Source organism: Solanum lycopersicum, chromosome 3 (genome assembly GCF_036512215.1).
Source record: "Solanum lycopersicum chromosome 3, SLM_r2.1".
Lineage (NCBI taxonomy): Eukaryota > Viridiplantae > Streptophyta > Magnoliopsida > Solanales > Solanaceae > Solanum > Solanum lycopersicum.
Genome location: NC_090802.1, coordinates 32,494,511 through 32,638,689, shown reverse-complemented (window position 1 = coordinate 32,638,689; position 144,179 = coordinate 32,494,511). Strand labels below are relative to the sequence as shown.

The 144,179-nt window shown below is 35.8% G+C and overlaps 3 protein-coding genes and 2 long non-coding RNA genes across 6 annotated transcripts; 3 read left to right on the top strand and 2 right to left on the bottom strand.

The window, feature by feature from the left end:
• The first annotated feature begins 17,874 nt into the window (after window positions 1–17,874).
• LOC101244462 (uncharacterized) lies at window positions 17,875–22,128 on the top strand. The gene is given in 7 exon segments (NR_144473.1): window positions 17,875–18,118; window positions 18,450–18,562; window positions 19,238–19,320; window positions 20,262–20,692; window positions 20,772–20,878; window positions 21,024–21,327; window positions 21,936–22,128. It is a non-coding gene; the product is annotated as an uncharacterized lncRNA (long non-coding RNA).
• Window positions 22,129–32,553: 10,425 nt separating this feature from the next.
• Window positions 32,554–32,988, top strand: LOC138347538 (uncharacterized). Its single transcript, XM_069295832.1, has one exon. It carries the CDS (start codon window positions 32,554–32,556, stop codon window positions 32,986–32,988), a length of 435 nt encoding a protein of 144 aa, XP_069151933.1.
• A 20,628-nt stretch (window positions 32,989–53,616) lies between these two features.
• Window positions 53,617–81,171, bottom strand: LOC112941172 (uncharacterized). The gene is made up of 4 exons (XR_003246220.2): window positions 80,711–81,171; window positions 79,871–79,960; window positions 79,003–79,138; window positions 53,617–53,832 (listed from the first exon to the last, which is right to left on the bottom strand). It is a non-coding gene; the product is annotated as an uncharacterized lncRNA (long non-coding RNA).
• Window positions 81,172–82,478: 1,307 nt separating this feature from the next.
• On the top strand, window positions 82,479–93,087 carry LOC101244163 (DNAJ/Hsp40 domain-containing protein). The gene is made up of 7 exons (NM_001309806.1): window positions 82,479–82,702; window positions 82,806–82,835; window positions 87,718–87,807; window positions 91,205–91,331; window positions 91,557–91,839; window positions 91,952–92,006; window positions 92,589–93,087. The coding sequence occupies exons 1-7, from the start codon at window positions 82,592–82,594 to the stop codon at window positions 92,664–92,666; spliced, it is 774 nt and encodes a 257-aa protein (NP_001296735.1). The 5' UTR covers window positions 82,479–82,591; the 3' UTR covers window positions 92,667–93,087.
• Window positions 93,088–95,403: 2,316 nt separating this feature from the next.
• LOC101243681 (DNA polymerase delta small subunit) lies at window positions 95,404–120,822 on the bottom strand. Of its 2 annotated transcripts, none has more exons than NM_001322292.1 (15): window positions 120,438–120,595; window positions 120,231–120,360; window positions 119,750–119,856; window positions 119,510–119,633; window positions 119,211–119,318; window positions 112,245–112,360; window positions 112,062–112,145; window positions 107,460–107,528; window positions 107,306–107,377; window positions 107,101–107,192; window positions 106,897–107,024; window positions 106,530–106,631; window positions 106,398–106,465; window positions 98,090–98,156; window positions 95,404–95,622 (listed from the first exon to the last, which is right to left on the bottom strand). In NM_001322292.1, exons 1-14 carry the CDS (start codon window positions 120,504–120,506, stop codon window positions 98,097–98,099), a joined length of 1,329 nt encoding a protein of 442 aa, NP_001309221.1. In that variant the 5' UTR covers window positions 120,507–120,595; the 3' UTR covers window positions 95,404–95,622; window positions 98,090–98,096. The 2 variants fall into 2 exon arrangements, with proteins under 2 accessions (NP_001309221.1, XP_010317910.1); XM_010319608.4 differs by lacking the exon at window positions 95,404–95,622 and adding an exon at window positions 97,566–97,920 and having other exon boundaries at window positions 120,438–120,822.
• Between the last annotated feature and the right edge of the window lie 23,357 nt (window positions 120,823–144,179).

The window sequence follows — 144,179 nt, the reverse complement described above, 5'->3', positions numbered from 1 at the left end:
AGTCCGTGTCTAAAAAGTATCCACAAATTAAAAAAGATTAGCTTATTGGGTGTTAAATGTGCAGGGATCAAATCACAAGAAATTTGCAGAAAATTGGTTTGGTGCAGTGATTGGCGAACAAATCGACGGACTGTCAGTAAGGTCCGTAGCTCCCAGGTTTGTTTTTTTTATAATTTTTCTAAGTTAGGGTAATCATCGGATCCTCAAACCCACTACCCGACCCGACACGACCGACTATATATTAATTTTTAAACTCTTTAGTTACTCCCACCATTTCAAATCCCTTTCCCAACCGTTTCTCTCCCTATTTACCTTCAAACTTCCCCAATCACTCGCCCATTTACTCCTAGATTTTAGTCTAAGTGTCTGCCCACGGGGGTGGTCGAGGGTCTATTGTCGGAATGAAGGACCGTCCTGCAGGTATGTCGTCTCTAACAGAACCTTTAATCCTACAGCTTTCAAAAATTTTGCTTAAGTGTTCACCGCGGACTGTTATTCCATCACAGACCGTCTGTTGTGCTCGTCGGTCAGTTTTGCAGTTCTGGACTGGACTATGTTTTGTGTTTCCAAGTTTGGTCTTTCTTCTCTTGGGTGTTTCAGATGTTCACACTGAAGCTAATAACTATCTTTTATAGGTACCAATGGCCCCTAACCCAAACTTATTCTACTCCAGAAGACGTTCCAAGTCCTTTACATTATCAAGTCGGATGGTGATAGGCTCGGATGATGATTAGGACCCAGAATACGTGCCAAATGAACCTATACACCTACACATGTTGCTAGGACAACCCGGGGAACGCCGACGAAGATGGCGTCCGGCATAGTCACTGCCTTCTCATCTGATGCAGAGCGTATACTGACCGGCACACCATGTGCGTCTGCTGAAGATTCTGAGGGAGAGTCTGGTTCTGAGGAGACTTCCGGGTCTGAGGGAGCATCTGGTTCTAAGGAGGCTTCCGGGTCTAAGGATATATTAGCTTCACATGGTGCCACTGCTCCTCTTGCACCAGTCCACTCTGCCTCGTCTGATGAGGCTGATAGTGTGGATTCTACTTCAACACCCCCGACTGATGTCCCCGCACCCGTTGTTGATCATCCCAACCAGTGGTGCCTCGAGGGACAATACCAGGTATATCAGGATGCGAAGCTGCTCAACGATAAGGGGGTCCTGTCTAATATGTTGAACTTAAAGAAGTGAAAATAAGGGCAAGCCAATGGTGACAAAGTACCAATGAGGCGAGAAGTTGTTCTAAGAGTGAGTGTTGAAAAATAATCATTATACTCAAACTGAAATCACTGTGTGAAAAAAGAGGATATTGTTTTTAAAGAAAGGACACTAGTTGCAATACTAGAAAGTTGTCACCTTGGTGAGAGATAAAAGAGGAAAGATATCGGTGCATGGTGAGTCTGCATCATCGTCTGATCCACATAAGCGAGCCTAATAGTGATATCATGCATGAAATTAATGAAAATAATCGGTATTGATAGCCAGATGATTGCGAAAGCTAAAATAAGGATACTTTTGTACAAAGGTTTTTGTGGTGAGTCATACTGAGTCACTTGAGGACAAAAAACGAATTTAAGTTGAGGTTGTAGATGTACCGTAGTTTTACATTACTTTCAATGCTTTTTCTTTAAGTTTAGTGTGTGTGTAAGGCCTCTTTGAAGTAGTTTTAATGTATTTTTCTCTGTGTTTGCACGAAAACTGTCCAGAACAAAAACGCTAAAAACTGTGCTTAAATTTGCAGAAGTGATAACCTACGGAGCCATCGATGGTCCATTTGACTCATCGACGGTCTGTAGGTTGCAACCGTCATTTCAAGATATATGCTGCTAAGGAATGATCGGGGAATCCTTACTAGGTGTGGGGCTACGGAAGTGATGACTGTCTGTTGTCTCATCGATGGACCGTCCTGGCAAACCGTTGCTGCTAACAGAATGCAGCCTCAGTACCTTATTTTGAAAAGATTCTAAGTATGGAGCAACGACGGCCATCGAAAAACTGTAGGTCCATTGGCGGACCGTCATTTGGGTCTATCGATGGTAACAGAATCATGGAAAAGATAGCAGCTGAAAAAGAGTTGAAGAATGGAGTGACGGAGGCTTCGACGGTCCCTCGGTGAGAACGTCGACTCGAGAAGCGTTTTAGATAGAAGTTTTCCTTATTAGGTTTCCCTTTATTTTTAGGACTCTTTTATTTTAATAGGACTAAAACCCACATTTTGGGGTTAGACTCTTTGTTAATTTTCAAATTTGTATTGTTTGTTGTTGAACTTTGGGTTTTGGAAAATACTTCACTTATTCGGAATCGATTCTTACAATATCTTGATTAATTCAAGTGATTTTCTGGATTTTCTTCAAACTTGTTAAAGTAAGTACATGAATTCTTGTCTAATCAATATAAATTGTGTAATTCTTAACATGGTAACTAAATCCACAACTAGGGTTATAGGAACCATGGGTAATTAACAAAGTAGAACTAGCTAAAATAACAATTATAGAATAATGTCTTGCATGTATTGATATCTTTCTTTTAGAAGTCTTTTTAACGGTGGCCAGTGTTAGAACTCGCCTTGTTGCTTTTTGTCGGACCAAGGAGGTAGATAATAAGAAAAGAATTATCAACGTAGATTTAGTATACACTATCTAATAGGCTAGTATCGATTGATGCGAAGTAATAACTAAGCCATACATCGATTATGAAGCTTAATATAAGTTAAAAGGTAAGGTTTAGCAGAGTACACACACGTAGCCGGACCAAGGTGCAGAATAAAATTCACTAGTTGTCGGACCAAGGAATTAGGGATACATAACCTACCACTTTGCTTGCAAGATACTAGGAAAGAGTTGTTGTAGCTAGGGTTACTGCGTTATGAACCTATGGGGAACACTCACACCCTAGTTTATATCATTACTTGACCATCAAATATTTGAACTAGCTACTTGTTTACTTAGACTTAATTAATTACATTTGTTAAACAAATCCCCCCTATAATTGTTTGTTTACGGATAGGACTTGACTAAATAGAAGTAATCATAGCTTAAAGTTAAGTCTAAACCACATTACTCATGGGATCAAACCCAACCGAATATTTGGGTTTTTTACTTGATACGACCAATTATACTTCTTTAGGGAAGTATAGTTTGAGCATATCAAGTAGGAAGACATTAATATGAATTTTCTAGTTGGTTTTCCTCATACTCAAAGGCAAAAATACTCGATATGGGTGCTAGTGGATAGATTGACGGAATCCGCTCATTTTCTCCCCGATAAGTCTACTTACTCGGTGGAGGATTATGCATGGATCTATATAGATGAGATCGTGAGTCTTCATGGTATTTTTTATCCAACATATCGGATAACGATGCATAATTCACATCTAGATTTTGGAGATCGTTTCACAAAGGGTTGGGTACACGAGTAAAGTTAAACACCGCTTTTATCCCCAAACGAATGGTCAAGCGGAATGCAATATTAAAATTTTGAAGGTATGCTTAGAGATTGTGTAATATATTTCAAGGGAAATTGGGATAAACACTTGTTTTGGTTGAGTTTTCTTATAACAATAGTTATCATTCAACTATATCCCTGTATCTTTTTGAGGCCTGGTATGGTAGGAGATGTAGATCTCCGGTTGGATGGTTTGAGGTTGGTGAGTATTCCCTTTTTGGTCCTGAATTGGTCTATGATGTTTTGAAGAAATTACATATGATAAGAGGTGGATTGAAAAAATCCTATAGCGGGCAAAAGTCCTATGCCGACAATAGGAGAAATGCTCGAATTTGAAGAATGTGATAAAGTGTATCTAAATATTTCACCCATGAAAGGATTGATGCTATATGACAAGAAAGGGAAGTTAAGACCGTGCTATGTTGGTCAATGTGAAATTTAGCAAAGGGTAGGCAAGGTGGCATATGAGTTGAGATTACATAGTGAGCTAGCTTCGGTTCACCCGGTATTGACACACCCTGGAAATTCCATGACCTACTAGATCCTCATATGTTGTGTAATGATTATTTTAGACCTAAAATAATGTATATAAATTGTTTGATAAGTATATGACCCATAGCATTAAAGAAAAGCCTTAACGTCCGGAAACTAGCAAAATTTACCTAGTTGACGTCCCTACGTTTGGTGAAGGTTTCAGAGGGTCATTTGAAGACCAAAACTTGTAAAAACACTCTGAAAAGGTAAAACATTTTATATAGGGTCAAACCGTATAGTCACGACACCCCAAGGACCACCGGAAGGGTCCTTGGGGAGGACCAGAACATGGGCGAGCAGGTTGCCAAAGCAGCATGCGTGCAACATGATTATGGTGGCTGTTGGGCGACGCGCAGACATCACAGGGAGATTTGAACTTGTCCTTGTGATGTGGTTCCAACACGGTGTCTACTGCCTCAACTGGAATTTAAAAAATAAATCACGAAATTAACCTTGCGACACGCAGCTACTTTCCGTATTCGTAAAAGTCCTATGTTTATTGTTGTGACTTCACAAAATGACCCATCTAAATAAGGGGTCCTTTGGATAATTTAATGGGTAACTACATAAGGTCTCAGGGTCAGTTTTAGTTCATTTTTTAACACTCAAAACAAGTCCCAAAAGTTGAAATAAAAAATCACTCTCATCTCTCTCCAATTCTCTCTTCCTCCAAACTTCCATTGAATACCATTAGAGCTTCAAGAAGAAGATCAAGCATTCAAGTTTCCAAACCAATTTCTTGGCTTAATAATCATTAAGGTGTTTTTTATTTCACTCTTGGTATCCTTTTCCCCAAGAGGTCCCTCCAAAAGATGATTTCTAAATACACCAAATTCTAGGTTTTCTTCTACACATGGGTCTTCTTTGAAAATTGAACTTATGAATCAATATGTGATTAATTATGATGAATTAATTTTGTTTAAGAATATAGTGATGGTTAATTGATGATTCCCTATGATATTTCCCTAGACCCATGTCTTTTCCCCAATTTCATGAAAACCTTGAATTGATATGGTGAATTTTGAAGATTATGAACATATAGAATGGCTACATTGTTGTTTATTTTGTAATTGGTTCTTGAATTTAACTTGTTTATGTAATTAGTTATGTGTTCTTTTAATGGAATTATGAAGGTTCTTGGAAGGGCAATGAGGTATGTGGATTGCTTCTCCTTAGATTCAATTATGAAGTATGAGTTACTTAGACAGTAAAGCTCTAATGTCTAATTTTGGGTCTGATGTTGATGCTAAGTATTCCTCATCCTTAATCCTTATGGTATGATTATTATATGATTTGAAGTAGTTTCTTATGATTAAAATAAAGTGCTAAGTGAAAGGTTTACTTACTTATGAAGTGGTGTCCAAAGTGAAAGGATTGTTATCACTTGTGATGACCTATGAGCTAGATATGATAAGATGTTTACATCAGGGTCTAGAAGAGGTTAATGTGAACTTGTATGATGAAATAATATCATTAGTAAAGGGAATAATTCCTTAGCACCGAAAGGGCATTTAAATGAGATGAAGGTCTCACGTTAGTAAGTCCGGCCTCCCACATGGGTTTCCTCACGTTAGTAAGTCCTAATTCCCTAATTATGTGTTGTATCATGAGATGGAAACCTCCACATTAGTAATTTAAGGTTTCTAGAGACAATATCCTTGACCCTTACCTATATGCTCACAGAGGACTCTAGCTTAGTGGATCCATCCTGATAGCTACGACGAATGGTTACACCTTAGGCAAGTTGAACTAAAAAACCATGTAGCTTATTAAGCCAAGAAAACACCTTAATGATTATTAAGCCAAGAAATGGAATTTCCACTGGATTCCATGTAGCTCACATGGTATTATATCAGTTATTGAACTTCTTTCCCTAAAGTAAAAGTAAATGAACAACTTAAGTATGTAAATTATTACTATGGTTGTCTTGAAGGCTACTACATAGGGTAAGGGAGGGTATCAGACTTCTCTTACTCATTGCACATGTGGGATCCTAAGGGATGGTTCTAGTAGTGTTATCTTATGATTATGACTCTTATTATGATTATGTTGATAATCTATGAGTAGTATTTATGAATTATTCATGTTATGATAAATTATGAGAATATGTTGTAAGTATGAAGTGGGTTGCTTAATGTGATATTTATCCTTGGATAGGATTATGAGGTTCTATCTTTATGATTGCACAAGTATTGCATGGGTTATCTATGTGTTGGGTTGCTACTATGTTGAATTGACTTATTATTCTTCTTATATATGCATGTTGAGTTAAAGTGATAAAAACCAGGATTTTGACTAAATTGTCCTTTTCTCATGCATTGATGATATTGTGAGTATTAAGACCCCCAAAATGAGTTAGGGTGTCTAGAGCCTAACATGTTCTTCATAAGGATATAAGGTACTAAATTTAATTTCAATATGGTATTGAGGCAGTGTGTAAAGTTTGAGATGATTTGGAATCAAACGTCAAGGGACGACCAAGACGTTTGACGACTAGTCACCTATGTGTCTCATGTATCTATACGTGATTATATTTGTATGTAATGAGATTATGAACTCTTAAAATGATTATAATGATGTTTATATGTATTACATGAAGTTTCATGAAGTTTGGAGGTCAAACGTCCAAGAATGTCTAAGACGTTTGAAAGTTAGCCCTTCAGACGTTCAAGTAGTCTTGATGGGGCCTAGCATGTTTGGACATGTAACATTCCGGAAAATCATAAGTTTAATGTAAATTCCAATAGGTTCTTAAGAATGTGCACCACAGGTAAATAGGCATCTCAATGCCCAATATTTAGAAATATTGGGCATATTAGAAAATTATGGGCATAGTAGAAAATGTTGGCTTAGAGAGTGTTAGCCAATTTTTAAGTATCTATGAGTTTGTGCAATGAACCATAAATAAATAGTGAGGATACTTGGGAAAATAAGTAAACATTCCCAAATGAACCATAAATAATAGTTAGTTAGGAAAGTACAACAAACCCATGTGCAAGACATATGAAGAAGCTGTCAAAGGAGGGGACCACCCTAACCGAATTCGGTTAGGGTAGTTAGGGGGGAAAACGTGTACAAGGGACCACTCCATGTGGGGAATAACCTCCCTACTTATTCTAGACTCTAACCTATTGCCCCAAATAACTAAATAGCCTAGCACTAACCGAATTGGACCCATTAGTGCACCCGACAACTTAGGACCAAAACCGGGTTGACACCAAGCTAGTACTAGTTAAAGAGACAACCTAGTACATAACCTAGGATGGTCCAAAAGGTTATGGTCCAAAAATTTAGGGGTAATTTAGTAATTCCCCTATGTTACCTAATTAATTAATTTAAAAGGCCTAAAATCGAAAATAAAAAGGAAATTTTCAGATTTCGGTTAAGACAAGAAAGGGACAACCTAGTACCTTACCTAGGATGGTCCAAAGAGTTTGTTAAGATCCTTAAGACTTAAGGGTACATTATTAACTAACCTAGTCTAATTAATTAATTTATTTATCAACTTAATTAATTAACTCAAAGGGGCAAAACAGAAAGCACAAAACAGTGTCCAGTTTTCGGTTAAAACAAGAAAAAACAACCTAGTACCTTACCTAGGATGGTTCAAAGGATTGGTCATGGTCCTAACGACTTAAAGGTACTTTAGTAATTATTTTAGGTTACCCAATTAATTAAATTATCAATTTAATTAATTGGTTTAAATGATCAAAATGAAATCCTTACACTAACCTAGTATAATTCAAGAAACATCCTAGTACTTAACCTAGGATGGTCCTAAAGGGTTGATTATGGCTCCAACGACTTAGTGGTACTTTATAACTTACCATAAGTACTTAAATTAATAATTTAATTAATTAATATAAAGTAAAAATGTTGATCGAAACTATAGTCAACACCAATTTCTAAATTTGACTAAGTGTTATGTTCTCCTATCTTTAGTCAACTTAGGAGGGGCATTTTGGTAATTGGTTAATTAGTTTATTAAATTAATATATTAAACCAAAGTGCTATAATTCAATATCAGTTCTTAAACCTAAAAATCACGTTCAAACTCAAAGAAAAGGCGATGCAAAAACCATAAGCAACGAATGAAGAAAAAGGCAGAAAACTTATTGATTTCTCTAGGGCGATTTCAAGGTTTCTTCAAAGTTTCATTCAAGGTGGTGTTCGTAGATTAAGTTCTACATAAGGTATGGTTTTCTCTCCTGGACTTATTTCTCCAAGAGAACTTTCTTTCCAACGATTCAAAGATCTTTAAAACTAGGGTTGTTCCCGTGTTCTTGTCGAACTCCTTTGTCCCTAGTACCCTTTTTGATTCCATGTTGAATAGGATAGAGATCATGTTGTTGGTATGCGGTGTTGTATGATTTATGTGTAATGTTCTTGAATTATGAATTTCTATTAATCTATGAAGTTGTGATCGTATAAAGTTAAGTGCTTAAAACGTGAATCATTAATTGACAATGTGTTAGTTACACCCGTAATTGTTTTAAGTGTTGATGTATTTGTCCAAATGTTGCACTGCTGTTATTGTCATTATGATGGTGTTAAATTCATCAAATATTAATATGATGTTGTCCAATATGTCTTAAAAACTTTACCCTAAAGTCATGAACCAAGATTGGTTAAAAGAATGATATTATGTTAAAAATGTGTCAGAAATTGTTATGTATGAAGATGATTATGGTTTGTGGTGAATACCTACTGTAAATGTGACTTGTTGAAGATGTTGTGTTCGTTAAATGATCATATTATGATGTTCAAGATTTTTAAAACATTATGCCTAAAGTTATGTTATAAGGTAGGATAAAAAGATCTCTATGAAATCATAATTTGAGTGATTATTTGGCTTATGCCGATAAAATGGCTAACAATACATTGTCCAAAAGTGATGCATACAAATGGATATAATATTATTTAAATAATTAAAAGATTATCTAATTAATAATATAATATCTAACCAAGCATAAAAGAATGTAAAATTGGCCTATGTCAACAAAGATGGTTATGCAATCTATACCCAAATGTTTATGCCAATATTAATCATATGCCAATCTTTGTGTAGTAAGAGTATCAAATATAATATAAGAAATTCTAAACTAATTCAATGAACTCATATTCAAGGGAATGTCACTCATTGGGACAACTCCCAACATGCTCTAAAAGAATGACATATGAACTCATGAAACTCATTGAATCAAGTGTGCATTGTCCATAAATGATGATATGAATCCACTACACTAAAGTAAGTAAGTAACGTGAGTTGTAACATAATTAAAGGGGTCTAAAGTAAGTAAGTGACCAGAATGGGCTGTTAAAGGAAGTGAGACAACTCTCACTTACACCTAAGCTACTATGTTAAAAGAATACTCACGTATGAAAGTGTTAGAATGTGTGAGCCAGTCTCATTAACACCAAAGGATCATATGTAAGGAAAATTCACATTTCATTAATATAAATTAAGGATGACCAGTCATCACTAGAGTAAATAAGTGACCAGAATGGGGTGTTAAAGGAAGTGAGACAAGTCTAACTTACACCTAAGCTACTATGTCAAAAAAAAATACTCACGTATGAAGGTGTTAGATTGTGTAAGCAAGTATCATTAATACCAAAGGATGATATGCAAGGAAAATTCACATTTCATCAATGTAAAGTAAGTATGACCTGTCATCAATATGAGTAAGTAAATCTTAATCTAGAAGAAGTCTCCATAATGCTTGAGTCAACACTAAAAGATAAACAAGAAATGAACATTTACTTAATGAGGTGAGTAATTATGTTAATCTATGATGCTAATGAAAATGGTGACAACATGATAAGAGGATAAGATGAATGGTGAGACAAGTCTCAACCAAGCCTAAGTAAAGGTCACTAAAAGTACTCACCTAAGAGAGTGTTGAATATCAAGAGACAAGTCTCAATCATACTCTATATGTAAGTGTAAGGACAAGTCATACTTAATACTAATGATAAGATGAGAAATCATCTAAAGAGCAATGATTCCCTCATGGTAGAAGCCAGCTTCCATGATGTATGAGTTTAATGTAATGAAACTTTATACAGAGCATCGATAGGCTAGCTATGAACGGTGATGCCTTCCATCAGGAAGGGCAGAGGTTCACGTTATTCTCATGAGATGAGACTGTCTGGCATGCCGGGTATGGGTCTCCTTATATCTCCTAGTATTTGAACATATACTGCCAATATAGGGATTTAGCAGGGTTCAACTCCCTATATATGCTAGCATGTTCGGGTTACTTTAGCCGGTGATTCCACCTCTTTTCGGTGTGGGGCAGACACTGGATTTCATGATGCTCACATGATATATGTCGGTTAAGGTTAAAGTTCCCAAATAAAGAATGAGGCCAGCATCAAAGTATGAAAGATAATGAAATGAACGATAATGAAGGTGTTTGTGCAAGACAATTAGGAGGTGAAATCAGATTCAAGTAATGACATTAGGTCATTCTTGGTCATTGCACTTCATGATCCGGATGAGAGTCTTAAAATTAATCCTACATATAGCTGGTGTTACATCAGCGTACGAATGAATGAAATGAATAATGTGAAGTACGAATAAACAAATGAAGCAGACTCTATGTTTGCTAAAGAAGGCCATCGGGTTGAGGCCCCATATGTTGGGCCCTCACTTGAGATGTCTTAATGCTACATCAACGATTCCAAAGCCTCGTGCATATGAAATGTATAATATATGACACATGAAAGTAATGAAATCAATGGAATGATCAATAAAGAATTGCTTATGAAAGGTAATAGATATATGGTGTAAAGAATGACCCACTATAAGGTAGGGAAATCATTCCTTAATCCTTGGATTACTTACATCAATTTATTGTGGGTGTGGGACTACAATGAATCATTTCACTTGTAAGTAAAACATAGGACCAAAACAATTATTGAACTACACAACAATAAGAAGAAAAAGACTAAAAAATAATCTAAGTGTACAAAGAGGAGCCCTCGGCCTAAGAGGATCAAAAATCTCAAATATTCACCCGAGTTGTTCTAAAATTATGTTGATGATACTAATGTTTTGTAATCATATAAAAAAATTAGTTGTGCTCTTTGAATGCATTGAAATACATCATATTCATACCACAATCATAACTAACGATTTAGGAAAGTCTAGTGACTAGGCTTTCCAGAAATAGCATGTTAGTTTGGAAGAGCTTTCTTTGATCATACATAGCCTTATGTGTATGTGTGCATACACCCATACTTAGTACATATGGTGTAATAATACCTACTATTTACTATTTTATAGATGCAGGTTAAGGGACAGATTGATGACTCTTGCAATGGTTTGGACATTAGCATTTCTCCAGACTATTTGGTAGGTCCTCTTGATTTCGAGGATGCTACAGTTTTAGTCTAACCTTAGTTTTAGACAAGGCTAGTAGATGTTGTCCCTAGCGTTTCTTTCATACTTTCATTTCAAAGTTTTTGTAATAAGGTCATATTTGGAAAACGTATTTATGATATATTCTTATTCTGTTTCAAATTGATTCTTACAATAGATGGTTGTTACATTTATGTTGAGCTTAGTATATGATGAATTCATGAAATAACTATATGAAGTCTATGTATACTTCATACGTTTAAAAGTTTTAAATTTTCCGCTAAAACTAACCATATGAATGTGATAAATGCAAGATGAGGCTTGTCTGCGACCTGTGAGAGGTCAATGACGCCGGTTGCGATTTGAATTCCAAAATCCGGGTCGTGACACGACGTGTTATATGTGTGAATTTATGGTGAAACTTGCATGGAAGGTCCTTGACTTGTCAATGTTTATATTTATATTGGAAACATCTGGGTAAAACTTCTCAAGATCCCCGCAAAAGGGCCCACAAGAAGGACATGAGGGATGTCGAGACACTGCCTTGGCAATGTCAATCGATTAGACAAATGACGCTTAGTTGGTTGACGAATGGCCAGTTCGTGAGGTATAGTCGATGGACACTTGTCCTAGGCAAGGCTCAACCAAAGAACAGCCCAAGGTCCAACCGACTGAAGCACAGACGACCCATTGATGGACCTACTAGCCGGCGATGGTGGTCCGTCAATGCAGGTTTGGTGCAACTGCCTAGCAACTGTTTCATTAAAGAGGTGAATGGGAAATCACCATACGTCCTAACCTGACCTTACTTTATTTATTTAGTGAATTTTGGGTGTATTTAAGGGATCAAACACATAAAGAAACGATTCCCAATCCCATCTACACAAATTTGACTTTCCCACCAAAAATATTCTCCCTAAAAAACTCCATTGAAGGTGAATCTCAAGAATAGATTGGAGGTTGGATTTCTATGAACTCTTCATGAATTTTTAGAGGTTTTCAACTATACAAATGGTAATCCTTAATCTCTAAGTAACATTTCACTTGGAGAGTTAATCTCAAAGTTTTCAAAGAGATTTCATGATCAAACTTTCAATCTTTCAATCTAGCCATGGGTTCTTTCTCAAAAAGTTTTTACTGGATTAATCATGATGAATTGATGATAATGTGATGGTTTTAACATGAAAAACAATCCAATTGCATAATGAACACATGTCTTTTCCCAAAATCAATTTAGCCTTGTATAGACATTGTTATCATGGCTTGTTATTAATTGAATTGTGATTCTATTACGTTGAATTGGTTATATATACTTTTGTTTATGTTAATTGATAATGAAGGATCCATGTGGATCAATGTATGAATATTTGAATATGCTTAGCTTAGACTTCCATTATTCACTATAACATTGGTATTATAATGTATAAAACTGGAATTCTATTATGTTAAATTGATTGTTAACTACTGTCTATTATGTATAAAGATTATGCATCATAGGTAATGGATCAAATATGCATAAAGGCTTGGGATTAGGTAGTATTGATTCATGTTCTCCTATCTTCTATAACGTGCTAATGTAGTTCTATGTATCTCGATCCATGGTAATTGGTTCACGATGTTATATAGGGTTGATTGTACTTTATATATTGCCTATAATAGATTATAATGATGAATTATGTGTTGGTATCCAATGTGGATTGATTCTTGAAGACTTGATCCCTAATTCCTCTCTATTTTAATTTCATGATGCTCATTGTAATCTTGACCACTTGGCAAATTGTAGTAGGATTTCGTCTAAGCCATGTTATCTTTAACTAGTGCCTTTTATGTGTAATATTGATTAATTTTGAGCATAAATAATAGATAATCAAAATGAGAAAGAATTGATAAGATATCAATTTGCCTTCACATTTTATAAATTGATGATGTAGTGAACCTAATATGATCTCAATATTGTTATGATTAATGTATGATTTGCATATGTTAGTATACCTTTAGATACTGCCTTATATTTGAATTGTTTATGAAATAATAGTAATGGTCAATCATGACCAAAGGCTAAAAGATTGGTGAAGTTTGCCCCACTTCTCTACTTCTCTATAGTATTGTTGATGAAGCCTTGTATGATATTGTGTGGTATGGTCCACTTATGGTGGCGATGTTTACTTTTGTTACCAATATATATGTGATGTGATCATGGCCTTGAAGTAAACTACACTATGAATGTGTGTTGGTGATGAATCATCCTATGTGAAGACTATGCCTAGTTTCCAATTCTAACTATAATCTAGGTTGTGTTGGTAATGTCATGAGCATATAAATGGTTATGTTAAAATCATATGTAGGTGTTGCCATTAATGAAGTACTAAAGATTGATGATCCCTACCCATGTACCCCTATGTGAATGAGTGAATAAGTAAGGTTAGGAGTCTTGAATGTAATGTGAAGATTGTATTGACTCCTATGCTAAATGGTGTTGTGTGCTTTATGTTTGAAAGTTTAATGTGGTATTAAGAGGGTGGCTGACACAATGTGTTGTTGATAGACATTATGTGATCATATTGACCAACGTACACACACCTTCACTTCACATGCATGCTTACAAGTAGTATAGGTCATGGTGTCTAAATAAAAGATAATTCTAATATTCACTAGTGTCTACTACTATGCATGTTAAAATTATGTCTATGAAAATATGATATATGTTTCCTTAACTAGGATGACTTGATAGTTTGATACACTACAATTACTTTCCTAAAGAAGTATAAGCGGACGTATAAAGTAAAGAACCCAACTATTAGGTTGGGGTCGATCTCACGAGGAAAATGGCTTTGACTTAACTTCAATGTACGACTACATCTATTTAGTCAAGCCCTTTTGGAAAATGAGTAATTAAAGGGGAGTTTTGTGAAACAAAAGTATTTTAATATTTCTAAATCAAACTAGTAACAAGAGTAAAATCTTTGGTATTTATCAAGTTGTGAGAGAAACTAGGGTGTTAGTGTTCCCCATAGGTTCATAACGGCGTATTCCCAGTTATAACAATTCTTCTCTAGTGTTTTATATGCAAAGTGATAAGTAAGGTATCTCTCAATCCTTGGTCCAGCATTTAGATAATTTCACCCCGTACCTTTGTCCGGCTACGTGTGTCTATTACTAATCCATACCTTTACTTCATATTAAGAATTGTATTCGATGTATGACTAAGTTATTACTTTGGACCAATCGAGACTAGCCTATTAGATTGTATCCCATTAAATCTACGTTGATACTTCTTTTCCTAACTAGCTCCTTGGTCCGACAAGTAGCAATAAGTCGAGTTCTAACGCGTGCACTCGTTAAAAAGACTTATAAGCAAAAGAACTATCAATATATGCAATAGCCTATGTGAGAATTGTTATTAATCTAGATTTACTTTGTTAATCACCAATGGTTCCCACAATCCTAGTTGAGGAATTAGTTATCCATGCATAGAAGAACACAATTCATGGTTGATAAACAATAAATCATGAACTCACTTCGACAAATTCGAAGAAAATCCATAAATTCAACTTGAAATGACAAAAATCACTTAAAACCAAATCCGGAAATTTGAATTAATGCCAAAGTTGCAAGAACAAATCTCCAAGAACAAAATTAAGAAAGTAGTAATAGAATCCAACCCCAAAAATGAGGTTTTGTACCCTAATTATTAAAACATTGTCCTAAATTAAAAGGAATTTTAATAAGAGAAATTGTCCAAGAAACGTGGCTTCAATCGACAACCCCCAGAGACGGACGACGGACTGTCGACTGCCTCCGTAAGTCATGACTTAGCATCTTTTTTAGCTTTACCCGTGCATTTTCTCTGATCCGATCGACAAAGAAACAACACAGTCCGTCGATTAACCTACGGTCCGTAGATGCTTCTCGTCCTTCCATACTTAGCTTTTCTTCAACATCGATAGTGAGACTTTCTCTGACATGATCAACATTTCAACAGGACGGTCCGTCTCGATCCTTTCGAAGCCCCACAGTTGGTCAGAATTCCCCAAGTTTCTTCTAGATGCCTACACCTTCTATCGATGGTCACCATCTACAATCCGTCTATGGGACGATGGGTCATTGATGGCCTTTGTGGGTTACCTCTACGCTACATCTCCACAACCTTCTGAGTTTTGGTTTTGGACACGTTTCTTGAAAAACAAAGATAATAACATATCAAAAGTACTATAAAAAGGCTCTAGACACACATCAATCTTAAGTAAAAAGCATTGAAACAACTGTGAAACCACGTCACATCAACACCCTCAACTTAAAATTCGTTGTTTGTCCTCATGCAACGCACTATGACTCAACACGACACTTTGTACACACGTATCCTCTTTTAAGATTTCGCAATCACATGGCTATCAATCCCAACTTTTTCGTTGCCTTAGTGCACGTTTCTACTCTTAGGCTTGATAAGCTCACCCGTGTGGATCAGACCATGACATAAGCTCACCATACGCTGACACCTTTACTCTTTTGCCTCTTGCCAAGGTACCAACTTTCCGATATTGCAACTAGTACCCTCACTTCAAAAGATATCCTCCTTTTTCGCACAGTGATTTTAACTTTGAGTATAAGGATCATTATGTAACACTCACGCTCAAAACAAATTCACACCTAGTTAGTACTTGTCTCCATAGGCTTGCCCTTATTTTCGTTGCTTAAGTTTAACACATTAGACTCTTAGGATCATGATATGATTTTCTTGGCTTGTGACGTAGGCTCAGCGTCAAGTATGGTACATATGAGTACATTTTAGTGACTTTTTGCCCTCCTTGACATTATCGCTAAGTGTCCTACCTTTTTCATTATCTCTTATGGCCTACTTTTTTTTTCTTTTCATCTTTTCCTTGCTTTCCCTTTTGCTCTATGTGGAGGTGACTCTTACTTCTTTTTGTTCAACTCTTTTTCTTTCTTTTCTCTTTTTTTTTTTTACATTCAATTGATAATTTTGACTAAGTCACCTCGCTTGATCACTTAATCTTTTCTTTTCAACATTACTCTTTTCATACCCACTTTTCGGGTCATCACTCATAATAGTTACCCTCAACTTATGGTTTTGCCTTGAGTCATGGTATACATTACCCAAGGTTGGGACAAGGCCAAAACGAGGTTAGTTTCTATATTAGCTACCCTCAACTTAGGCTTTTGACCTAAGTCGAGGTGCACATGTTCAAGGAGGGACCAGGGCCAACACATTATACCTAGGAAATGTGAGTTGGTGAAGAAAAGAAAGGTCTATTATAAGCGGTGTCAAATTTTGATATGCTCAAATTACACTTCCCTAAAGAAGTATAAGAGGCCGTATCAAGTAAAGAACCCAACTATTAAGTTGGGATCGATTCCACGAGGAAAATGGTTTAGACTTAACTTTAATGTACAATTACTTCTATTTAGTCAAACTCTTTCCAAAAACGAGAAATCAAAGAGGGCTTTTGTGAAATAAAAGTCTTTTAATATTGCTAAATCAAACAAGTAACAAGATTAAATCTTTGGGATTTATCAAGTTGTGAGCGAAACAAGGGTGTAAGTGTTCCCCTTAGGTTCATAACGCCGTATTCATGCCTATAAGAATTCTTCCCTAGTGTTTTGCATGCAAAGTTATAAGTTAGGTATCTCTAAATTCTTGGTCCGGCATTTAGAGAATTTCATATCGTACCTTGGTCCGGTTACATGTGTCTAAGTTACTAATTCTTACATTTACTTCATACTAAGCATCGTATTTGATGTATGAATTTGTTATTACTTCGCACGAATCGAGAATAGCCTAATTAGATAGTATCCCAGTAAATCTATATTGATAATTATTTTCCTATTAACTACCTCCTTGGTCTGCAAGTAGAAATAAGGTGAGTTCTAACGCATGCACTCGTTAAAAAGACTTCTAAGAGAAAGAATTATCAATGCATGTAATAATAATCTATGTGAGAATTGTTATTAAGCTAGGTTTACTTTGTTAATCACCTATGGTTCCCATAACCCTAGTTATGGATTTAGTTACCCATGCATAAAAGAACACAGTTCATGGTTTATAAATAATAAATCATGAACTCACTTTGACAAATTCGAAGAAAATCCAGAAATTCAACTTGAAATCACCAAAATCACTTGAAAACTAAATCCGAGAATTTGAATTCATGCCGAAGTTGCAAGAATCTCCAAGAGCCAAACTAAGAAAGTAGTAATAGAATTTAGCCCCAAAAATGATCTACTGCCATGCATTTTTGGCAACATGAACAACCGTTGCAATATATTATCTATTGCAATGGTTATGACTGTCACAATATATCAAGGGATCAAATACAACAATAATAAAAAATAATCGTGGCATCATTCCTAACCCCGTTGGTATAGATTTGCTAAGGCAACACACATTACAAACGTCGCACTAAAAGACTGTGGCAACAATTATTTAAGTGAAAAAAATATTTTAGTTAATCCACGGATTTTATTCCCAAAATATATATTTCCCTCACTGCTAGACTTTTAGCTAAAATGCCATTTATTTCATTTAGGGTTACAACTTTGGACTTCTTCTTGCAAAAGGACTTCCGAAAAATGGAAAGGATAATGTGAGCTCCGGTTAATCGCAGTATATTTCTTCAACAAGATCCGGTCTTCTTCTTCTTCATAGTGAGGCAGTCTTCTTCTTCTGTTTGACAAGTATTTTTCTTCATCTCCATTGGTCTTAGTCTCCAACAGTAATCTTCTTCTACCGCAATTTTTTGCATATAAAGGTATACTATTTTTATGTTTTCTCAGTCTACTCCATTATTTCTAAGTCCCCATTGTCTCTAATTTGTTATGCATATAATGTTTTGTATAATCTGAAACTCCATTGAAGGGTTTCTCAATAGTCTTAAAGAATAACAAGTGGGTTTGTTTGAAATTTATGTTATTTGTTCAAAATTAGGTCAGCGATGTAATCTATTTGTTGAAGATTTTCTGAACTCTCTGCAAAAGTTCATTAAGAAGCTTGGTTTCAATTTTATTAGTATAATCTAGAAATATAGATTTTTCTCGTCCAAAATACAAAGATTCATCCTCTGAAACAAGGTTATTTTTCAGTTTTTTCTCAGATTGGAGACTCTTTTTCCTTCCAAAGCTCATCAAAACTAGCTCGTGGTCGTTGAAGCTTGTGGCCAGCTCGTGCTCGTCCCAGTATGGCTGCTCCAAAGAAGGCAATTCCTATTCCTTGAATTTCTTTTTTTCAGTTTTTGGGATTATAGTTTAAATTTTGAATATTCTTTTATATGTTCTAGTTCCTTAGTTGAATTTTTATTAATTCATCGATTTGTGTGACTCAATCTGAGTATGTTAAAATCTTAATCAATTAGTTTGCTTTCTATACTAGTTGATGCCTTTTCTAGTTCTCATTTCTGTTCCTTAGGGTGATTTGTGTTCCTGTTTGAATTTCCTTCAATATTAAGTGTATTTTTTAAATTGATGTGTCTAAATGTGTTTATATTTTGAATCATGTACTCCTTATTTGATTATTGCAAATGTTGGTCTTGTTCTCTATAATGTTACGGTTCGTATGTCAATGGATGTAAACATCCATTATGACTAGTTGTTATTTTAAAAGACCGTATATTTTGATTTTAATCTAAATTAGTTTCCAAATTTGGCCTTTATTTTAATATTCAAGTTAACCTTGTTTTTTAGTTCATACCATACATTTTTCTCATTTGTGAAACTCAGATCTTGCTTTAAGCCTAGAGAACTCTTGATTTTAGCTTCTGTATAAAAATCGTTTAAGCTATAAATGGGCTGGTGTTTTCTGTGTCTTTGTTTGTTGTGAATACAGTCAGCACTTCGTCTAAATCTGCTTGGCTTGATATCTTTTGCATGTGCAGGTTTGGGGCTTATTCTAAGTAGAATTTAAAGTTTATTCTCTTGTCAATTAAATTTGTTGGCCTGGCTACATGTTTCCAGCAGGGTGAGTTATTTTTTAGTCAACAAGCATTCTTGGTTGGTTCTGCTTAAGGTCATTTATTTAAGTGTCATTGCTTCTGATTGAATTTTCGAATGATTGGTTTAGTATGTATTTGGTTAGAGTTCAGTCGTTTGTGCTAACCAAATTATAAAATCTGATGGTTTATCAATCTTGTTATTATTTTCTCTCGAATCGGTCAGTCCTACACTTGTTACATGCTAGAAGATTAACTGTATAACTTTAGTTTGATTTCATTTCTTATTCCATATTGTGACAGCCATATACCTTATATAAAGTCCTTGGAAATTGAATATACAGATTTCTGAAGTTTTGAATTCGCCAGACTCTTCTTTGTTTAGCTTCTGATGTTTTTTCTCTTAAAAGTGACATTTTATATCTAGTTGAAACTATCTGATCTCATATTCTAGAATCCTTGTCATTTACTCGTGCTAGGTTCTAGATGTTTGATTTACTTCAAAGTAGCATTTGATGTAGCTGAAGGCTGGCATTTCTTCTTCAGTAGTCCATTACTTGCTGACACTATTAGAAGCATTGGATGTAGTACCCTTACAGTTACGTTAGGATGCTTGTTCAAAAATAACGTTCAATCTCCATTTACTGCCTCATTCTTGTTTAATGCCGCAAGACTAATCACTTTAACTCCTAATTTATCAGCTCTAAGAATTAATTTTTCTACTTTTCTATTAATACCATCTGTGAAAATGGAAATACTACTGAAACCAAAGTGAGGGATAGCCTATGTTTAGTGCACGCATAGCTATTCAGATAGTATAAAGTTTCAAAAAACTTGGAGTAGATCCACATGATTTACTTCTAAAAAGAATCTCTTTTTATGTATAATTTAATTTTCTTTCTTTATGCTCATTTGCTATCGTCACTCTTATTGTTGTTATTGTTCTACTAATGAAAATGTGTTTTTTAAGTTCTTGGTGATTATTTGTTCAGATTTGAATAGTCATGAGTCAACAAGAGCCTTCGAAAAGATACAAAAGAGCAAAAAAGAACCTTGCTTTACGTGGATCATTATCATTCTGGGCAAATAAAAAACAACGATTATTGACAACAAATGAAATATTTCAAGCTATAGAGTGAGGAAACGACATTTTCTAAACTTAATTGAAGAACAACATCAAGGCGTAGCACCAAAATCTCAAGCAAATGAATAATCTGAAGAAATTAGGCAATCTTTAGAGGAACAACCTCCAGATGAGCAGCCCCTAGAAGAGCAAGTGGAAATTAATTCTATCATTCCTCCAACAAATGAACAATCTGAATAAATACTAAGAATCGAAAAAAGCAGATGAACCCACACACCGCTGGCAAAAAGAGTTTTGCTTTAGTCCGTAACAAATTGGTATGTTCTCTTATTTAATATTCATTATTGACCTGTTGTTTAAGCAAGTTTTGGTATTTAATTATTTTTTTGTGACTAGGAAAAAGAAAAGGAAACTGTATCAGCTAAAGAGATCTTTGTGTTCACAAGAACAAGGAAACTTGGGCATTTGTACAAGACCTCGACGAAAACACAACTAGTAAAATTGTACGAATGTTGTCTATTTTGAGATATATTATGTTTTCTAAATTTTAATTACATGGATAGTTGTTGGATATGCTTTGTTATGCTGAAATGGAAACTATTGAAACACAAATGGACACAAATAATCAGTCTGTTCATGCATTTTCAGCCGTTATGGGTCATGAACATCCGGTACGTCTCATACTGTATGGAGTGGGGGTTACAAAGACTGCATTGAAAATAAAACCTGGAAATTCTGACCATTCTTTAAAGGCCACAGATGATGTAGTTCAACAAATGCAAAATAACGGAGAAACGGATGGAGGAACAAAATAAAACTATGCGACAACAAGCTATCATAAAAGTAATTGCACAACTTCAAAATGCAGGATTAATTGATCGGAACATACTAGCTGCATTATTTGTTCCTCCTCCAAGAGAAACTAGTACTTCCTCACAAGCGGCTTATCAAGGTTAGATTCACTAATTTTCTTATTTGACTTCTTCTTTTTCTTCTTCTTCTTTGTCTCCAATTTTTTCTTTAAGTTTTACAATGTCAAGTTATCACAAAATGGTGTGAAATTTATTGCTACTTATAGGGAAATAATTAACTAATTTTATGAATTGATTTTTGTGGAACTTGATGGAAGAAAGTTGAGATCTACGCAATAATGACTTGGGTGTAATGGTCAATGTTTTTTTAATATTTCTGGTGTTGGTCTTACGTTTGACATCCCTATATATTGACTCTTTCTAGTTAATAAGTACTTCATGATATTAGTGATTCTTTGAGTGATTTTGATGAATACCTTATTCGAAGTTACTTCTTATTCACTTAGAAGTGCTCTACGAGGATGGTAGAATGTCTTCTTGTAGTTATCTATTGTATGTGTTGCACCTTGTAGTACCTATTTAGCATGTTATTTCCTTCAAGAAATAGTATATTTCGTTTACAAGTTGACTGTTCAAATGACAATCTGCAAAGGAACAACCATTGTGAATGCATGACTATTAACTTTCACATCTTCCACTATCATAACTTAATGTAAGCATTGCTTTACTTCTTTGTGTTTTGTTGTAGGAGATTTAATTGAAGGAGATGAAAGCAGTACTGAAGACTTGACTTAGGAGTTAACTGGATTGATGTTAATTAACTTTAATCATCTATGTTCTACAAATATTTTGATTTTGATTAATATTGAAAATTGTGGTGTGTTTCATCCTTTTTGAACATTCAAAAAAAATTGTATATTTTGTTATTATTGATATTACTAACCACTTTTATCTCTGATTGCAATCTTGGTAATGAGTAATTTCATGATTAAATTCTGTATTTTATGTTCTATTTTATTGTTGTAATAGTTTTTTATAAAAAAATTGGCAGTAGATCAATAATATCTGTAGCAAAAGCCTAATGATAAATGTAGCAATCAACATATAGTAACTGTCGCAATTGGGAAAGAACAGTTGCATTATCATACAATAATCGTAGCAATAGCCCACAGAGTAATATGATATGTGTTTAATTAACTAGGATGAGTTGATAGGTTGATACTCTCCAATTACACTTCCCTAAAGAAATATAAGTGGTTGTATCAACTATTAGGTTGGGATGGATACCATGAGGAAAATGGTTTAGACTTAATTTCAATGTACGATTACTTCTATTTAGTCAAGTCCTTTCCGAAAACGAGTAATTAAATGGGGGGTTTTGCGAAAAAAAGTCTTTTAATATTGTGAGAGAAACTACGGTGTAAGTGTTCCCCATAGGTTCATAACACCGTATTCCTAGCTATAACAATTCTTCACTAGTGTTTTATATGCAAAGTGATAAGTTAGGTATCTCTCAATCCTTGGTCCGGCATTTAGATAAATTCACCGTGTACCTTGGTCCGGCTACGTGTGTCTAAGTTACTAATCATTACCTTTACTTCATATTAAGAATCGAATTTCATGTATGACTTAATTATTACTTTGCACCAATCGAGACTAGCCTATTAGATAGTATCCCATTAAATTTATGTTGATAATTCTTTTCCTAACTAGCTCATTGGTCCAGCAAGTAGCAATAAGACGAGTTCTAACACGTGCACTCGTTAAAAAGACTTCTAAGCAAAAGAATTATCAATGCATGCAATAACCTATGTGAGAATGGTTATTAATCTAGGTTTACTTTATTAATCACCCATGGTTCCCACAACCCTAGTTGGGGATTTAGTTATCCATGCATAGGACACAATTAATGGTTGATAAAAGATAAATCATGAACTCACTTTGACAAACGAAGAAAATCCGTAAATTCAACTTGAAATGATAAAAATCACTTAAAAACCAAATTCGAAAATTTGAATTAATGCCAAAGTTGCAAGAAAAAATCTCCAAGAAGCAAATTAAAAAAGTAGTAATAGAATCCAACACCAAAAATGAGGTTTTACACCCTATTTATAAAACGGTCCTAAATTAAAAGGAATTTTAATATGGAAAGTTGTCCAAAAAACGCGGCTTGAATCGACGACCCCCACAACGGACAATGGACCGTCGACTTCCTCCGTAAGTCCAGACTTAGCATCTTTTTTAGCTTTACCCTTATATTTTTCTCTGATCCAATCGACGGACCAACAACACGATCCGTCGATTCACCTACGGTCCGTCGATGCTTCTCGTCGTTCCATACTTAGCTTTTCTTCAACATTGGATACTGGGACTTTCTTTGACCTGATTGACGCTTCAACAGGACGGTCCGTCTCGATTCTTCCGTAGCCCCACACTTGGTTAGAATTCTTCGAGTTTATTCCAGATGCCTGAACCTTCTATCGATGGTTACCATCTACGATTCGTCGATGGAAGGACGGGCCATCGATGGCCTTCGTGGGTTACCTCTGCGCTAAATCTCCACAGCCTTCTGCATTTTTGTTTTGGACGGGTTTCCTGAAAAACAAAGATAATAATATATTAAAATTACTACGAAAAGGCTGTAGACACACACCAATCTTAAAGAAAAAGCATTGAAAGTAGCGTGAAACCACTGTACATCAACACACTCAATCCAAAATTTGTTGTTTGTCCTCATGCAATGTACTATGACTCAATACAATACTTTGTACACAAGTATCCTCTTTTAAGATTTCGCAATCACATGGCTATCAATCCCAACTTTTTCGTTGCTTTAGTGCATGTTTGTACTCTTAGGCTTGATAAGCTCACTCATGTGGATCAGACCATGACATAAGCTTACCATGCACTGATACCTCTACTCTTTTGCCTCTCGCCAAGGTACCTACTTTACGATATTGCAACTACTACCCTCACTTCAAAATATATCCTCCTTTTTCGCACAGTGATTTTAAATTTGATTATAAGGATCATTATTCAACTATTTTGTTCTTTGTGAAAGTGAGTCTTACTTCTTTTTGTTCAACTCTTTTTCTTTCTTTTCTTTTTTTTTTACATTCAATTGATAATTTTGACTGAGTCACCTCTCTTTATCACTTTTTCTTTTTTTCCACATTACTCTTTTCATACCCACTTTTCGGGTTATCACTCATAATAGTCACCCTCAACTTATGGCTTTGCCTTGAGTCATGGTACACATTACCCAAGGTTGAGTCAGGGCCAAAACGAGGTTAGTTTCTGTATTAGCTACCCTCAACATAGGATTTTGACCTATGTCGAGGTGCACATGTCCAGGAGGGACCACGACCAACATATTATACCAGGGAAGGTAAGTTGGTGAAGAAAAGAAAGGTCTATTATAAGCTCAACATATTTGGATCAAAAAGGGATAACACTTTCATTTGGTTCACTTTACTTTAGGCTAGATGTTAGCTAATTTGAACAAGGTTTATGATCCTTTCCTAGTTGTCTAACATAGATTCCTTTTGCAGTACTAGCCGTGCAAGTTCTAGCTAGGTACCAACAGTGGAACAAACAAATTTCCTCACACTCTCTTGACACCTTGTTACCCTATCAGATTGTCGGACACCTAGTTTGAGTGTTAGATTGAGGGTCATGCAGTGGGTGCATATATATGTCATTATTAGAGCCAACACATTCAACTTCTTTATACCTATTCATACAAGCAATTTCTTAGAACGGGATATCATTCATATTTTAGCCATCATGTTTCATATTTCACTTTCATACTTTGTACAAGTTACGACACATTCAACAGGAAAGTAATCAGTTTCTTGAGGGAAAAGAACACAAGCAAGAAAACCCCTAAAAAATTAAAATTAGGAAATTGTAGACTAAAATTCAGTAATATTATCTAAAAGCCAATTTCCTCGGCAGCGGCGCCAAAATTTGATATGCTCAAATTACACTTACCTAAGAAGTATAAGCGATCGTATCAAGTAAAGAACCCAACTTTTAGGTTGGGGTCGATCCCACGAGGAAAATGGTTTAGACTTAACTTTAATGTTTTTTTACTTCTATTTAGTCGAGCCTTTTCCGAAAATGAGTTATCAAAGAGGGGTTTTGTGAAACAAATGTCTTTTAATATTGCTAAATCAAATAAGTAACAAGAGTAAATCTTTGGCATTTATCAAGTTGTGAGAGAAACAAGGGTGTAAGTTTTCCACATAGGTTCATAACTCCGTATTCATACCTATAAGAATTGTTCCCTAGTGTTTTGCATGCAAGGTGATAAGTTAGGTGTGTCTTAAGTTACTAATCCTTACCTTTACTTCATATTAAGCATCATATTCTATGTATGGCTTAGTATTACTTTTCACGAATCGAGAATAGCCTATGAGGTAGTATCCCACTAAATCTATGTTGATAATTCTTTTCCTATTAACTACCTCCTTGGTCTGCAAATAGTAATAGGGCGATTTCTAACGCGTGCACTCGTTAAGAAGACTTCTAAGAGAAAGAATTATCAATGCATGTAATAACCTATGTGAGAATTGTTATAAAGCTAGGTTTACTTTGTTAATCACCTATGGTTCCCACAACTCTAGTTATGGATTTAGTTATCCATGCGTAAAAGAACACAGTTCATGGTTGATAAATAATAAATCATGAACTCAGTTTGACAAGTTAGAAGAAAATCCAAAAATTCAACTTGAAATCACAAAAATCACTTGAAAACTAAATCCAAAAATTTGAATTAATACCGAAGTTGCAAAAATCTCCAAGAGCAAAACTAAGAAAGTAGTAATAGAATCCCGCCCCAAAAATGAGGTTTTACACCCTATTTATAAAAACATTGTCCCAAATTAAAAGGAATTGTAATAAGGAATGTTGTCCAAAAAACGCGACTTCAATCGACGACCCCCGCAGACGGTCCGTCGATTAAATGACGGACTGTCGACTACCTCCGTAAGTCCAAACTTCACATCTTTTTTGGATTTCAACTTGCATCTTCTCTGATCCAATTGATGGACCAACAGTACGGTCCATAGATTCACCTATAGTCCGTTGATGCTTCTAGTCCTTCCATACTTAGGTTTTCTTTAACATCGGGTACTGGAACTTTCTCTTATTTGATCGATGATTCAATAGGTAGGGGCATCGATTAGGCGACGGACCGTCAATCCTTCCATAGCCCCACACTTGGTCAGAATTTCCCGAGTTGCTTCCGAATTCCTGAACCTTCTATCAACGGTCAGCATCTACGGTCCATCGATAGGACGACGGGCGGTTGATAGCCTTTGTAGGTTACCCCTGCACTAAATCTCTACAGCCTTCTGCGTTTTGGTCTTGGACACCTTTCTAGCAAACCAAAGATGAAAACATATTAAAATTACTACAAAAAGGCTTTAGACACACACCAATCTTAAGGAAAAAACATTAAAATTACCGTGAAACCACAGTACATCATAGGTGTACTAGTATAGGCAAGGTTATGGGACCTTGCCTATGCATTGCACATGTGTGCCTTGATAGGATAGTTTCTAGTTTTGGTTTGTATGTGTATGAATATGAATGTATGAACATGTGTGACCTTAATGTGTTATGTGAAAGAAGTACTCACATATATGTATACACACACACATATGAATAATTATCTAGTCAATAGAGGAGCCTTGAAAGGTGTGCTCAAGCGTGTCCTAAATTAGATAATGCTAATGATATATGATATGTCCATGTAATTAACTCTCATCTATGACCTATGAGCTAAGCATATAGGGATTCAATCTCCTAAAGCCTAATTTTATAAAATAATGTAATGAAGGTTTTTAATGAAGTTAATTTAGCTTAGCACCGAGTGAACTTGAATATGAGTGGTGTCCCTTCCCATTTTGGGAAGGAAGGTCTACCATAAATATCATGAGGTGGATAACCACAATGCCTCAATAGTTATAAATAGGGTTTCCATAAGTGAATAATCATAATACCCCATCTTGGCATAAACAGGGTTTTCACATGTACCTCCAAGTTCCATAATTATGATTGCCACATAGGATCTAGCAAGTGAATTCACTTAGTATGCTATCATGTGTTAATGTTTTACCTTGGATAGGTAAGAACACTTTCCATTGCTGTAAGGCTCGATAACACCAAATTCCATGTTTAGCACCCATGGTCTTAGTGTCGGTTAAGACTATAGTTTCCCTAAAGTAAAATGGAAAATGGAAGTAAATGACTAAGACCCTAACTAGTATGGCCTAAGGGAGTTTAATTAGGATAAGTGGAAGTAATGAACCCATCTAGACATTGCACAAGTAGATCCTTAGGAAGTTCTAGGAAGGTGTTCTAATGTGTATGATTATGATTATGTCTTTATGCATGGCATGGTAGTATTTATCTATTTGTCATGAAGATGTGGATGGTATAAGTCTACTTGATGTGGTCTTACTCTTATATGCACTATGTGAGTCTTAATGACTATACTATGAAGATTGTTGACATGAATGGAGTTGTCTTCACTTACTTGTTGAAGTATGAAATAGAATGTTAAGGCTTGTGGTCGTATGATAGGATCATAGGTTTACTAAGTATGTGTGAGGTTATGGATATTTACACATACATTGCACTAGTAGGCTTAGAGTATTATTATTATTCAGGTATTATACTGCATTGATCTGAAGTGAAGTAAGTATATATGTAAGTTGTTGTAGCTTACCGTAATATTCCTAAGGTCTTGACTTTAATGGGTCTATCATGTGCTATACTTCTATGATGATATGTGATGAATTGTGTAGGTTGTATGTATGCTTTATTCGTGTACAAAGGTTATGCATTTCACCAAGAATCACTAGAGGGTTACTTGGGAGGTTAATGAGTAAAAGAAAAGATAGTTCACTGTAAAGCAAAAAGGGGCTCACTGTAAAGTGACCTCAAAAATGACTTACACTCTATATGTGATTTTATATGAGTTTGGCCTTTGAATATGTGTATATGAAGTATGTGATTGGTATGCAATTAATAGTCTAAAGGTTTTATGAAGATTTACTCAAAAAGTCATGAAGTATGATTTTAAGGAAATATCCCTTTTAAATGCGTGTTTTTCCATGGTTGCCATACTTAGTGCATTATTGTACTAATCCCATTGTTCTCTAATTTTTACACAAAGTGTAGGTTATGGATTCTTAAATGATGACTTAAATGGTGAGGAGCTTGATAGATGATTCCCAAGCTCAAGAAAAGGAATCCTTAAGTTCCAAGGATCTCCTAAACTATGGTTTACTTTAAAGTGTATAAATTAGTATTATATTAATGTCTTATGTAGTAAAAGTTGTATCCCTAATGCACTCTAATGTTGTTGAGCATAAGACGACAAAGAGACTTAGAGTGTAAGAAGTAGAGACTTAGAGTGTAAGAAGTAAGTATGTAATGTTATATTTTATACATACATACATACATACATACATATATATATATATATATATATACATATATATGTGCCATGAAGTTTCTAGCACATGATGTGCCATGAAAAGTTTTAAATTTTCCGCTAAATTTACTATGACAAATGCGATGAATATATATATATATATATATATATATATATATATTGAAGTTTCTAGCACATGATGTGCTATAAAAAGTTTCAAATTTTCCGCTAAATTTACTATGATAAATGCGATGAATGATGGCTATGGGCTTGTATAAGACCTCTGAAAGGTCAAGTACGCCATGTTGCTTCTATGGGGTGCTCCCAGGATGTGACAAGCCATACCTAGTACATGTGGTTTGTACCGTCCCATATTTTCCCCCTTTTCCCAAACATTTTAGGTCCGGGCCATTGAGGAGATTTGTGGCTATTGGTGAAGAAGACTTGAATCTTTCTGAAGTCAATTGGTGAGTCCTCATAAGTTCCAAGGATATAGCCACTCATCAAGACTTATTAGTTTTGTATATGTTTTGAGATAATCATTCCATTCTCATGTTGAGACTTTCATTGTAGCTTATAAGGCATATTGTAATAGACTAAGGGTTATGCCCAAACTATTGTGATTCATACTCTTGTAGATTGTTTATATGTGAGATGAGACTTTAGACATCTATATTATTTGTTATGTTAAAAGAGAAGTCTATGTACACTTCGTAGGGTGAGGAGTCTATGTAAACTCCATATGTAAAGTTTTAAATTTTTCTGCATTTTTTTACCTATGATATGCTATGATGTATGCTAAGGGATTGTCTTAGACCTCTTAGAGGACGACAAAGCCGGTTATGCCTAAGGGGTACTTTGGGTCTTTACAAACTTGATATAAGATCATGAGGTTGAGTAATCCTAGGATTGATGTCTCACTAAACCACATCTATGTAGGGTCTTATTCATAATTGTGAAGCACACCACACTTATGAATGAGAGACTATGTGATGCTTAGGAACTTTCAGCCTCTTGTTATTTCTTGGTCGTGCCTACGAGTCTCAACTCTATTTATTCCTTTTCTTCTAATATTTTTATTGTGCTTATAGGCAATGAATACAAGGAGGAAAATTCTCGAAGGGTTGGAGAGGAGAATCTGAATGAGGCGGTCCCCCCTCAATATCCTCAAGTTCCTTTTGAAGAAGGGGCTATGTCTAATGTTGAGATAAGTTCGGCCATGCATATCTTGACTCATGTGTTGGATACTCAAGTTGCTAGGGATTCAAGGGTGAAAGTGAACCCCCAATGCTAATACCACCGCTTCAAGGATTAGGGATTTCACAAGGATGAATCCCCCTACATTCTATGGAACTAAGGTGGAGGAGGACCCATTAGGATTCATTGATGAATTGTGCATAGTTTTTGTTGCTATGAGTGTTTCTTCACAAGAAAAGGCGGAACTAGTCGCCTACAAACTCAAAGATGTAGCTCAAGTGTGGTATGAGAAATGGAAGCATGAGAGGACGGTTATAGGAGGTTGGATTACTTGGGGAGCTTTCAAAACGACTTTTCTTGATAGGTTATTTCCTTTGGAACTAAGGGAGAGGAAAATGCAAGAATTCATTAACATTCGTCAAGGGGGTATGAGCTTGAAGGAGTATATCCTCAAGTTCAGTCAACTATCAAAGCATGCTCCTACTATGGTTGCAGATTCAAGGGCCAAGATGAAAAAATATACGATCTTAGGGTTAATGAATGTTGTTAGGCTATGTTGATTCCTAGCATGGACATCTCTTGTCTCATGGTTCATGCCGAACAAATTGAGAAGCAAAAGCCTAAGCAAGTTGGTAGGGAGTTGAAGATGGTGAGAACAAAAGAGGGGAATTCTTCTAAGAATAGGTTTGAGGTTCAACACAAACCATGGTTCAAAAGGAGGTTTTCCAACTAATACCCTCATAATGCTCCAAGGGTCAACAAGAGTAAGGTTTCTACTCCAAATCCCCAAGAGGGGAAAGGTAGTGGTTCTTATGTTGAGAAGCCTCTTTGTTCAAAATGTGGTAAAAACATAATGGTAAGTGCCTAGTTGGCATGGGTAATTGCTATGGTTGTGGCAAAAGTGGTCACGTGAAGAGAGATTGCCCTATGATGAAGACTCAAGGAAGGGAAAACACTAAAGCTCAAGCAAGTGCCTTAAATCCGGATGTTCCTAAGAGAATCGTTTCTATGCTCTCCAATTCGAGGTGATCAAGAGAGCTCACCGGACGTGGTTACCAGTATTTTCCTGACGTATTAGACGAACCTTTTTTGGTTTCTAATCGTAAGTGATTTTGTGGTGGTTAATAGAGTCTATAAATCTTGTCCTATTTTCTTGACTAATAGAGTTACATTAGTTGACTTGATAGAACTTGATATGCTAGATTTTGATGTTATATCGGGTATGGATTGATTGCATTCTTGCTTTGCCTCTATAGATTGTAGGACAAGGGTAGTGAAATTTCAATTCCCAGATGAACCCATTTTTGAGTGGAAGGGAGGAAACTCAAATCCTAGGGGTAAGATCATTTCATATCTAAAAGTTTCCAAATGGATTGCAAAGGATTGTCTCTACCACATAGTGAGAGTTAGGGATCTTAAATCCGAAGTCCCTCCCATAGAGTCGGTACCCATAGTGAGGGAATTTCCTGAGGTATTTCCCGATGACCTTCCTAGAATACCTCCTGAATGGGAGATTGACTTCGGCATAGACTTAATTCCGAATACACAACCTGTTTCAATCCCTCTCTATCGGATGGCTCCACCAGAGTTAAAGGATCTAAAGGTTCAACTCAAAGATTTTTTAGATAAGGTCTTTATTCAACCGAGCATATCACCATGGGGTGCTCCGGTATTGTTGTTAAAGAAGAAGGATGGGTAACTGAGAATGTGCATCGACTATCGTCAATTAACCAAAGTCACTATAAAGAATAAGTACTCGCTCCCTAGGATTGATAACTTATTTGACCAACTCCAAGGAGTTAGCTACTTTTAAAAGATTGACTTGAGGTCGGATTATTATCAACTTAGAGTGAAGGAGGTTGATATTCTAAAAAAGGCATTCCAAAAAGACATGGTCACTTTCAATCCTAGTGATGTCATTTGGTCTAACAAATGCCCCGGGGACATTCATGGACCTTATGAATCGAGTTTTTAGAAATTATCTTGATTTATTTTTTATTGTCTTCATTGATGACATTTTGATATACTCTAGGAGTGAGAATGACTATATGAGACACTTGAGGATAGTTCTACAAGTTCTCAAGGATAACAAATTTTTTGCTAAGCTTAGCAAGTGTGAGTTTTGGTTGAGATCGGTTGCCTTTCTTGGTGACATTGTCTCTAGTGAAGGGGTAGAGGTTGATCCGAGAAATACGGAAGTGGGCAAAAGTTGTCCTAAAACTTTGAGTCCTACAGACATCCAATGTTTTCTAGGGTTGGCCGGTTACTATAAGAGGTTTGTTGAGAGATTTTTGTCTATCGCATCTCCATTAAAGACCTTAACCCAAAAGAAGTCCATATTCGAATGGTCGGAATCATGTGAAAAGAGCTTTCAATTATTGAAAGATAGACTCACCTCCACTCTGGTATTGACCTTATCGGAGGATACCAAAGGGTTTGTGGTTTATTTTGTTGCCTCCTGAGTGGGTCTAGGATATGTACTCATGCAACATGGGAAAGTCATAGTGTATGCCTTTAGGACACTCAATCCACATGAGAAGAATTACCCAACTCATAAACTTGAGCTTGCTTCCATGGTATTCACATTGAAAATTTGGAGACATTATCTCTATGGGGTACATATTGATGTATTCACCGATCACAAGAGTTTCAGTATGTGTTTATCCAAAAAGATTTGAATGTACGTCAAAGAAGAGGGTTATAAATTTTAAAGGACTATGACATGAGTGTCCTTTACCATCCTGGAAAATCTAATATTGTAACGGATGCCTTGAGTACAGTGTTCATGGGTAGTGTGACCCATGTGGTTTATGATAAGAAAGAGTTAGTAAAAGAGGTTCAGAGTTTGGCTCGTTTGGGTACTGGACTAGAAGAATATCCAAAGGGTGGTTTTGTGGTTCGCCACAACTTCAAGTCATATTTAGTGGTTGGGGTGAAATCAAAGCAAAACCTTGATCCTCTATTGATGGAGTTGAAGGAAACCGTCCTTAGTAAGTCTAATGAGTCTTTCTCTCAATGGAAAGATGGGGTGCTTAGGCACCAAGGAAGGTTGTATGTACCGGATGTTGATGGGTTAAGAGAATTTATCATGGAAGAGGCTTATGGCTTTCACTATTCCATCCATTCGGGTGCCACAAAGATGTACTACGACTTATGAGAAATTTATTGGTGGAATGGTATGAAAAAGGACATAGCAGATTTTGTTGCTAAGTGTCCAAACTGCCAACAAGTCAAAGTGGATCATCAAAGGCTGGGTGGCTTGACTCAAAATATAGATATTCCTAAATGTAAATGGGAGGATATTTACATGGACTTTATTGTAGAGTTGCCTCGTACTAGAAGACAAGATGACTCGATATGGGTCATCGTGGATGGGCTAACCAAGTCCGCACATTTTCTTCCAGTTAAAGTCACATATTCAACAAAAGATTATGCCAAATTGTACATCAAATAGATAGTGAACTTACATGGAGATCCTTTATCCATCATTTCAGATAGAGGTACTCAATTTAACTCCCATTTTTGGAAAGCTTTCCAAAATGGGATTGGTACGAAGGTAAAGCTTAGTACCACTTTTCATCCCACGAAATATGGTCAAGCGGAATGCACTATTTAAACTCTTGAAGATATGTTAAGGGCGTGTGTCATTGACTTCAAAGGTAATTGGGATGACCACCTACCTTTGATAGAGTTGTCCTACAATAATAGCTACCATTCGACTCTCTATAGCACCCTTTGAGGCATTTTATGAGAGGAAGTGTAGATCCCCGGTTAGGTTGTATCAAGTAGATGATTTTTCTTTACTTGATCCTGACTTGGTCTTTGAATCCCTAGAGAACGTCTGGGTTTTAAGAGATAGACTAAAAACGGCTCAAACTCAGAAAAGATCTTATGCCGACAATTGAAAGAGGGACCTTGATTTGAAGTAGGATATTGGGTATATTTGAAAATTTCACACATGAAAGGGGTGATGAGGTTTGTAAGGAAGGGGAAACTTAGTCCTCGCTATGTGGGCCCGTATGAAATTTTTAAGAGAGTTTGAATTGTTGCCTATGATTTGAAGTTTCCAAATAAGTTGGACATATTCACCCGGTGTTCCATGTTTCTATGCTTAAGAATTGTATAGGTGATCTGGTTTCCATTCTTCCTCTAGAAGTTCTAGGGGTAAAAGAGGACCTTTCTTATGAAGAGGTCCCGGTAGAGATCTTGGATCGTCAAGTTAAGAAATTGAGAAATAAGGAGGTTGTCTCCATAAAAAATCTATGGAGGAACAACCTTCTTGAGGGAGAACCATGGGAGGCCGAGGCCGATATGAAGTCCTGCTATCCTCATCTTTTTTCCGTTAATCCTAGAAAAGATCGAGGTTAGTAGTTCCTTATATGACTATTATGAATAAAGTTGAACGTGTAATGTTTTTTTCTAAATATGTGCATATTATAGTAGAAATTCATGCCTAAGTTGAGTTCTTTTATTTCCGTGTAATAAGTTTCTTATGGTTGGCTTTCACTTGATATGTGTGGTGTGCTATAAGTATTCCTGAAAGTTGTATTGAGCATAATTGATATTGTATTGATAGGAAATCAGCATGACAACTTTGGTGTTCATATTGAGCTCATATTGAAATGGAGAAGGTATTTCCTCCTTATATCATATGAAAAGAAGTTGAGTTTATGTATATGGTATGTTGTGGATTAAGATCCTATGTGTTATTGGTATGATTATATGTTCAAAGTAGTGAATGATTCCTCCAATGATCAGTGACTCATTTTGTACATATATATTTTTTTGGTTGGGCTGCTAGTTTTGAGTCTATTCTTCTTCTCTTATAAAAGTCTAGAGTGTCATTTGTGAACGAATGTTCCTAAGGGTGGGAGTATTGACACAACCCGAAAATTTCATGACCTATACTAGACCCTCATATGTGATATAATGATTATTTTAGAACTAAAATAGTGTATATAACTTGTTTGAGAAATATTGGAGACATAACATTAAAGAAAAGCCTTAACGTCCGGAAACCAACGAAATTTAACTAGTTGACGTCACTATTTTTGGTGAAGGTTTTGGAGGGCCATATGAAGTCCAAAACCTATAAAAAGACTTTGAATAGGTAAGATGTAGTTTAGAGGTTCAAACGTACAATCACGACACCACAAGGACCACCGGAACGGTCCTTGCAGAGGACCTAAACATGGGCGAGCAGGCTGCTAAAGCAGCCTGCGTGCAATAGAATTGTGGTGACTGTTGCATGACGCCCACCCATCACGGGGAGATTTGAACATGGCCTCGTGACGCGGGTCCTACACTATGTATATTGACTCAACTCGGATTTCAAAAATAAATCATTAAATTAACCCCGCGACGCGCAACTACTTCCTTGATTCGTAAAAGTCGTACTTTTAGTGTTTTGAATTCACAAAAAGACCCATTTAAGTGAGGGGTATTTTGGTTAATTTAATGGGTGACTATAGAAGGTCTTAGGATAAGTTTTAGGGCATTTTTTAACACTCAAAACAAGTCCCAAAAGTTGAAATAAAAAAACACTCTCATCTCTCTCAAATTCTCTCTTCCTCCAAACCTCCATTGAAGGCCACTAGAGCTCCAAGAAGAAGATCAAGCGTTCAAGTTTCCAACCCAATTTAGTGGATTTATCGTCTTTAAGTTATGGTTTATTTCACTATTGGGATCCTTTTCTCCAAGAGTTCCCTCCAAAAGATAATTTCTAAATCTCTCAAAATCTAGGTTTTCTTCTACAAATGGGTCTTTTTTCAAAATCAAAATTATGAATCAATTATGATGAATTATGATGAAATAATGTTATTTAAGTATATATTTATGGTTAATTTATGATTTCCTATGAGATTTTCCTAGACCCATGTCTTTTCCTCAATTTCATGAAAAACTTTAAATGATACGGTGATTTTCTGAAGATTATGAATATGTAGATTGGCTACATTGTTGTTAATTTTGTAATTGCTTCTAGAATTTACCTCGTTTATGTAATTGTCTGTGTATTCTTTGTAAAGGAAGTATGAAGATTATTGGAAGGGAAATGAGGTATGTTGATTAGTTCTTCTTGGATTCAATTTTGATGTATGGGTTACTTAGATAGTAAGGCTCTTATGTCTAATATGTGGGTTTCATGTTGATGCTAAGTATTCCTCATCATTAACCTTAGACTATTGAATTGGTTATGAAGTATGCAAGTATATTATGGTATGATTATTATATGATTGAAAGTAGTTTCTCATGATTATAATAAAGTGTCAAGTGAAAGTTTACTCACTTATGAAGTAGTGTCCAAAGTGAAAGGATTGTTCTCACTTCTGATGACCTATGAGCTAAATATGATAAGATGTTTATATAGAGGTCCAGAAGAGACTAATGTGAACTTTTATAAAGAAATAATATGATTATTAAAATGGAATAATTTCCTAGCACTGAAAGGGCATGTAAATGAGATGGACGTCTCGCGTTAGTAAGTCCGGCCTCCCACATGGGTTTCTTCACGTTAGTAAGTCCAGATTCCATAATTATGTGTTGTCTCATGAGATTGAAACCTCCAAGTTAGTAAGTCAAGGTTTCTAGAGACATACTCCTTGACCCTTAACCATGTGGCCACATAGGACTCTAGGTTATTGAATCCATAAACATAGCTATGTATGAATGGTTACACCTTAGGCAAGTGTTAACCCTCTCTTTTCGTTGTGGGAGTAGAAAACTGGATTCCATGTATCTCACATGGTCTCATGTCAGTTATTGCACTTCTTCCCCTAATGTAAAAGTAAATGAACAAGTTAAGTATGTGAATTCTTACTAAGGTTGTCATGAAGGCTACTTCATAGGGTAAGGGACTTCTCTTACTCATAGCACATGTGGGATCCTAAGGGTTTGTTCTATTAGTGTTCTCTTATTATTATGACTATGATTATGATTATGTTGATAAGCAATGAATAGTATTCATGAATTAATCTTGTTATGATGAATTATGAGAATATGTTGTAAGTATGAAGTGGGTTGCTTAATGTGATATTTAGCCTTGGATACGATTCTGGGGTTCTATCTTTGGCATTGCTCAAGTATTGCTTGGGTGATCTATGTGTTGGGTTACTCTTATGTTGAATTCACTTATTATGCTTCTTATATATGCATGTTGAGTTAAATTGATAAAAAGTAGGATTTTAACTAAGTTGTACTTTTCTCATGCATTGATGATTTTGTGCATAGAAGCCATTCTTAGTACATATGATTTGTACTAACCAATATTTTCTCTCTTTTTCCAAACATTTTAGGTTCGGGCCATTGAGGAGATTCGTGGATATTAGAGAAGAAGACTTGGATCTTTCCTAAGTCAATTGGTGAGTCCTAATGAGTTTTGAGGAAAGAGCCACTTATGAAGCCTTATTAGTTTTGTCTATGTTTTGAGACAATTATTCCATCCTCATGTTGAAACTTTCATTGTAGTCTATACGACACATTGTATTAGACTAAGGGATATGCCTAAACTATTGTGATTCATACTCTTGCAGATGGTTTATATATGAGATGAGACTTTAGACTTCTATATGATTTGTTATGCTGAAAGAGGAGTATGTACACTTTGTATTGACAATCTATGTAAACTCCATATGTAAAGTTTTAAATTTTTCTACATTTTGACCTATGATGTATGCTAATGGCATGTCTTAGTCCTTTTAGAGATCGACGATGCCGGTTACGCTTAAGGGGTACTTTGGGTCTTAACAAGTATTCCATGCCTCGATACTTCATAAGTGCATTGGTGACACCGAGTTCATTATTCCTATTGAAGCTCTAGGAGTGGATGAGAACATTTCCTATAAAGAGGTTCCGGTGTAAATCTTTAATCGACAAGTGAAGAAGTTGAGGAACAAAGAGGTGGCCTCCGTAAAGGTTCTATGGAAAAAGCACCTAGTTGAGGGAGCAACATAGGAGGCCGAGGCCGACATGAAGTCCTGTTATCCTCATCTCTTTGCTAACTAATGTTAGTTTTTTCTATTATTAATGAATATACTGAGTAAATTTTAATTTGACTTGTTTTGAAAAGATATGCAAATTCATGGTATAAGTTTTTGCTAAAATGAGTCTTTATGAGAAAATGCTCTTTTACTTTACTTGCACTTATTTGGTAAATCTTGGTATGTTGTTACCCTTATGAAATACTATTCAGCATGTTGATTTGTTTTTAAAGGAAATTTTGGTATTAGTGACTCTATAAGTTGTGTTGAGATCATGTTGTTGTTGAGAAGGAAATTCCTCATAATAGTGATGATTGAGCTCTTATATGTGGTATTGATGTTTTGGAGTTGCTTTGTGTAAATTCCATGTTGTTATGTTGAATTGAGTTGTAAATCATGTTTTAATATGTTAATGTTGTTTGGGTTGCTATTATTGAGTCTATCCCTTCTCTATAAAAGATTTTAGTGTCATTCGTGGATGAATTTTCCTATTGGCGGGATAATGTAACACTCAAAAAGTCCAAAACCTAACTAGAGCCTCACATGAGTGTCTTATGTTTGTAACACTATTTAAGGTCAAAATAACGTTTATAAACCATTTAGAAAGTTGTAGAGTCACAATGTCAAGCAATGTCCATGACGTTCGGAGACTAGTGAAAGAGGTGCTAGTGTGCCTTTGCCTATTTCACGAGTTTTTAGGAGTCGAATTTGATGAAATTTGGTGGAATAGTGTTAAACGTGTAGATTGTGTTTAGTTTTCAAACGTCTGGGTATGACTCCAAAAGAACCACCCTAAGGGTCCTTGAGGAGGACCCTTCCATTTTGGCTAAAAAGTTGTCACTAGGCAGTAGCTACTATGGTTGCAGGCGACAGAGTGTAGCCTCAATGACAGGGAGTCAATGCCTTCATCGACCAACATATTCATCATCCAAAAATTCCAAAATTCATACTCGTTGATCCAAACTACAGATGTGTAGTACGGAGGGGGCAGTGCCGGTCGACTGACATACAGACCGTAGGTCAGGGTCTTGTAAGTCAGGCTTGCAATGTTTATTGTTAAGCTTAAGTGATTTCATTTAATTATTTAATTATTTAGGGGTTCAATTAGGGGTTATGGGGTGGTTAATTAAGTTAATTAAGTGTCTATATAAACTACCCTAAGCCAAAACCCAACTTAAGACTTCACTTTCCCAAACTCCAATTACTCTTACTTCTCTCTGCTTTCTCTCTCCCAAGGGAGAATCCATAGAATTACAAGGTCTAAGGGTTCTATGGCTTTAAAAATATCACGTTTATTCATAAATTTTCAAGGAAAATCAAGGTATGGGAACCTTTCACCTTTGGTATTCCTTTCCCCAAAGAGTTCTTCCAAATGATTTTCATATGGGTTTCTTTCCAATCCGAATTTCATTTTCTAAATTGTATCGTTTATGGTTTCCTTAGATTATTTTGCATATATTATGATGTATTATGATTAAATTATGTTAAAACTTGATGATTTGACCTAGTATGTTGGAATAGATAATGAATTGACCCAAATTCCCTAACCCTAGATTATGAAATCATGTTAAATTGATTAGTTTTGATGCAATTGACTTTATTATTGTGTTAATTACTATTCTTTCATGATACTATACCTATTGATGGATGAATTGTTTCTTTTATATTAAGACCAATGATGATGGCTTTTGAAAGAGAATTGGTAAGACTTTGTGATCTTTATCCTTTACTTCGATTGTGATGGCTTGTACTTGATAATGTAGGTCAATTGAAGTGTGCTTTGTGAATTGATTAGGTGATGTTCGTATGATGATGAAATTGGAATGTCTTTATTATGTGATTGTGAGATTATGTTTAAGATGAAATGATATAAGGTTGGTTATGAACTACCTATGTTTATCTTATGACATGATGATGATAATATTTTAATCTCACATATGAGGGTTGTATTGAAAGGATGTTCTCATGCATTTACTATTGAGATAATGACTATGACTATACTAGAGGTTAGTATCCTATGATATTAACCAAGTTATGATTGTTAAAATGTGACTTAAAGACATTTCAAAAAGGGGGGCTCTAGCTTAGCAATGAGTGAACTAGTAGTGAGGAGTGTCCTTTTCCAAATAGGGAAGATAGGTTCACTATTGTACTCATGAGATAGAGATTATAATGACAATGGCAGAAAGAGGGTCTCACACATGTCTCCTAGTTCCTGAACTATGTTGCTAGTGGATACACCTAGATACTATGTTCATGTTATGGTTCTACTTTGGCAAGTAGACCACATTTTTTTGGTGTAGGGTTTTCGTAACCAGGATTCCACATTTAGCTCTTATGGTCTATGTCGGTTAAGGCAAGTGTTCCCAAAAGTAATATGAATGACTAAAGGTAAATGAATGTACACATTGATTAGGATGACTTGAGGGGTATATTTAGAATAGTTAGGGGTATGTGACTCTATCTAGACATTGCACAAGTTAACTCTAAAGGGAGTCCTAGGAGATGGTTTTGAGTATGATTCTATTATGAAATACATGATGTTGACTTTATATGATGATACTCTTACATGATGATGGTTATATTGATGAACATGATGTTGGTGTAAACTGTTATATATGGTGATGACTATCTATGATGATGTATATTGTGTATGAAAGCATTGCTTATGATCTCCTATCTTGTTTACTTGGTTGTGTGGGGTTATGGGATGTCACATAATCATTGCACTTGTAAGCTTAGGGACGTGATTGTTGGTAAGAGTTTTGATATGCTTATGTGTATATAAACTATTGAACTTGTTAAGTTGACATAGTTCTTATGTTGAGTTATATTGATTATGAACATGACTTTTGTTATTGTGATCCTTATGTTGTATATGCTCTCTTATATGTGCATTAAAGGCTATCAATTAACTTAGCATGTTTTCTAATGTAAATGTCCCTTTCTCATGCCTTCTTTCAAATCTTTTATGTGCATGTTTTCATACTTAGTACAAGTTATGTACTAACCCATTTTCTACGTTTTGACAATTATGTAGGGTCTGTCCGTTGAGTTTATAGAAGACCATTAAAAAGTACTTGAATTCACATTTGCCAAGTTCGGTAGGTCCTCACTTTACAAGGATGATGCCACTATCAAGCTATTGATGTTTTTCTAGTTGTAAGACTTTTAGTTCTTTATATTTCATTTCATTTAAAGACTATTGTTGTATAAGCCTATATGAGGCTTCTTATTGTAATGTAGTATTCGCTATGCCTAAATGATGTACTCATTCTAGATGTATTATATGTGAGACTTATCCTAGACATCCTATGAGATTATATTGCTATATTACATATGTTCCATAAAATTAGAAGCCTATATAAGTTTCTTATGTGAGGAGTCTAAATAAACTCCCTATGTATATGTATTATGTGTAAGTGTGAGTTCTATGTAAACCTCCTTATATAGATGTACATGGAAAATTTTAAATTTTCCACATTTATAATCTATGATATGATACGACGAATGCTAAAAGGCTAGTCTTAGTCCTCCTTGAGGACAACGACGCTGGTTACATCTAGGATATGCTCCTCGAATGTTTCAAGTATCAAGTTCCATATTTAATGATAAAAATGTCAAGAACACTCATAGCACCATTTTCCAAGAGATTTAATAACTAGGATCACCCATGATATACATCATGTTTTCACACCAAGCACGAGCAATTATCAAGAAGATCTGACGCCCTGTATCAAGAAGGGTCAAAGCCCAATAATCATGAGAACCAACAACCATGTTAAAAAAGGCTTTTCAGGTCGTACTTCTAATTGAAAATTTCCACTTGTAAGATGGACTAAAACTCTAGAATAAAGATTGTAAATAATCCGAATCAAGAGGCATGCCAATATTGACAAAATCACAGCCACAAGAACAACTAGGTCCTAACAAGAGTGTAAGTGACCAAAGTATTCGTACAGGTGGAGAGTTACACAAATGTCATTAATGCCATAGGATACCAACACAAAAATACAAAGTGATAAGAGTTAACCAAAGTACCAAGATAAATTTTCAGATATACCAGTAGGTAAAAATAGTACAAATTCAAGTTTATACACAAACCTTAACCCTTTAGCATAGAAATCGTCCAACACACTTCGCGAATTTAAACCATAGACCAACCAACGTATCAAGGTATTCAACTTGTTCACGAGAATATACAACCTTCAAAATACAATTAAATAACTTCTTTAATTCCTAGTATCTCAATAATGTCGAAGTAAAACAGGATAATCATCAAAAGTAAGCTTATCATTTACAAATATTACTATGCTCCCAAAATAGTGATTCTGACAAGCCTAATACCTCATGTCACAACATAGATTTGAGAAGGAAAACGAAAACTAGACTTTATAGCCTTCATGAAAGATGTAGGTACATCTCTTACGTTTGCCAATAAACAAGAATCACTGCAAAATATATATTTTTAAAACACTAATTGTTGTCCATACAAAATTTCTAATTTCAAAATCTGGATAGATCATGTCCCAATGTTCCGTCCCATATATCGAATCTCAAAAAGATAAAATAGAGTTTTACATAAACATAAGAGTTGTATATATATGAAGTATCTTTCTAAATCATAATTATTCACTATAAAAAAAGTTCTATAGAACGATATATCCTTAAAACATCAAACACTACCCAACATAGAAATAGATTTTTCATAACTTACCAAAGAGAAGTGTGTATTTCGAATTCAGGACATAAAGAACAAGTTTTTCTCTTGTGAATTTGAATTAAAATGGTTCAAATCTAAGGTTCTTAGTATTCAGTTGAAACGAAAATCACAAGAGGAGGATTCAAAATATAGTCTCAAGAGTAAAGCTTAATCATATATACAATTATCACTAAAAGGTGCTGCCAAAATTATTGGGTGCTAGTGTGTCCTAGTATGTTTGTCATGTTTTTATGTGTTGTTTGGAATCTAAAACTAGTGAAGGTGACCCTAGTGCCTTAATAATCATGTTTATGGTCAAAGCATTCAGGTATGACTCCCCTAGGACCACCCTAAGGGTCCTTGAAGAGGACCCAAATGTTGGCCAAGATAGCTGTCGGGCAGCATGTTTTTGGGCTGCCTGCGCGATGCGCCACCAACATTTAAACGCAAAAAGATTTCCTTGAACGAGGGATTGACATGGATTACTCTGACTCGAATTAATTTTAAGAATCAAAATATGGAATTTCCCCCGCGATCCGCAACCATGTCCCAGATTTGGTCGTGTCATTTAAAAGTCAAGTTGGACGTTTTTTAAAGTCCAAATATGTGTTGGGGCAATTTGGGTAGGTTTATTATTAATTATAAATGGGTTTTAAGTCCTTTTTACCCCCATTCCAAAGTAAAAACACAAATACCCAATGGAAAATCAAAAATTCAAAACCCCCTTCTCTTCCAAAATTCTTTCAAAACTCCATTAGAGTCCAAGCTCAAGCTCAAGCTAGAGGATGGATTTTCAAGTGATTTCTTTTCCAATGTTATGGGTCTTCAATCAATAAGGTGTGGTTACTCTTTATTCTTGAATAACCTTTCATTCAAGGAGTTCTATCTATGTTTTTCAAAAGTGATTCAAAGACCAAAATTCCCAATTTTCAATCTAAGCATGGGTTCCTTGCCAAACGATTTTATAAGTCATTATGATGATGAATAAATGTTGAAGAAGTTTTTTTATTATTATTTTCTATGAATTTTATGAAAGAAACCATGATTCTCCTAATTCTCAAACTTGGCCTATAATGTTAGTCTTTGTGAATATGATTTTATGTTAATAATTGTACTAAGATTGGATTGTATTGTTAGATTTGATTTCTATCTGTATCCATTGCTTATGAATTGTAGATGATTGATCTATGTGTATCATGGCTTGGAGAATTGGTAAGTGACCTAATCTCTAGTCTATTATATGAGAATTGATGTTGTGTGGTATGATCCACTTATGGTGGCGGTGTTTATTCCTTGTCTATCTATGCATGTTGTGATAATGGACTTGAAAGAAATAAATGTAAATTTAATTGTTTATTATGATGCATATGCTTATGAGGTTGTGATATGGAGGTTGTGTAAGGAAATCCTCAATGCTAGCATGATGTTTTAAATATGCTGATAATGAGTATAATGTGAATGATTATTTAAGGATAAGGTGCGGTCTACTTGATTGATTATGTTAAGTGCTATGTTGGAATGACCCCTACCAATATTAAACCTATATGAATTTGTGATCTTAGGTATGTTAAGATTTGTCTATTCTAATGTGGAATGTGCTCTTGTCTTCTATGACACAATGTGGTGTGTGGTTTAAAATCCCTATAATTCTCTAAATGTGAGTTGTTCATGACTTGACGAATATGGTAAATTTGTTGTGATCCTTTGAGGGGAAGTTTCCCTCAATACCAATGTGTTTGTTATTATGTCATTATGAGGACCAATATGTACACAAAGACCCCATGTATAACTATGGGTATATGCATAACTATGGGTATGATATATTTAGGATGACGAGTGAAAAGATAATTCACATATGCACTTTTATATCTTCCTATGCATGAAAAGTAAATGACTAGTGCAGTATGAACATGTGTTGTCTAATAGTGTTTATGTGAAAGACTTTCTCACATATGTATACACACACATGAATGTATGAATGAAGAAGGTTTATGAAAATGTAGTGAAAGTGAGTCTCTTAAAAGGTTTCCGTAAGTGTACTCTAAACTAGACTATATTATGAATATGTTATGATTAGGTGAAAGTAAATTCTCACATAATGTAGGTTCTATGATAAAAGGTCAGTCTCATCTTAGTAACCTTTGATCCATATAATGTATGAGGGAATTAAGTCCCTAAAGCCTACTATATGAACTAATGTTAAATAAAGGCTTAAAGATGGTTAAAAAGGGAGTTTGAGCTTAGCACCAAGTAAACATAAAAAATGAGTGTGGGGTATTCACGTCTAGTAAGTCTGTCTTCTCACAAGAGATCCTTCACATTTAGAGAGCCCGGGTACCCAACATAGATTTTAAAAACTTGTCTCATGAGATGGAAACCTCCACATCTAGCAAGTCAAGGTTTCTAGTAGCAATCTCCTTGTCCCATAACTACGTAGCCCCGTAGGTCTTACCTTATTGGATCGACTATATAACTATTATTTATGAAGGTCCTACCTTGGAAAGTAGTACCTTTTCTTTCCGGTGTGGGAATAGAACACCGGATTCCGTGTAGCTCACATGGTCTATGTTGGTTATGGCTATGTCTCCCAAAAGATAAGAATATGAAGTCTCATTAAAATTCTTTTAGAAGCTTACATAGTAAAAGTAGGACAACGGATCCTACACATGCATTGCACAAGTGGACTTAAATAAAGGATAGAATTAGAGCGCCTCATAAAACAAAGACTTATGTTTATGAATGGTTACTATGATTATATGTTAAAGTGACTTTTGTTATTTCAAGACCTGGAGTATGATTATACATGTGAATTACATTTATGACTTTTTAATGGGTTTGGTTATTATATGTGGGGAAATGGGACTCCATGCGTACATTGCACTAGTGAGCTTGTGGAAGGGTTTTGAGGGTGGTTATCTATGATATTAACTAAATGGACTATGAATAAAGATGTAGTCAATGAATAAGTTCGTATATGATGATATGAAGTGTGTGGGTTTTATGTCTAATATTATATGAAGATTTTATGACTTGTTGAATGTGATGTGCCTAGTCTAGGGTGACTTCCTAGGAACACTTGGTGTAAGTAGTATTATGGGTTGCTGCTTGCACATTGCACTGGTTTGACTTAGGGGTTGTCTTAGTTGATGTTTCGTATGTGAAGATTATATCTTATGATGTGCTTATGACTTTATGAATATATATTTTGTTGGATTGATGAATCTTATATAAAACTTTTTCGTTGGTTCCCTTAAGATGATACATTGTACTAATTATCACTTAAGGATTGCTTGAGGAAAGGAGTTAAGGTAAAAAGGCAGGTAGTGAATTATATGTATCAAATGTGCCTCAAATATGATAAATGGTTTTATGAGTTACTATGAATGGTTTCCATGTGTATGATGACATATGTGGTCTATGTTGGGCCTATTGTATTAATGTTCATGAAGTTTTTCTGAAAAAGCATGAAGCATGGTTTCTAAACAATGTCCCTTTTAAAGCATGTTTTTGCATGGTTATCATACTCGGTGCATTCTTGTACTAACACAAATTAAAGTGCAACGAAATGCCTTAAAGTTGAATAGGGTTCGCGAAGCATCTGGCTTACCGGTATTCTTCATCTTTTTACACATATTGTAGGTGTTGCTGGCTTATGCACCTTTCATATAATGAAGAGCTTGGATTACAATCTTAAGTTTGGTTCTGTCTTTAAAGATTCAAAGACCTTATGTCAAAGTTTCTTAAAATCATGTAATAGATTAGTAATGTTTCTTTTGGTATTGTAAGGTCAGTATCCTTAAGTATATATAGAAGTCGTGTCTAATATGGCATAATGAGACTTTGTTTCCTAGATTTGTATTATTGGAATTCAAATAAGATGAATTTAAATCTTGTGTTATGGTATGAAATTTTTTTTAAATTTTTCTGCTATTTTATGTTTATGCGATGAAAGTATGATAAGGGCTTGTATAAGACCTCAAAGAGGTCGAATACACTAACTAACATCTGGGGGGTACTCGCGGGTCGTTGCACTACCCTTGCTGGAAATGGATATACAAAAGCATGTCTAAGTCTACCCCAAGAACCTAACCTACCACCAGACCTACCTACATCGGGTGCCCCATTAGCTTCCTAATAATATCCTCATCGATCCTAACCTCGAGTACAACCTCTATCTAGATGGGTTGCTGTCGCGACTTGTCTCCCTGAATATGGAGCAGGTGCAATCATTCCTTATTGAGGATAGTCCATGGAGTAATGATAGAGCTTCCAAGAGTTATAGAGACCCTATGAAGATCATATTCCAAAATAATAATCATCATGGCCTAAAGCACCCGAATACAAACCCCTTGAATTCTTACCCATACTAGCATCACCCTGACTATTCTGGTCTCCCTCTAAAGTATAAAGTGCAACCTAAACAATTCGTCTAGAATGACCTTGCAATAACCACGAGTAAGGTCCATTGGAAGAATCCATGGGTTTAGGATGGGATCTTCCATAGATTCAATGGTGTTGAGCACTTTGTTGCTGCCCTATCTAGCCTTGTAAGGAATTTTTTTCATCCTTTATGAATGGTCGACTACTCATAAGAAATAAAGGACCGATGAAACAGTGGACTTGGTCTCAACCCTTAGCTTACGCCTCAATCCACAAATAAAACAACGAACTCTATCTTGCTCATTTGACATTATCTTCGTAGCACGCTCGAGGATATCGTGAAACCTCATCTTATACTTATATACCATCACAGAGCCCTAATCCAACCATGAGATTGGATCACTATGTTTATCTCTATCACTCAATAAAATGAACTCATCCAAGAAGGTCTCTAAGAACATAGCCTATGTAAATAGAGGAAACCAGTTTGTCTAGTATCTATGTACAAATGCCACTACTACCTAGCTGGCCTATGAAGCTTATATGTGTTGAAGTCGTCTCCTTTTAACTCCCCTAGCCCTAAAGTGTATAGCCTCTGAGGAAAAGTCATTTGAAACTCATGGGCATCCTCTCCAACCGCCATTGAAAACCTTGTAGGTGTCAGTCTCATGAAATCTTCGAGTATTTTTTGGTTCTAAAATGACATAGATTCAACTATAAGAGCAATATAGGTCATGGCGGGTGTTGGGGGAACCTTAACCTATAGAGTCACTATAGCATTCTAGTACTGGTGCAATTGGCGAATAGGCTTTCTACATGCCCACTACAATGGTAAGCAACTGAGCAATGGACTCTTAAAGATTGAGAGCCATAATTGGTCTGGGTGGTGGCTAGGCTAGCCCCACTCTAGCGAATGCGAAACAACTAGAGTTGTTTGAGGCTCCCATATTGGCTCTAGAGTTCTCTATTTATCACAGGCTATTGCTGCAGCCTTTAAATGCCACCAAGATCATCCTTTATCTCAACTAGGATCTATTTTCAAGCCCAAGTGGATTAACCCTGACCAAAAAATGCATATAAACCATCTTATGAAAGAAGTAAACAAGTGAGATTCGAAGAAACCAATTAGATAGATGATGCAAAAAAGTGATAAAAAGAAACAATCTTCCTAATGATGCCATGTAGCCTTCTGAAGATAAGATGTAAATATTTTGTGTCTATACTTATGATTCTACAAGTCACTTGCTCTATATAAGTGAGACTGGTGAACCATGTGCTCCAATAACAACTTCTTACGACCTAATTTTTTAAGTCATGATTACACCTACTATAACCCACCAATAAGTAAGCCAACTAGTACCCCTGAATATCAAGTAATGTGCATAAAGATAAAAACAACGCAATAACAACAAATTTAATAAAAAATAATAGAAGAATAAGGCGGAAGCAACATATTTAATACAATGCAAAAGATCCAAAGTAAAAAAACCTGGAAGTCAAGAGTACAGAGCTACTAAAAACGTACACATTCCAAAAGTGGACTAAGATTTAAAGACTTATCTCAAATCGTAATGACTAGCCAAATAATGCATAGGGAGAAAAGTGTGATAAAATTTTCCATAAGCTCACCCTTGTCTCCAAATCTGATAGCAGTTGGCACAAAATAACGGTGGTGCTCGTACATGCATCACAATATAGATGCAAAGTTAACATCAATACAAAGTAACAAGTACTCAGTGGGCATCATAGGCCGAGATAAATAGAAAAAAATTAAAGGCAATAGAAAAAGCAATAATAAACTATAAGATATGTCAAAAGTGTGGAAGTCTAGCAGGATTGCTCACGAGTGTAAAAAAATATAAATGAAAGCAAATAATAGCTAACTGAAACCTCATTGGTCCCTTTTGGGCCCTTTAATCCCAAAAGGCACACTCGTGCACAAGTTTGAAGACAAACCTGAACAAGCCCTTATAAGCCCAATAGGTACACATAATGACTATATCTACTAAGAATAGAATCGGGTGAATCAAGAGTTGAGAAATGCATAGATTGGACCTTGAACCATGGATAGCCTCCTAAATGAACCAAGAAAACCAATTCAAAATATATCAACTCTGTAAATGATAATGTCCAGAATCGTTGACTGCATCTAAAGATCATATGTCTACACCTCAAATTTTCTACTGAAATAGGGTAGCATGACTAGACATCGATTGTCCAACTAGAACAAAGAAACATGGCTAAACCTCGAATCTGCGACCAAATGAGTTGATTAAGAATCCCATTTAAAATCATCAGCATTGAACCACTGTGTGATGAAGTCCACTATGAGGTGATAAATATAATACTTCTAACTTTAACAAAATTATGTCCCAAGTCTTCGAAGGATGAATAATATCTTAATTATGAATCACTAGGGTCATAATGAGGATTTATGGATAGAAGGTCATCAAAAATGAGTTACCTATCTAACTAAGGCTCTTTCTATTAGGCCTAAGTCTTCTAGATTAGTCTAGAGGTAGCTAAAAGTATGAAGCAGCGTCGGAGAAAAATTATGTCATATCGCCTATGGAACAAGATAGCACTAGTCTTTACCTAAACTAAGTCCACAAATGCTTCGAATAGCAACCATATAAATCACAACACATGCCAGAAGATATGAATGATCGCAAACAGCCCTAAAAATCAAATCAAATCCCAAACCATGATTTCTGACTAACTAAGCATGATAAACTAGCTAATTCAAACTAATAGTCATAAATTCACGTTCTCAAGAAGAGCCTACTTTAAAGAAAATTACGCAAGCTCCAATTTCAAGGTTATGGAGGTTATCCCTTTCAAGTGATCTCTTAATGTTGTCACACTAATAAAATAGAATCACAATGTCAATACATATATATTGACAATAAAATCACAATAACAAGAAGCGAAAAAAAATAAGTTAAATAATGTATATGTGACGCATATCAGAAACTTGAAATTAACTTTGTCAAAAGGTAAAACTTATATCCTAAAACTGGTTACAATTCAGGGCTCAAAACACAATAACTTATCCAATAGTTCACCATTATAGATAAAAAAAAAGAGGCGGGGAAGCTTGTTCAGGGCGTAATTTACCTCAAATGAGCAATTCCTGGCACTTCCCAACTCCAACATAGAGCCTCAAACTTCTTAGATGCATAGGAGTTGAACTCACCCAATTTTAACACTCGCATCTTAAGAGATTAAAGATGTAAATATTAAACAAATTTGGGCATGAGTAGTGTTTTATTTGAAAAAATAGACACACAACACATCAATATCGCAAGTTAAGGGGTCACAATCAAGGCCCATTGTAAGACCCCCCCCCCCAAAAAAAAAGTTAAGGTGTCTAGAGCCTAACGTTTGTGTCTTGATGTTTTGAAGTCCTAAAATGGGTTATAAGTTTGTAATAAGACAGTGTCTAAAGATTTAGGTGATTTGGAAGATAAACAACACGGGACAACCAAGATGTTCGACGACTAGTGACCAAGGGGACTTAAGTAATTTATGTGCTTATGTGTGTGTCATGATATTTTGAAATCCTTATATGATTAACAATTATTTTTATATGTAGTGTGTTAACTTTCATGAAATTCGGAGATTAAACGGCCAAGACGTTCGAAAGTTAGCACTTGAGACATGTATGTGTGACTTGAATGTATCTATATTTTTTGGATGTGTTGTGAGTGTTGTTTGATTCTCAAATTGGTATGGAAGGTCTTTAACATATTAAGGTTTGTATTAACGTTGGAAAAATTTGAGAACGAATCCCCAAAGGCCCCGCAAGAGGCCTTCAAGGAGGACCTAAAGGTTAACGAGACACTGCCTTGGCAGTGTAAAACGAGGAGCCAAGTTGACGCCCCGTTCTTCAATTGACGCCCGTCGATGGTAGGCATCGATCAACACTTAGAAGTGTGAGATCATCCCCCATTAAAGAGTTTACATCAAAAATGACAGAGCAACAGGATGGCTCGTCGACCAGACGATGGCCCGTTGACTGCTCCCGTCGATGCAGCCTGCAACTTCACTGCCTGCACGTTGTCTCATTAAGGGGTGAATGGGAAATTCACCCCACATCATAACCTGACCCTAGGCAGTTTATTTTTTATTTTAAGTATATGATGTTTGTTCATAACGTGAAAACCCCATTCCCAATCTATGATTCAAAATTAGACTTCCCTCCAAAATACCCCCTCTAGAAACCTCCATTGGAGATGAAGCTTAATAACAGCCATGCTAATAGATTCTCAAGGTTTCTTCACCAAGTTTTCGTGGTCTCTTCATCTTATAAAGGTATGGTGATCCTTAATCCATAGTCAACCTTTCTTCTAAGGAGTTCCTTCCAATGTCTTCAATGAAAGTTCATGATCAAACCTCCAATCTTCCAATCTAGTCATGGGTTCTTTCTCAAAACATTTTCAAAGGCTTTCCTCTGATAAATTGATTTATAGTGTATTGAATATAAAGTTAATTTCAATGAAATTGCATGATGAGCCCATGTTCCCATCAAAAATATCGATTTAGCCTTGTGGGAAAATTGTGATCTTGATTCTATGTTAAGTGAATTATTATTCTAACATGTTATTGTCTATTGATACTTTTTTGTATTCATATTGATGGTGAATTATTTATTAGTGATCAATTTTGATAAAGGCTAGGATGTTCGGTAAGGTTGACCTATACTCCTATATCTTCTATAGTTTAATGAAGTAGTGTACATGATATGGCCTTTATTCTATGATGATTGAATCATGATCTTGTATATTATTAGTGTACTTTAAATACTGCCTATTATGTAATGTAATGGTAAATTATGTGGATCAAGGTTTGAAGTTTGACCTATGTTATTCCATTCTCTAGTGATTGTTAATGTCGAGTAATTGTCATGATCTCGATTCTGCGGAAATTGAAGTGTGATCTAGTTTATGTTATGTTGTATTTATGTACTGCCCTATATTGATTTTATTGAGAAAAAAATGTGAGTATTGGTCATTGATGATCAAAGCAAAGGAGTTTGGTAAGATTGTTCTTTTCCTCTTCTTTTTTATAGAATTGCTAGCTGATGTAGCCTTGTATATGGTCCACTTATGGTGGTGGTGTTTACTTTATTGTCATTATATATGTGATGTGATCATGGCCTTTAAGGCAATTGAGTTATGAAAGTGTGGGGGTGATGATCACCAAATGTGAAGCATGCCTAGTATTCTATTCTAGTTGTGATCTAGGTTGTGTTGTTCATGTATAAGCTTGTGAATCACTATGATAGGGTTATGTTGAGGTTCTTCCATTGAAGAAGTAATAATGATTAATGAACCCTACATATGTACCTCTATGTGAATATGTGAATAGAGAATGTAAGGAGTCTTAAGTGTAATGTGAAGTTAGTTTGTCTACTATGCTAAATTGTGATGTGTGGTCTATGTACGAAGGTGCATTATAGTCTTAAGGGGTGGCTGCCTCAATGTGTTGTTGATAGCCATTAGGTGATCATATTTACCAATGTACACACACACTCACACGTCATGCATGCTTAGAAGTAGTATAAGTTAATGGTGTCTAATAAAAGGGTGTTCTCATATTCACTAATGTCTACTATTATGCATGTAAATTATATGTCTATGAAGCAATTTATGTATTCCCTTAACTAGGACTACTTGATAGGTGTACTAGTATGGGAAATGGTATGCGGCATTGTCTATGCATTGCACATTTGTGCCTTGACAGGAGAGTTCCTACATTTGTGATCTTTGTACATGAACATGAATGCATGGTTATGTTATGAATGTTCGTAGTGTCTTAATGTGTTTACATTAAAGGATTTATCATAAAAACACTTATGCATTAATGTATGAACATGTCTGGCCTTAATGTGTCTATGTGAAAGTATTGCTCACATATATGTATATACATATATGTATGATGATCTAGTCAATAGAGGGGCGCTTGGAAGGAGTTCCAAGAGTACCCTAAACTAGATGGTGCTTAAATATGCTATACCCATGTGAAAGGTTTTCTCACATGACTTAGGCTGATGAGATCTTATCTATAACCTATGAACTAAGTGTATGAGGTGTTAACTCTCCTAAGCCTATATTTTATAAAGTAATGATAATACTCGTTTTTCAATAAAGTGAACTTAGATTAGCATCGGGTGAACTTAAAGATGAGGGGTGACACCTCCCCAATGTGGGAAGGTAGGGTTCACCATAGTCCTCACGAGGTGGTTAGCCTCATAGCCCAACGGGCATAGATTGATGTTTTCATATATACCTCCAAGTTACATAAACTATAATTGCCCCATAAGATCTAGCAAGTGATATCACCTAATATGCTACTCTTCGCTACATCCTTTCATTATGTAGGTTAAGGTACTCAGCATCTCGATCACGCTTAAATCAACTATTGGTCCATATTTAGTAGCTTCAGCGGTGATGAAACATTTCAGAAAAGTCTAACACAAAACTAATAGGCTTAGCTAAAGCTTAAAGTTAGGGTTAAAGCCTAGAAAATAATCACGACCAAAGAGCACCTCCTAGCCGTAACCGGCATCTTCATCCTCAAAGAGGTCTTAGACAAGCCTTAGCATACATCGCATCACATATAGAATAAAAAACGGAAAAATCAAAACTTTACATGTGAAGTCAACTTCACTTCACATATCGAAAATAGACTACATTATCTCACGTCATCATTTAAAATATATATAAGAGTACATAAAAGTTGAGACTTAGCCCTTACATCAATACAACTCTAACAAAATGAATACGACATAGTTCTTGAAATAGAAAAAATAGAACAATGTCTTTCAATATAACAAAACAACTAAAGCTAGATTCATAGGCTTTTGTCCTCGGTCACCAACTTAAGAAACAATCCAAGCTTCTCTACGAAATTGTCCATAAATCACTTCAATAGCCCGAACCTACATTTATGTAGAAATAAAAGAGATATGGTTACTACAAAGTACAAACCACATGTACTAAGTATGGAAAACATGCACAAAAGGACATTTTGTTGTTAAGCATGCTAAGTTCACTTCAAAAGACTTTATGCACATTCAGGAACCATATACAAGTCCATATCACCACAATAATAAGACACATTCATATTCATGTTCAAGAGTAACATCATAACAAAGACATAATCAAAATTTCATGTTTTGAGTCCACTTCATCAATACATTACAAGGCATTACTCAAAACCCCAATTCAAGTCTACTAGTGCAATGTGTATGTGAAGCCTCATAACCCCACATAAACCAAGTAAACTAGCAAAGAGACCATAAACATTGCATTTGCCTCATACATTATCATACACGCCAACATAGTACATAACAATTTAAACCAACATTATGTATATCAAGTGAAACCAACATCATACATAGCATATGAGACCAACATCATACATATAATATAAACATAAGGATTCCACCCTATAACTCCCCTCAAGGTCTACTTATGCAATATATAGGTAAAGTCTCATACCCTTACCTACACTAAGTGACACTTCCTAAGTAATCCTAGTTAGTGTTCATATTCTTCATTTGATTCATTCATTTTACTTTCGGGAAACTTCTCCATAACCGACATTAGACCATATGAGCTAACATGGAATCTGGTGTCAACCCCTCACACTGAAAGAAGGCATCCTACTTTAAAAGGTAGGATATATACATTAGCATATATGTGGATCCACCAGCTAGGTTTCCTATGGAGGCACATAGTTAAGGAACTAGGAGGTTGTTACTAGAAACCCTTTTTTATTCTAATTAGAATTGTAGTTTCCAACTCATGAGAGAACATAGTGTGAAACTCCCTTCCTTTGTGAAGGAACACCTCATCTCATTGTCCAGTTCCCTCTGTGCTAAGCTAAATTCCCTTTTTAAAGAACCTTTAAGTCTTTTTTAAACATTAGTTCATGAGATAGGCCCTAGGGAATTAACCCCTTATATAACATGTACATAGCTCATAGGTTATATGATGAGGATGTCCTTTCATCAAAACCAACAACATGTGAGATCATTAATTCATAACATAGTCATAAGATGCATATAACAATTACCTTCAATCTCTCATAATAGTACACCTATCATCATCTCACAACTATCATGTGCATAGCATGATCATAAATTCATGACTTCATCAATCATACTTCAATTAAACAACATTCCCAAAGATAGACCAACAACACTACAATAGAATGTTCATGACCTTAAAGATCTTACCAATGGCCTCCATGAAACCCATTTAGGACTTCATCCCAAATACATGATATATAAACCCATCAAACCTATTACCATAATCATGCAATAATCAATTATACAAGAACACACTTAAGTACCTCACTTAAAGCCATCAATTCACATAATTTAAGAGTTACGGCTAGGAGAAGAGGTACATTCATGGGTTCTTCAAGAATTATATCAAAACCCAAACAATACATGATAATAGGCAGTCCATGAAGTAATAACATAATTAACACCAATATAACAATGGATACATTCATCAACTTCAACCAATTCATTAACCAACATCCAAGATTAATGAAATTGGGAGAGAACATGGGTCCAAGGTAAATTCAAGTGAAACACAAAAATTAACATTCATTATACACTTAAATAGTCCTAAATAATAATAATTAATTATAATTGATCCACAATTTCAGTTTTAATAGAAGACCCATGTGTAGAGAAAAACCCTTGATTTTGGTAGATCTGAAATCATCTTTGAATGTACCTCTTGGGGAAAGAATTCGCATGAATGAAATAATCCATATGCTAATGAAGACTTTAGACACGAATTTGAGTCGAAAACTTGCAGACTTGATCTTCTTCTTGAAGATTAAGTGGTCTTCAATACAGGTTGGGTAAAGAGAGAATTTTAGAGAGAGGTGAGAACAATTGGGTTTTCAATTTAGGTATTTGATTTGGATTGGTAAAAATGATAAAAAAATGACTTAAAATCAATGTATACCCATCCCCTAAAATTACCAAAACACCCCTCACTTGGTTGGACCATTTAATGAAGCCAAACTTATCTTTAATTTTTTGAGTTTCCATTGCAGAACGAGTCCGCATCGCGGAGATGTTCCCACAACATTTCCAAAAATTAAATCCAGAGACAGTAGATTCTACGACGTGGACCAACACTTCGGCCCATGGTAAACGTATTCCGCGACGTGGACTTGTTTCTTCCATACACAATTGCTTGTTACATTGGCAGCTTGTTGGCCAATGGTTGGGTCCTCCTCAAGGACCCCTAAGGTGGTCCTTGGGGGGTCGCACATGGACTTTTTGGTCTTAAAAATAATTTTTTACCTACTTAAAGTATTTTTATAAGTATTAGCCTTCATACGACACTCCCAGACCTTCACAAGACCTAAGGACGTCTGCTAGTTCAATTTTACTAGTTTCCGAACGTTATGGTCGCCCCTTGACATTTAGAATCTAATACTTCTAAATCAATATATATATATATATATATATATATATATATATATATATATATATATATTAGTATAGGTCTGGAAATACCATTTTAACCATTATTCATTAAGTGAGGCTCTAGTCTAAGTCATTGAATTTTTGAAGTGTAAAAAAAAAACTCCTTGTACCATAAAATTCATGTTTTTGGTTAGAATTTCAAAGGGCCTAAATTCCAAGTACCAACCATGGGTCCTTGAGGAGAAGTCCAAAAAAGTAACATGGGCAGTGAACCACGAGGGCACCTACAACCTATAGGTTCACTTATGCCTCGTAGATGGGGGTCGTGGGTCAAGACCTATAAAATGGGTTGCAGGTCATGGACATACAGACCTTCAAGGTAGCCAGTAGGTCCATACACGGACTGTAGGTCCTTGGTCGTGGGCCAGACTTGTCATGTTTACTAATTCAGCCAAATATAGGGGAATTTAGGTTAAATCCTAATTAAGTCAGTTTAATGTAGGGTCATTTTATATGGCTTAAATAGGCATATAATACTTTTGAGTAATTAACTAACTACAAACACTTCATAAAAATATAAACAACCCATATCAAAATCAAACCTCTCCAAAATCTTCTCTCTAAAATCTCCATAGAAAAACAAGAAGAGATCAAGTTAGGGATTCAATAAGGGGGATTTCTCTTACAAATTTGTTAGATTTCTACACTTAAAATATGGTACTCTATAATTCATGGAATACTTTCATCCATGGAGTCCTCAAACTTCCCATTACAAATTAGAAAATTCTCCAAAACCTAGGGTTTTCACTCCAAGTCATGGATTCTTTCCAAAAATGTTTTCAATGATTTATTTAGTATCCTATGATTGAATTGTTGTTTTATGTTGGTTTTATGGTAAAATATCTCATGAATTCATGAGATTCCCATAACCCTAATTTATGACTTTGTGATGTGGTTGAATTGTAGTAAGGTCAATTGTATGGAATTGTACTTGTTTTTATCTAGTTCTTTTGATCATATTCTTATCCATGATGAATGTAGTAACCCTAAATTGTCTATGAGAATGTGATACTTGATCGAGGAAGGGTAATATATGGGAATTATGCCAAATTGTGTGTTTCGTGTATGCATGTTTTATGAACATGATTATAATCTAGTTATTGTGTTAAGTGAAAGTTCATCCTCATAAACACATAATGATCTTGATGTAAAAGTTTTTCTCACTATATGATGATTACTAGGTTCAAAGTTCATTCTCACCTATAGAATTTATGAGCTATTTCTATGGATTGTTTTGGATGGATGGTAAGACACTCATTCATTCTTGTATATTCAATTCAATATTAGACATTTAATGTTTCATATCCAGGTAGAACCTCCTAGTCGTAACCCGCGATGTCATCCTCGGAGAGGACTGGGACTATCCTCTTAGCATTCATCATTACATTCATAGGTGAAAAGTGTGGAAAATTTAAAAAATTTCATCTACATCTATCATGAAGTTTACATATGCCTCTCTCTTACACATAATATATTCATATCGAGTTTACTTAGACCATTCGTATAAGAAGATTACATAGTCTTCTACTTTTATGTCACACATATATATATAAGATAAATAATATAGTCTTAAAAGGTATGTCTCATATTAAACCATCTAAACGAAATAGAACAATCATGCCCATATCCCTTACACAAACGACAGTATTCACAAAACGATAGGAATGAAATGATAGTCATTAGACTATAACAATGCAACATAGCTAGAGTGAGAAAAGGCATCATCCTCAGAACTTGAAGACATGCCCACACTTGGAAGAATGATCCAAGCCTTCTTGCCAATTGGTCACGAACCCTTCAACGACTGGAATCGAAAATGTTGGGGAAAAGGTAGAAAATAGGGTTTAGCACATCACTTGTACTAAGTATAGAAACACAAGCACATATACATTTAAATCATGCTAAAAGGGACAATTTTATAAAGGCATGCTAACTCACTGTAAAAGCTCCTTTATTCATAAATAGGAAACTATGTTAACCAATAAGCACACCATCCTCAAGAAAATAGCATTATCAACATAAGACCAACAATATTAAGTCAAGTCAACATATGTATAACCAAATAACTTCAATATCATATTATAACCACAAGGCATATATAAGAACTTCGTAATCTTTCAACATATACTAGACTCTTACCTATAAGCCTTTATCAAGTATACAAGAGCAATGACCAATAAAAACCCCATAATGTCACTTGAGAAAGCAAACCAAACAAAGGACCATAAGCAATGCCTAACATCACTTAACATAGCATCAAAAGTAACCATCATCATACTTTAGCAATATAGACCAAGAACATGCTCATAAGTGAAAGTAACATCATATAGAGTCATTTACCATGCAAACTCAACATATATAACATATACACTATAAGAACACAAAAACAACCTCCTAAGGCTTCCCTCAAGGCAAACTAGTGCAAGGCATAGGTAGATTCCCATACCCCTATCTAGGCTAAGTCAAACCTCATAAGTCCCCCTAGTTAGTGCTCAATTCATGACTTCATTTTTTGTTTCGAGAACACTTGCCTTAATCGACATAGACCACAAGATCTAAGTGTGGAATCCGGTGTTGTGAAATCTTACACCGATGGAAGGTGGTCTACCAGCCAAAGTAGTACCAAACATGAACATAGCATCTAGGTGGATCCACTAGCTAGTATTCCTATAGAGGAAACATAGTTAAAGAACTAGGATGTGTAGTTGGGATCCTCTTTATGTTCCATGCATTATAGTCTCCAATATCATGAGTATAATGTTGAACCTACCTTCCCTATGTGGGAAGGGACACTCCTTACTACTAGTTCACTCGGTTCTAAGCTAGAGACCCTTTTTGAATTGTCTTTATGTCATCCATTATTACCAAAGCTTATTTTAAGTCATAGGAGACTAACCCCTTGTATATCATCATCATTATCTCATTAGGAATTGTATGAGAATAACCTTACAATACAACCTTTAAAGTGATATCAACATCTTATACCATAATATAGTAATGCACATAAGTGATTCAACATCATCCTTAAATCAATACAACCTTAACATGATCTCACAATTCATAAGACAAGACAATTCAATACCAACATCATACCATCCTACTCAATCCAATCACAACACATATACTTCAATTGAATCAACAACATTAGGTATAATTCATCACAATAGAGTTAGGGTTTCCAAGATCAAAAGTCTCACCTCTTCCTCTTCCAAAGCCATCATCATGGTATTATCATCACCCATCCACAATTCACCCATCAATAGGTACAAGATCATACAATAGTAATTCATCCATTAACCAAGTCAATTAAAGCAATACTAAACAATTCAATTCAAGATCACAACCTAGGGTTAAAGAGAAAAGGTCATCTTCCAAAAACTAGGTTAGTACATCAAGAAGTAGCATAACTGAATCATAATACATCATAGTCTAATCATAATAAACAAAAGAAACCATAAACAATGCAATTTAGAAGATCAAATTCATATTATAAAGAAATCCAAATGAAACTCATCTTTTTGAAATCAATTTTGGAAGAACCCTTTGGGGAAAGGAATCCCAAAGGTGAAAGGTTACCATTCCTTTCTAATTGTTGAAGATTGATGGAAAAAAGTAGACTTATTGCTTCCCTAGAACACTCTTTGACTTGGTCTTCTATGGAGTTTCTTTGGGAGAGAGAAAGTAGAGAGAATGAGGAGCGATTTGGGTTTTGGAATTGAGAGGTGTTAAGTGAGGTTTTAGACTTAGGGTAGGTTATATAGTTAATTAACTGACCTAATTAACCAACCCCTAATCATTAATTAAACCCCTTACTAACTAACTTAATTAATTGAACCAAATACACATAACAGTGAAATAGTGGCCCTTACCTACGAGACCCCGACCTACGGGTCGTAAGTCAGTCGATGGTCACAGTTCATGGCCATCTTGCACACCACCATTTTATTCAGAGACTGGACAAATATTGCCTTTATATAAAATGGCTAAGTGTCCAATGACGGTGGCCATCGACGCTCGGTCGATTGGCCCACGCCGTCGATGGCTACTATCTTAGACAAATTTTTGCCACAATGCGAGGGTCCTCGTGAAGAACCCTGGGTTGGTCCTTGGGCAGTCGTACCCGGACGTTTCGACTATAACCAAAATCTAATACGTATTAGACACGTTACTACCAAATTCCATCAAATTTCGACACCTAAAAACCTAGTCAAATAGGCCAACGTACACTAGAACCTCTTGAACTAGTTTCCGGACATCATGGTGTTTCATGATGCTTTGACTCTAAAACTTCCTAGATGACTTTTGTAAACTATAATTGACCTTAAAGAGTGTTCTAACCCTTAGACACTCATGTTAGTATCTAGATTAGGTCTTGTATTTTTGAAGTGTTACATAATTGTGGGAAGTAATTAGCACCTAGTGGATATTAAATATGATATGGAAGTTCCCTCGCTAGAAAGGACAGACTTCTATAAAGTATCTCATAAAATAGAATCTTTCCCCCCCCCCAGAAAGGGCGGGTTTCTGGTAACAAACTCCTTATCTCATAATTATGTGCTCTCACAGGTATTTAGCTAGTAGATCCATCTAAAAGCTCATACATTTAGTTCTACCTTAGGCAATTAGGAAACTTTTCTCAATTGGGGGATGACACCAGATTCCATGTTAAGCTCACATGGTCTATGTTAGTTAAGTCTTATTCCCAATTTAATTAAAAGATGAATAATTAAATGTGGTTGATCAAGGAATTCTACTTAGTATGGGTAGAATTATGGGATCCTACTTATGGATGGCACAAGTAGACTTGGAGGTTATTCGCAGTGGGTTTCTATTATGATGTGATGACTTATACATTGAATATGCTCACGAATTATGCTTTCCCTCTACTTTTCATGATGATTCTCGTGTTATGACTTAGATAATTTTCTCTCTTTTTAATGCATAGGATTGAATAGTTTATAAGGGGGATGATGTCACAACCTGAAAATTGAGTTTTAATGGCACTTACTATATCAAACTAGTAAGTAAGTCAACTCGAAGCTTCAAAATGACATGCATCACGCATACTAGATAAAAACAACCAAAAACATGAGAAGTAGAATATAATTTAAAGAAACAACAGAAGATAAGAATAGAAACCGACATACATATCCAACTAAACGATATCCAATCTCAAAACCTGGTCGCATACTATAAAAGAGTACACTCCCACTAAAATAGACCAAAATATATCAATCTAAATTAGATTTGAGTCATCCAAGGCAATGTCAAAGTAGTTTAAAGTCCTATCGGCCCCAAAATATAAATCTAAGGTAATCACTACACTACACCCGGTCTAAGGCATTTAAAAAGCTTCCAATAATCACAAACAAGTACATAAGAATACCACAAGGTAGGGTATGATCAGAAAATACAAAGTAAACATGTTATCACTTCAAAAAACCCCAAACAACCAAATATGGCATGATTTCTTTCCAATGAACAAGAATCAACTACCCATTAAGACAATATCAATCAATAGATAGATAATATGAGGCATGAAGAAATCAAGACAACTAGATATGCATGCTCTTTATTACCCAAAAGGCTGTCAAACCATAAATCTAATAACCAAACATAAGGCAACCTGAAAACTCATTCAAGCGCAACTTGATTAACATAAACTCAAAGTTCAACTAAAGTCATAACTCATAATCGACGTCATAAGCAGATTCACATGAGCTCTCAAATCATGATTATGGAGCTTTGCCTATCCAAAAGGACTCCAATCACTACAATACTATAAAAATAGAAGGGAGAATAACCAAGTACCCCCTCAACCTATGCCTGAAATTCCAGAGACACACTTATACTATACTAAGGTCCTATTACCCCCCTGAACTTATTTTATATGTAATTTTCTACCCCTTTTTAGCCTACGTGGCACTAATTCAAAAAAAGTCAACCATCATTGGGCCCACAAGATAGTGCCACGTAAGCTAAAAAGGGGTAAAAAATAATTAATAAAATAAGTTCAGGGGGGTAATAGGACCTTAGTATAGTATAAGTGTGTCTATGAGATTTCGGGCATAGGTTGAGGAGGTACTTGGGCATTATCCCAAAATAGAATCATAACGTCAAAACATTTTAATACCAAACACACAATGATTGGAGACAAATACAAAATCAAGTCACAAAAGAACTGTGAGCCCCATATTAGGAATATCAAAATTAAATATGTTAAAATCTCCTAAACAACTTACCAAGTTTATGTCCCAAACTAGGACATAGTTTAAGGCTCGGATGGCAAGTTTTAGCAACATGAAAAATTTACAACACCAATTAAGAGGCTAAGGGAGTCCCTTTGGGGTGATAATTACCTCAACATGACGCTCTCCACACTTCCCCAACCACTCCCATACGTATATATGCACTATCTAGACCAAATGCAACAAGAATCAGTTGATTCAAAGGTGTATAACTCAAGAAACTCAACTTGGAACTTTGAAATAAGAGTTGGATCGCGTTTTGGTTTTAATTGAAAGACCAAACAATTACTCATCGCAACGAAAAATCCCCAAGTAGCAATCGTGGCCCCTAGATAAAAGGCCCTACGCAATTACAGAGGTCAAACCCCATGATCACGGTGACCAAAAGTGGTTAACCCCAGAGTTACCAATCTTAATCGCAGCCAAGGCCCACATGACTGTGATGGTCAAGTGTGGTGTCTTTCTCGATAACACAGGATTTATCTCTATAATCATGTAGGATGCCACATGCACTACATATTGGTGCATCACTTAAAATACCCAAGTTTGAAAATTTCAAACGGAGTGCTAAGAACTTGTTCAAAACCCTATGTACGAAATCAAGATATACTACCCGATCAAATTTGTCATTCTAGACTGAACGAAGAATTCAAAACTTCTAACATAAGTCGTCTCAATGAAAAGTAGATGTCACATCCAAGCTCCATATTTAGACAAATTCCACGAGAAGGCGATTGATATACCGTGGTTTCATGGTATAATTAATACTTTTTCCTTAAGTTTAGTGTGTCCGAAAGCCCTTTTTGTGCTAATTTTGATATAAGTTTCTCTTTGTTTTGCAGGAAATCTGTCCAAAGCTGAATGCAGAGATTTTGAGCGAAAAATGCAGAAGAGACCACCTACGGAGCTTATGACGGTCCGTCGTGCCTGTGACGGTCCGTAGGTGGCAGCGTAGAGAAGCTGCTGAAGGAAGATGGGGAAGTCTGACCAAGTGTGGGATTACGAAGCTTGTGACGGTCCGTCATGGCTATGACGGTCCGTCCTGCAGGTTCGTCGTGAAGATCAGAGAAGTGATCCCAGTACCCAGATTCCAAGAGTTGAAGTATTTTGAAACGAGACCCTCGACGGACCGTTGTGCCTATGACGATCCGTCACACTTGCCGTCGAGGGGAATGAAGAAAGCAGCAGAAGAATTGCACCAAGTATGGGACGACGGAGAGACTTTGTGTCTTGAGTGTTTGATTGTTAGAGATTCTTACAAGTGATTTTTGGTGATTAATCAAGCAAATTTTCAGACTTTATTCTTTCTCATTGAAGTAAGTACATGAATTCTTGTTTAACATATTTGAATATTGTGTTTATGGCTATGAGGAACTAAACTCCATAACTAGGGTTGTGGGAACCATAGGCAAATAATGAGATAAACCCTAGATAAAATAACAATTCTAGAATCGTATCTTGCATGTATTAATAATTCTTTCGCTTAGAAGTCTTTTTAACGGATGATCAACGTTAGAACTCGCCTTAATGCTACTTGCCGGACCAAGGAGGTAGATAATAGGAAATGAATTATTAACATAGATTTAGTGTATACTGTCTAATAGGCTAGTATTGATTTGTACGAGGTAATAACTTAGTAAAATATCGAATACGATGCTTAATATGAGGTAAGGATAAGGGTTAGGAAAGAAACACACGTAGCCGGACCAAGGTGCGGAGTGAGATTTTCTAGATGCCAGACCAAGGATTTAGAAATACATAACTTATCACTTTGCATGCAAGATACTAGGAAAGAATTGTTATAGTTAGAATTATCAAGTTATGAACCTGTGGGGAACACGTAAACCCTAGTTACTTTGATTACTTGATTAAAACTCAACATTAAAAGCTGTTAAGTGTCTCTTTCAAGTTCGTTAGTTATTTTTGCTCATTAGGAAATACAAACCCCCCTTTTATGCTTTTACTTTCTAGAGAAGTCATCAACCAAACAATAGTAATAACAAGTTGAAGTTAAGTCTAGACTATTTTCCTCGTGGGAACGATCCCAACCTAACTAGTTGGGTTATTTACTTGACGCGACCGCTTTACTTCTCATTTGAGAAGTAAGTTTGAGCGTATCAAATTTTGGCGCCGTTGCCGGGGAATTTAGCTTTTAGATTAACTTGAACTTCTTACTATAGTTTAGTTGATATTTTCTTGATTTTACTTTGTTTTATTGTTTTTGATTTCTTTTCGGAACTATCCTCCTTGTATGCCAAATACACAGAGAGGAAGATAACCGTTGTTTCCCTACGATCACGAGCTAGAGCATACACTGCGAAACATGAACCGTAATTTGGGAATCAATGATGAGGATCCAAACCAGAACATCCCAGCTCCGGCTGATGTTCATGGTCAGATGTTACCCGATGCTCCGGGTGAACATCAACAGAGGGGACAAAATCCCGCTCCACGGCCCCAAGCATACTACAGAGGCTATGATAACATAGCAGATTCAGATGGGCCACTGGTTTTGCCTCCTCTACCCACAGGCCACACTTTTGTGGTAACTAGTAGTCTGATGCAAATGCTCACTGCCAGAGGTTTGTTTTCAGGGCTACCTTCTGAGGATCCACATGCCCATATAGCTAAGGTAAGGGCAGTGTGTAAAAGTTGTGTGGGGAGGCCTGATTTGGATCTAGATGTAATAGGTCTCAGAGTGTTTCCTCTCTCACTGGCGGGAGAGGCTGCTATGTGGTTTACTGAGCTCCCATACAACTCCATCTTCACTTGGAACCAACTACGGGATGTCTTCTTAGCACGCTACTATCCGGTCTCCAAGAAATTAAACCACAAAGACAGGGTGAATAACTTTGTGGCACTACCAGGAGAGTCAGTTAGTAGTTCTTGGGATAGATTCACCTCATTCTTGAGAAGTGTCCCAAATCACCGTATTGATGATGAGTCACTGAAGGAATACTTCTATCGGGGACAGGATGATAACAATAAAGCGGTGTTGGACACTATAGCAGGTGGATCTTATGGAGAATGCCCTTATGCTGAGATCGCTGAGAAATTAGAGAAAATCTCCCGTAACAACAAAGCTTGGAATACTAGGAAGTCTGATACAGGGAGAAACACCTTCGCAGTACAGTCTACTCACAACCCAGCCACAGATGATATTCGTGAAGAAATGGCTCAGATGAGAACTGAGCTTGGGTTGGTACCAAAACACGTCACTGGGGGTGCAGAAAAGATTAATGTAGTCAACTACTTGGCTAAACCACCACCTCCAATCGATGAGTGTTATTATGAGGAGGATTCCTATGCAGTAAATGAACAGATGGGGGGTTTCCAACCAAGTGTCCAAGGCTCTAATCAGGAGAATTGGTGCCAAGGTCAAGGGAACCAAGGTCGGAACTATGGTTACTACAATCGTGAGGGTCATTATGTCCGAGATGGAAACTACAATCGCGACAACAACTTCAACAGGGGTAACTATGGTAATAGAAACGACAGGAATGGACCCTATGTCCCTCCTCAAAATCGTGAAGTTACTCCTTGGGATGGTGGAGGTAGTATGTCGCGAGTTGAGGATATGTTGCATAAAATGATGAGGAGGTTCGATGCTAGTGATGAGCACAATAAAGAGTTGAGGAATGATTTAGCGGGTATTGGGCAAAAAGTTGATACACATGCAATATCTATTAAGCAACTTGAGTTACAATTGGCCCAATTATCTGCAACTGTAAACACACGGCAACCGAGCACTCTTCCTAGCAACACTGTCCAAAATCCAAAAAATGATGGACATTGTATAGCAATTACTACTCGCGGTGGCAAGCAAACCATTGACCCACCTATGCCATCTAATGAGAATGAGGTGACAAAAGACACTGATAAAGTGGTAAATATTGATGCTAATTTAGAGGATAACAGCGCAGAAGATGCTGAAGTGCCAAAAAAGGTAACTCCCATGCCTAGGCCACCACCCCCATTTCCTCAAAGATTAGTGAAAAAGACTGAGGATGGCAAATATCGACGTTTTATAACAATGTTGAAGCAACTTTCTATCAATGTCCCTTTGGTAGAAGCTTTAGAACAAATGCCTGGTTACGCCAAGTTTATGAAAGATTTGGTCACAAAGAAAAGATCGGTTACTTTTGAGGATGATGATAGAATGTAGCATTGTAGTGCTATTGCTACAAGATCTCTGGTCCAAAAGAAAGAAGATCCGGGTGCGTTCACTATTCCTTGTACAATCGGGCTATTACATTTTGCGAAAGCATTTTGTGATCTGGGGGCAAGCATAAATCTCATGCCCCTCTCGATTTACAAGAAGTTGGGTTTGGGTGACCCAAAGCCCACTGCGATGCAGCTACTGATGGCTGATCGAACAGTAAAACGGCCCATAGGGATACTTCATGATGTGCTAGTAAAAGTGGAGTCATTCATCTTTCCGGCCGATTTTGTTATTCTTGATTGTGAGGTTTATTTTGAAGTGCCTATTATCCTTGGGAGGCCATTCCTAGCTACGGGAAGAGCCTTAGTAGACATGGAAAAGGGGCAGATGAAATTTCGGTTGAACAGTGAGGAAGTGACCTTTAATATTTGTAGGTCCATGAGGCAGAGTGGTGAGCTCCAATCGGCATCTGCTATATCCTACAACATGAGTGAGACCTTTGAGACACAAATAGAAGAACGTCTAGGTGTCGAAGCATTAGCGGCAGTGATAATGAACTTTGATAGCGATTGCATTGAAGAGTATGAGTCATTAGTCGCGGCTTTTGACCGAGTCCCCACCCGCTAAACCATCTATAGAGGAAGCTCCAAAAGTTGAATTAAAAGCTCTCCCACCTCATCTTAGGTATGAATTCTTAGGAAATGGTGACACTTTGCCGGTAATCATTGCATCAGACCTAGATGAAAAACAGGTTCAGAGTTTGGTGAAGGTACTAAAAAGGTTCAAAAGAGCTATTGGGTGGACCATTGCGGAATTATTGGGATCCCTCCTGGTATTTGCTCTCATAAAATCCAACTCATGCCTGATCATAAGCCGAGTATTGAGCACCAAAGATGCTTGAATCCTCCTATTCAAGAGGTTGTGAAGAAGGAAATTATCAAGTGGTTGGATGCTGGAGTAATCTATCCAATCGCCGATAGTAGTTGGGTATGCCCGGTTCAGTGTGTACCTAAGAAAGGGGGAATGACTGTGGTCCCCAACAAAAAGAATGAACTTGTTCCAATGAGACCGGTTACTTGATGGAGGGTGTGTATGGATTACCGTAAACTGAACTTATGGACTAAAAAAGACCATTTTCCTATGCCCTTCATGGATCAGATGTTGGATAGACTTGCCGGAAAAGGGTGGTATTATTTTCTTGATGGGTATTCGGGGTATAATCAGATTTCTATTGCACCAGAAGATCAAGAGAAAACCACTTTCACTTGTCCATATGGGAATTTTGCGTTCAGAAGAATGTTGTTTGGGTTGTGCAATGCACCCGCAACCTTTCAGAGATGTATGATATCAATATTTTCTGACATGGTGGAGGATACTATAGAGGTTTTTATGGATGATTTTTCTGTGGTTGGTGATTCATTTGAGCGATGCTTGACCAATTTATCTGAGGTTCTTAAGAGATGTGAAGACTTCAATTTGGTACTAAACTGGGAAAAGTGTCATTTCATGGTGAAAGAGGGTATTGTGTTGGGTCATCGCATTTCAGAAAAGGGCATAGAGGTTGATTGAGCTAAAGTTGAGGTAATAGAGAGACTTCCCCCGCCGATCTCTGTGAAAGGTGTGAGAAGCTTTCTTGGGCATGCAGGTTTTTATCGGAGATTCATCAAAGGCTTTTCAAAGATTGCACACCCATTGTGCAAATTGCTGGAGAAAGAATGTAAATTTTATTTTGATGAATCCTGTCTTAAAGCATTCGGTGAGCTAAAAGAGAAGTTAGTGTCTACGCCTATCATTATTTCTCCGGATTGGAACAGTCCATTTGAGGTAATGTGCGATGCTAGTGGGGTGGCTCTTGGTGTAGTATTGGGACAGAGAAGAAACAAAATCCTTCACCCAATTTACTATGCTAGTAAAGCCCTAAATGAAGCCCAGAAGAACTACACAGTGACTGAGCAAGAACTCCTCGCAGTATTCTTTGCTTTTGAGAAATTTCGCTCCTATTTGCTAGGTACTAGAGTTATAGTGCGTACTGACCATTCAGCATTGAGATATTTGATGGCAAAAAAGGATGCGAAACCAAGGCTGATTCGTTGGGTATTACTGCTACAAGAATTTGACTTTGAAGTGCTGGATAGAAAAGGGACTGAAAATCAAGTTGCTGATCATTTGTCTCGTCTAGAGGATGAAGCTATGAGAGAGTTAGGGGATAAGACTGACATTGATGATACTTTCCCCGATGAACATGTATTGGCTGCTTCACAAGACTTGATTCCATGGTTCGCAGATTTTGCGAACTATCTGGCTAGTGATATTGTTCCATCAGACTTGTCCTTTCATCAAAGGAAAAAGTTCATGTACGATGTGAAGAAGTTCTTTTGGGATGAACCATACTTGTATAGGAGTTGTGCCGACGGGCTTATTCGACATTGTGTGCCAGAATGTGAAATGTTGAGTGTATTGGAGGCATGCCATTCTTCACCTGTTGGTGGACATCACAGTGGTATCCGAACCGCTCACAAGATATTGAAATGTGGTTACTATTGGCCAACTCTTCATCAAGATGCTCATGGGTTTGCTAAATCATGTGACAAATGTCAACGAGATGGTGGTATTTCAAGAAAGCAAGAGCTCCCTCTAAACCCCATTCTTGTGATTGAGTTATTTGATGTGTGGGGTATTGACTTTATGGGCTCTTTTGTGAGTTCTCATGGGATGAAGTACATTCTTGTAGCAGTTGATTATGTATCTAAATGGGTCGAAGCCATAGCCCTCGCAAACAATGAAGGGAAGAGTGTCACTGCATTCTTGAAAAAGAATATATTCTCCCATTTTGGCACTCCAAGGGCCATTATTAGTGATGGGGGCTCCCACTTCTGCAACAGATTGTTCAAGGGGTTATTGGAGAAATACGGTGTTCGCCATAATGTGGCCACTCGTTACCACCCCCAAACTAGTGGGCTAGTTGAGGTATCGAATCGGGAGATCAAACAGATATTGTCCAAAACAGTGAATGCTAGTAGAACAGATTGGTCAAGGAGGCTTGATGATGCTCTTTGGGCCTACCGGACAGCTTATAAGACTCCCATAGGTATGTCTCCATACCAACTTGTATATAGGAAAGCTTGTCATCTTCCGGTTGAGTTAGAGCATAAAGCCATGTGGGCTATGAAGAAGTTAAAATTGGATAAGAGCGAAACTGCAGAGCAACGGTTAAATGGGTTGAAAGAACTTGATGAATTTTGCTTGAAAGCCTATGAAAGCTCAGCCCTATATAAAGAAAAGATGAAGAAGTATCATGACAACAAAATTGAAAACGAGAGTTTATGGTCGGGGATTTAGTGCTTCTATTCAATTCCAGATTGCGCTTGTTTCCAGGCAAACTCAAGTCCAAATGGACTGGTCCTTACACGGTTACCCAACTATTCCCTCATGGAGCAGTTGAGTTGGAAATGAAGGAGGGTGTGCGGTTCAAGGTGAATGGACAGCGCATAAAAATCTATCTCGGGCATGCTGAATCGGCGAATAAAGTGATCGAGGCATACCATCTTGATGAAGTCTGAGTAATCAAGTGGCCCCAGTCGTACCGCGACATTAAATCAGGCGCTTGTTGGGAGGAAACCCAATACTTATCGTCTTTTTAATAATGGTAGCATTTTTTTTCTATAAATAGGTTTTAAATTTGCAGGCACATCACCAGGAAATTCTGCAGAAAACTACTCCGCAGTAGCCACTGACAGATACAACAACGGACTGTTGCGAATGCAACGGACCGTCGTATGCATCCGTCACACCAGGTATGTATTTCTATCATTTTTGAAATTAGGGCACACACGACGGAACCTACGACGGGGCGTCGCAAGTGCGACGGACCGTCGTCGGGGAACCGTCGCGCGATTAATGAAATCTACCCGACCCGACCCGGCTGGACCCTTTTCAAAATCTGACCGTTTATACTTCCCCCCTATATTCCACCCCATTACTTCCTTATTCCCCACATCTCCCCTCTCTTTTCAACTTCCACACTTCCCCACTGATCATTGCTCCCAAAAACCACCTATGCCTTATCATTATCATCTACTTGTCGGTGCTGCTACTGTCGGTGTCTACCTTGCCAGAACCAATCTCCGTTTGTCTTCTTCTCCATTTCCAAGGTATGTGTCTCTACATTTATACTTATTTATCTTGCATTTTGGTTTTGTAGTTAGTATTAGCTTAGTTCTTAGTCGTATACTGTTTCCTTTATATGCTTATGTCGAAACCTAGGTTCAAAATGTTCGTATGTGCCATGTTGATAACCCTAGGCATAGGTGATTTTGCTTTGGTAGTTTCTTAGGTCGTTGGGATAGACACATATAGGTCCACAACACTACACAACCATGTGGGTTCATCGGGGATGCGTAGGGTACCCCCAGTTCTAACACTGCTACTCAGAACTAGACCCCGATGACGGCCCGTCGCACACACGCCGGACCGTCGTAGGGTCCGTTCACAAGCCCTAGCACCCCTGCCCAACGACGCCTGTGACGGACCATTGTCTTCACGACGGTCCGTCCTGCACGACTGTCATGGTTGTCAGAGACCCTGTTTCTCAGGGTCTCTCAAAATTTTCTAAGTGTCCTACGACGGTCCGTCCTGCTTGACCGTCATGATGGTCAGAGACCCCTCTGATAAGGGTCTCCCAACATTTTCTAAGTGTCCTACGATGGACCGTCGTCCCAGTGACGGTCCGTACTGCTTGACCATCATGATGTTCAGAGACCCCTCTTTCAGGGTTCTTTCTATATACATTGACTAAGTACAACACGACGGACCTCATGACGGTCCATCGTATCCACGACGAGCCGTCATCCAGCCCGTTGTGTGATATAGTTTCACTATCACTAACACACTATTTTAAATGTTTTATGTTGTATGGGCTTGCTTGTCTTGTTTGACATTACTCGTACTAATACTGATCCTTTTTAGGTACTATCTACTATGGCACCCAAGCAAGACGAGCCTACGCACACGGGCGATCCAAGTCTGTTGCCCCGTCTACACGCTTGATCATTGGGTCTGATGATGAGCGGGACCCTGAATATGTGCCCCCAGGCACTTCCTCACCTTCCCGTGCTGCACGTGCCCCAGAGCCACACCCAAGACGGTGGCGTCCGGCGTAGTCACTGCCTCCCAGTCTGATGAGGAGCGCACACTAACCGGCACACCCTCTGGGTCAGCCACAAACGAGGAAGGAGCGTCTGGCTCCTTAGGAGTATCCTGGTCCGAGGAAGCTTCAGGATCTGCTGAGGTTCCCGCACCCGCCACTGCTGCAGCGTCGGCCTCGTCTGATGAGGCTGACAGTTCAGACTCCACATCCGGTGCACCAGCCCAGGTCCCCACCCCAGCCTCTGACCAGCCAAACCGGTGGTGCGTCGAAGGCCAGTTTCAAGTTTACTCCGACGCAAAATTGCTTACTGATAAAGGGGTAATGACTCGGACACTCACCTTAGAGCGGCGGGTACTTACAGGGAGTCTCCCATCGATGCCGGAGATCCACAACATATTCACTAGGCATCGCTTAGAGTGGACAGCCCGTCCGTTGGGACGATACAGCGAGGAAGTGGTCCGAGAGTTCTACGTATCCTACGTAGCGACTCTCCGATCACAGATCGATAGGCGGGATGCTCCCGCTAAACAGGCCCCACTGGAGCAGGTTCGAGTCCGGGGCGTGCAGGTTGACATTTCCCTGCCAGCCATCCGCCGGTTCCTATATGGCGAGAGTCCAGATGCTACGTGGACCCCCCATACTACCGAGTTTGACTACCACTGGCAGATCGTGAAGGATGGCCAGTTCTTGCGCGAGCAGGCACTGAGAGAGATCACCAAGAGGTGGATGGCCCTGCATCTATCAGTCGACGGAGAGGGTGCAGATTGGGTCACTAAGCCGAAGGGAGCCATCAAGAAGGCCAACCTCACGTTCGTCGCGAAGTTCTTGTGGCTGCTCGTCCGTCACTGCCTTTCCCCCACAGCTGCTGATAACATCGTCACTTGGGATCGAGCAGTGTTGATAGTGGCGATGATAGCCGGATTCGAGGTCGACTTCACATGGCTTCTTCAGGCAGTCATGCACGGGAGGGCATTCAAGGTCACTACTATCTACCCCTTCCCGTGTATGATTTTTGCTCTTTGCAGGACCGCAGGTGTGCCCATATGGCACATAGATCAGTTGAAAACCCCATAGGGCACCGTTGACGTCGGCCTCATCAGAGACGAGGCCAATGAGTTGGCCCCACGTCGAGGGACCCGTCTAGAGCTGCCACCACTTGCTAATGATCTTGCGGACACGGTGGCCCAGGCCCGCACCGCTACATAGGCGTCCACTGACACTACCCGGTCGAGTCTATCTCGGGTAGTAGCCCAGCCCCGAGCTCATCGCGCACAGCTCCTCTACTGTTACCGGCCCCGCTTGCTAGGGTCCAAAAATTGAAGGCACAAATGGCCACCCTTCTGCATCATATCCAGCCGTTGATGCAGAAGGCTATTACTGAGTCTGAAGCGCGTATGGAGAGGAAGATGCAGCACAAGATTACTAAGGTTCACCAGCCCCTCGATGCATTTGAGTTGAGAGTGTTAGCCCGTCCAGCCCCTCCGGTAGATGTGTCGACTCTCCAGGCTGCAGTCGACAGTCTTCGTGCAGACATCGACACGATCCTAGAGGCGAGAGTGCCGGAGCCTGTCGAGCCTGTTGAGTACACTGTATTGGCGACCCTGTTTGCTACGTCAGAACTTCCCCCACCTTCCCCTCGAGAGAGTGCCAAGAGGCGGAGGGGTCGATCAAAGGATGAGGCGCGAGCAAGGAAGAAGGAGCGCCGAGAGATGGAGGCCGCGAGGAGAGCCTCACTTGCTGAGGCAGAGGCACACCACATCAGAGCATCGCAGATAGCGGCTGGGGCGTCTAGCTCCCGCACTGTAGAGACAGCAGGAGGCACTACTAAGGGTGTGGTTGTTGCTGAGGACATTACTGAGGGTGTCCAGATTGCTGAGGACACCACTGAGGGTGTCCAGATTGCAGAGGATGTGGGTTCTGGGAAACCAGACCCACCAGCTTGTTGGTCGACGGCGCTATGCGCCACAGGTTTGCTTCACCTATCCCTCTAATCTTTAGATTCTTTTTTTATGCATTGGGGACAATTGCATGCTTTTTTGTTGGGGTGGGGTAAATGGAAAGTGAGTGTTAGGGTGAAGTCTGAGTAGCCCAATTCACTATCCTCTTTTGGGGTTTTCTTGTCTGCGTTCTTTTCCCCCCAAAAGACTGATTACTTTTTCTATTGAACTGGCACGTTATATATTTTGTACATAGTTTAACTCTGAAGCATGATGGCTAAAATGATATCCCAATAAAACTGGAAAATGTTGCATGACTAGGCGTAGTAACTGATAATTGTGTGGCTCTAAGCATGAAATAGAGTTACACCATTACATTACCCTAAATCTTCAAGTCAAACTAGGTGTCTGATAATCTGGTATAGTGATGAGATGTCAAGTGAGTGTGAGGAAAGTTGAATAGTCCACTATTAGTACTAAGCTAGAACTTGTCTGGTTAGTCCTGCTAAAAGTAAGTTGTAACAGACAATTAGGAAAGGATCATCAGCCCTTATTCAGTATAGCACATTTCTAGCCGAAATAAAAGAAACCAAATGAAAGTTATCCTTCTTTGATCCAAATAATTTGAGCTTAAAATTAGACCTTTCTTTTTCATCCCAACTGATCTTTTCTCGGAACAATATGTTGGCCCTGGTCCCTCCTTGGACATGTGCACCTCAGCTTATGCCAAAAGCATAAGTTGAGGGTGGATAATGAATACACAACCTTTGTTATGTCCCTGACCCGACTTTGGGTATTGTGTACCTTGACTCATGGCAAAGCCATGAGTTGAGGGTGGCTGTTTTGAGGAATGCTCTGGAAAGTGGGGTTCAAAAAAAAAGAGAAAGAACAAAAGTAAAGTGACTCAAGAACTCGTTTGAAAAAAAAGAGAAATATTCAAGAATTACAAACAAGAAAAGAAAAGAGTTACTTACACAAATGAAGAAAGAAGGGAAACAGCAAGGTGAAAGAATAGGAGAAACTGGGCGAGATAAAGTGATAGAAAGTGGAAGGTTTAGCCGATATGTCAAGGAGGGCAAAAAAGTCACTAAAGTATACCTAAATATACCCTACCTGACTCTGAGCCTACGTTACAAACTAAAAAAAAATCCTATCGTGATCCTAAGGGTTGTATAGCGAACTTAAGGTAGTGAAAATAAGGGCAAGCTTATGGCAATAGGTATGAATGAGTTTGACTTTGTTCTGAGAGCGAGTGTTGAAATGTAATCCTTATACTCAAACTGAAATCATTGTGTGAAAAATGAGGATTTTTGTTCTAAAGTGAGGACACTAGTTGCTATACCGAAATTGTTAGCCCCTCGGTGAGAAATTGAAGAGAATAGGTGTTAGTGCGTGGTGAGTCTGTGTCATGTTCGAATCCCACAAAATTCAAGCCTAATAGTGATAGCATGCATAGATTTGATGAGATTAATCAGGATTGATAGCCAAATGATTGCAAAGGATAAAAACATGAATACTATTGTACAAAGATTGTGTAGTGAGTCATAGTGCGTCGCTTGAGGACAAACAACAAATTTAAGTTGAGGGTGTTGATATACCGTGGTTTCACGGTATAATTAATACTTTTTCCTTAAGTTTAGTGTGTCCGAAAGCCCTTTTTGTGCTAATTTTGATATAAGTTTCTCTTTGTTTTGCAGGAAATCTGTCCAAAGCTGAATGCGGAGATTTTGAGCGAAAAATGCAGAAGAGACCACCTACGGAGCTTATGACGGTCCGTCGTGCCTGTGACGGTCCGTAGGTGGCAGCGTAGAGAAGCTGCTGAAGGAAGATGGGGAAGTCTGACCAAGTGTGGGATTACGAAGCTTGTGACGGTCCGTCATGGCTATGACGGTCCGTCCTGCAGCTTCGTCGTGAAGATCAGAGAAGTGATCCCAGTACCCAGATTCCAAGAGTTGAAGTATTTTGAAACGAGACCCTCGACGGACCGTTGTGCCTATGACGATCCGTCACACTTGCCGTCGAGGGGAATGAAGAAAGCAGCAGAAGAATTGCACCAAGTATGGGACGACGGAGTCCACGACGGTCCGTCATGACCACGACGGTCCGTCGCGTGGTCCGTCGACCCAGCCGCGTTTTGGCAGATTTCCAGTAATTAGAATCCTTGTTTAATTAGGTTTTTATTTTTTTTATAAATAGTTCGAAAAACCTCGTTTTGAGGTTAGACTCTGTGAGATTAAACATCATATTGTTAGACTTTGTGTCTTGAGTGTTTGGTTGTTAGAGATTCTTATAAGTGATTTTTGGTGATTAATCAAGCAAATTTTCGGACTTTATTCTTTCTCATTGAAGTAAGTACATGAATTCTTGTTTAACATATTTGAATATTGTGTTTATGGCTATGAGGAACTAAACTCCATAACTAGGGTTGTGGGAACCATAGGCAAATAATGAGATAAACCCTAGATAAAATATCAATTCTAGAATCGTGTCTTGCATGTATTAATAATTCTTTCGCTTAGAAGTCTTTTTAACGGATGATCAACGTTAGAACTCGCCTTAATGCTACTTGCCGGACCAAGGAGGTAGATAATAGGAAATGAATTATTAACATAGATTTAGTGTATACTGTCTAATAGGCTAGTATTGATTGGTACGAGGTAATAATTTAGTCAAATATCGAATATGATGCTTAGTATGAGGTAAGGATAAGGGTTAGGAAAGCAACACACATAGCCGGACCAAGGTGCGGAGTGAGATTTTCTAGATGCCGGACCAAGGATTTAGAAATACATAACTTATCACTTTGCATGCAAGATACTAGGAAAGAATTGTTATAGTTAGAATTATCAAGTTATGAACCTGTGGGGAACACGTAAACCCTAGTTACTTTGATTACTTGATTAAAACTCAACATTAAAAGCTGTTAAGTGTCTCTTTCAAGTTCGTTAGTTATTTTTGCTCATTAGGAAATACAAACCCCCCTTTTATGCTTTTACTTTCTAAGGAAGTCATCAACCGAACAATAGTAATAACAAGTTGAAGTTAAGTCTAGACTATTTTCCTCTTGGGAACGATCCCAACCTCACTAGTTGGGTTATTTACTTGACGCGACCGCTTTACTTCTCATTTGAGAAGTAAGTTTGAGCGTATCAGCGATCCCCACACAAGGTCCTTCTATATTGAACTTAATGTTCTAGAGCTAAAGAAACAGTCATAATTACATTATGAAACCTTCTTTTTGAACATATGATAAAAGTCAACCATTCAAGTTTCACAAGCTCCAAAACACCAATCCAAACGAATAATTATTTGATCGAATCGTCATTCCTAGTAAGTCACAAGTGATGGTTATCGATTAGAAAAACTCTCAATTTATCTTTCATTCTTCAATTGAGTATGAGAGAAATCTAAATAAGATGAGAAAATTATAGCTTTGTGTTCAAGTATGAAGAGTTTATAAAGAGTATAGGTAAAATAGTTCATAGGAAGATAGTTAATAGTACAACTAACCTAACATCATACAAGTAAAAGTAACATGGGGTTTGAGTGTGTTTTTTGAATATTGGTAAGTATTTGGCGTTATGATTTGCTGAATCATGTTTCTCTTGTATAATTCACAATCCAAATCAACTACTATGACATGAAAAGGGTGAATCCTCAACAATTGTGTATGAAGTTAATAATTCTATTTCTATAATTTAGCCCAATTTAACTTGATACTCAAGAACATCTTCCAATATTAATCCTAATTTATATATAAAAAAAGAAATTTAATTAAATTATTCCTTCTCTATTTTGGGAGACAACACCATATTTGCTTTGTAATGTTCACTTTCATATAATATAGGGAAAATGTACAAGTACCCCCTCAACATATGCCCGAAATCTCAGAGACACACTTATACTACACTAAGGTCCTATTACCCCCCTTAAACTTATTTATAAGTAATTTTCTACCCTTTTTGGCCTACGTGACACTATCTTGAAAAAAAAAGTCAACCAGCATTGGGCCCACAAGATAGTGCCACGTAAGACGGAAAGGGGTAGAAAATTATTAATAAATTAAGTTCAGGGGGTAGTAGGACCTTAATATAGTATAATTGTGTCACTAGATTTCGGGCATAGGTTGAGGGGTACTTGTGCCTTATCCCTATAATATAGTTAATACTTCAACCTTCCATGATATACAATTCATATTGCTTCCTTAACAGCATAACATTTCCACAAATTCAAAGGAATTAACAAATCCATTTTAAAAAAATATTTGGAACCTTGCAAATCCAAATTACCTCCTCAAGAAGTATCATTTTGTGTGAAATGCAACAAAAACTCCAATAACAAAAAAGAAATACTTTTTCATTAACTCAACACTTGGATGGGATATTGAACCCTTAACCCGTTTGAGTCCCATATCTACAGTTCAGATTACTCCCTAATCTCAAAAACCCATGAAAGAACAAATAAGATGAGATTGTTACACTCATGAGAAATGCTTACTTTTTCTTTTGTAAGATAAATTAAAAGTATCATTATTCTTAGAAAACTAATGAGATAAAATTTCTCCCTGCAAAAAAATTAAGAATAATTATCGAATAGAGAAAACAGAGAGACATACTAGATGGCTTAAGCCCGTGCAAGCACAAGCTCAACGATGTGTTTTGGTAACCTAAAAAATATTTGTTCTTACCATTTGCAGAACACTAAAAAATTAGCATCATGTTATATATGAATACCCTCGCGACTACCTATTTTTTTTTCACTTTGGCCTGACTACCTACATTTTTTCCATGTACTGAAAAGGGCAAGCAGGCCACTATTAACTAATATTGTCCTTTGCAAAGCTTTAGTTTTATTTTCTTTATCCACAAGATTTGGATAAAGTTGCATTTAGGTCGCTAACCTAATAATAAAATGTGAAAGCCAACACCAAAATATTAAAGTGTTACATGTATGAAGCTCGTTGTATGCTTCACCAATCACAGCAACATAAATAGATAACTATACATAAAATATAAACCTCTGTAGTCAAATATGTATTGAGAATGCAGCATGTGAGATAATAAGTATGTGATCAATGTATGGATCTATAACAAATACCACTTCTTCTTCGTTGTCTGGGCATTTGGAACTGTTCGCAGTTGCGGATGAACTTCAGGCTTTCTATGAGTTTTAATTTCTGTGTCAATTGGCACCACAATAAACTCAAATTGGCCAGCAAAACAAACCATCCAACCTAATACAAAGAATAATAATTACTATGTAGAAGTTCTAAGCTTACTCCAACAACTATATCCAAAAGGAATTTTTGCCCCATAATATCTTAATTCATGAAGGACCAAAATCGATTTGCATATTGGTGTTGTTGTAACCATTCATTTTCTAAATGCATTCTTTTTTAGTCTATACTGATAGAACTGACTTGGCGCATTGGACATAAGAAATAGAGCATATCCACGAAACATGCAAGCATGAGAACAATCAACTAAAGTTCGTTCACTGTGCTTAAAGGACTGCAAATTGTCAACTGCCAAAAAAGAGGGGAAAAAAAAGGAAGCCACCACCATCCACCTCACTCTGCATTTACATGACCAATTGCTAATAATGGGAGGGAAGAAATGAAAATAAGAACTTTTATTATCATCTGATTACTCATCTTCATGAACAATATGTTATTATTCATAATTATTTGTACTAAAAGTCTACCATTGTCTTCTAGTACAATTTCTTAGATATGGAGTAGTTATTGATTTATTATTATCTCTAAATCAATTTCGAGAACTAAATTGTGTACGTAGTTGTGTTTGTATCCATAAGAAGATGTTGTTTGTAGCACATATCAAGCTTATAATTAGTAGTCATATTATGCTTTCATATACCGTTAAATGAAGTTGCTTTAATGGCTACGACCTACAATGACACCAATAGAAAAAAGAAATAAAATTACAAATCGGAGAAGGTTTCTTACCTTATAAATAATGATGAAATGGTTAGCTGATAATCCAATCACAAACTCAAATCATCATTTTACCACCTCAAAGAATTTTCATTTCCATTTCTGAAACAATGTTGTAGATATAGGACAATACATATTAATTGAGACAATTTATAGTCGTTGGTTGGTTCTTTGATAACTAAAACTGAATGTCAATATCAAAATAATAGTAAGTTGAATGCGGAAGCAGGATAAACCTAAAGGTTAGATTTTTGTCACACCAATTCAGACTTTTTACCATTTAAAAAAATATTTTGTCTACATGTCTTTCTCTTTCATATGAGAAACTCACTTTTCATGTAAACAAAGTATAATAACATAGTCAATGTAATCCACAAGTGAGTTCTGTGGAGCTTAAAATGTAACTACCACATATAGGTAGAAAGATTATTTTAGAGAGATCTTTCTGGAAAATTTTCCAGTTCATATAGGGGGACCATCTCAACATCATGATGTGAAGATGTTGTCCCCTTTGCAACATAAGTAATAATTGGTGATACCTAGAATAAATCAGTAGGATATGTACGACTTGAACTTAGACTTAGACTTGCACATGAAATGCAAGACTTGGACTCCTCCTTGTGTCAGCAGTTCATTTTATTTCGATTGCAATTGATTTGTTTCTTCTTTTTAATGGTTCTTTGGTTGTTTACATGCATTTTGGATTCTTCTCATATTTAAACTACATAAAGTTATCAACCCACATTTGAAGTTAAGAAAATCGACAAAAATAACATATGGAAATGAAAGCTTCAAAAAATAAAATTTAAAAAGAAACTTTAACAGGATTATAGAGAGACAACAAAGAATTACCTCAAAATTGAACCAGTACTGGGAGAATATTGAAGATGAAAAAGTTGTACTTGGAGAAGCTCGAAGATGAAAGGTTACGGAGATAATATATATATATGAACAATCAAAAGCAAAGATTGATTATCCAAAATTTACAATTAAATTTCGGAATGAAGAGCAAAAAATACCCTCAAATAGGGAAGGGAAAATTGAAGACGAGTAGAAAATAACAACTGAGAAATACCTGAAAATTGCAAGAATACTTTGAGAAGAACAAATATGAAGCCTGAAATTCTATTGCCTAGGCAAAGGATGAACAAAGATAAAAAAATAGTGCTTGAAAGCCACCTTTAAGGCTGTAACAATTGAACATCAAAGAAAATAGAGGGGAAAAGGTAAACCTAATAAATCAAATTAAAAAATCGAAGATCAAAACAGATAGATGACGAAGATAATAACCTTGAAATTGTATTTTGGATAAGACTGAGAATGAAGAGTCGTGTAGTAAAAATAGTCCATCTCCTAATTCGATTGATGAGAGTTGGGTCGGTGATACGTAGCAATGACTAGACAATTACGTGGAAGATGATGAGTTAGGGGAGCGAATTGAAATGCTAAAAATACCCTCAACCAATGAAAAGAACACCTCAAGCAGACATGTTGATACCTTCAACTTTTACTCACACTTCTAAAATAGTAGAATTTTGAATTTTGCTTAAGAATGCATAGTTTTTATTTGCTTATTATTACATTTGTTGAGCTATGTTTTGTTTTCCTAAATGGTGATGACTTTTTGAAAATATATTTGATAATATTATAAGAATATTAAAAAAAATTGACCAAATATTAAAGTTTAATTTATAATTATAAGAATTTGAATAATAATTTAGCCATATTTTAATTTTATTTTAAAAGCAAAACAAGAGCAAATTCACTAGTATGACATAATTGCTAAATCAATTAGCTTTAATTGATTGTAGAATTATTTTTCTAAATGAAGTTTAAAAATGATATATTTAGGATGATTAAACTGCAGGGACGTGCATCAATCAGTTTGGTTCAATCTTATGTATTATCGGTTTTCAATTTTTAAATACACCAAATCAATAACCAAACAATCAAGATATTCTTTTATTGATTTTTGGTTTTTGATCATTTAGTCTTTGATTTAACTAATTAAAATGTTTATAAAATAAATATATGACTTCTCTAACAAATTTAACGCGACAAGAAAATAATATTATTTTATAAATGTTCATAAAACAGAAACAATGATAACTTATCTGAAAAGAACTATACAAATGTAACACAAAGAGAAATTAAGAGAAACATAATTATTACTTTAAATTTGACGTGTTATATAATGTGAAATGTGAATTGAAGACTAAAAAATAAAAATAATAATTAGTAACATATTGACATTAATATTTAATATTTATGGATAAAGTAGAGATAGTATACTTCCATCTTGATGGATTATCGTTTACCAGCTAATTTAATACTATTAAAAACAAAACTAAAGCGATAATCCAATTAAAACAATTACTAAATATTATATTCTTCCAAATCAAACAAATAAAATATATATAAATCAGAGAAATAATAATTAAAATATTAACATTTTAAATAAATATTAAAAGTGTTGATATTTTAAAATTTTTCTATTAAAATAAGGGATAAAACAACACTTTTTTTTCGATTCAATTTATAATAGGTTTAATTTTTTCAATTCGATTTATGATAGGTTTAATTTTTACAATAAATATGTATGATTGCAAAGTGGTATGACAAGCCCTAAAAGTAGGAGGTGAACCCATACGTTAAACCAAAGGAAAGAGCACAACATTTTCATATGAAATTGAATTTGTTTGTTTGTTTGTTGTTTTACATGAATCTCCGGCAATGAATAGGGCGGCGTTAATCAGCTCTCAGGTTAACCCTATTCACATAAGGGCCTCTCTTTTTCATTCTTCCCCAATCTTGGAACGCAGAAGACGCACACATTGGGATTCTGTAAGTCTCTCTCTCCTCTCTCTCTCTTCTATGTGCAACACAAGCCAATTGTCATTTCAATTCTATATTTTCATCAAGTTTGCTCCTTTTTCTTGTTGTGCAGGGAAAAAGTGCCAATAAAGGCTCATCAAGGGTAAATACGCTATGTTACTTCAATTAGATTTTTTATTTGCTCTAAATTTTACGTTTTCCTTCAGATTATGACTAGTGGAATTAAATTTAATATTGCAAAATAGCTATCTCCCTTTGGTTTGGTTAGGTTAGGTTAATAACATTACCTTATTGTTTTAAGTTTTATTTCTTCTTGACATGGAATCCCCAGAGTTTAACATGATAAACTAGCAAAAGCTTGTGCATTTTTAAACAAATTAGTAAAAACTTAGAAGTTTCCTGTAAATGAAATGTTAAACAGAAAAAGAAATCCAGAATGTTTACTTTCCGTCTTAACTTGTCATGCATCACACAATTCTTGAGTATTTTAACATTCTGTGGTTGGCATGGCTGGTTACTTGAGCATTTTGTGTATCTGAATTTCGGAGCCATAGCTCATTCATGTTTAACCTAGGAACGGTTGAACTACTAGTAATATACAATAAATTACTTGATTTGTCTTTTCTTCTCATTGCACAATAACAACATACTCCGTGTAATCTTGCAAGTGTGGTTTGGGGAGGGTAGTGTGTACACAACCTTACGCCAACCTTGCGAGTATAGAGAGGTTGTTTCCCATATAGCTTCAACTCAACTAGCGCATATCAAAAACCAAGAGTTGAGCAAATACAATACTGAAGAAGTCATATTGAAAAACAATGGAGAAGAGAACAATAACAACAACAAATAATAAGATAAATAGCACAAAGGAAACAAGTAATACTAAAATCAAAGAATAAGTAAATAGGAGAGTAATAATAACAATACTGATAAGGAGTCTAGACAATGCTTGACTACCTACTAGCTTTCTAGCTTTCTGCCTGTGAGGAATTTTGGAGAAGAATATTACTGAATTGTTTTATGTATACTCTACATTATTACACGAAGAACTTATTTTGTAAACACTACAATACAATCATTTACCAAATAGGATACAATATACTATTCATATTTCTACTATAAGTAGGATTGTGTATACCTATTTCTATTCTAACACTACCTCAATACACGACCTCCAAATCTTTCTATTCAGGGTCATGCCTCGATGAGTTGCAAGTTTGTTTTGCCTTGTCTAATCACATCTCCCCAAAATTTCTTCAACTACCTCTACCTCTCTTCATATCCACCAAACTCAACCTTTCACACCTTCTGTTGGGGCATCTATGCATCACTTCACATGTCCAAACCATCTCAGTCTTGCTTCCCTCATCTTGTTGCCACGGAGGCAACTCCTACCTTATCTCGGATTAGTGTTGTCAAAAGCACTGAAGCGCCTACTATAAGTGAAAAGAAAGGCGAAGTGACAAATCATTTTGCCCAATGTCAAAATGCAAGTAAAGGTCTTCTTAGCAGTGTTCTGTCTACATGATGTTTTGCTACTAAGTAGCTTTCGCAATCATCCTAGTACACCAAGCCTAAAAATTAGCTACATGACATAAAACTTTCTTTTGTACTAGACTAAAGAGGATGGCAATAATACTCTTCCCTGCTGCTTTGGTTGACTCTTGGCTTTAGGAAACATAGTGTTTAGGGTGGGGTTTACCTAAGTCCAGTGTTTTGGACGGCGAGAGGCGACAAGGGCCTGCCTTGCCACGCCTCGCCGCTCGCCTTTTTGAATCAAAAGGCGCCAATTAATACCAAAAATCAAAAACATTTAATTGCACATATAATATTCAAAATTTCAATAGCAATTACATACATTACAAATACTATATTAATTTCTATAGAAGAATTAATTTTTTTCAAAAAAATAATGGACAACAGTCACAACACAGTGAAAGCAGAAAGCATTTTACAGTAATCCGGGACAAAACAGAGAGTAAAGAAAACAGAGGAAAAAAAGAGTAGTGAGTGAAAGAGAAAGAGACGAATGGAGCAGCAACCTGAGGGAAAGAGACGAATGGAGCAACAACTTGAGGAAAGAGATGAAGAAGAGAGCAGCGACTGAGGAAGAGAAGAAGAGAGCAGCGACTGAGGAAGAGAAGAAGCAGCAGCGACTCGAGGAAGAGAAGAGCAGCAGCGACTTGAGGAAGAGAAGAAGAGGAGTACACGAAAGTCTGATGAAAGATTGAAAATAGAAAAAAAAACTAATATTATTAAGTTGAAACTTTTTTTTTAAAAAAATCAAAATGGCGACGCCATTTATGTCGCCATTGGGTCGCCTCGGGTCGCCTATTTGAGGTCGCCTCGCCTTAGTGGATAAAGGCTACACAGCCTTGCCTCGCCTCGCCATTCGCTAAAGGCGCTATGGCGAGCGCCTTTCACAACACTGCCCAAGTCTAATAAATTAGTTTCAGGGTGGGGTTTACCAAAGTCAAATAAATCTGTAGGCTGTTGTCTTAATGGGAATATAGGCTTTGAGTTGATTGGAATTCATAGATTGAAAATGATAGTGTGTTTCTGGATGTAAGACACATATCTGTCATGTTACTCACTGTCAAAAAATTTATGCTCATCTTGTGATTAAACTGTTGCATGGGCTCATTCTGTGGGAATCGCGGATTTTCAGCATATATGATGCAGTTTTTCTGGGTGTTTAGAAGCCAGAAAGATTTTTTTGGTTCTGAATGATGTTTGCTAATTTTCTGTTAGGGATGTTCATGGTCGGATTTGAGTTAGTTTTTGGTTAAAACCAAAATCAAACCAATTTAGTCGGTTTTTTAATTATTAAAACCATAAACCAAATATAATTCATATTCATTGGTTTGGTTAGGGGGTGTAAGAAACACAATGATATTTCACTCTTTCATTTTTCTCCTACAATTAAAAAAGAATTTTTCATCCCTTTCCACCTATAATCTGTTATTAACGTTTTATTGTGGTAGCTATAATTTTATTGGATTATGGAGAAAATATCTTTAGATCTATTAGCTTTAATCAAGTGAATAAAGTTGATAAGAAATATTAGAGATATAGAAGCAAATCTCATTGTTGTTTCTTTGAATAGATGAGTTTGGATTCACGACTTTGTTAAGGAATTAGCTTAAGGTGTAAAGTTCATTAGCCTATTAGATATAAATAATTTTTTCATGAAAATTATGCAAAGTATTTAAAGTTATTTATAAAAATCAATATACTGTACTCCCTTTGTTTCAATTTGTTTGTAACAAGATTTTTAAATTTTGTAGTCTCAAACTAAAGATATTTAGGATGTACCAGAATTTCAATCTTTGATTTCTTAAACATGTCCGTGGAAAATTGAAATTAAGGGGATGCCTTTGGGAGCCAAAAGCAAATCCATAGGCATCTCGAATGGGGTGATTGAAAAATGTGAAAAAAGTTGGTGAATCGGAAGAGCCATTATCTTTCTTTAGGTAGAAAATTAACACTCATCAATAGTGTTTTGGACTCTATGTCTACCTTATGATGTCTCTTTTCCCTATTCTTGATGGTGTCGTTGATAGAGTAGATGCTTTGAGAAGAAATTTCATGTGGGAAGGAAATAGTGAATCCAGGAAATTCCACTTGCCAAGAGGGATACTCTTATTAAGAGTAGACATGCAGGGTATGGGGGTAAGAACTTTAAAAATCTAGAACCAATGTCTTGTGATGAAGTGGCTGTGGAGATTTGCCACCACTGAGCAAGCACTGTGGGAAGGAGTAATACAGGCCAATTGTGAAATGGAGGTTCACTGGATAACTAAAATGGTCACTAGCACTTGTGGATCAAGCCTTTGGAGAGCCATCAGAAACCTTTTGGCCAAAGTTCAGAGGAAATTGTAGTATTATATTGGGTAATAGTCGGAAGACCTCTTTTGGGAAGATATAATAAGGATCTTTAAAACTTTGTTCCTGAATATTTTCACTCTAAGCCAGCAGCAGAGGGCCACTGTGGCAGAGATATGGTCAAACCAAGGGTGGAATTTGAGTTTTAGGAGATCCACATGTTGGTGGAGTTTTATGTCTTGTGGTAGTTCAAAGGAACTACTGATGCACATAATAGTTTGGGATGGCAGGATCACAATCAAGATGAACTGCATAGTTTTGTATTTTTTTTGGGTGTAAATAGGAGTGCATAGAATATTTAGAATCAGTTACAGATGTTTTAGGTTCCTTGTAAATTTTGCTTTAGGACTGAAGATCTTCCTTCTACTCGTATTATGGCAGGTTCTGATATTTCGGAATAGAAAATAGCAACCTTCTTTAAAAAAAGTTCAAATTAAAGAGGTGTCATAAAATGAAAGGGACATCCTTTATGAAACGGACTAAAAAGGAAAGTAAGGCAAACAAAGTGGAGGGAGTACATATATAATTATAAAAATTGTGTATATAATTTATTGGTTGGTCTGATTTTTTCTTTGCTTTGTTTTTTAACAAAAACCAAACTAAATATCATCGGTTTGTTGAAACATAAATTTAAACAAAGCCAAAGCTAAATAAGAATGAGTTTATTTAATCATTTTGGTTTGATTTTCGGTTTGGATCGGCTTAGGGTTTTTAACCAAACCGTGAACACCCCTAGTTTTAATCTATAGATTTATGAGGTCAGACTGAATCTTCCCATAATTGCAGTGTGGTTAAATTTATATATTGCTATATGGGAGTGTTAGCAAAAGTTATTGGTTCTGATACAATAAAAATACTCCTGGGTCCCAAACTAGTTTGCTGTGTTGCACGAATTTTCTATATCCATTCCGTTTCATCTGGATCAGTTTCATCCCAATACTCAATAATTTGTCTTCTAAAACAAGTTTTTTACAAATTCTTTTTCAATTTTTTTTTGTCTTCTAAGACAAGTACAAGTAGTGCTTCTGATAAGCATACAAAATCCTACTCGGCCAGCATTCTATTTTAGTTACAGGTATATGCTTCATTTTATGATGTTTTAGGTAAATTTTTATATTGATTGCCATCTATTGTTGCAGAAATCATTCTTCTCCAGAAGATATAGGAAGCTTAACTCAAGGAAGGCACTGTTTGAGAGTGTGAATGGATTTGCTGAACAGTTTTTCCAGGTCATTCATGAGCCAAAATAGATTATTTATTGCTGAATTCGCTGTCCTTTAAAATGCTTCTATTGATATAAATAACATTTTTCTTTTCTGTCTCAAAAAAAAATGTTATTTTTTCTTTCTAATTTTTCTAATTTATAGAATGGTCAGTGGAACTTTGTATATGCTAAAATATTTTCTTGCGTGTGCTTTGTGAGTGTCTATGGAAGGTCTATTTGGAGGGGAAAAAGGAAAGCTTAAGCCAGATATAGAATAGATACGGAGTTCGACAGTTTCATATGGTTCTCCACAATGAAGCTGGTATAAGTATGACAATGGATTGGGCTGGACTTATGGGAATTTGGCTCTTAGCATAGGCCAGATCATGTTAACCCTTGGGTTACTTTTCAAATGATCTGTATGAAATGCTTCTCGCTTTTTGTTCCCGCCTGCCGAGGACCAATGTTTCAAAATAGAAAACATTACCATCTCATCCTCTTGACTTATTTTGCATGACTAGATGTTTGGTAGAGGCATTGAGGCTTGTTTAGTAGTTGTGAAGACTGTTGTGCTGCACCATGGGTAATGGGTATATCATTAATGAATAAAGCCGAGAAACATGTAAAGTGCAAGACGACTAATGAGGGTTCATTCTGGATTTGCTTGATATGGAATTGAAAAATGTTATTGTTGCCTTATTTCCATTCATTGTTATTGCTAAACATTATTGCTAACATGTGAAGTGCAAGACGACTTTCGAGGGTCAATTCTGCGATTTGCTTGATATGGAATTGAAAAATGTTATTGTTGACTTATTTCCATTCATTGTTATTGCTAACATTGAATAAATTTTAGTACTTTTGCAATGGAGGTTCCTCTTTTCCAGTTACACTTTCTTCTCGTGTTACTAACAACATTTTTTTGTTTTTGAGAATGATAACTTTTTTTCTATTTATCCACAGATATACTACATCAAAGTAGCCCCCCTCCAAAAGTATTGCAAACTAGACTGACTCCATCTGTGCTTATTGTCACAAATAGTCTATAACATCAAAAATTTCTTCTCCCTGTACTAAAACTTTATGTTTACACCAAAAATAATAAAGAGCTATACAATTCATCTTGAAATTCTGCAATTTGTTCTTCTTGCCCTCAAAACATCTTTGATTCTTTTCTTTCCACACTGTCCACCATATACAAGCTGGGACAATCCTTATCTCTCCTCCTTAATTGTAGTATTGCCTATATTGATCCAACAATTTAGGAGTTGTGCTATGTTTCTTGGTTTCACCCAAGTGATCTTCCTAACGCTGCTGAATATTCTCCATCATGTCTGTCCATTTGCTATGCAAAAAGAGATGGTTGACTGTCTCTGCCTGTTCCTCACACCAATAGCATCTTGAGCATAATTGGAACTTCCTCTTCTTTATATTTTGTTGTGTCAGCACTGCTTCCTTTGCTAGTAACCATGTGAAACAGTTTACCTTGAATGGGATTTTAGGTTTCCATATCATCTGCCATGGCCAGAGATCCATCCTGTCATTTGAATTTGAATGATTGAGATTGTAAGCTGACTTGCCACTGAAAACCCCCTTTGCTGCCGATCTTCCACACAACTTTGTCTTTTTTCCTAGTCAGATTACTAAATTGTGCCATTGTATCATGGAAGGCCACTATGTTCCCCATCTTCCAATCATTTAGATTCCTCCTAAGACGTAAGTTCCACCCCTGTCCTGTCCACATGTCAGCCACAGTTGCATTTTGTTGAAAGCTCAGTGTATATAAGTCTGGGAATAATTGTTTCAGGGTTCTTTGGGCTACACCTTCATTCCATTACTAACAACATATTCCCTTTCCTAGAAAGAGAGTTTTGAGTGTCAAAGCTTGGAAATTTTTGGCCTTATCAAGTAGCTGCTTACATTGCATTCAGTTTTCGAAGCCTGAAATCACTAGACTATGACTTTGTAAGGGATGTTTTACTAAAGAATTATGTTGACACAATTTCTTAATTTAAAGCCAAAAGGATCAAAATGCCACTCTACTTTCATCTATTAGCTAAGTTTGTCCCTAGTTACACTTTCTTCTGATAGGGGAGATAGTAGATTTAGTAGATTTTTTAGGGAACTTTTAAAGAATACCCATCTGATGTGGGATGGAAGTTTCCAATTCATCATTTTTTGGATGATGAATTTTTTGGTGTGAATATTAAGTTACCCTTTTTTAAAAAAAAGTTTGTCCCTAATTATACTATAGGGCCAAATATATCCCTGCCAATACCAGAGTATGCAAAAATGCCCCTATTTTGGATGGAATCCCCAAATCAAACAAACATACCCGATTTCCCCTAATTAACCCACTACCCTTTTTAACCCAACCCACTAAACTAGATAACCCATATCGAATCAAGAAATATACCCGGTGTTCCTCGCATTCATTCCCCTCTGAAAGAACTAAAATAAATTGTATATATAATGCTGCAGTCTAAATCAGTTTATGGTCGAAACCTTAATTGTTTATAGTCACACTTTTTGCTTCCATATAGAGCATTGGGGATGTAGCAAAAAGCTGGAAGAGATAAATGTTGCATCCCTAATACGGAAGTTCAATTTTGATACTTTTTACTGCTCAAGTCTTTCTTCTCCGGAAATCTATCCTCCCTCTCATTGATAAAAATCTTTCTGTGCTATATTAGGGGTTTGTGATGGAGGTCTTGGCAATGCACAAGAACAAAGATTACTAATTCCACCTTGGGTATTGTGGGATACCGAAATTTCATTGCCCGAACTTCCTATATTGATGTGCTTTTAGCCTGAATTATGCAGTGCAGCCAGTCTTAATTACATTCCTGTATGTGGAACTCATAATCAACGAAATCCACTATAACCTTACCCTCTGTTGTTTTCCAAAAAAAAAGAACAATGGTGTTTGAGATGTGATTCTTCATCTTCTTTGAGGTCCATCACTAGCTTATGGGCTCCTGTGTGTTATTTTTCATCTTCACTCCCTTTTCAGTTTTTCGGAAGAAAAATTTTAGAGATTAATATAATTGGGGTATAATTTGATATAGGTTATTTAGTGTAGTGGTCGAGTCGGATTAAAAAAGAGGAGTGGATTATTTGGGGGGAAATTGGGTATTTTTGCTTGATTTTGGGGATTCCATCCAAAATAGGGGTATTTTTGTTTGATTTTGGGGACTCCATCCAAATAGGGACATTTTTGTATGTTTTGGTAACAACGGGCATATTTGGCCTACAGTATAACTAGGGACAGTTTAGCTGATAGACAGAAGTAGAGGCCATATTTTTAACCACTTTCCCTAATTTCAATTCTGGACTTTGTAGCCTACAGAGTAGTCCAATCCTATATAATTCTTAGCTTTAAAGAAACTAGTCCTTTATAACATTGTTTTTCAGCATTTCAGAGCTGGCAGCATGACCGTGACGAATATGACCCATCTTCAAGCCGAGACAGTTCATGGTTTAGACGAGATTTCAGGGCCAGTGGACACAAAGGGGGAAGATCAAAGAACACGGGACAGCATCAACACAGTAAGTGCACCTTTTGTAATGTAATGCTGTATATAGTTTCTAGAGAACTTCACCTTTGTTGGAGTTTTATCTTATAAAATACAACCAATTTTAGCTCCAAACTGTCATGTAAAGAGCATAATTTTCTTTCTTTGCATATGTCGTTTGACAAACCAGGCCATTTACCCATCAGCCTGTGCCTTTTGAGAATTGAGCAATAGCTGATTTTCATCAACTCATTTTCAGGGGTGTTCCAATTCTTGGAGGAGGAGGATATCGAGATAGAGACCTTTTTCGGTTCTACATTTGGTGGAAACAGATACTATCATTGGTCATTTATTAATGAAGAACCACAATGGAGGAACTCATCAAACTACTCTAACAGCCGTCAGTGGAGTTGGCGGAATCAGTACTCGGACTATGATGAGTCAACAGACTCTGAGAATTCAGAGTCAGATTTGAGTTCAGAGCGTCTGACTCTTGGATTGAATGCATTTGGCCCTTTGAATCTGGAAGATATTAAGAATGCGTGGGTGTTTAATGAATTTCCAGCTAGAAAAAATTACTTTGTGATGTGCTTTTATATCCTTATTGGCGAAGTAATGTCTATGTCACTGATTGCACATGCTTTACATTTGCAGATATCGTGTGTGTGCACTGAAATGGCATCCTGATCGCCACCAAGGCTCATCTAAGGTATATCTATATCATTACTATTACAGTTTTCACTTTTCCCTTTTCCACCTGCATCCATTATACTCCACTCAGCTTTTCTTAAGGCGCATACAGCATGTGTTTTTCCTTTTTCATACACAAAATATGTTCAATCCTATGCTTAGCTCCATGAGTTCACACCTATGATCTATATGTTCCTTTAGCATTGAGGAACTGGCTTGGAAGAATCTGTCTTGTGTGTCTTGGTCTGTTATCATGCTTCATTCATTAGGTCTTAGGATTAGCTGTTTTCATCTGACTTATTAGCTGAGCTCCTAGTGCTGGTTAATATATTTTCCCTTGGATTATACTGACACTTGCATACACTATCAAGTCCATGCATTAGATATCAATTCACACATATACTAAACAGATGAGACAAAAGAAAAGGAATCAAACATTCTATTCCAAGTCAGTATTCCATACCTGTTAACTTCTGCTCAGAGCTTATTATTGCCTCACTTTTCTCATGAAATTCAGATTATTTATAGTATCCAAGCTTATCTTTGTTTGTTTCTCTGTAATCTAGCTTACATCAGATAACAAGGTTTGATTAATTGCCAGGTTGTTGCTGAAGAGAAGTTCAAGGCCTGCAGTGCAGCATATCAATGTTTGTGTGATAAACTGGGAGTAAGTCAGTAATGGAGCAGATCACAGTGACACATCCTAGATTACTGGATGTTGATTTTACTCAGTTACTGAGTCTCCAAGAGGACGTAAGATACACTAACCTATCAATAAAAGAGGGCTTTTAGATTTATTTGAAATGGTACTTCCACAAATAGGAAGCTATGTCAAATTAGATTATTTGGAAGCATTCACAGTTTTTGTAGGAGAGTTATTGTGTTTCCCTAATATATTGTGCTTGGCTTTGTCCCTTATTTGGGATAGTTTTAGAGACCATTCTCTTGGGTTAAATTGTTAACACTGACTTCCTTTATGATTTATACTAAGCACATTTATCTTTTTTATTTTGATTTTTTGTAACCATTCTTAACTTATTTACTGTAATTTTACTATTTTACCCTTTCTAATATTCAAGTTCTAAAATTAATTAATTTTATCAAAATATCTTATGTAATATTTTTCAAAATTAAGAGAATGACAAAAAGCACTGATAAGGCTCGAGACAATGAGAAATTTATATTTAGTGAGTTGCATAACCAAGATTACTTGTATGAGTTTAGTTTATTATTTGACAAGTGGATTTATGGGTCTCACGAATTGTTTATTTAAAAAAAGTTGAGAATCGTGATATCAAAATCTACGTTTTTCCTAGGATTAATTACATCAGTGGATTCTTGTTAACAAATAATTATTTATGTTAAATATACTTTTTAATTATTATCATTTATACATCTTCTTTAATTCTTCCTTTACTCTGTCTCGCTCTTTCTCTCTTCCTTTCTTTTCTTTCTCCTTTTTTTTTCGTTTATTCTTTTTTTCTGTTGTCCTTTCATTCTTCCTTTCTTTTTTATTGCTTTTCTCCCTCTCTTATTATTGCTCTGTTTCTCTTTGTTTTCGAAGAATAGTCAATTATTCTATACTGTATTAAATTTGTATCAATAGTTAATTAGACAAGTCATATGATCGTAACAAATGAAGAGGTATAGAAAATTACAAAATGAATTAAATTTTAATTAAAAATGATTACAAATGTATTAAAGTTAAATTATTAAAGAGAAGTAATATAATCGTAACAAATAAAGATGCATGAATTAAACTTGAATTAGAAATGTATTACAAACATGTTTAAGTTGAATTATTAAAAGAGAATTAATATGAATGTAGAATGTAGAAAACAAATTAGCATTCTTTGATCTGCATATAAACTGAATAAAATTTGTATCAATAATGAATTAAACAAGTAACACAATCGAACAAATCAATCACTTAATTACAAAATGAATTAAAATTGTATTTAAAAGTGTATTACACAAATATTAAAGCTAAGACAAATGAGAGAATTAAGCATGAATAAAAAGTGTAACAAATGAAATATCATACAGTGATTGATCTATAGAGTGAATTAAACTTGTATCAATAATTAATTAAACAAGTATCCAATAATAACAATAAATAAATAAATAAATATTGCAAAATAAATGAAATTTGCATTAAAATTGTATTACATTGTATTAAATTTGAATAAGAAGAGAAAATTAAGAATGAATGGAAAATGTAACTAATGATTTACAAGAAAATGATATGCAATGAATTAAACTTGTATCAATTATGGATTAAAAAAGTATCCAATAGAAACAAATAAATAAAAAACTATGAAATGAATTAAATTTGCATTAAAATAATATTACATAATATTAAAATTGAATTAGAAGAGAGAATTAAGCATGAATGAAAAATGTAACTAACGAAAGACGTGACAATGTCCTATAAACTGATAAGTTATATCAATATGAATTAAACAAGCTAAGTATCCATTTATAACAAATAATTCAAAAAACTTCAAATGAATTAAATTTGCATTAAAATCATATTATATAATTCAACTTTGATACAATTTAGTACTATATTTAATTCATTTCAATATGATATTTCACCTAAAATCAATTATCAACCTAACTTAACCCTCTTAAAATTAATATATAAACTCCGAACAACATTTTCAATTATTTGTAGAAACTATCTATTCAAACTTATCACAAATTCGTAAAACTCAAATAATGAATTCAAAATCTGAAACTTTATAATAACTATTAATGGTGAACTCTTGCTTCAGTAATTTTAAAAATTTACAATTTCTGCTTAAAAACGTAATTTTATATAAAATTTTTTGTTTTTTATCCTCTTTTCATCTTATTTTTGGATAAAAATAATGAAATGAGCAAAAACTGATTGGAGGAATATAATTATTTATATGAAAAGTTCAAAGAAGAACAAGAATTTAAAAAAGAAAAAAAAAAGAGAAGATAAATAATGTCAGATAAGAGACAAAAAAGTAGAAGGTAAAAGAAACAGAAAGATATGAAAGAGCAGAAGAGTATAAAAGAGAGAGATAGAGTCGTAGGAGCAGAGGAATTAAAAAAAGAAGAGGCTAATATCGTATAAATTTCTTAGTTTCCAAAAGAAAGTTATATTTAATTAGAAATATTATATAACAATAAATGATAAATATTTTTATAATATAAAATATTTATGTAATTTACCCAATTATAAACATAGTAATGTTTGTTATTCAACTCACAACAAAATTTCTCGACAAAGAACCACTAATATACAAAGCTAAGCATTTATTTCTTCTAATACACTCTAGCATATGAACCTTTAAAATATACTATTACTGACATGCAATGAATACCCGTTGTTACATTACTCCTCAGAATACACAACTCAATAAGAATTGCAGAAGATCAAACAGTAACAGTTAAAATTGTGATGTCATTTGAGTGAGTAGATAATAAAAAGGTTTCGACTATCACGAGAGAATCCAATTTAAAGAGATACAAATATTACATAAGAGAAATCAATTTAACAGACATGATTGAAGAGAGTTTAGACAAATTATATTTTCTTAAACCTTCAAACACATCAAATGCAACCTTTTTTTCCCCAGAATTTGTTATTAAACCTTGAGGTCCTGTAATCACAGAGAAATTTTAAGTATCAAAGTTTTAAAACAACTAAAAGAGTGAGACAAGAAAATGAAACAAAACTTTTGGAACTACACAATTGACATTAACTGTCTCATATCTTAGTGAAAACGAAGAAAATTACTCCGTATTGTCGTAAAGTATCTTGCAAACCACATTACTTTCAGAAAGGAAAAGATTAATGACATGAAAATATTAAGGCGAGCTTCCATGTAAAATGATTCTGGATCGTTGAACACTAATAAAAACTTCCACCCATTACAATTTTACTCAAGGGAAGAATTACTGAGACGGGACAAGGAAGAGGAGGTGTTATTTTGAAGGAATTCATTAATAAAGATGTTGTGGGATATGAAATATAGTGACTCGGGATATACTAGTGAACCTTAGTTAATACACAGGATCAGTGAGAATACACAAATGGAGTCATGTTCAATCTCAAATCATCTCAAGAAACCTCCAAAATTGATATTCAACTTCCTTTCCAACAAAACTCAACCGAGACAAAATAACAAACAAGAAATCACAAAAATTCGAACCAAGCTTTAATGATGTTTTCAAGTCTTTATTTTTGATGTACTGATGTAGAACCATGAAAAAAGAAAAATCATTTAACCGGCAATGAAATCAATGAAGAACTTGAATGTTAAAGGGAAATTGGCAAATATAACACGAAATGAAAAAACTAATCAACATTTCTCAGTCGAAAAAAGGAAGTAGAGAGATTTGGAAGAAAATATTGAAAGATTATGGTTGAAAACAGTAAGGAGTTCTCTTTTCAGAAATGGAAACACTGTACAAATCTGATTCAGAAGCCATGGAATATGAATGTAAAATCTTAATTACAAAAAATAGTATGTCGGGTAAAAAAATATTGAGACAGTTTGAGTCTTCTTCTCAGAATTGGAATCAACATGTTCAGTTTCTTTTTCCCCAATTATCTAAACTTGAAAAAGAAGCAGCTGGAACCCTTGGGTTTGTTCGGTTATCAGATACTTCCCTCCATCCCAATTTTATGTGACACCATTTGACCAGACACAAAGTTTAAGAAAGAAACAAAGACTATTGAAATTTGTGGTCTAAAACAAACCCTAGATAAATTATTTTATTAAGGATAAAAGGGAAATTTTAAAGTTAAATTGTTTATAATAAATGAAAAATGTGATTCTTTTTGGGACAAACTCAAAGAGAAAGTGTACCACGTAAATTGAGACGGAGTTGGAACAAATTTTGTAGCCTGAAATGTGGGTATGGTTTTTTTATGGTATAACAGTACCAAATTCCTTTTATGTCTTTCTTGGGCAGATTATGAATTTTATAATCCATCACAGCACTAGTGATTTAGGTGGTGACGCTTAATTGTTCTAACTGACATTGTGAATCAACCAGTCCATAAACCTCCATTATATCATCGTTTAACAATGGCAGAAGAAGGAAATGGAACTTAATTTTTTGGACTTAGCTCAACGAAACAACTTCATCAAATACACTCTCATATACTGATATGGACAACCACACATGGTGGAATTTTTGCTCCTTTAGGAGATGAAGAGTGTCAATTTTGAGCTTCTCTCTTCTCGTAATTGGTAAGCGCCATGTCATTATATACTATCACTCTCAGTAGCATTTCTTGTTTAAATATCTATTAAACATGCTACCAACTTCACCACTTACTATTCTCAGCATAAAATGAACTAGATTAGTATTCATACCAGATATAGCTATAAATTTAACCAATCGTGTACTCTCAACTACTCCCATTTTGTAATGCATTTTAATTAGGTATTTAGTTTAAGAAAGAAAGATGGACTTATCAAATTTGTTCTCTAACAAAATTCATAGATATTTGTATTGCTAAAAATCATTTCAATGGGTAAAGTGGAAAATTTGAAGTTGAAATTATTTCTAAATATCTTTTTTAGAAAAACACTTAAAAAGGAAAGTGAATCGCATAAATTGGGACTTAGTAATTCGTTCCATTAATAGAACATTCAACCAAAAAAATCCCGTTACTTTCTAGAAGCAGGCACAATAAGGGGTGCACCATCTCTCTCCTCTCAATTATGATTTTTTTTTTTTTTTGAGAATGATAACTTTACTTATGATTAAGTTTATCTATTTATTTTTTTCATATTTTTGTCTAGTTTCCTCTATTGTTCAACCTTTCATGCACCCATCACTGGTCAAGCAGCAAGCACTTCCCAGGATCCTAACTTGCATGAATCTACATGAGCTTTCAAGTGCCTTGAGAAACATCACCAGGTAACATGGATGAAATGAAGGTCCTTGCAGGATGAAGGAGAAGAATATCAAACAACAACAGGGGGTTCAAGGAAACCAATAATCAGGAAGCAAAATCCAATGAAGTGCTGTTTGACAATATCAACAAACAGAAATACACTTATATGGCAACTTTTAGCTGAAATACACACCCTTTTGACCATTACTTTGTACCTTGCTATTATGAGTTGATTTGAGTGGCAAAGCTGAGCGTATGGCACTCAAGGTTTCTGATATTCAACTGCAGTAACAGAAAAGATAAGCTCATATGATTCTTATTCATAGGAGTAAAATGAAAATAAAAAGGAAATCAAGCTTAGCATTATTGTACAAAGGAATGTCATAAGAAAAGATCTTCTGACCACATCTAACATGATCCAAAAAAAAAGAAAAGGAAAAATAACTCTTACTCTTTCTGTTTCAAATAATGTCTTCCTTTTGTCTGTTTCAAAAACAAAAAAATAAATCTATATTTCATAAGTTCTAAATTTCAACTATGTTTTTTACCTTCAATAATACTTCCATATAGGAAATGGTAGATTCATGAAGAAGAAAAGCTTCTTTGTATTTCTTGATATTTTTTACATCTCATAAAAATGGATTCCTATACAAAGTCCTAAGATTAAATAAGAAAGGTAACATTCCACAATCAATAACATCTAATTACAATATGAATCTACTACTATAATTAAGTTGGGGAATCACTAATCAACACAATCAACATCATGGTACATTTTTTACCGTAACATTTAAAGGGTAGTTTTGGTATGGTATACACACCTTTAGTTTAAGACTACAAGATTCAAAAGTATTTTTTACAATCTTAAATTTCAAGCAGTCAAACTAGGACATCTAAAGTGAAATGGTGGAACTATTATCTTAGGAGGATTTCATGCTCATGTTTTAATCAAAGTGTCTTCGTTGTGACAGGGACAAGCATTACCCAAAAAGAGACAAAATAAAGAGAAACTCATAAGATATAGTCCATATCCAAATTTACTTATTTTACTTTTACAAGTACACAAACAACAGCAGAAATTTGATGCGTCTTTTATATAGTGATTTGGATACCCAACCTTAGTTTAAATGCTTGATTCGTCAGCTACTTTTATGTCATTGGGTGTGTTTAATTTTGTTCTATGGTTTCAGAGGCATTGGAGCTTAAAAAGACTTAAATCAATCAATTCTGACACAAAAGTGGCTAAGTGCAAAAGAATTGAAAATGCAAACATTGTGCGTGTGGGGAAGTCTAGTCTCCCATGCAAAGAGAAAATGACCAAAATAGTCCTTAATGTATGGATTTATATTGATTTGGTCCCTTATATATGCAACTTATGGAAAAGGTCCTTTATCTATGTCAAAAACTTAGCAATTTAGTCTTTCACCTAAAACTCTAACTACACAAGAAAAAACTCTGTCAAATTTAACCGAGAGTGCAACTCATATTTTTTTTAACCAAAACATGTGCCTACATTAAAGATAGTTGCTCATAAATTACATACTCAAATCCACGGCAACCGTATCTTGGCAAAACGGCGAAATTAAGATCATGGTTTCTCCTTCTTCTCCTTAAAGAGAGCCAAGACAGAAACACCAGAAACCTTCACAACTTGGAACCTGATACCAGGAATATCTCACAAGGCATGACCCTTTAGACCAAATTCAGCGATCAACACCTTTCTTCAATGTACTTCAAACAACCATCGTTAGGAACGAATGCAACAATCTTCTTTCCATTTTTTATCAATTGAACCCTAACATATCGAATAGTAGAGTTGGGCTGCTTAGCCTCAATACCTATCTATTCAAGCCCTTTAGCATGGATAACCCAACAAATGGCTTCTTCCATTCATTTTCAAGATGCGCAACTCATATGACATACACATATCTTAAACAAAGCCTCTGTCTTCTTTGATCAGTTTCAAAGGATGAGAATTTCCGTCTTTCCATCAGGCGAGAGAATTTTCGACTAAGGATTGTAGATCAATGAGGAAGTATACCTAGTATAGGATTTGTAGTTCAAATTCAAAAGTTATCGTCAATAGTAAGTAGCTACTATTTTCATAGTTTCTTCGAGTAAATCATTTTTTCGCTTCATTGATTGTCAGCAGTTTAATATGTTTCCATATTTTCTTTGAGTGCGGCAACTATACTCAATAATTTTAAAATGTCAAATTTGATTCCCATCAACTTATCGGAATGCATCTGCTGCATGATTCCAGTTTCTCCAATCTGCCAATTTATAGTTTTTTTTGTTCTACTCCTGTATTTGATAAGCAACAATTTTGATGAGTGTGTCAGTATCTGTCTTCTTCACCTTCGTCGAAACCTACCCAGACACTTAACAATTGAAAATTTTGAGTCCGTTGATTTACAAGAAAATGATTTTTTTTTAAAGGCGGGAGTTCTCATCCTTTCGAGTTGATCCAAGAAGACAGAGGTTTTGTTTTAGATTTTGTATGTCATGTGAGTTGCTTATCTCTGTTAAATTTGATAGAATTTTTTGGTGTAGTTAGTGTTTTAGGGTGAAGACTAAATTGATAAGTTTTTGACATATATGAAGAACCTTTTCCATAAGTTGCATATATGAGGGACCAAATCAATCTAAATCCATACATTAAGGACTATTTTGATCATTTTCACCCCATGCAAACACCGAAGATCTTGAGATTTAGAGAGGTAGTCTGAAGTTCTGGTAATGTGGGAGTTTGTGTCCTTGATTTTTGATGCACCACAGAAATTCAAAGAGCTTAATTATTTCACTTTTGATAGTGTTTGCTACAAAATTCCATTTTCCAGCACATGTATAGAACTTCATAGAGGTGATATTCCAACTACCGCAAATGCATGTAGTAACTACCTATGCATGTTGGGTAGGGGTAGAGCGGCGGGGCCAGACGAGATCAAGGTGGAATTTTTGTGAGAGTGCATGCGGGGCAGGTATTTAGTGGTTGACTAAGCTGTTCAATGTTGTTTTCAAGACGGCAAAGATGCCTAGAGCATGGAGATGGACTAAAGTGATTTTGTTGTTCAAGAACAAGAGTGGCATTCAGAATGTAACAACTATAGGAGTATCAAGCTAAAAAGCCACACTATAGAGGTGTGAGAGAAGGTGGTAAAGATGACGGCGAGGAGGGGCATGACTATTTCCGAGAACCAGTTTGGATTCATGTCGAGGCGCTCAACTACAAAAGTCATTGATCTCGTAAGAACGGTGGACGAGTACAGAGAGAGGAAAGGCTTACACATGGTATTCATCGCCCTATGAAAGGCTTACGACAAATTCCTAGGGAGGTTCTTTGGAGGTGGTTGGAGACTAGAGGTGTACTTGTGGCATAGACTAGGGCGATAAGGACAAGTACATCGGCACCAAGATCCAGGTAAGGATAGTGGGAGTAGATCCGGAGCACTTCATGGTTTTGATAAGGTTGCACCAAGAATCAGCCCTTAGCCCGTTTTTATTTATCTTCGTGATGGATGCATTGACGCGACAAATTCGAGGTGAAGTTTCATGGTGTATGTTATTTGCAGAAGACAGTTTTGATTAACAAGACTCATGGTGGAGTTAACACTTAGCTGGAGGTTAAAGCAGACCCTCAAGTCTTAAGGGTTCACGTTGAGCAGACCAAGACATAATACTTGGAGGTGCAGGTTACGCGATATAAGGCATGAGGCTGACACGCAAATGAAGCTTGATACACAGGCAATCCAAAGAGAGGAAGTGTCAAGTATCTTGGGTCTATTATTCTAAAAAAATTGAGAGATTGATGAAGTTGTCACTCACCATATTCGTGCAGGATAGATGAAATGGAGGCTCACATATGAAGCCTTGTGTGAAAAGGTGACACCAAAACATAAGGCAAGTTCTACACAGTGGTGGTTAGACCAACTATATTGTATGGGGTCGAGTGTTGGTGAGTGAAAACTCTCACGTGCAAAAGATGGAAGTGGCAGAGATGAGGATGTTGCAATGGATGTGTGAGCATACTAGGAGAGATAGGATTAGAAATGAGGATATTCCAGACAAGGTGGGAGCAACTTCGGTGGATGACAAGATGCGAAAAGCGAGGTTGAGATGGTTAGGGCAAGCTATGGATGGTTTTAGGAGAGGTCAATGTAGACCGAAGAAGTATTGGAGAGAGATGATTAGACAGAACATGTTATTGTTTCAGCTTATTGAGGATATGATCATAGACAGGAGGTTATGGAGGACAAGAATCATGGTCGAAGGTTCGTAGGTAGGATTGCATTGTCTTGTTGTCCTCCATACAAGTTCGTAGTATTACTCTTATAGTTTGTTGTCGTACAATTTTTTTTACTATTCGTTGTTTCTTCTACTTCAACAATCAAATTGTTTTGTGGTAGTATTGTTATTGTTTGTTGGTTTTTTCATTATTAGTTGTTTCTTGTACTTTCATTATTTCTTTCCCTGACTGCTTTGGACTTGTTTTCTTGAGCCAAAGGTCAATCGAAAATATTCTCTACCTCAGAGGTAGGGATAAGGTTTGCGAACTACACAGGGTACGTTGTTGTTGTCGTAGATATGCATCTTAATTTGTTCCCTTGTAATTATATTTTAATTATGTATGAATTTTATTTCATTTCTAGGATATTTAAACTTTAGTTATTTATCCTCCAGTAGCTCAAGGGAATGATCAAGCAGCGTCTTCTCATCTTCCATAATGTTATAAGAGCATTGGTGAAGACACCTAGGAAAGAAAACACAATCATGTAGTTGGTTGACTTTCTAGGGTTGTTTTGTGTCACCGCCTTCACTTTCAGTGGGTGTGAAAACCAACATCATCATAGAATTCGTAACCCTTTAGTGAGAAAATCTCAGTCACCCTCTCTAGAATCAAATCTTACATGCACCCTCATGCGTAGTAAAAACAAATTTTCTAGGCAGCACGTCAACTCCATGTGCCGACGTGTGTGAGCTTTTCTGGCCAAATTTCTGACGAACTTCTTTCTATTGTGGTGTTGCCAAGTCATTCTGAGGCTACCCAACTAAGTACCTCGGTACCTCCTCATTCCAACCACCAAAACACCACCCTCCAGTGATCATCTTCAACTCCAGACAAAATCTGGCTTTACAAAAAACTAATATTCAGGTTTACGATTCAGGGCAGATTTTACTCTATTGTTTGACATTATAGCACCCTGGTAACATCTAATTTATCATACATTTGGTATTTAATTGGGTTTTGCTATGACTCATCACCTTCTCTTTTTTTTGACAACGGTAACAGTTTTGTGTATTAATCTTCAGCACTAAAGGCTGGGGTCCCAAATTTACATAATGGAGCTACATACAGTGCGTCATCACCTTCTCTCTCAGAGTAAATAAATACTTTTTGTGCTAAATTATGGTTTCCAAAATCCAAAACTATTCTATGACCACAAAACTTCTGATAGGTAGTGCAAGCTATTTAACTTGGTCTTACTCTCACTTAATTAAACAGGCTAAGGATATTAATGAAAAGGACAAGGGAGAATGGGAAAAGTTTGATGCTCAATTGTGTAGCCTATTGTGGAAATCTTTTGGTTTGGAGTAACATCGTAGACATTTTTTCTTTTGATACTTTGCAGGCTTCCATATTAATTTGACTAGGTGTGACCCACATTTTGGCTAGCCTTATTGTCCCTACTGTGGATAATCTACTAGCCCAATCATTACGGCTTGTTGCACCACCTATTTCATCCTGCCATACAGTAACATCAACCAACTCTTTTGTTCAAGTGTCTTAGACAGGAAATTTGAATGGATATCATTCTTGGAGAAGTTGGTCAAGATGTATTGTAACAAATTGGGCCATACTTGTGAAGTGTGCTATCATTTACATGGTCAACCTTCCAGAAATGCTCATGTTGCTCGGATTGAATTCACTGATAACAGAAGGGATATCGGTGCTACTCAACAGATGTCAAACGCTACCTTGTGTCCGCTAATATTACCTCCTTAAGTCAAGCCTATTAACTACTTTACACTCTCCTCAACTAAGAAACTCGGCATTCTAAGGTTTTAACCATTCCATCTTCTAGATATTCTGTCATTGTCTATTTTTCCGCTCTATCTACCACAGCTCCACCACCACCACTCTTGACTTGTCATCATCGTCTGCACTCATCAACCGTTCAAGACGATTCATAGACGACTAGATTCTTTCCCTATTGTAACTTGTCTCCAACGACTCCTCCTATTGCCACTCGAAAATCATTTTTTTGTTTGAAAATGGTAATGGTGTATTCTTCAGCATTAAGGAGATGCTGCTGACCTGCAAACAGAGGGGCACAAAAGAAGAGGAAAAAAAATACTTACAAGGGTCCTAATAATTCTAAAATCTGTTCTGTAACCTCTAAATCTTCCTCTTTGCACCAAAAATAGAAGGATGCATACAATCCCATCTAACCTTTTGAATTGAATTGGACCTATCTAACAAAATTTCTACTATTTCTTTCTTTCCATACTGTCCACCAAATGCAATGTGGATTATCCTCCAGCATGCCTTTTGACTCTTGCTCCCCCCTCTTCTTATCCAATAACTCAACAAATCTGCCGTATGCTCGGGCATGATCCAGTTTGTTTTTATGAGGCTAAGGAAGATGGCCAAAAATTTGGGTTGTAAAGTTGCAATGCAAGAATAGATGGCCCAACTCGAAAAGGTTTTTGTTCTACTTGTAACCCTAATCCTATCTATACTTGTCTATGTTATCATTGATATTGTCTTACGTTATTATCAATTGTATCATCACTATCATTTGTTTCTATCCCTAAGAGTACAAGTGAAGCTCTTTCTCATCCAGGTCGGTAACAGGCTATGATTGAGGAAATGTTTGTCTTACACTCTAATAGTATTTGGGAGTTTGTTCTTGTATCTTCAGGTAAGTCTACCATGGTGTTTGTCAAGAAGACAAGTCACTCTAATAGTATTTGGGAGTTTGTTCTTGTATCTTCAGGTAAGTCCACCATGGTGTTTGTCAAGAAGATAAGTCTTTAAAGTATGGACAACAAGGAAGGGTAAGACTATGGTAGCAAAAGAAGAATTTGACGTATCCATTTTTAAGTGTGCACAACAACAAACACATGATATAGTCATCCTTATTTTATTTTATCTTGAAAATGGTAATGGTAGTCATCCATTATAACTATATGAAACTTGATGTGGAAAATATGGGGAACTTTGAAGTATAGCACACTTGTCCTTGAGATTAACAATTTAAAAAGTTTTAAGAGAACTAGCTAATGGCTAAACTCTAAGTTGCTCGGACTCTTTACTTTTGGTGTCGCACCCATGTCGACACGACATAGGTGAGGGTGTGGGATCCGTACCCGAGCTGGTCAACCGTTTTGGGTACTTCGACCAAATTTGAGGGACAACTTCTACATAGATTCGATGATTTTTGTAATAAAAAAAACAAGGTGACATTGGAGAAAATGGAAGACCTTGTATACATAAATTTCTGTTCTCACTCTCTTTTCTTTTATCTCCTTCCAGAAGTGTCCTCTTGATCAATAATTTCTCCTCAATCTTCCACATAATATCTCATAATTTAGGTTTTATAACTCTATTTCAAGATATTTGAGTTATTTTTAGCCGAATCCTTGCACTCGTATGTATGACGTATCACCAAATCTTAAAATTTAGATCACAGAGGATCCGCACCCGTATCAGACACCAGCACCCGAGTCCGAGCAACTTAGTTTAAATTAACTTAAAATGATAAATATCCGTCAAACAACAATTCCAGAAAATTAATGCAAATTAGCAGGTGCCAGAATGAGACAAATGAGACCAACAATCATCTTTTTCTACACTGTGGAGTCACAGGTCAACTATGGTCTCTGTTTTTGAGGCTCACTGATAACAGCTGGACGATGCCAGAACATACTGCTGACCTGTTAAGCTGCTGGATCAGGAGAGGAGGCAGTAAAAGCCAAAAAAAGTGGTGGAGAATTATTCCAGCTTGCATATGGTGGTCAGTATGGAAGGAAAGAAATGGAAGATGCCATAAGAACAAATCGAACTCCATACAGAAAGTCAAAGAAAATTGCATTGCGTATTTGTATTTTTGGTGTAAACAGGAATGTATAGAGGAGGTAGAGCAACTAGTAGATTTGTCAGGCTTTTTGCAATTAGCCTTCCTAGCCCCTCTATGTACGAATTTTTGGACGTCACCAACATGTCCTTAATGCTTGGTGAAAACAACATTACCGTTTTCCAAAAAAAAAAAAAATTATCTGGTGCATATCAATTAGCACCATAATGCTCCCCCTTCACAGGAAATATATTGGAAAGCTATAGTTTATTAAGCAGTCAATTCATGTTTAATAGAGGACACATCCATTGTGCAGAAAATGTTGATATCAGTCTCAGAACAGAACTTCTTTCTGTAGAACAGTTAGAAGAGGCTATATAATTGATAACCTTATACTAATTTAAACATGCTGAGGAGACAGCTGATTAAAACAATAGAGGCTTACCACCACTGCAACTCCAGTCTCTGCAAATCTAGGAATGCAAATAAGCATTACCATCTGTCCTTCTGATCCTGCAGATAGTATTATGATCACACACATTCTCCAGAAACTTGAACAATTAAATTTAAAACATACCTTTTATCAAGCGAGATTCATATTTATCCCGGTTGCCAACAAAATAAACATGAGGACATGTTTCGATATAGAAAGGATCCCTATCAGTGAAGGGATAGCAACCTGGAAATGTAATGGATGAATATACCAACTCAGTTGGCAGAAATATATGCAATCAAATTGAATCGCAAACTCTTCAAAGAACAAAAATAGTCATCTTTTAGCTCTTCGTTTTCCAAGATCATATATTTCGCATCACCAACTCAATTTGCAATCTAAAAGCATGAATTTGTAAAATCAAAGAATAAACTGGGCAGAGTAGAAAACTTTAGGCAAGAGAACCACAATCATAAGAACTTTCAAGTGTAGCAAGGCAAAAAGTTTTGACCAAGGGTATTTGGTGCTGTTGGTGCTAGGTGTCTCCACCTCAATGTTCTCTCCATAAAGTCAATATTGTTGTTTGCCTCCGAATACTTGCCAAGATCATCAATATTTTGACCAGATGTACCTAGGAACCTGATGATCATGCAGTAACCATGCAAACAATGAATACATTTCTTTAACTAATAACTAATCAACTACTAAATCACACCTGATGTTGTCAAGTTCAAAACAATGTGGATTCGTGCAAGATCTGAAAGTGTTATACGCTGATGATCCAGGGAAAAGGCATCTATGGAGAGGCTGAAATTTAACAGATGATCACGGATAACCAATCAAACCTCTGAAAATCTAAAGAAAATGAATTAAGGAAATGCTCTGACTGGAGTATTCAGACTGTGCTAAGCAAGGAAGACCTGCTGAGGGAGGGAGAAATTTGCTGGATCACTGGACCCTGGCATGATATCCAAAGGTATACTTGCTGCAATCTGGAAAAGGAGAAAATCATTTTCTTAACCCATATTGTACAATTTGCACTAGTATGTTGGTTCCAATTTAGGATAAGAATACCTGAGTTAACAAAATATCAAGCTCTTTAATTGGCTCAAACAATCTGGACTGGTCCTTTGACCCCAAATTCTGTGACACAATAAACTTTTGTTAGTGTCTTGATGGAGACTAGGAAACTAGTCATTTGCAGTTCTGAGGAAAATCAATTATAAGATTTGCAGCACATGGAAAAAGAATTTCCTTTTATAACTTTTTTAGGAGAAGAACAGAGAAAAAATCTAATGAACCGAAGACATGAGTCCACGAAATGATCCTGTACTGGTTAAATACTATTAATTATCAACTCATTTTGCACGACCATCAAAGGTTTAAGAAATTCAAGATCCCGAAGCAGCTAACTTAATAACAATAATAGAAGCAAGACCTAATTTTGTATTCTTAAAAAGTAACTATTATTAGACATTTTTAAATATGTCACTGTAATATTTGTTAACCCTGGCGTTTTGTGATGACAAATATATTTGAATAACAATGTGCAATCAAGTTGTTCTTTGGACGAAGGCACAAAAATATACAATGAAGATATGGTGCTAGAAATTCAAGATGTACAAAAATCTGAGCCTTGATTGTCCAAGGGAGATGGACTTGTGAAAGGCAAAGACTTCTAAAAGGGGGAAGATGAAGCTGCCAAGATTCAAAAAAGAAAAAATCACTCCCGTAGAAGGAAGATTTGAGAAGTCGTGGCTCAAGGAAGAAATATCCTAAGAATATGGCAACCGAGGATAGGACTTAATTTTAGGAAACGAAAAAGGGGGAGAACTTCATTTTGAAGGCTTCCTTTTTCTCATTGGAAGCTATCTATGAGCACTCTAAAGGAGACCTTTTTTTCCAAATCAAGGTTGAACAAAGACTATATTCAGGCTTGAGTACAATGTCAAAAAGTCACTCAAGATTGGATTGATGCTGGACTGTAACCAAGGACAAGGATCATACAGAATCTCCAAGAGTAATCAAGCAAGTCAAAGACTGATTTCCAAGTTAACAAGTTTCAAAAAATGTCAGAGACTGATTTCAGAACAAGAATCTGGTAGAATTAATGAGGACTAACAGTCAGAACATTCAAGAGGAAGATCTCAGACAAAGGTATAAAAGAGAATCGGCAACAACATAAAGTACACACAGCTTACTCCGGTGAAAACTAAAGGGTGTGTTCATTGTTGGTGTTCGAGGGAAAACCAACTAGTTATGTAACTAGAAAACCACCCAAGTAGTTTTGACATTACATGTAAGTAATCCTCTATGGTGGTGAGTCGGAACCCTAATTCCGGCGATCGAATCTAGTTGGAATCAAAAAAAAATTACATAGTCAACCTCGGAATGAAGAGGCGACTCAGACAGAAAAAAATATTATCGAAAAAACTGGCCGGAAAAAGTCACACGCGCCAGCGCGTGGGTCTGACAGCTCGCCGGCGAAAATGGTTTCCGGTGGGGATGAATGGGCTTTACTCGCCGAAAAATTCCACAGCTAGTGGTGGTGTCAATTTTATGAAAACAGTGACGAAAAATAATAATTATCCGGACAGCAACTAGGTTACCGGAAATTTTATTTTTTTTTAATTATTTTTTCTCACAATTGTTCTGATACCATGTGAGAAATATTGGAGAAAATATTATTGAATTGCGTATCTAAATTATTAAATGAAGACCCTATCATAGATACTACATTGGAAACCTTTTCCAACTAGAATTCCTATTCTTATTCATAATCTAATTCCTATTCTAAGTAAGAAATACTTATTCCTATTCTAACAATGCCCATATCTTAAAATGCTAATTTTGCTTTCTTTCTTCCTCTCGCATTGAAGAAGCACAATTTTACAAATTCCTCTAGTTCAGGCCACCCGTAGGAGAATTTTCCTATGACAGCAAAATGCAATTTTTTATACATTCATCTTGTCCACTTCTTTTTCTCCCCATATAACTATTGGTTCACCTTGTACATATGTTATATCCTTGATGGGAATAGGGTTTGCAGGTTTAGAGATTTCTGGGGTTGACGTTCAAGTATGAGGTTCTTATGGGTGTTGGTGATGGTTCTCCACCGGGAAGAGGTGGCCAACAATTGCTGGAAATAGCCATGGCACCTTCTAGCATGACTCATAGGCAAAAATTACGGTTCCAATGGGCAAATTTCTAGAGAGCCCCCAAAAATTTCCTTCTAATTATTGACTTTAAATTTAATGATAAACATCTATACTTGCTGAATTTGAATAAATAACCAGTATCTTTTGCAGTTCTTGAACCTCAGTATATATAGTCAGCCTACTTAGACTAAATAGGCTAAATTTTAATTGCTTATTATACACCCCCCACCCCCACCCCTTCTGTGTTTTCAATATTCTCCTTCACCATATAATACCTAATCTAAACAAGAGAAAAGACATAAAGGCACCATCAAAGTTGTCTCGTATTTGCATAAAGACACCTTAACTTTCAAAGTGTCCTATCACCCCACTGAACTATTTAATATATTTGTAAATGGGTCATTTTGACCTGTTCCTTCATCTATGTGCGCGTGTGGCTCACTCCAATGATATAATTCAACCTGACCCGACCCGACCCTATTCTTTGAAAATAATTCTTCTTCTCCTTTCCTTTTCTTCTTTGTTTGGCATGTACCTTCAAGAAATTTTCATTAAGTTTTCTTCATTTGAGTTTTTTTATTCAGTTATAGAGTTAGATGACAACAAGATTTTGAATGTGGGATTGCTTTTAGTTGCAACCCTTTTGGTAGCAAAGCTCATATATGCACTAGTTATGCCCAGATCTAAGTAGTGTTTGCCTCCAATAATTAAGGCATGGCCTATTGTTGGTGGGTTTAGACAAGAGTATCCAAAGCTTGGGAATGTTACTCTGAATTTATTGAACAAGAACATCACATTCTTCATTGGTCCAGAAGTTTCTGCACATATTGTCAAAGCTCCAAAAACAGTATATCTTTCTTCTTCATCATCTTTGAGCATTGTAAGATTTCTAGTGATCTCATCGTTTGCAGATTTCTTTTTCATCCAAATTACCAAAATACATATATATATTCAAAAGTTCTTTTTTTCAGTTTTGATTACATAATTTTACGAATATAAAGCTTAAATTTTTTTATTGAATTTTGATGATTTGCAAATCGAACAATGGATTTCATGAAGGTATTCGATCAAATGGTTCGCGAAATGTAATTCCTTTTACCCTCTTAACCCTTTTACCCGCAATTATGTCTTTCTTTAGTCGACCAGTCTCATAATATTAGGCTACCAACCATCATTTTGGTTTACATTTGGGGAAGATGACATAAATTGATTAAACAATTAACATAAAGAAAAAATAATGACACATGGCGCTTTTAAATTGGTCCATGGCAGTGAATATACTGCATGACGCGCCTGATGAGCATGGTAACAACCCAGACTAGGAAATGGGTCAAAATGGCCCATTTACAAAGATATTAAATAGTTTTGTGGGGTGATAGGACACTTTGAAAGTTAAGGTGTCTTTATGCAAATACGGGACAACATTGATGGTGTCTTTATGTCTTTTCTCTCTAAACAATGAATGGCTGAATAGCTAAACTAAAATCTAACATCTATTTTTAAACATTAGAGAAGAAAGAGAAATTGTATAAATTCAAGGACTTGAGGGCGTTCAACAAGGCCTTGCTAGGTAAATGGATTCGGAGGTTAGACGTGGAAGAGCAAGAATTATTGAAAAGAGTTATCACAGGAAAAATTGGCACTCATTAAGAAGATTGGATATGAACGGGTTTACTATACCATGTAAGGTAGCTCTTTCGAAAAGCATTATGGAAGTGTTGAAGAAGTTCTGTAGCCATATCTGATACAGAATTAAAGATTGCACCAACAAATACCTTTATATGATGGTTTTGAGTGTGTCAGAATTTCTTGCCGACAAAAGAGATGAAGGAAGGTTCTATTGAATATAGAGTTTAGGTATCTGTTAGGAGAAACCTACCAGATTGAGAGGTTAAAGAGGTTAACAATCTTCTCAGGCTGTTGTCAAGGGAGGAAAGGGAGTTCCCTTATCATCAGTAAGGATCCTCTGGAACCATTTCGGTCCATTTATGACCAATTTATTAAAATTAAATATTTTTCTTTAAGTAAATTAGGGTTCTTTACAAGTATAGTATCTCTAAATCTCACTTGACCCTACATTGACATAGCGGTCTCTGACTAAACTGAAAAGACTAGAGAAAGTTGGATCTATTGCAATTGCAACAGCAACAGCAACAAGAAGTCTTGGCACCAACCAGTTACTAGTTATTTCTTGTTGACTCCATTTTTCCATTTTCTAATGAGCAAAAGCCATACAAATTAATGTAGCACTTATAATCACAGAGCATTTGACGCGTCAAAACGAGCAATTGCTCAAATATGCTTCTTGGTATTTATTCTACATCTGGAACAGAAAATTGCCTGCTTTTATCAACAACTTTAAAGACAGGGAGTAATGTTAGCAATTCTGGCATGTGACGGCAAAAATTCCTCCTTTATAATGAGAGGTAGCATTTCTCTGAGGTACACAGGGAAAAGATAATGGAAAAATAAGAGATGGAAAGTCAGAAATTTGCTACAAGCACAAAAGCAAAAATACCTGTCCGTTGAGAAGTCCATGAGGAACTTCAACAGAGTTTCCAGCAATAACAACTTGAACTATTTGAGCTGCAATATTTTGTTCCTTTTCGAGTGGTACGTTTACAGGATAGCATAATATTAGTTAGATTGCCATGTATCCAATACTTATTAGTAGAAAGTAAAGCATAGAATACTATTGAACCTTCTCATCTCCTAAATGTCCAGTAATGTGATCAACTAAAAGTTGAAATTGGAGAGGATTAGAAGAGCTTCTTCCAACACTCAAACCAGAGATGAAAACCACATATTTATCTTCACCTGTCAAATCCAACAGAAGATCTCTGGTTATGTTCCAGGAAAATTAAGGAAATGAAAAAAAATGTTTCTCCCCAAGTTGAAGGCTGCATCAAAGAACTTAACTCTTTTCGTGAGTCTACCAACCTTTTACTTATGAAAAAAATCATATATTATTGATAATGCAATTACACTGAGCTTCATAATTCACCTGGACGGGCTGATGAAATCAGAAATCAGCCCATACATAGATGAGACATTAACAAAAAGAATATTTATTTTTTTTAAAATAGGTAAGTTTGTATTCGTCAGCATTAAGGATATGCTGGCACCATCAAAAACTTAAACTACAGAGTCCCTATCAGATCTATAATCTGATCAGTATCTTCTATACATAATTGCTTACACCAAAAGAGTAAAGATACAATACAATTCCATTTGACTTTATGAATGGGATTGGACCTATCTTCAAAACATCTGGCATTTCTCTCCCTCCATACTGACCACCATATAAATGAGGGAATCAATCTCCACCATCTATTTTGGCTCTTACTTCCCCCTCTTCTGATCCAGCAGCTAAGAAGGTCTGATGTATGCTCAGGCATGCCCCAGCTACAGCCAGTAATGTTGAGAAACAAATTCCACAACTGAGCAGAGTACTTGCAGTGCAAAAAAGGTGCTTGTTTGTCTCCTCAGTTACCATACACAGGAAACATTGTGAAAAGCACAGAAAAGTGTGCTTAAAGCGCGCTTCAAAGCGAGGCGACCCTTGTGCGCTTTTCTATCTTGAGGCGAGGCGATCTGAAAAAAGCTCTCGCTTCAGATGAAGAAGCGAGAAGCGACCCTAAGGCAAAAGCGCAATAAAGCGCGCTTTTTATAATAAAAAAAAAGCGACAATTAGGGTTTTTTAAAAAAAAATAATCTGAAATATAACCTTCTCTCTCCTCACGACTCTTTCCCTTCTTTCTCTCCTCGCGACTCTTCTTTCACAATACTTCTTTCCCTTCTTTCTCTCCTGACGATCTCGATTGAGGCTGCCTCTCTCTTCAACCTCGACCGCGACTGCAGGTAACTTTTTGTTCATCTCTTTTTTAGCTAATGTTTATTAGTTCATCTCTATGAGTTTCTTTTCTCCTGAAATATACAATCTCCGCCTGTGCTTCATCTCTCTAAGTTTCGACTACTCTAGTTTCTTCTTCTTCTTCTCTTCTTTTCTTCATCTCTGCTGCCTGCTCTGTTTCTAATTACTGATTGTTGCCTCCTCTTTTTTTTTTTCAATTCTTTTGCTTTTTTTTTAATTTTGTGATCAGCCTAGCAGCCTTGTTGAAGAATAGGAGTTTGAATCTTTGTGATTTAATTATGTTTTTGATTTTTTGCTTTATATGTTATGACTTGTGAGTATTTTTGCCTATGTAATTTCTTTCAATCTAAGACTATATTACCTCTATTTAGTTTTTTAATATTTTTTTATTTTTATACTAAATGTCGCTTTTTTTAAAATAAGTGCGCGCTTTGCTTCACGCTTCTCGCTTCTGTGAAGCAAGCCCTCGTCGCTTTTTTCCGCTTCTCGCTTCCCAAAACACTGACCTAGAAACCAATTGTCTCTTCTTCTTCTGTAGCACTTCTTGGGTAAGGCAGGCCCTTTTGATAACCAACCAAGTGAAGCACTTAACTTTGGTAGGAATGCTGCTTTTCCAGAAATAATTCCACTTGCATTGAGAATTTGTAATAGTCACCTAAAGGCCTCTTGTGTAGCCACTCTTTACAGAAAACATCCCGTTACCATTGTGTTTCCAAAGAGGTATATCAACCTCTGTACTGCTAATAGAAACTTGCCCTATTTTTCCCAGTAACAGGGCAACCCTCTCTATCTCCAATTAGGGTTGTTCAAAACAGAACCGAAACCGATAAGCCGAACCGATAAAAAAGTTATTTGTTTATAGTATTGGGTTACTGGTTAGTATTTTGATAACGGTTTTGATTTTTTTTGTTATCGGATTATCGGTTCTTAACGGTTTAAAGTTTTTTTTTAACGGGTTAACCGATAACCCGATAATAACTTAAATATATACCATTTTGTATATAAAGTCCTCGACTTAGAGTTTAATTTCCTACTTTTATTTTTGGTTGCCTAAAACACTTGGTTATTCTACAATGTAATAGTGTTTGCTTTTGAGCAAGATGTAACTTGTGAACTCGAGTATATGATTTATTTGGTTTGTCAAAACAAGTGATTTTCAATGTTCTCTTTTGTGTCAAATTTAACGGTTAAACCGATAACGATCAAAAATCGATAAGCCAATAACCGATAAGCCAATATCTTAATGGTTCTATAACGATTTAGCATCTCTACAAACCGATAACCAATAAGCCAACCCGATAAAATTTAAAACCGAACCGATCGATACACAGTCCTATCTCCAATCATTTAAACACCTCCTAACAGACATATCCCACCCATGTGTGAACCAACACTCTTGGATTGTCACCTCACAAAATAAGAAATAGGTAAGGGAAAGCCTCCTTTAAAGGAGTTTGATCCAACCACCTATCTCTCCAAAATTTTGTCTTTGCTCCATTGCCAACCTTGAGGCAAATAGTCTTCCATTAATTGCCATAAATTCCTAGTTGTTCTCCATACTCCCACTCCAATGTATCAGTTACTATTTTTGTGCACCATGGGTTAGCTTCACATAATTATACACAATGACTTCCTTCCACAAAGCCTTATCCTCATTGATGTATCTCCGTAACCATTTCAATAGAAGACTCTCATTTTGCAGCCTAAGATTTCTGATTCCCAAACCCCCATCTTTTTTACTAAGCAACATTGTTTCCCATTTCACCAAACAGTAACCTTTCGCCTCTTTATTACCTTGCCACAGAAACTTCCTCCTCATCTTATCCAGTTTTTTCACCACTTTTGTTGGGATTGGAAAAGTGACATCACATAAGTAGGTAGTGAATCAAGGACAGAGTTTATCACGATCAATCTACCCCCCATTGATAGGTACTGGGCCTTCCACTTAGCTAACTTCCTCTAAGTTTTCTCTAGAATCCCATCCCATATCTCTAGTGCTTTGTGTTTATAGCCTAGGGGCATACCAAGATAAGTGGTTGGTAGCTTTTCTATTCTGCATCCTAGTATGTTGGCCAAGCTCTGAACCTGAGGAACCTCCAAAACTTGAAAAAGGCTGCTCTTTCCCCAGTTGACTCTCAACCCTGAAGCACTCTCAAAGAGTATCAAAATTAGTATGATAAACCTAATTTTATCCACTGTTGGCTCACAAAATATGATGGTGTCATCTGCATAAAATAGATGGCATATCTCCTTACCCTCTCCCATTCTGTTGTTCATCCGGAAACACTTGTGATCCATCTCTTTTGGATTGCAATCCTCATCATACTGTCAAACCTTCCATAGCTAAAATAAATAGGAAAGAGAGAGTGGATCTCCTTGTCTCAAACCCCTCTCAGAGGCAAAAAACCCAATAGGCTCACCATTCACAAGAACGGAGAATCTAATTGTTTTGATACAAACTTCCATCCATTTCACCCATTTATCTCCAAATCCCATTTGCCTTAGGATATTGAGGAGGTAGTCCCAGTTCACATGATCATAAGCTTTTTGAATGTCAAGCTTACACATTATTCCAGGAATACCATTCTTCCTTCTTGCAACTATGCACTCACTGGCTAATAATGCAGCATCCATGATTTATCTTCCCTTTATGAATGTCATCTGATGGTTGTTGACTAGCTTATCTATCACTGTTTTGAGCCTCTCAGCTAGAATTCTAGCTATGATTTTGTAAATCTCCTTACCAGACTAATAGGTCTATAGTCTTTTAACTTTGTGGCACATGGTTTCTTTGGAATTAATGCTATGAAGGTTGCGTTGAAGCTTTTCTCAAAAGTTTGGCTAGTGTGGAAAAAATTGAAAGTATCTATGATGTCCTTCTTCAAGGTGTCCCAGAAAGTTTTGAAGAAAACCATTGGGAAACCATCTGGACCAGGAACCTTCTCCATAGCACACATCTTAAGACATTTCACGATTTCCTCTTCTTCAAATGGTCTATGCAGCCATGCCTGTACTTCGAAGTAAATTTTGTTCCTCAATGTAAATTTAGATCTGATCTTCATTGCTCAGTCTCTTTATATAGCTCTTTGTAGAAACTCTGAACCGCTTGTTTAATATTGTTAGGATTATTTATTTCAATGCCATCCACATTTAGTTGATCTATAGAATTGAACCTTCTATTTGCATTAGCAATTCTATGAAAAAACTTAGTATTTTTGTCTCCTTGTTTCAGCCATTGGATCCTTGACCTTGTCTCCAAGCCATCTCCTCATTTTTTGCTACGTCTTCATATTCCAAATCCAGTTGAGTCTTCTGCAACACTTCATCATCAGTGAGTGGTCTTACTTCCTGCACAGCTTCGCAGTTTGATATTTGGACCAAACTATCCTCTTTTCTTTGCCTCCAATTTCCCCTGTTTCTCTTCTCCCCTCCAACTTCCCTTTGAGCAATTTGAGCTTTTCTACCAACACATAGCCTAGTCTGCCATTTATATTGAAAGAAACCCACCATTCTATGACTTTTTGCTTAATACCATCAACTTCTAGCCACCAAGTTTCAAATTTTAAATAAGATTTTTTCCCTTCCCAGTTTCCACAAGTCAACAAAATGGGGTTATGAACGGATATCAACTTTGGAAGAATGGTTTGTTTGATTTGAGTGCTCTCCCCTTATTCTGCACAGTGTAAGAATCTATCAATTCTGGAGGCACAATCAAAATCCTCACCCCTTCTCCAAGTGTAATAAAGGGGGATCCACCAATTCTAATTCCTCTATGCAATTGGAAAATTCAGCCATGCTCCCACTTAACCTGCGGCAGTTTCTTCTCTATGAGGGAATAGGGATATCTAGTGAAATTGAAGTCACCACATACTATCCATGGCCTAAGACATGTACTTCTCACGTTGATCAACTCTTGCCATCCTCCTAGTAACTCTATTGCAATCAGCATACACACCAGTCAAATGCCAACTCCAGTTATCATTTAAACTGGTGAACTTGCCAGTTATGCATCGGTTGCCATCCGCCACCATCTCCACATTCCAAATTCTTTTATCCCAAAGAATTAGGATTCTCCCACTGCTCCCCTGCGCCTCCTTTTGGATCTTTACCATCCATCTATTGTGCCATATACTCTGAATAACATTGTCTATCTAACCATCAAGTTTTGTTTCAACAAACACAAAGACATCAGCCCCCCACTGTTGAAGAAGCTTTCACCAACTCCCTCTTACTTCCCCCGTTCAACCCCCTAACATTCCAGGAGATTAACTTGACTCTCATTGATGAGTGAGAGTTAGAATTCTCCCACTAGTTCTAGGTTTCCCATTCTTGAAATTTTACATCTAAACATAGGTTCCTAACCTCTTTTGGAACGGTATATTTTGGAGATGAGATCCCTGAAGCTTCTCCCTTATTGTTCCTTTCCTCCCTTCTTCGATCTAGCTTCATTAGTAGTTCCAAAGCCTCCTGTCTGCATCCTCTGATATCCACCCCAAATTGCTGACTCAATTTGATCATGCTGGCTTGGACCCATTTAGTTGCTTCTATTGAAGCCTCCTCTTCATTTGCACTATTATCAATCTGTAATGGGAATAGTTCATGTTCGTTATACATGCCTTCTAAAGGTTCAGAGAAATCATCATCCACAACTTCTACTTGTTTTTCCCTGACTTCATCTTTACGGATTACCAAACTTTTTGTAGAAGTATCACCCTTAGCTCTTTTTAGTAAAAGTTGGTTGCCCATCTGTCATCTTCCCTTCTTCTTTTTCCCCATGTAGAGCCCTTTCTCCTTTTCTCTTACCATAGTAAAGTTCTCCTCAGCTGATTAAACTTCTTTTAAATGCTCCTTGGCAAATGGAACAAACTCATCATATATGTGGGAAGGGCATCCATTACTGAATTGGAAGTGTCAATCTAAGCGCCCCCCTCCCCCCCCCCCCCTAACCCCCAGATAAATACGAACCAGTGTTATCAAAGGCGCGCTTTAAGAGCCCTTAAGCCCTAAAGCGAGGATCAAAACGTATTGAGCGCTTCCCGTCGCTTTATGTGCGCTTTAGTGTCGTCATCAAGGTTCTAAGGCAAACATTTCCTTGCCAATGAGCCTCTTATAAAGAATTTGAAGCTAAATAATTGATATATCACTTTATTATAATTATCTCAATTTCTTTGGTCATATATTTATCATTCATGTTTATAATTATTAGTCTTGGACTAAACATATATATTTTATTCTTTTCTCCCTTTGCACCTTTTTTTCGTTAAAGCCCACGCTTTATTTGCGCTTTGCACTTATAGCCCCCATAGACCTTAGAGCTTTTTTGCACTTTTCGCCTTTGATAACACTGATACGGACTCTTCCACCTTGCCAGCTTTTTTTACATCTTTCCGGCACTCTAGTACAGATTTCCAGCTCTTGTTCATTGCACCCAGTGGCATGCCTAGGCATTTAGTAGGCAGTGAGGCTACTTTGCATCCTAGGTTCTCAACTAAGCTTACATAGTGTATTGGCCAGAATCTTCTCTACTTCCATGATTCAAATTCCTATTATTCACATAGAATAAAGCATGCTTTTATGTTTAACAAAACAATCCTAGGAAAAAGAGTAGGCTGAACTAAAGATATTTTAAATCAACTTTTTGTGCAGAAACTTATATGATGGCCCCTGATGTGCCAATCAGAGACCTAAAAAAGAAACTCTTGCCTGTATGCATGCAATATTTACTGAACACAAGCATATATCACTGCATAATGTCATAAACAACTAAACAAAGAGAAGTTAGGTACTTGATACCTAGTTGAATTGGCTGCTCTATCTGTTGTGGTAGGCCAGCCTCTAGAGCATCTTCAACAAAAAATTCACCTGCACTAGTTTCTTTTCCATGCAATGCAATAATATTTCCTACGACGAAAGATTCACATGTAAAAGCAATTCATTTCATAAGTCAAATAACTTTCTCCTATAAAAAAGCAGTGTCAACCAGTGACTACGTCTCCAACAAAAAATGGCATTAGATAACCCCTCAATTATAGAACCAAAATCAATTGCATAACAGTCCAGCCACATGATAGGATTGAGCCAAAGCTACTCACCTGTTACATATGTAGACGGCAGCAAACAACCACTTAGTTTGACTCTTCCGCTCTCATCTTCCAGAACTAAATTATCATCTAGGTGCATAAAGTTATGACGTTGTACAAGTGGTGAAGCAGATCTCTGTATAACAAAGTTATCGCTTAAAGAAGGGATATGTTAATGCACAATAACAACACATATCTCCACAAGAATGGTTCTAAAATAAAACTTAAGCTATGAAAATCAACGTCTTATACCTCCTTAGAGTACTCATCCAGAATAGAAGGTTTAAGCTTCATGTGCTTGTAGAGTGTCCCAACTATAATGCATTCTTTGCCTTCCTCTAATCCTAGAACAGTACAGACTGCAAGGATACAGAAAAAAAAAACACAAGGAAAAATGTAATATTTGAGTAAACTTTCTAAGCAACAAAAAGTAAGCTCTAAACGGTTCCAACAATAGCAAGTAAAAACCTAAATAGTTCAGTTGAGTAGTGAGCAACTTGCACTCCTCCATTCTTTAACAATTGACACAAGTTTGTGAAATGTCCATAAATACAAACGTCAGAACCCTTAATATAGTAGTTTTTAGAAAAACTAAGCAATATAAGTAGCAGAAGAAAGATGAACAGAAATATTCACCAAAATATGGAGATTAATCAAACACAAGTGATAAAGATGGGAAGTACAACATCAATTGGGAAGTTTATCAGCCCTAAAAAAAGTAATTACTAATTACCAGGTAAATGGGGTTTCCAATTGGGAATGATAGAGTAAAGGAGAGTTCGCATCAAATGGAGCCTAGCAAAATATATTTGGCTGTATTGTTGACCCCTGTAAACCTCCTTCTGAATCCCAAAACTCTCGTCCTGTTTTGATGAAATTGAAAGTAAAAAAAGAGGAAGTATACTAGTGTAGAGAAGAACGAAGGGAGATGAATGAATACCAAAGATTGGTAAACTGATTGTTTTCGGTGGAGAAGGTTCTTCTCTGAATCAACTTCCGTTGATACCATGGCAGCAGAAATATTCTTCCCACTGCTTGCGCTGTTAAAGTTTCGTACTTCACTTCCCTCCCTCGATGTAGTACTGTAAATTTGAACCCACGATCATTCTAGAGAAATGTTTCAATTAAAAAAAGGAACAAGTGGATCCCTTTTTTTCCCACTATTTTTTGGTTTTTGATATTTATAAAAACAAAAAGACAGCTACTAATTTCTAAAACTTAACGACTTAAAATGACATTTTAAAATTGTGTTAAAAACTTAAAGATTGAATTGTATATCTCCATGTAATGCCCCCAAAACGAAATAGGATAAACTAGAGTGTTACATGAGTTTCTTGAGTTAATAGCTTGTTAAAATGATGAGATATAGCTTTTGAAGTCAGGTTTAAAGAGTTTCAAGGTCAAACGTCAAGGTACGACCAAGACGTTCAAGAACTAGTCTTTTGTGTGCCAGTGTGTTCTAATGTGTTGTCCTTGATTTAGTGTGTCGTTTGGAGTCTAAAATCAGTGGAAGTGACCCTAGTGTCTAGGTGGTCATGTTTAGAGGTAAAATGTTCGGGCACGACTCCCCAAGGATCACCCTAAGGTCCTTGAAGGGGACCAAACATTGGCCAAAAAGTTGTTAAAAACAGCATGACCAACGACCATGAGTGATGCCCCGTAGGTCAAAGGCGTAGCTCCACACTTAGTTGTGGGAGCTTAACCCCCATTTGATGAACCTCTGTCCAGGAACAGGGAGCTACAGGACGACCCTGTCACACCATCTACGGTTCGTAGGTGGTGGTCGTAGTTAACCACCTGCAGTTGCTATCTTGTTTCGGCCAAGTGAGGGATGAATCGATAAATTCACCCCACGTTCCAATTAAGTCATGAATGGTTTTTTAGTGTTTTTAGGTATTTTAAGTATATTAAAACAATTAAACCCTCACTTAGACTCAAACATCAAAATCAAACCCTTCCCTCTTCTCTCTAGAATACCATTGAAGGCCAACGTCAAATTCAATCTAGAAGAGGAGATTTCAAGTGCTTTCTTCTCATTTTTTGTGGGTCTTTAATCAATAAGGTATGGTGACTCTTGATCCTTGATCATCCTTTCTTTTAAGAATTCCAATTAAAGGTTTTCAAAAGTGTTTCAATGATCAAATTCCTCAGTTTCTATTCTAAACATGGGTTCATTGTCAAATCATTTTCTAAGTCATGATATTGATGTATTAATGTGGAACCAAGGGTTTTAAGATGATTTTCAATGGAATTCCTTGAAGAACCTATGGTTTTCCTTAAACTCTTAAATTGGCCTATAATGTGGATTTTGTGTATGTTAATGAATTGTACTCGAATTAGATTGCATTGTTGGATTCGATTGTTATCTATATCTATTGATTATGAATTGTTAGAGAATTGAGTTATGATGATCGTGTTTTGGAGATTGGTAAGTTAAACCTAACTTCTTGTTAATATTGGAATTGTTCTTGTATGGTTTGATCCACTTATGGCGGAGTTGCTTACTTGTTTAATGTGTTGTGATCATGGCGTAGAAGGCAATAGATTTACTGAAGTAATGTATAGAGATAGATTATGAAGGTGGATTATGAAGTTATGTATGTGGTTCTTGAAGGAAGAAAGATTATTAGAGTACGATGTGAATGTGAAGTACATTTGTGTGTGGATGATGTCAAACGTAGTACGATCATCTTTAAAAGGTTATGTCAAGAATGATGGTGATTATGTGAAAATCTTTCTCACATATGCGTACACAGATGGACGAATAAATGAAATTAATGATAATGTAATGAATGTGAGTCTATTGAAAGGTTTCCTGAATAGTACTATAATGAATGAATGGGGGATTTTGGGATGGACGCTTTCCCATTAGTAGAGGTGGAGTATCTAGTAACAATCTCAACATTCCTAAGAGTTTTTCGATGAGTGAATGATGGGTTGGAATGGATACTCTCCCGTGAGTAGAGGTAGAGTATAGGCAGAAGTCATAGGTGGCGCCCCTAAACTTGGCACATTGTTTCACTTAGACAACTCAACTAATAAATTTTCATTTTAAACACCTAGTGTAGGGTACCTATGTGTCACTTTAACACTTTTTGCACAAACATCTGTAGACCATAGGCGCGTGCAACACAACCCATTCTACGTGGATTAACTTACCAATTATATGATGCCAACAGTTAAACCTATTTACATGTAATTTTTATACAAAACATTAGGCAAATTAAATAGGATAAAAGATAAATTAAAAATAGATTCATCTTTCCACTTCCTTCTTTCAACTTCCTTCATATGTTTCTCTTTCTTCTCCGTTGAAAACACTAGGTAAATGTCTCTTTTTTCACATGGTTTGTTTTTTTCCTTCAATTCGTTGTTAGTGATAACCATTGTTGTATTTTGTGTCACCATTTGTGGGTTTAAGATTGTATTGACGAGGAATCGGGCTGTGCGACTTGAAGTTGACGAGGTATCGGGCTGTCACCATTTTGTTTTGCTGTTTTTTGCTTTTGTTTTCTTGAAAAAAGTGTATTTTGTTGTTGATTCTGCTTTATTTTCATTTTTAATCTAGGTTTCGGTCTAACTAGTGCTGATAAAGTAAGGGCTTTTTGGTTATTTCCTTTTGTTGGGGGTGGGTCTCCGTGTCGTTATATGGACGGACAACTATATTTTAACTTGCTTTCATCATGGGGGGGGGGTGTTGTTTCAAAGTGTAAACCTACTTACCAACAAGAAGTAGATGTATATGGTGTCGCCATAGATAAAGATCATTTTAGTCTTGTCAAGTTTCTTTCTTACACTAAAGACCTTGGGTACACAAATGTTAAAGCATTTTACTGTGAAAATGGTGATGAGTTTCATGTGTATGTGGTCCATGAAGTTGATGAATTAGAAGAATCACCCGCTCAATATTCTTTTTAACCATGGTCTGACCTTGTTGATGAATCTGTGGGTATAAATGTTAAAGGGTATGTGGATAATGATTCAAATTTGAACGGAGGTGATACAAATCACAATGAAGCTGAATCAGATCTGCTTAGTAATGACTCAGATATAGATGATATTTCATATGAAGATGATTCAGATGTTGATGAAGAACTGAGATCCCTTAGGGCTGAGGAGAAACAAAAAATGCTAATCTTAGGAAGAAAAAATATAGGAAGAAGAAAACAATAACTGAAGAAGTACCAACAGGTAAGGTAAGTGTGGACAGAGGCTTTGAAGATATCGCAGTAAATAAGAAGGATATATATGTTGGCAGATTGGGAGGAGATGAGAAGTATATTGATAACTCAGAATGTGATAGTGATGATAGCACAAATATCCTAGATGTAGAAGCTGTTTGAGGCATTGATCTACCAGGCAGAAAAAAGAGCAAAAAGATCAGGTATGATGATGAATGTAGTGTTGCTATTTTTGAACTTGGAATGATTTTTAAGAATGCTAAGGAATTTAGAAATGCTCTAGATAAACGTGTTGTTGAAAAAATTTATCAGATTAAGTTAAGGCCTAATGAAGCTCATAGAGTGAGAGCTAAATGTAAATTTCAAGAAAAATGCAAAATGGTTGTGCTGTGGTGCTACTGATAGGGATTCTGGTAACTTTATGATTAAGAATTACCATCCTATACACAAATTATTGCTATCTAATAAGAACAAAATGTGTACAACTTAGTTCCTAGCAAGTAGATTCAAGGATGAAATAACTAAACAACCATCTTTGAGGATTTGAGAAATACAAGAATTGTGCAGGGAGGAGTTAGGACTGGATGTGGGTTAAACAATTTGTTACAAGGCAAAGATGATGATTCTTAGAGAAAACATGGGTGAGTGGAATATGGAATTTACAAGGTTATGTGATTATGCTGAAGTTACAAAACAAACCAATCATGGTAGTTGTGTTTGGGTAAAAATGGATAGAGAAATTGTACCAGGGAAGAATTTGATTGTGTACTTCTATGTATGCTTGGATGCAATGAAGAAGGGGTGGAAAGAAGAGTGTAGAAGAATAATAGGATTTGATGGATGTTTCTTAATGGGTGCTTGTAAGGGTGAACTTCTTGTATTGGAAGGAATGGAAACAATCAGATTTTTCCTATAGCTTGGGCAGTTGTGGACAAGGAGACTAAACATAACTAGAAATTCTTTATCAACTACTTTAAAGATGGCCTGCAGTTGGGTACTGGACAAGGTCTTACTGTAATGTCAGATCTGCAGAAGGTAATTAATTGTCTATTACTTTGATAATTGTAGATATTTAAAATATCTTTTCTTTCTTGAATTGTGTTGAACTGTATTTTATTGTAGGATCTTCAAGGAGCTATTGTTGAACAACTACCAAATGCTGAAGTTAGAATGTGTTCTAGACACATCTGATCTAACTGGAGTAAAATATGGAAAGGAGAGGAAATGAGAAATAAATTTTTGAGATGTTCCAAGTCAACTTCTGAAGTAAAGTACAATGAGGATCTTTACAAAATGAGCAAACTTGGTAATGAAAACATTAATGAAAATTTTATTGCATTATCCAAGTGTGTCATGGGTTAGATCATTCTTTCAAGAGCACTCCAAATGTGATGTAGTTGAAAATAACATGTCTAATATCTTTAACTCATGGATATTATCTTAAAGACACAAATCTATAATAACCATGTTCGAGGAAATTAGAAGAAAATTAATGACTAGAACTGTGGATATAGTTAAGTTTGTTGGCACCTGGATATGTGATATTGCACCTATGGCTAGACTTATGTTGGAGGAGAATAAGGAAAAGTTTAGGGCATGCAAAAGTTGCTTTGGAATGCCGATATTGGGTTTGAGATTGGAGAAGGGCAGTATAGGGATACAATCAACTTGACTAATAGAGTTTGTAGATGTAGAACTTGGCAGTTGAGAGGCATTCCATGTCATTATGCTATTTCTGCTTTGTACCACATAAAACAGGAACCTGAACCACTTGTAGAGCACTGGTATAGGATGGATACCGTCTTAAAGGCTTATAGTCATTTCATTCAACTAATTTCAAATATGAAGATGTGGCCTGAAACTAACAATCCAAGGATTGAGCCTCCTGAGCCTAAATAAATGTCTGGTAGACCTACAAGAAATAGAAGAAAGAGTAAAGATGAACCAAGAAAGAAGTATGGAAAGATGTCCAAACAAGGGGTGAAAATTACTTGTTCCCTGTGTAAACAACCAGGCCACAACAAGAAATATTGCAAGGTAAAATAATTTATTATTTGTTTGTGCCTTTTTTCAAAGTCTTGTTGAATGTTATGAACAAACCTAAATATGTTGTATATTTAGGTTGGTGTTCTCTAGGTACAAGCCATAGTTGAGGTGTCTAAGAGAATTATGCGGACAACTTTAGGGGGCCGTAGATGACTTAAGCCTTTAAATTTTAAAACCATTTTGCTTAATATTTTCTTACAATTTCGCAAAAGAGTAAAAACCTATGCTTTCTTCCTCCACTCACCATACATTTCTTTCTTCTTAAAATTCATTTCTTCTTTCTTCTTCATTATTCATAAATTGAAGGGAAAATAAAAAATTTGAAGAGAGAACATGAGACAACAAGACAATTATGAAGTTAGTGATGTTAGTAGCAGCGATAGGTGGTGGGCAACATAATTGTTGTCGGCGAAACAAATAAAAAAAATTTCAGATCCGTAAAAGTTCTTTTGAAATATTGATAATTATGGATGAAAATCAAGTATTTCATTAGTATTATTTGTGTGTAAAATCAAATATGTCATTGATGGTTTGAGACAAAAATAATATTGTTATAGTTATGGGTGGTGCTCCGGCGAGAATAAAGAAGACAAAGATAGAAAATTATTTTCTTCCATGAATTTTTTAAAAATATAGGAAATGAAACTTGATGTTTGTGCATAAATGTCATAGGATTTTCAATAAGTGTCGTTATCTTTCTCATAATTTTTTTCGATGTTCTTGTCTGGTAAATTCCCTCGCAAATTTGAATAAAAATCATGAACCTTAGGTTAAAGTTATTAACTTTCTAATGGAAATCAGCACCCCCCACTATTTTTTTACTTCTATTTAAAGTTCCTTTTTAAGATAGAGTGGTTGTTATTTCGAGAAATCATCAATGGTGATAAAGAATTCGTAAAGAAGAAGAACTTTTAAAAAAGAAATATATGTAAAAGCTTTAACGAAATTGGAGTCATAGGATAAAAAAAAAAGACATAATTAATATATTAGAAATTGTAATACTTAATTATATAGTGACCAAAAAAATAGAGTCGCGTGTTTAAACTTGTCATTTTAACATAAAATTTTCTTCTTCTCATGCACCTTAGGGAAGGTGAAGACACTTTCTGTGTCATTCACCTTCTAAGGGTATTAATATCACTTTGAATAAGATTAGGTATGTAGTAGGTCATCACAATATTTTAACCGTGTAACTGACAAATTCGGGGGAAATTACTACAATATTTTAACCGTGTAACTGACTTTTCACAAACTTAAATGTTAAATTACTACAATGCCCTCAATTAAATTTATATTATCTAAAAAAAGTAGAAACTCTTAAACTTTAAATTGCTATAACAACCTCAATTAACATTTATATGACCTTATAACATAAAATCTCAAACTCAAATATTAAATTAGTCCAATAATCTCAATTATTTTAATTCAGAACTTAAACAGTATAAAACTAGTTTAAAACTATTTTGACTTAAAAAAAACAGTTAATCCAAACAAGCTCTTAGGCACATCGTGAAACACCCTCCATATAATATGGTAGATCACAATCTGTATTGTACTGACATGAATGTAAAAATGAAGCAATAAAATGTCATGTTACATAGTATAGAAGAAAAATGAAACTCAAACTAAGAAACCAAGAAAGAGAAGAGAAAAATTCATAATGAGGTCAAGAAAATGGTAGACGACAGTAGAACAACCAAATTCAAAGCACATAATTAAGGAAAAATTAAGTAGAAGGTGAAAACTTGATAGATTCACGTGAACCAAAAGATATAAATCTGAAACGAGAAGAAAAACTTACACCAATTCACATATACAACAACATCAAAGATAAACTCAAATCAAAGCAGGAAAATCTAAAATGATGTCGAAAAGAAATTAATAAAAAATTAGAAGAATTGAAAAAGAAGAATATACTTGAAAGTATGAAGACTTTAGCCACCCTCAAACTCTTATCACTAAATCAACTCAGATTTTACTGATGTGAGAAAGAAACCTTTAGAGTTTGATATACAATTTCAGAGAAACAAAAATATTCATTACCGGAAGAATAAAGACAACTCTAACTTTACGAGAGGAATTGTGATGAACATTGCACTAGAAATTAAATTAGATATTTTATCATGGAGTAACGATACTTCAAATTTTGCCATAGTAGATATTACACAAAAAAATGTTATTGGTAATAGATCGGGAAAAAACATAGAGAGAGTAACAACTCAATTGAAAATAAAATTTCTTAAAACCTTCAGGTCTTCTTTTGTTGTCAAAATACGATCAATAGCAAAGACAATTCATTCACCAATGATGTCTTGTTAATATCTTCACTGCATGTTCAAGTAACCATATGGAGAAACAATTCATTCAAAATTCTTGCACCACAAGGAAAATTTATGATAAAAGTTACTGGAAAGGTCTATTGAAAGGGACAAACTAGTTAGTCAATTATGTTGGAGTCCTTTAAGTCTTAAATACTGTATAGAATTGACAAATAAATAAATTATATTAATTAGGTTAAAAAATCTTTTCTCAATACTCCCAAACTTTTAATTTTTACACTATCTCTATATTTTTTAACATAAAATATCTAAAATGTTATAAAAATAGACAAAAAAAAATACGCTCTTTCTCAAATTCGTCCTCTCCTCGTCGATCCTCTTCAACTGTATTTTTTCCAACTCCTTTCTTCTTCCTCCTCATCCTCCTTATCCTCTTCATTTATCTGCAAAATTTGTGCTTTTAATTGACAAGATCTATCAAGAGAAACTCATGAAAAAAGAAGACCTATATGTATATATAGATATATTGTAACATCCCATACCTACACCCTGGACGTGGCCTACACCCAATGACCGTTGCTGGCCTTAAGGGGACCCTTAGCCTGACTTACTTAACTCAGTGAGAAACATGCCCATAAAATAACTTTAATAAATGTCTTGGCCAAAATGGCACTTAAGTCTCAAAACAGAATATCTGAAATACAAGATAAAGAGAGACTCAAAACTGAATTGCCTGCCTGACTATCTGTCTATGAAGCCTCTATAATACTATGATGAATATTGGGACAAACCCCACAACATTCTATAAACGAAAGGATCAAAAGCAATAAAAGAATTCTCTGGAATGCAAGGAGGCTAACCACTAACTCTTAGTGCTCAAACTAGATCAACAAGGTGCTGGATGCTGATCCTGGTTATCTGCATCTGCATCATTAGACAATGCATGTCAACTGGTATCAGTACGTTGAATGTAAGAGTATGCAAGTTGGAATGCTAAACCACAACTTAATTTCGAAAAGAATAAGAAGAAACACTTACCTTGACTCTGCTCAACTCATGCTGAACTTGATATAAAGCAATAAGGACGCATGCAATATATATATATATATATATATATATATATATATATAAAGCTTGTAAAACCGTACAAACAACTTAGTTCGTTAAAGAAAATGCAATAACAAACTCAACTTTACTTATATGTGAAAGTAATATACTTTCTGTGAGAGATTCTCTAACCGACAACCACCATTATGAGCCTAAGTGGTGATACAACATCTCGCCCATGCTGCTAGAACTATCCTATACTTTTTCGGTCGCATAGAACTCCTCAACTTAATGAATCCACTAGCTTAACTTACGTGATGTCTAAAAAGTATGACCCTTTAATACCCATGATGACTACATAGTTTACATGGAGATTTGAGTTAATCTGAACTCTCATCCCCACATCGGTGCTCAATACTAATCCCAAAATATACTTTAGCTCGTGCTTTTAAAATAAATTCTTTTCTTTGGGTTGAGATAATTTGCTCAACACTTTAGCTTAAAAAAACTCCCTTGGGATCAATGTACCACTTTTCTTGTTCATAACTCTTTTGGAAATCTTGGTTTCCTCTTTAACTTAAATGTGAAGACATTTATAGACTTTTAGGGATTACTTAGTCCCCTTGTAAATTTTGAGAAATGAACTCAACTCTCTACTCTTTGCTTAACTTGAAAACTTGAGTCTTAGTCAACTCTTAGGGAATACTTAGTTCCCTTATATTTCTTTGAAGAAAAGACTTCAACTTTTACTCTTCACTTTAGCTTGAAATTGAAGCGTTAAAACGAAGTTAAAACATGTAATAAAGCTTGAAAACCTTTAAGAACTTTCCTTTGACTTACGTCTTAACTTTAGACTTGACTTTTAGCTTCTTAGACTTTAATCTTAACTTTCTTTGGATTGATTGAATTATTAGTTCAAGGTTATGATTGGTGTTCTTTGATGATTTCTATGTGTTTAGAAATCATTTGAAGTAATTAGAATCAATTAGAAGGTGTTAATATTTCTTAGAATGACTTAAAAGGGCTAATCTACGAAAACTGGGCGAAAAATGCCGATCGGGGCACGTTCAGGGCATACCGCCAACCTCATTTGACTGAGGCTTGGTTCTGGCGCACCGCACCAGGCCTAAGTGTCAGAGGCCAATTTCTGGTGCATTGTAAGCGTGACACTCTTGGCCTTGCCTAGGAGATAGATTTTTTAACTCATTTTTTATCTCCAAACCCCTAGTTCTTTCACCAAACACTTGGGACTATTGATACTCTCAATACCCACTTGATTAAACTCAGAACAACCTGGAGAAACAAGAATCAACCAACAATTCAATCAACAAAATTCCACACTTTTCTTCAAGAAATTCCACTCTTAACATGTAAGCAACTTATATATAGCTGAATTGAAACAAATTGGTGTATGGGTGGACTAACCCAACACGAAAAGATCACACATACCTTGTTATGGATCACCCCTAACGAAATTCACTCGAAGTTCTTGGCGATACCGTGATCTTTCTCCTTTCTCCGTCTTCTCTTTTCTTTTTTCCAAAGCCCTAAGCGTGAATGTGGTTTTTCCGAAACTGACTTAAGACTTAATTTTTACCCAAACTAAAACCTTAAAACGAATTAGGAAATAATTTGGTGAAAAATACTAGTTTGCCCCTACTGAAATCCGGTATTAAACTTTCTTCACTTCAACAGCTCAACTTGCGATAGACATATTTTCCTCATACAAAATTGAAAATACGCAAACTCGGCGGAGTTGAAAAGATCTTTGCATGGCATTTCCAACAATATCAAGAACTACCTCTAGCTCCTCATGAGTTAGAAGATATGACCATTTGAAAATGACCAAAATTCACTTCTTAAACTTAGAACATTTTTCCAGATTTTCGCTTTATTTTCAAAAGTTACTATTTTTAATTTCTTAGATTATTCTTGGTTATTTCGAGTTACGAATGTTTCATATATACACACATATTTGAACTTTTTTGTATTACATTTATTTTATTTGATCTATGAATTATCTCAAAAGAACATTATTAATAGGTATAAAAATCAGTTTGCGTCCATTCTTAAGCTGGGCTCAGTGAACCCAAGCTGATTTTTTCAATCAATATTTTCCATAGTTGTTCGAAAAATTACTGAAGTTGTTTTCTTGAAATAATTAAATATGTCTATCATTTGATGTCCAACAACTGTACTTGTAGTTATCTGGTGATAATACACGTTGTTACAATAACTAGTGCAATTATTCGTAACTAGTGCAATTGTTCGACAACTCTGTTCTGTTGTTGGTCGATTGATTACTTGTTAAGAAAAATAATATAATTATGGACAATTTATTAATTATTTTAATCGATAATTGAAGAATTATAAAAATCCCTAAATCTACTAAATTTTTTATGACTATTATTGGTAGTTGTAAAACAACAAAATATGTGTAAAAACAAGTAATCCATATTCTTTAGCGATTCCAAAGATTTTTGATGTATGCCTCACTAGTTGAAATATTTTCTGATGTCTTCAGGTATTATGTCAATCTGAAAAGTTAAATAATAATAATAGGTTATTTACATGGTGAATGGGCAGAGAATCCTACCTGTTATACCTGGAAATCAAGGGATCGAGAAACCGTACTAATAAAAATAAGTGAGAATAGAAGATGCAACAAATTCAGTTGCAAATGATGCACAACATCATGTTATTATTTATATTTCTATATACGAGGATGCTTCTCAACATTTTATACCAACATAACACAATCACATAGATAATGATGACACAAATTTTATAAAGGTAAAATTTTCAAGGACAACCGAGAATGAACTAAAATATTTAAGCTTGCTTCTTCGAATAAAGATCAAACACTCAAATATGTGAAAAATTCTAAAGATGTGTATTGTTCCAGATGCATCGATCAAAATTGTGATTGGTGATTGCGAGCAATAATGCTTTAAAGTCGTAATAAATTTGAATTTAAACAATATCGCAAACATTCACTCATGTGGGAGCAATATCTTAATAGTGATCATCCACATGCTTTAGCGAAGGTCGTCGGATAATACATGCTACTTAGTTTTTTGAAGGGAAAAGACCTTTCACAAAACATATAAAAAATATTGTTCAAGCAGATTTGGGCTGGAAGATTAGCTTTTTGGAGTGTTTGAAAAATAGTGAAATTGCAAAGCCTATAATAAAAAGGACAGTGGAGCATGAATATGCAATTTTAGATGGGTATCTTCATATGCTTATAAATGCAAATGAAGGAAACAAGACATCACTAAAGCTTGCTGACAAGGAAAGATTCAAATATTTTGGTATCTTATGGAGCTTGGATTAAAATATTTGTACATATGAAAAAATCTTAGCTCTTGATGGTACATTTTTAAGAGGCCGTTATGATGAAATTTTGTTATCTCCTGTCGCACCGAATAAAGAAAATCATATTTTTTTTCTTGTGTATTTTTTGTAGTAGATAAGGAATGTGATGATGCATGTAAATATTTTTTAAGAAACTGTTAGACCTAGTCCCTGATACTTCAGAGGTGTGCATAATTTCTGATAGACATCCTAGCATAGAAAATGCGGTATCAAAATTTTACTCTGAAGCACATCAAGAATGTTGCACGAGACATCTTAGTGAAAATGCTCGTAAAAAAATTATTGCTTAGATTTTCTTGGACATGATAATCATGCAACAAAAGCATATCAGAGAAATGTATTTCATGTCATTTTGAATAAATCAAAATTATCAATGCGAAAATTACACATTATCTTGAGAATATTGGATTTAACAAATGGAGTAAACCTTATTTTTCCGCAAATAAGTAAATTTTCTTAGTAGTTAAAAGACAAGTATTGCTGGTCTCCAACAATTAATGTAGTTGTTGAAACATTGTTGGGATGATTTTATAGTTGTTGAAACATATTCCACAGTTGTTTATGCAACTACAGTAGTTGTGGAACATCAAAATAGTAATTTTAAATCTACAACCCTTAATTAAAATAAAAAATTCTTTGATTTTAGCTTGTTGATATTTTTATACTTCAGGTATGATGTATTGACTTCAAATGTTGTGGAGTCTATTAATACAATGGTTAATGAAGTAAGAGAACTGCATTAGTTGTCCAACGATATTGAAGATTTGTCTAATAATAACTAAAGATCGATCTAGTCATTTTTGAATTTTTCAATATAAATTGAGTCTTTTAATAATAATAATTGAAGATTGATCTAGTCACTTTTTTTTAATTATTAAGTATAAACTACAATAAATATGATATATAGCTACGAATTATTAGCTACGGCATCAAATTCGTCACTAATTGTACGCTTTTAGTGACAAAATTTACTTTTCGTGCTTAAATGTTTGAGACACATACTTTTTGGGACGATACATAGAAAATTCGTAGCAAACTTTCGTCTACTAATTTTTTTTTCTCCAAAAAATTAATTGGGGCCATTTGTTAAGTAATGTTAGTCACAAATTTAAAGTTATCGATGACACATTATTTCGTCACTAATAATGTATGACAAATTACTTTTTGCCTTAAAATTTATTGATTTTTTTACCCAAAAAAATTTGATCGAAGAAAATATGTTGTTACAATATCAACAAACTAGAATTCACAGTTAAATAATATACGTTTTAGCTATATGAATTTAGGTTTAATTATGATATTTATTTTCATCTCTAACAGTATAAATAATTGGTGACAAAGATTTTATCGTCTCTAATCAATCTGTGATTTAGTGACAACAAAATAATTGTCACAAAATATGTAAGGTGTTAAATAGCGACGACTTAAAATTTTTAGTGAATAATTCAACTATTTGCCACGAAAAAAATCATAGCTAAATACAATTTCTTTTGCTACAATTATTCATAATTACAAGTGACAACTTACAAAAATAATAATATAAGTGCTTCATAAGAAATAGACAGAGTCCTTTCGTTAATCCATGAAGGGAAATGTTGAAACCAACGAATTCGATCCATTTTGTAATAATGAAAAAGTTCAATTCATGAATTTTCTTAATTACGCAACTATTAAATGCATGATTTCAAAAATACAATCCAGGATATATGAATTGTGAGTTAGGTACGATTCTGCCACTAGATCGCTAATATTTGTTGGTTTAACACTTTTGTTTTTTATTTATACACTTTCATCATTAAAGACGATAGAAAAATAATTTCTCAAGTCTTGTGCTAATTTTTGTGCGTGTCTATTGATTTGTGATTGACAAACTGCATAAACTAAGTCGATCTATTTGCTTCTGTCTAAAAATATGTAGATATTTAATAGTAATTTTACACACACACGTAGATCAACTATATATAGATAACATCAACTTACAAATTTAGACTTTGCAAAGGCGTGAAATATTTCATGAATTTCTCTTAAATTTTTCATTAGTGTGAAAATCGAAATAAACTTAAAAATGAAAGCACAAATGTAAGAAATGAACAACCTAGGATTTCAAAAATATTATGATGAAGTACTATATTTATGGTTATCAATGTTTTTTTACAAAAAATTTTTTTTACTCACCGAATTAAACCGATTATTCAATTTTTAAATAAAAGCGAAAGTTTAATTTTATATAAATTTATAATTTTACTAAATAATTTTTAAAAATTAAAAAAATAACATTAATAAATTACATAATTGTACTAAGTATATTTAAGATATGTTGAAATATATACAATTTGATTAAAATATAATCTTCATTTGAATGAATTCTGGGTGATAAATTCCATGCACTTGTGTATGCGTATAAATAATCATATAATATATTATATCTACAAAAGTTAAATTTGAAAGAAGTGAATGAAGTAAAAAGAAATTAAATATAGGAGACAAGAGAGTGTTGGTCGGATGGTAAACACTCCTCACTTGCAACCTTAAGGTTGTGAGTTTGAATACCCAAGAAAGCATGATGTGTGGGAGCTCCTAGGGAGGAATTTAAAATAAATTTGAGATTGCGAAAATAACCTTTTTTATAATAATAAAATTGTCCCTAATTAATACATTTAATAACAAAATAATTTTTTGTGTATATAATATGTATTCATTAGTGACGAAATTAGATTTTGTTCAACTACAAAATGCATATAACTTTAGAGACAACTGATATCTTCACTGACTGAAGTAAAATAATTAGCGACGATACAATTTTGTAGGTAGTAATAACATTTTTAGTGACAAAACGTACTATTATCTACAAAAATATACTTTTTACGACAAATGAATTTGTCACAAACGTTTAAGCATTTGGGGACGATTTTTCTTTTTGTAGTTAATATAATGCTATTAGTGACGAAGCACTAAATCATCTTTGTATACTTTTAGCGACATACTAAATCACCTAGTCATTTTGTGAATTATTACGTATAAACTAAGTCGTTTAATAATAACTGAAGACCGACCTAGTCATGTTGTATATTATTAAGTATAAACTTAGTCATTTAATAATAATTGAAGACTGATTTAGTTATTTGTGAATTATTAAATATAAATTAAGTGTAATAATTATTGAACATCGATCTAGTCATTTTTTAAATTAAGTATAAACTAAGTCGTTTAATAACAATTGAAGATCGATCTAGTCATTTTGTGAATTATTAAGTATAAACTAAGTCGTTTAATAATAATTGAAGATCAGTCTAGTTATTTTGTAAATTATAAGTATAAATTTTGTGGTTTAATAATAGATGAATATTGATATAGTTATTTTATGAATTATTAAGTATAGAATAGTTCGTTTAATAATAATTGAAGATCAATCTAGTTAATTTGTAAATTATTAAGTATGAACTAAGTTATTTAATAATAATTGAAGATCGATCCAGTTCTTTTGTAAATTATTACGTATGAACTATGTCGTTTCATAATAATTGAAGATCGATCTTGTAATACCTTAGATTCGAAATGACAAGAAAAGATCAGTTTCCAAAAATTTGGTGTCAGTTCCTACGTGCCATCCACGACCCGCGGAAAGAACCACATACTATAAGTGGTATCTTTGGTTGGCCAGATCATTTTCCCCAAAATGGATCTAGATCCACGCAAGGATAAATGACCTATTGATGGACCCACGATCTATAGATGAGGTCCGTCGATTGAGGCCTCAAATTTAAATTTTTGATGCGAAATGACAGGATAAAGGGATGGAATATCGGTTGAACCATGGTGCGTCGGTCATCATCATCGTTGGTATCGACTTATCGACTGTTTAATTGTTAGAGACTTTAGGTTCTTTTCCTAATTATTGTAGCCTAACACTATTTCGTTTTGTCCTACACTTAAAGACCTATACAAATGTTTTAACCCCCAAATTTCCTAATTGAAATCATTCTCTCAAATTTACGAAGAAGAACAAGTCTTCCTCTCAAAATATTCTCTCTCTAAAAAGCTTGATGAAGAAACAATCAACCTAGGATTTCAATCCAGCTAGGGCCCCATAAGAATTGCTAGGTGCACTCACACACAAACAAACAAGAATCCGACCAGACTCCCATAAGCTTGACAGGTAGACATAGAAGACACAACTACAGAACCCAACCAACACAATCAACAACTCCAACCAGTCAACAAGTATGACTTCCATACCGGGCCCGCCAAGAACTCTGAGGCATTACCTAGCCAGGCGGGTGTTGCGCAGGGGTATATAAATCTTTTTCAAAAGCCCTAATCCAATTTCTTAGTAGGCTAACACTCTAGGGACACTGCCCAAGCCAGCCAAGTGTGCACTCTATCACTCCCGGGGTCGTGCCCTTGCCCGACAAAGTTTGCAGACATGTCAACTCCATAGAGGACCTCAGTAACTTATATCCAACTACCCATCTAGGTTATCACCCCGGGGTCCCTACCCAATGACAACCAGGTGGGTCGACTATCACTTTCGGGGGACCTACCCAATGCAAGAGTGTGTAGATAAAATCAACTCTGTAGAAGATCTCAAATTCCAAGCTATCATGGATCGACGTCCACTACAACCATGTCAAAACGAGTGAATCAACTCCAAAGCATTATGGATCGACGTCCACTGTTAACTGCTTACTCCAAAACCTATTGCGAAACACCCACACAAGGAAAATACTACGCCTCCAATAACGCACCGACATCACAGAAATGGAGAGAGAAGCTTGAAGTATCACAAGAAATAAAAAGCCTAAAATTTAGGCTCAACTATTAGACCCAAGTCTTCTATGTCGGTTTACAAGGACCTAGGCTATTCAAATCAATGTTGGATACATATCACAGTCAATTAGGTGCATGGGTCTAAGGCAACAATAGTCAATCTTAGACTAAGGCCAAAGATAATTATCGACATAAATAAATAACCAACTAGATACTATACATACAGCGACAAAAAGAACGGGCCAACATGTAATTTACAAATAACCGCAGTTAAACAACCCATCCAACAAGATAGTACTAACCCCGAAACAGCCTGAACCCTACAACATCATTTCTGAGCAGAATATAAGAAATACTAGTAGTCCACCCCAGTTTCACACCATTCAACATATAATTACAAAATCATGCTCAATCTAAAGGAAATGAAGTTTTTGCTTACTAGAAGGCTGGCCATGCGCATTCTAAATCACTCTACCATAAATTTTCCCTTTCGAATGGCCTTAGATTGTTGACATACTATCAAAAATAGAATGACAAAATCATCACAATCATTTAGACACTAAAATTATCAAAATCGAAGACAAACTAATATAGGAGTCAAACTCATGAAATGTGGGATCCGCTCCCCCCATCTTGTGTTCCAAAACGGAGCATCTCTCTGAGCTTGTAACTGCTCTTGCAACAATAAACCAAAAATGCAAAACTTTACAAAAAAAACTCGAAACAACCACTCACAACACATATACACCATAATTGGAGACTTCATGACACGCTCTAGTACAATCACCCACACATGCAACGCAACCCCGAACATTCAAATCACCCAATAAAGATCTCTAGAAGTCAAGATATCAAAGTTCCAAAATGAGGTTGAATCTGACTTTTTGCTATATAAATAGCAACAATTTCTATATGTAAAAGATAAATCTGGTGGCCAAAAAACAAAATTCTTGTTGTTAAAAGGTCTGCACCGGCAACACCAGATTTTGCTATTTTTAGTGTAACATATTGCAAATTTAAAAATTGAAACAACTAGGAAGAAGCTTTTAAGTTGAAATAGACACTTTTGGAAATAATGAAGAATCTAGAAAAATTGTTTAAGTTAGGAAAAGTGAGTTTTTGGTCAACTTCAAACGACCATAACTCGTAGCTCAGGATGAGTTAGGTGTATTTCCAGATAACATTAGAAAGCTCTTGGAATGATATTTTCAACTTTGCTTAGTTTGCGCGATTCTGAGTTCTTATCAGTAAGTTATGCCTTTGGAAGTTGCATTGTTGGATTAGGGAAAGTTTAAATCCATAAATTGAAAGGGTTAATTCAGATTATTGTCAGTTTTAGAAAAGTTAACTTCACGCTAGGGCTTAAAGAAAAGAGGAAGGAGAAGAGGAAGCAAGAATGTTCAAGATTCATTGAGAATAACTTGTGGATTTTATCGAGGGTGATCCCTACAAGGTATGTGAGATCACATAGTGTTGTGTTAGTTCACCCATGCGTCAATCATGATTCATTTTCAGCAATGTTATTAGATTTGAAAGCAAATCCTTTTTTTTCTTGATAAATTTTCGTCTGAATTCTTGTGGGTTTTGTTGATTGGATTTTCTTGAGGTTGATCCATGTTTAGCAGTGTTTTCGCGTATAATCTGATGCATATTGAGGATGCGTTTGGGAAAAGAACCCATGGAGTTTGGGGGTTTAAAGATGAAAAACGAAAAAGAAATTTTGTGAGTCAAAATTTGGACATGCCTCCGCGTCGCGCTCCCACTTCCCAGATTTAAAAATTTATGTTTCGTGTCACGAAGCTAACACAGTGTGTCCTGCCTCAAAAGTCATTTTTGAAACCAAATTTTTAATGTTTCTCCACATTACGGGCCGACCCTCAGATTTTGATTTTTCAGTCTTTTCTCATGATTAGTTATCTAAAATTATTTCTAAACAACATGATATCTTTCCAATCAAAAATCACAATCCTTGAATCCATAATTGAATTCAAGTATATGTTAATAATCAAGTCAAGAGAAGTTAAGATCAAAGTCAAGAGAAATCAAGAGTCAAGATAAGAGAAGTTCAGAAAGCTTTCCAAAAGTCTTTTACATAGTTTTAACTGTGTTTTAAGACTTTTGGTGTGATTTTGTAAAGAGTAAAGTTTAAGTTCATTTAATCAAAAGTATATGGGGACTAAGTACTCCCAAAGATATCTAAAATGTTTTCATATTTAAAGTAAGAACGGAAAATGAGATTTCTTAAGAGCCTTCCGGCTAGTTTTCAAAAAGAGTAATTGCTTGTTAAATGAAGAAAGAGGGGAAACCTTGATTTCCAAGATAGCCTTTAAGCTATGTTTTGAGCACTGATTTCAAATAACAAAAAAGTATGTTTTAAACATAAGAGATAATATAATTATAATATTTTTGGGAGTAGTATAGCACCAATATGAGGATGAACTTGAGTTCAGGCCCCATGGGTAGAGAGGGTCATAATTTTTAGATGATTCTTTAATGCCTTGTAGCATAGACTAGTGGATCGACTTAGTAGTTCAAGTTTTATACTGATGGAAAGGTATATGACGGTCCTTGGCAGCGTGAGGTAAACGTTATATCATTAGTATAGATGTTAAGTGATGGTTGTTGGTTAGAGAAACTCTCATTTTGTATTTTTATATACATCAGTTTATTTGTATTTTTATGTACAAATGGACTTATCATTGTATTTCTAAATACACAGAGTTGAAAACCATGATTTAAAGCTTTTCTTTATACTGCATTTATTTAAATTGCTTTATATTGAGATGAGTTCAGCCATCTAGAGTTGAGTTGAGCCAGGTTAGTTCTTCAGATTTTCTTTCAAGCCCAATTGTCCTGCATCGTATTATAATGTAGATGCAGGTAACTAGGATAGGCATCCAACGCACCGTTGATCTAGTGAGCAATTCAGAGTCAGTTGGTGAATCTCCTTGCGTTCCACAAGATCCATTTTCATTTCGGTGTTTGGCGTGAGGGCTACACTGGTTGTTTCATGTGCGGTCAGACAGGGAATTTCATGAGGGAGTGTCCAAAGAACAAGCAAGGAATTGGTAATGGGGGCAATAGATCTTAATCTTTAGTTACTCCACCAGACAAGGTTGCACCTAGGTGAGCTACTTTCGAATTAGCAGAGGAACAAATTCTATGCTCTCAACAATTGCCAGGAGCATGAAAATTCGCCAGACGTATCACTGGTATGATTTTCAAGTCTTTGACTTTACTCTTTATGCATTACTAGACCAAAGAGTGAGTTTGTCTTTTATAAATCCAGATGTTGCAATGAACTTTGATATTATTCCTGAGCAACCTAGTGAGCCATTCCGTGTTTCCATACCTGTTGATGAATCCATTCTAGCAAAAAGTGTCCATGGTGATTTTCCCATTTTCGTCAGTCATAAGAGTATCATGGATGATTTAGTTTAGTTAGACATGGTAGATTATGATGTCATTCTTGGTATGGACTGGCTTCATGCCTGCTATGCCTCAGTTGATTGTAGAACTAGAGTAGTCAAGTTTCAGTTTCCAAATGAACCAGTCTTAGAGTGGAAAAGCAGTTCAGTAGTGTCTAAGGGTCAATTCATTTCGTACCTTAAGGCAGGACGTTAGTTTCTAAGGGGTGTATCTATCACTTAGTCCAAGTTAATGATCAAGTGCTGAGGTACCTTCCCTTAAGTCAGTTTTTATAATAAAAGAGTTTCCCAAAGTTTTTGCTGATGATCTACCTAGAGTCCTTCTTGAGAAATAAATAGACTTCGGCATAAACATCATTCAATATACTCGTCCTATCTCTATTCCTCCATATAGAATGATACCAGTAGAGTTAAAAGAGTTGAAAGAACATCTAAAAGATTTGTTAGATAACAATTTTATTAGACCAAGTGTTTCACCCTGGGACACTCTGGTCTTGTTTGTAAGAAAGAAAATGGTTCCCTTAGGATGTGTATAGTTTACCGCCAACTAAACAAGGTTACCATCAAGAATAATATCCTCCTCCAAGAATTGATGATCTTTTCGACCAGCTTCAGGGTGCTTCTTGTTAGGATCGAATTCACGCACACACACTAGATGAATGAAGAACACAAGAACTTTCAAGAGAAAGAGATGAGAGATCTAGAGAGAGAAAGAGAAAACCCAATATTTCATGGTAACACCTCGTTAGTAAACTTCCACGGCGGTGAGGTATATTTATATGAATAAATCAGAGTATTTTTGGTTACAGAGAATAAATAGGAAAACCTAAAATAGAGAATAAATAGGAAAACCTAAAATTAATCAGGTTCCACTACTTAACAATTCTCCCACTTGGAGACTGACTCAGTCATCCAAAAAATACATTCTCAAAAAAATCTCTTCATTATCAACATCTTTACCGAACCGCAACATCTGTAGCAACAACTACAGAAGACCAACCGAGGTTTTACATAAGCTTAGTTTCCCAACATCAACACATTTCGTCAACATGTCTGCCGGGTTCTTTGCACCCTCTATCTTCTCCAAGAAAATATCACAATCCTCCACTGCCCTGCGAGTGAAATGGTATCGCCTTCTGATGTGCTTTGTCTTCGAATGATAGACTGGATTTTTCACCAACCGTATGACACTCTGCCTATACGACTAAAGAATCTTCTCGCCTGCTTCTTGCCCAATTCCTCAAGATAATCTGCCATCCATATCATCTCTTTCCCAGCTTCAGCTATTGCCACAAACTCAGCTTTAGTAGATGAAAGAGAAACATACTTCTAAAGTCTGGACATCCAACTTACTGCTTTTCCACCTATGGTGTAAATGTACCCGGACGTACTCTTGCTCGAGTCAACATCCCCACCAAGATCAGCATCCAAAAAAACCTGTAGAGTCACCTTGACTTTGCCAAAACAAAGTGAAGTACTGGATGTACCTCTTAGATATCTCAGAAGCCACTTCACAGCTTCCCAATGCTCTTTCCCAGGGTTCGCCATGTACCTGCTAACAACTCCCACTGCATGTGCTATATCAGGTCTAGTACAGACCATAGCATACATCAAACTACCAATTGCTGAAGCATATGGAACAAGTGTCATGTGATCACGCTCCTCGACAGTCTTGGGTGACTGCTCCTTTGACAATTTAAAGTGATTTGCCAATGGAGTAGTCCTGGGTTTAACATCATTAACCCTGAATCTTCTCAAAACCTTCTCAATGTAAAACTCCTGAGATAGATTTAAAGTGCCAGCAAATCTATCCTGAGAAATCTTCATCCCCAAAATCTGTTTTGCTGGACCCAAATCTTTCATCACAAATGTTGCAGACAACCTTGTCTTCAGATTGTTAATCTCCCTCATACTAGATCCTACAATCAACATATCATCCACATACAAGAGTAGAAAGACATATGAATCAGTGTATTTGTTGAAGTAACAACAAGGATCCTTTTCAGCTTTGCAGAATCCACTCTTGGTCATGAAGGAGTCAAACTTCTTGTACCACTTCCTTGGTGCTTACTTTAGTCCATACAAGCTCCTGGTGAGCTTGCACACCATGTGTTCCTTGCCTGGAACCACAAATCCTTCCGGATGCTGAATATAGATCTCTTTGTCCAGATCTCCATGTAAAAATGCTGTTTTTACATCCATTTGGTCTAGATGAAAATTCTCTGATGCAACAACACTCAACAGAATTCGAATAGAGGTTAACTTCACAATAGGAGAGAGTATTTAAGCATAATCAATACCTTTCCTTTGTGAATATCCTTCAACCACTAAACGAGCCTTGAACCTTCTTTTGCCATCTGGTTCAGTCTTGATTCTGAACACCCACTTGTTCAGCAAAGCTCTCTTCCTTGCAGGTAACTCAGTCAACACCCATGTGTCGTTCTTCTCAAGTGACCTCATCTCATCATCCATGGCTTGCTCCCACTTGATCGAGTCCTCCACCTGTAGGGCCTCATCAAAAGACTCTGGTTCCCCCTCATCAGTCAGCAATAGATAGTGTAATGAAGGTGAATACCTATCTGGTGCCATGATGGATCTGGATGATCTCCTTAACACCTGCTCAGGTGTAACTTGCTCCACTTCAGATTCTTCACTAGGAGTTGGTTGAGTATTTGCTTCTACATCTCTGGGATTACTCTTCTACAACTCAACCTCAACTCCCACTTGCTTTTCGATCTCTAGAACCTTTTGCTCTCTGTCCTTGTATAGGACAGACTCATCAAATGTCACATCACAATGTCTCAGGATCTTTCTGTTCTTGTCATCCCAAAACCTGTAACCAAACAAATCAGAACCATAGCCTATGAAGTAACACTTCACAGCTTTGGCATCAATCTTGTCTCTCTTTTCTGGATCAACATGAACATAAGCAGTGCAACCAAAAGTCCTCAAGTGTGAGTACTTGAGTTCTTTTCCTGTCCACACCTCCTCTGGAATCTTTAACCCTAAAGGAACTGATTGTCCCCTGTTGATCAAGTATGCAGCTGTGCTCATAGCATCAGCCCACAGTGTAACCTCATACTCCTTGCACGCTTATTCAATGTTCTGTTCATCCTCTCAGCAATTTCATTCTGCCTTGCCTTACCAGGAACTGTTCTCATCAATCTTATTCCCTCAGCTGCACAGAATGCCTCGAACTCTGATTTGTCATACTCTCCTCCATTGTCATACCTTAGGCATTTGACTTTCAAACCGGTCTGATTCTCAACTTCAGCTTTCCACTTCTTGAAAGTTGCAAACACATCTGACTTATTCTTCAAGAAGTAAACCCATACCTTCCTGCTGAAATCATCTATGAAGGTAACATAGAATCTGGATCCTCCAAGTGATGATACTGGAGATGGTCCCCAAACATCTGTATGGACCATTTCCAACCGCACTTTCTTTGGCTCTCTAGGAGTCTTTGTGAAGCTTACTCTTTTCTGTTTGCCCATAACACAGCTCTCGCAAAGACCCATATCAACAGACTTCAGACCCTCTAATGCTCCTTTTACAA

Bases quoted from the DNA above. Each gene is read 5' to 3' on its own strand.
- LOC101244163 (NM_001309806.1), top strand. From the start codon at position 82,592: ATGAATAGGGCGGCGTTAATCAGCTCTCAGGTTAACCCTATTCACATA. The intron at 87,808-91,204 runs GTCATTCATGAG...TCAGCATTTCAG, and splicing joins TTGCTGAACAGTTTTTCCAG to AGCTGGCAGCATGACCGTGA. The intron at 91,840-91,951 runs GTGGGTGTTTAA...TTACATTTGCAG, and splicing joins CTGGAAGATATTAAGAATGC to ATATCGTGTGTGTGCACTGA.
- LOC101243681 (XM_010319608.4), bottom strand. From the start codon at position 120,506: ATGGTATCAACGGAAGTTGATTCAGAGAAGAACCTTCTCCACCGAAAA. The intron at 119,634-119,749 runs GTATAAGACGTT...TTTGTTATACAG, and splicing joins TGGATGAGTACTCTAAGGAG to AGATCTGCTTCACCACTTGT. The intron at 112,146-112,244 runs GTTCAATAGTAT...CCACTCGAAAAG, and splicing joins GACATTTAGGAGATGAGAAG to GAACAAAATATTGCAGCTCA.
- LOC138347538 (XM_069295832.1), top strand. From the start codon at position 32,554: ATGAGTGTCCTTTACCATCCTGGAAAATCTAATATTGTAACGGATGCC.